Here is a 121,896-nt window from a genome sequence, read left to right on the forward strand (position 1 = left end):
CTTTTCCATTCGATTCTTAGAAAAGAACATCAGCTTTTCTCCTTCCCTTAATTATACAGTTTTTTTCCATTTTTGCCATACATGCAAAGATGAATTCCTTACCAAATTATGCAGCTCTGTTTGATACTCGGTGGTATTAGAAGGTAGTTTAGTGATTGATCTGGTATGCTAGACATGCCATGTGCCTCTCTGTCGGGCTCCGGTACCTGAACCCCATGTACAGACTGAACCCAAGAATTAGTCAAGAAGAGTGATGGTGTGTTCAAGGTGAAAACCAACTCTTTAATGTATGCCCATCTATCTTGCCTCTCTTATTCACAGGATCAGGTGCTCTGTGAAAAACATGGTCTGCACTAACAATGCCTGCCAAAAAGCAGTCCTGTTGTTTAAAACTAATGAACCCCCAGCTGGCTCAACTGTCCTCGAGCTCTATAAAGTACTCAGTGAAACTTTCTGATAAGCTCCTCTGTGCTGCACAAGGGCAAATGTTCAGGCTAATAAATAGTACAACCCTCTTGTTCAGTGACAAAGGTAATCAGGTAGAAAGAGCAGTGTTGGTGTTGTTAAAAATGTAGAAATTGCCTTCTTTGTTAGCTTTTTTAGACAGTTCTTCTAAAGTGAGCACCTTGTGAATTGATTTGCCGGTGTGTAGGACAAGGCTATAACCAAGGAGAATTAAACATATATGAATGATGAGTGTATCAGTTAAAACAAAAATCTACAGGCTGTAATAAAAGAGACTGAATGAGATGAAGAGCGGGCGGTATCTGTGTATCAGCGATGAAAGCAGAATGGTTATCATTACACACTCCTCTCATTTGCCACTGGCCGTGGATTTCTTCTCTGTGGCTTTAGTTGCACACACACACACACAGAAGCACACGTAAACAAGAAAAATTGATTACCACCTCTTCCTGATTGCAGCCGCTCTGTCTTCTAAATCTAAATTGCAACTCCAGACACAAAAGCAGCCCATGTAGCTGAAGCACACTAAATCAATCTCTCCCACTCTGCGGTTCCCCCACTGCCAAATAAAAAGTACAACCTTTCACTGAGAAATAAAAAGCCATAGAATGTAAAATATGCCATGTAGGATGCTGTCTGCATTCTATGACCTTGTTCTTGAATAGAGGCTTTAAGTTGTTAATGAAAGAAACCATGTTTACCATCCTCCAGGTGGTGATAAACATTACTACAGGCTTGCTGTTTATTATTATTGTATCAATAGGAAACAGTGGAATTTCTTTAAATTATAAGGTTAGGTTCTCTGTTAATGTGTCTGTCTGTCTGTCTACTTTCTTTTCCTGAGGATCACTACATGCAGTTGGTATGTGAATAGATGAGGACCTTAAAAGTGCAGTGAGGAGGTAGTGGTTACATGAATGAGCACTCGTCAGATTTTTACTAGAAGTTCATTTGTTGCATAGCAGCGCACCCAATCTTATAATAATGCTAATAATGCTAATAATAGCTAATAGCTAATCTCATTTCCTTCTAAACAATGACTTTTGCCTGCTGTGTGTGGCCAATGCAGCAAGAGCAGTGGGTGACTCATCCTTATGCAGTAAAACCTGGTTCTTCTTTGATGGAGATCAATGTGCTGCCATTTTTATTGGCTAGTGTCTTCAGTAAAGTAGTCCACCAGACTTGGTAGTTTTTGCAGCAGAAAGAAGAGGATACAGGGGGGAGGACACATTTGTTGTAGGCCAACCCATTAGCATCGTGTGGGTTGGCACAGTACAAACATATTATACATTTATTCCAATAATGCATTGCATGTAGTACAGTCCCTGTACAACACTTAAGTCTGAAGCTTTATACATACAGAACTCTGTAAAATCATCAGCAATTTGATGGACAATGTTTCATGTTCAAACATTTATATACTTTATTCAAATAGTCATTTTAAAATGTAAAATAGAATCTAACTATAAATCTTTATTAGTCATAATATGCTCCACAAGTTATCATCTTATCTGTCCATATTTTCATCTTTTGGTTGCTGTCACCGGCATTTTGTACCCATCAGGTTACAAATATCAAATATAATATACAAACTCAGCTTTATTATACATATTCAGCAAGACATCCATACAGGCACACTTAGAACAATCATTGTACTAGCACAGAATAACTGCAGTATTTCGTTCACAGCCTACATACAATTAGTCCCTATTCCATTAGGAATCTGTCTAATTCCCCACTGTCCATTGATTTGAATGCTAAGCCATTCAAATTATACAATGCACTGCATTTAAACAAAGGCAACACTACTTAAAATTCAATGAATATCAGCAGTTTTAAGAGTACATATCTACCATGGAATATTTTAGATTCACACAGCAGGCCTGTACAGACCCCCACCCCATTACCACTCCACCTATTATTACCTCTACCTTGAGGCCTGCCCCACCACTGCCTTCACGGTCTAATCAATATTGTTACATCTCAAACCTCTCATTTTGGTTTAGGATTTAAGTCTAAGCACTCATTGAAGCAGCAGTGGACAAGATGCCAGGTTTTGCCTATTTTTATGTTAGTATGAAACAGGATAAAGATATATCTTTGACAGAGGGTTAACCCTTAGCCTGTTCCTTTTTGGAAGAGGACTCATCATTGTCAGCTAGGACCATGTTTCTGGAAATTTCACAATATACTCCTTAAAACATCATTAAATTAGCCTGAGCATCTAAGTAATAACAGACCTGCAAGTTCACAATGGTATGAAAGCATTCCCAAGAAACACCTTCCAATACTGTACACAAGCTGATGAGTAAAGGGCTGTGTGTATTGAATTCATGGATAATGAATCTAAATACTGCAACCATTAAATATGCAGCATCGGGTAGAGACACATCAGCTATGCAGCAGATAATTATTAACTTAAGCATATTAAATTCACACAAAAAATCCATAGCTCCGAGCAGATAATCTCTTTCTATGAAATATTATGTAGCACTGATAAGCAGCTGATGAATATCAGTTCATGGATAGAAGCTTAAGGTTTGCTGAGAGGTACTGCAGTATAAACTATGGAACAGGAGCTCAGCTCAGATGTAATTATGATAGGAAGAATAATAGAGAAGCTGTTACATTACTTTGAATTGAAATATTTCTTCAAAACTTGGCTAAATATGAACTGTACAGAGAAAAGGTGACAACAGTGACAAGAGGCATGTTGAGATAATGCCTGTGTTAAAGGGGAACAATTATGTAAATGTGAACAGATTCAGCCTTAGTTAGTCACAGAAATCACCTTGTATTACATTTTATTTTTATATATGAATGATTATGAAAGAACAATAATGCACAGCCACACAGCGACAGGCAAGATAATTATAAACTCCACGAATACTCAATTAATACCTCAGGTGGGAGGCAGCAGAACTCAGATGAAGCATGGCTAAAGGCAGAGCTACAACAGGACAAACAGGATTCCGATGCTTAGGAACACCGTTTAATACCAGGGCTGTCCTTACAGCACATCTGTGCAAAGGACGGCCTGCAGGCCATAACCAGAACAACCACTCAAACAATCAACAAAAGAAGGCACGGCTCAGCTGTTGACCACAGCATTGCCAATGCCCCCACCCCCTCCCAGAACTCCCTGTGTCTGACCCACTGCAGTCGACACATTTCAGACTTCAGGATTTGGATCTTTCTTTTACTAGTTGTAACACTAACAGTTGTGTAGGGAGACAAGAGGACCGAGAAGCACAAGATACTCTCACAAGATGAAAATGGAACTAGAGTCCATTTATCAAAATAGATATGTTACCAGAATTAGTAGTATTCAATTTAATGGATTATTTATTTCAAAAAATAAATTATTGGTTTCTGTTTAAGTTATTGGCAAAAGGAAAGAACAGCAGACAGCCCAACCAGAAGAGGACCAGTCACACCGGAAAAACATTGTCATCCCATATATATCAGGGGTTTCTGAGAAACTCAGAAGGATTTTCAATGCACATCAGATCCCAGTACACCTTAAACCCAGCTCTACACTGAGACAAACACTGGTCCACCCCAAGGACAGAACTCCCAGAGACAGACAGAGCAAAGTAATCTATGAGGTTCAGTGCAGTGAGGAATGCTCTGATCTCTATATTAAAGAAACCAAACAACCACTCCACAAAAGAATGGCTCAGCACAGGAGAGCCATATCCTCAGGACAAGACTCAGCTGTTCACCTTCACCTCAAAGACAGTGGTCATTCCTTTGAGGATAATAATGTCCAACTCCTAGACAGAGAGGACAGATGGTCTAAAAGAGGAGTCAATGAAGCATCTATGTGAAATTGGAAAAATCCTCTCTAAACAGAGGGGGAGGGCTGAGGCACCAGCTCCCGCCTAACGATGGGCCATCAACTAGTCAACTAGTGAGGCATCAGCTCTCACCTGTTCACAACTCTGTCCCTTCATCCCTTCCTAGCAGACTTCACTCCCACTCAAACCCTAAGATGGACTGTCAACTAGTCCTGCACATGGCCCGGACACAGTTTCTGGTCGTTAACTGACCATTAACCAACTATAGGGATCTTAGTCATGTGAGTTCCTGCAAGATCCACCCACAGAGGTCCTGAATGCATAAAACTCAGTTTCATAACCAGGTCTCGGTTCCCTTGTTTATCTGTGTGTGTTTGATGTCCTCCTGTGTTTTTCCTCCTAGTTAATTGCTTGTTAATGTGTCTCACCTGTGTCCCCTTGTGTATTTAGTCTGTTTCCCTGCTCTGCCTGTCAAATCGTGTTGTCATCATGTGAGTCTTATGAGTTACACAGTGATTTGTTGTGGGTTTTCTTGTGAGTTTTTCTTTGGTCCTTAAACTTTGGAAGTTTGGATTTCTGTTTTTGACCCCTTTGATATATCTGGCTGTGAACATTATCTTCTGCCTGCGCATGTGTCCTCTTCTCAAACCCTCAACATCAATATGTGAAAATGAAGCGTGGATAGAATTCACTTCAAGTGCTTTTCAGGTCAGCAAACCATTTTGTAGAATGTGCAGGTAACTATGGTAACCACGACACAAATGCATTTTTTTTCTGAACATAACTAAATAAAGTGACAGTGATGTAAAACAGTGAGGAACAGAGAATAAACAGCAAATGAAGAAGAAATGTAAGACGGTCCTTTGCTGACAATGCATCCAAAGGGTTACAAAGCAGGTGTAAGAATGCGTTACCAAGTCAGACAAGCAAGGGACTTTTTGTTGTATCGGGGACCATCTGGTAAATCTTTTACCAACCTGGTAAAAAGAATAATCCTTTAGTAATCATTCACAGCATCCAAAGCCTGACCGACATGGGGGGCATCAGTTTGGAGTTTTTCTTAAGCAGCAGCCAAGCAGATTTGTATTTTAATGCCTCACTATGACTTCACAACACCCAAATAAACAAACCAAATATTTTTGCTCCCAAAAAGCATTTTTTTTTTGTGTGTGTGCTTTGTTTGTTTCCACTCCATGAACCCACTAGATCAATACAATGCTGTTGCAATTATTACCATCAGCAACCATTTGGAATGATTGGATTTGCTCCAAAGGCTGAAAAATAGACTCAGGCTGTATCATATGGTCGACTTTGCAGTGCTGTAAATCTGTAATTGGATAAATTGCAGGCTAAGAAAGCCATTTTTCTGCAGGGATAAAAGAAAATGATGTCAGTTCAGATTTTTTTCCCCTCGCAAAAATCATTACAACATAAAATAGTCTTTAAAACTGGACTAACACATGGAGCGAGTGCTTGATCCTGACATCAAACCTGCTGTGTCACATAGAGAAGAACTAAAACCAATGCAGATTTAAATCGACTAGAGGGGCAGATCTAAAGGAAAGTATGCTAAATTCTGTTCACTCATTTACATTAGATGTCCAAAAAAAAGGGAAAAGAAGACTGATGTTAGCTTTTTTACGGATACACCACTGTACCTCTAGGATGCTAGAAAGATTCTATTACTAGGTCACCTGCATACAGCCTCTGAGGATTTTCAAGCAGCAATATGGGTAATCTTCCATTTCCTACTGTAGCATGCTCCTAGAGCTCTCCACTCATTCACCTGGGAAAGCCCACTGGCTATAGTTTGTGGTGGTGTAAAACTACAAACTGTCCTTGGAGATATTTTATGCTTGAAACAGACATTATACACTCAACAAAAATATAAACGCAACACTTTTGTTTTTGCTCCCATGTTTCATGAGATGGACTTGAAGATCTAAACTTCATTCCAGATACACAATATTACCATTCCTCTCAAACATTGTTCACAAATCTGTCTAAATGTGTGATAGTGAGCACTTCTGCTTTGCTGAGATAATCCATCCCACCTCACAGGTGTGCCACATCAAGATGCTGATCTGACATCATGATTAGTGCACAGGTGTACCTCAAACTGCCCACAATAAAAGGCCACCCTGAAATGTGCAGTTTTGTCTCACAGCAAAATGCCACAGATGTCACAAGCATTGAGGGAGCGTGCAATTGGCATGCTGACAGCAGGAATGTCAACCAGATCTGTTGCTCGTGCATTGAATGTTCATTTCTCCACCATAAGCCGTCTCCAAAGGCGTTTCAGAGAATATGGCAGTACATCCAACCGGCCTCACAACCGCAGACCACGACTAAACAACACCAGCCCAGGACCTCCACATCCAGCAGGTTCACCTCCGAGATCGTCTGAGACCAGCCACTCAGACAGCTGCTGAAACAATTGGTTTGCATAACCAAACAATTTCTGCACAAACTGTCAGAAACCGTCTCAGGGAAGCTCAACTGCATGCTCGTCGTCCTCATCGGGGTCTTAACCTGACTCCAGATCGTCGCCGTAACAGACTTGAGTGGGCAAATGCTCACATTCGATGGCGTCTAGCACGTTGGAGAGGTGTTCTCTTCACGGATGAATCTCGGTTTACATTGTTCAGGGCAGATGGCAGACAGCGTGTGTGGCGTCGTGTGGGTGAGCGCTTTGCTGATGTCAATGTTGTGGATCGAGTGGCCCATGGTATGGGCAGGCATCTGTTATGGACGAAGAACACAGGTGCATTTTATTGATGGCATTTTGAATGCACAGAGATACCGTGATGAGATCCTGAGGCCCATTGTTGTGCCATACATCCATGAACATCACCTCATGTTTCAGCAAGATAATGCACGGCCCCATGTTGCAAGGATCTGTACACAATTCTTGGAAGCTGAAAATGTCCCAGTTCTTGCATGGCCAGCATACTCACCGGACATGTCACCCATTGAACATGTTTGGGATGTGCTTGACCGGCGTATATGACAGCGTGCACCAGTTCCCACTAATATCCAGCAACTTCGCACAGCCATTGAAGAGGAGTGGACCAACATTCCACAGGCCACAATAGACAATCTGATAAACTCTATGCGAAGAAGATGTGTTGCACTGAATGAGGCAAATGGTGGTCACACCAGATACTGACTGGTTCTGAGTCCCCAGACCGCCAATAAAGCAGAAACAAAATGCACATTTCAGGGTGGCCTTTTATTGTGGGCAGTTTGAGGTACACCTGTGCACTAATCATGATGTCAGATCAGCATCTTGATGTGGCACACCTGTGAGGTGGGATGGATTATCTCAGCAAAGCAGAAGTGCTCACTATCACACATTTAGACAGATTTGTGAACAATGTTTGAGAGGAATGGTAATATTGTGTATCTGGAATGAAGTTTAGATCTTTAAGTCCATCTCATGAAACATGGGAGCAAAAACAAAAGTGTTGCGTTTATATTTTTGTTGAGTGTACTTTTGTTCAGGTGTGAGGGTATGAAGACTCTCAGAGTACTTGCTGAAGTTCAAACCGAGCATCAGGATAGGGAAGAAAGGGGATTTATGTGACTTTGAATACGGCATTGTTGTTGGTGCCAGGCAGGCTGGCCAGTATTTCAAAAACTGCTGGTCTACTGGGATTTAAGAACAGTAAACAATTCACACAGACTTACCAACACTGGACAATAGAAGATTGTGAGTTTTGATTTCAGCTGTGACATTTAATTGTAGGGTCAGATTTGGTGTAAACAACATGAATGGAGCCGTCCTGCCTTGTATCAGCAGTTCAGCCTGCTGCTGCTGGTGTAAAGGTGTGGGGGAGATTTTCATGACACACTTTGGGTCCCTCAGTACCAGCTGAGTCTGGTTTACAGACCACAGCCTACCTGAGTGTTGCTGCTCACCATGTCCACCCCTTTATGAGCACAGCGTACCATCTTCTGATGGATACTTCCAGCAGGATAACACACCATGTCACAAAGCTCATCATCTCTAACATGACAGTGAGTTCACTGCACTCACATGGTCTCCACAGCCAGCAGCTCTCAGTCCAACAGAGAACCTTTAGGGTGTGCAGCTGACAAATCTGCATCAACTGTGTGATGCTGTCATGTCACCATGGAGAAAAAGCTCTGAGGAATGTTTCCAACACCTTGTTGGATATATGCCACAAAGAATTAAGACCCCCCTCAGTTTTCCACCTTTCCTCGCTTTGCTTGTTCACAAACTTAAAACTTGATTCCACCTTGGTACACACTTTCAAAAGAGTGTACTAAATGCCGATGTACTAAATGTGCCTTTTTTGTCAATTGTTTCCTATAGAGCGTTCCTCTGGGATGGCTCTCAGAATCATGCAGTAGGTAAATTTGTTGCAGTCTCCAGCACTTGGCCAGAGCAGCGGCAAAAATAAAATACACTGCCATTCTACCTCTGTGCCTTACTATATTAATATATATTACACTGGTATTGACTGATTTATATATCCCCAAAGCAATTACTTTGGAGTGAAAATAATGATAAAACACACTTCATTGGGGTAGGCCACATTGACTTGTTACTTACAGGCAGAGCTGTTGCTAGACACTTATGGGCCCTACCGGCTACTAAATTCTTTGGAAACCATCCCAAACACATAGACATGTACAGTGATCAGCAACAATATTATTTAAATAATGTGCGAACACACATATGAAAATATTACCTTAAAGAAATATAAAAACTTTGTACAACACAATCAAAGATATGGCAAACAGTCCTGGCCACAGTGCAGGATCCTCACTGAGAACTGGACAACTTGGAGGACCTTCCTTGTTGCCAAATCAGGTGCTGGCGAGGAGGTGGAAAAAGTGCTCTCGGGTGTTTGCCTGCTGGCTGGGATGTCCTCTGGAGTTTCCTCACAGTACTCCCCATGACCTGTGTTGTATAAGACACATTTAAGCACAGCACTGTAGAATAACAAACAATATGGCAATAGTTGACCATTAGCTGAGGAGGACTAAGTAGTTTATTTACAAAGAAATACCTAAACATTAATAAACACGATATAAAATAAATATATATAGCAAAACAGGTTTTCCTGCTGTGGTTTAGAGGTCATTAACTCTAACTGTAAGTTGTAAAAAATCATTAGCGTAGCAGCTATACACTGTTGCTGCATGACAAGCTACAATGATTATATTTACGTTTCCTCATTTGGCAGACGCTTTTCTGCAGAGTGACTTTATTAGATGAACATTCGTGGTGCAGAACGAATAGAGAAACACGTCTCTAACAGTGATACTGTAAGTGATATCATGTGAAATGACGTAGAAGTGTGGTGGAATAAGGTGAGGGTGAAGTATGTTACAGACTCTTACCACTCATTTAAATTTGTTCTCTGCTTCTTTCTTTTGCTGTCTGTTCTTGAAGCCTGGAGAGTGTGTGCTTCATCGGTTTGAACATGCCGCTACACTTGCGCTGCCCCGTGTGTCATTGCACACGGCCACAATAGTTGTAGTTGAATGGTGGGCTGACTTACCGTCCGTCTTGGGACCCCTCCCACACTCTGAGCCCTAGGCAATTGCCTAGTTTGCCTACCGTGTCGTGTCAGCTCTGCTTACAGGCTTACAGACCACATATTGCTCATGTGTGGGCTTTGTGTGCTTCAGACTCTGCTGCCAGGTGTGGAAACTTGTGGCAACACTCCCTCATATAAAGCCACCTCTACTTACTGTCCAAAATCTGTCTAATGCATTTTCTGCTTACTCCCACTCACATGGTCTGCAGCTGAAATCCTCTGACCCTGTTTTCAACAATCTCCTTGTCTTTTAAACCCTGAGTTGTGTCTGTTGGGTGTCTTCCCTAACTCACTGTCTTTTGATTTCTCTCCTACTCTTGCCTTACTCTTCTGTGCCTGATATTGAAGCCCAAACATCAGCATGTGTGCTGCTACCGGCAGCTCCTCTTATATGTTTGGACAATATCCAAGTATAGTGTGCCCATACACAGCAGCAGTCATACAGGCAACAATCTGAACCTCCACTTCACAGAGCTTCCCCTATACAGAGGTTCAAGCTATGCCTATCCAGAGTACAGATACAGATGCAGATAATGCAGTTGATTGAACAGATACAGACAGTGATAATGGCTTACTCACTCATCCCTACACTGCCAGCTGTGAGGACAGTGAGGCAGAAATGCCTCATACTCATAGCTCGTACCTGGGGCAGATACAGCTATCGACCACACTATTTTTGATAACGCTGAACCATCACAGGGAGGCTTTAGTCCGCACATGGACAGAGGGAGGCCGGATACAAACTCCATGACCCCCAAAAGAAACAGAAAACAACAATCAAAGCCAGCAGGCTGAAGAAGCCCTGGCATGAAGAAGGCTGCTAGCAACAATGCTTTGTGGGAAAACTGTTACTGTGTGAAAACAGACACATTTTTGCCTGTTTTTGCCAGTATTTATTTTTTTACCTCATTTTAATGGTTCTGCCTCGGTGTTTTTAGTAGGAACAAGCTAAGGAAACAGGTGTTGATGGAGATCGAAGGGAATGCAGGTTCATATGTGGTTAGGAACTCATTGGGTGGATTTATGTGTGTGTGTGCATGCATTTCACTTCTTATATGATGAACAGTGCAAAATAATCAAGGTTCCACTGCCATTCTGTCGCTGACAGTGAAGCTTACACAGTTCACATGCTAGCATGAGCAGCTATCTCACCGGCACGTCGTTAAAGTTGTAATCTCCTGATGTTTCAGTCTCTAAATCAGCTTTCTCAATAATTTATCATTAGTGTAAAATAATTAACAAAACTATTTGCCTTTGCTCTGTGATATACAACTTTCACCTGTAGGACCTGTCTTGCTTAACCAATGGAAAGATTTCCTAGTGTAGCCAATGACAGCCACATGTTGGTGAATTGGTATGATTGAATTATTATAGGACAAACATAAAAAAGTTACGTGAAGTTATTGGTTAGTCTGATCACAAAACATTATTTTGTTAAAAAAAAAACTCAGATTCTCTGTCAGGTTGCAAGGGTGTTCACATATAACTTCACCTAAATAGACAAGTATCCCTGATCCTAACATGTGGCTATAGTATCAGAGGGACGCTGTGTATTTCAAAGAGGCAATAACCCAAGGATTGCTGCATTGATATTACACTTTAATGTAATCTCAGAAGCCACTGAGCAGCCCAGTTTGATTGGTTAATACCAGCACATTGAGCTCTCAGGCATAAATCTTCATTCATATGTATAACTCACTCAAAATAGAGCAAGGGGATTTGAGTCACAAATCCAAAAAAGCAATAACCATGAAGGAGGGAAAAGTCCAATACAACACATCTCCATATTTCACCGAAACAGCAACTGTTATGGTTTGGAATGATCCCAGCAGTACAGGCAGAAGGAGATAGGACACGGGACTCTTCAAAACACTTTTAAATGGACCAATCATCCCCATGATTGTTAAGGAGAGAGTCAATCAGAAGGTAAATCCACACTTGAGCACACGATGGAGAAGAAGCAACCACTATATAACTACAAAAACCTATATTCATTTCTTAGTCTGCACATCAGGTTTGAAGGTTTGAGGGGAAAAGCAGGCAAGGCCAGCTGCTGTACCTGAAGTCAGAGGTGTGACATTATTCTCCAGGCAGTTTCGGTGCAGCTTCAGGTAAAAATGTGTCTGGCACCAAAGTCAAGGTTGGAGTATCACCTGCAGGAGTATTTGGCCCATGATTTTAAATTCAGCACATGTCTTTCCTTTTTTTCACAATCCACTGCCACCTCTGTACGACTTTACAACGGAGTTTTTGGAATACTACTGACCTTCAGACACGTCATTCACTGTATGACTTCATTCCTTACATCCACTGCGTGGGTACTTGACTTCAAAGTGGTCTTTGATATGTATTTCCTGTAACATCAGTGCCCGCATTGCTAAACCCAGAGATTGCTTCTGATGAGGGCTGGGAAAAAAAGCAACGTAAATTATTAGTCTATTATTAGAACTTTATGGGCAGCATTATGCACAAAGGAGCTCTGTGCAAAGATGAGGTTTTCATCTTCACACATATACAGCCAGAGGACAGTGCAGAAGCAGGAGGTTCTCAGCCCTGCAGAAAGGTGCTGGGCTGCCACCTAATGGTTCAGCTTCATTGGCTGTTTGACGCCTTGTGAAACAATTTCCATCTGCCTCATTACTTTCACTATACATTCAACTGTAGCTTACCCATCCCACCGTCCAGTAGCACAATGGTACACCCTAATGTGATATAAATATATATTGAAAGCAGACAGAGGCAGTGACATGCAGTCTGATTGATTCAGACATGGACAGAGATGCTTTTTTTATTCATGTCCTTCTTTTTTCTACATTGATCCCTTTTGGTCCAAACACTGAGTTATGGGTAATGACAATCACTGGAGATTTTTCCTGGAATCACATTCAACTCTTTGTAAATGCAGAGCACAGTCAAATAAAAAAAACGAAAAACTATTTATATTCATACAGTGCATTTCAAGTATCACCAACCCAGACACGGAGCATATCACTCTCCATGCACTCTGACCGTGGAAGTGCATCAAAGCATCCACATAATTAAGGCAGTAGCCTGATACTAAGACGGTAAGCTCACAGATAAAACAACTGTTCCTGAGGGCAAGATGCATTCAACATATTTCTATTCCCTTTTATCTGCCAATGGGAATTTCTAAAGGCTGATTTTCTTACTATTTACATTTAATTGGTTTCATTTAAAACAATGTTGACATCATTATTCAATGTATAATCATTATACATCAAAATATTTTGACCAGTATTTTTAGATGGTGTTCTAAATGTATTTTAAAAATACATGTTTCTCATCACTAGTTTGTTGCAGTTTACCTTTTTGAGTGTATAGTGTGTGTGTGTGTGTTTCAGATTTTTTTCATCCTTTGTTGTTCACCTTTGTGCTACATCTGCCTCCTACCTCCACATCTTAACAGCAATGCAAATACAGAAGTTTCACTTTCAATAGTGCCTGTTTCACCTCATAACAACAAGCTGCCTGAAATCACATGACAAAATCATCTCAGACTGTTCAGATTCTGTTGAATGCTTTTGAGTTTTTGAAGTTGTTAAAGTCTGCATCCTTGTTGTTGGATTGTTAACATCCTGGTCACATGAGATCTTCTTGTTTGCAGTGCAGTCCAAGTTGCATTTTTTTTCTTACACCTCTTATAGTTTATCTCCTTTGGCCACACAAACATTACAATGCCTGAAATATTGCCTAAAATATCATTTCAATCATGAGAGACTTAAGGACTTAAGGACAAAGAATTTATTAATACAATCATTGTGAATGTGCATTGGCGTCCTAGACCCCGTCGTGAGGACCACGTCCGAAAGAGGGGAAAGCTCGAGCAGAGAGGCCGCTGATCAGAAGACCCCCCCGGGTCTAGACCTGGTGGTGGTGTAGAAGCCTCGGAGGGAGGCCTTGAACTGCATGGATCAGAAGGTGCTTGGGGTGGAGGAGGGTTGCCGGATTCGATCAGGAGACAGCTGGATTAGAGACAGAGGCTTTTAAATTTCTTCCTACGCTATGATTGGGCAGGAGAGGGATGGATCGACAGCTGATTGGTGAGGGAGGTGCCATCTATTAAACACCTGACTATGTGGGAGGTCGTTGGGAGGGAGTGCAGTGCAGTGACAGAGAGAGAGTGTGAGGATGGTGGAGAGGGAAGTTGTAGAATATTTACCAAGCCAAGCTGTGTCCCTTTGCATAGAAGAGATATGTTTATTCATGTTCCTGGTTGGGAGCTCAGAATATTTTTTTTCCACCAGTCTCCATCATAATTTTGTTTTGCACAGTGAATCTGATACAGGTGTAAAGCAGCTTCCACTTTCAAACTGCAGTCTGTCTGTGGACGCTGCAGCTCATTACCATACTTATTACTGCTCACCTCAGTGCGCCTCGTTGTCCACAAGAGGTCAGACATTAACAGCACAAGTCAGAAATACTGCACTGAACAACCCTGCATGTCAACTAGCAGAAAGGAGTCGAGGCCAGATGAAGAGCAGCAGCTTCTTCTTCTGTTGTGATGCAGTGGTGTTCAGGAGGGGGGGCTTACTGAATAACGAGTGGGAGGGAGCACCTTTATCTCTGAATGATCACTGCACCTTCTAACCCCACATTTTAGTTGATAAAACTCTACATACACCTTTTTTAGAATATTGCGTGTTATTACGCATCAAGCCGCGGGCCTTACCCACTCTAAGTGAAAGTGGTTGTCACGCCTTCTATGTTGGAGGAGGCAGGCTGATATGGCGTCACTTGATCCCTTGCCTCGCGTGCAGACGCTTGGCCCTCACTGTACATTTTTAATAGCTGCGAACCTCAGCTGTTTACACACAGCTATGGACACCTCGGGGCTGGGTAGTGATGTTCAGGCTTGTACTGAAGCTATAATGGCAAAAGAACCCGCGAGACTGTAGTTCTGAAGACGCGGTTGTTTTCCCCGTTTTATTTCTTTTTACTAAAGATTTTGTGCTTTCCCCCAAGCCTTGGGATATTTGCCAAAGCCTTCAGTTGTGTGCTGGACTGACTTTTCAAGCAGTGATGGCCACTGCAAGGCTTGATTACGTCGCTCCGTGGTGGACTTACTGGCTGCACAATTTCCCTCACATCAATTTCTTCTTCCAGTCGGCCGACAACACTTTTAAACCGGGGGAGGCGAGTTACCAGCAGGTTGGTAACTGTACTTGTGCGTAAAAGCGCACGTATGTTTTCTTTTTTCGCTCACCAGAAAATCAGCGCTCTGGTGAGTCACCGATTTCAAACACAGCTGTACACATATTTAAATGTGCAGTTAAACACTAAAGTAGTTTCAGGCAAACCGCCGCGCCGAGTGATGAAGGCTATTTTTCATTTGACTCTCTCTCTCTCTGAGACGCATCAGGAAGTAAGACGCATACTCTCCTGCCGGTCTCACATGATAACACATGACCTGTATTAACCGGTTGAGTCCTTGGAGAACCACGGCCCCAGCTTCACTGTAGATGTTATATTTTCTGTCATTTATAGGCCAAGGAAATATCACATGTATGGTTGTCCACCTAAAAACATTCTCTGTTGGAAATGATTGTGTTTTGTCCTCTCCACAATGTTCCGCTACTGTAAGTGAACATTGCTTGCAAAAGAAATGACTGAGTGTTTTCACTGTGTATTATAATTTCCCCTGAGTGCATTTGCACAGCCATTTGGGGCCAGGTTTAGTGATGAGGACTGACAGTGGGCAGCAGGACTAGGGTCATTATGGATAAAATAGACAGGAAGATGGAAGCAAATTTGAACTGCTCATGCAACGATAGATGCCACAATTTACCATCTTTGCTCCATAATGTCATGGGTTTATTTAAAATGTGTCCACAAATGTTGAACATAACTGCAGATTGCAATATAAAAAAAGTTTTCAGCAAAAAACACCACTGTATTCAACAACTGTGGAAAAGATAAAAGCATTTTTTATTCATTTAAATTTGTCATGTTATCACATAAAATACATATTTTCATATAAATGCACTAGAGGCCAGTCAAAGGAGCCCTGGCCCCAGAAAACACAGCAGACATATTTCCTTCAGGAATTCTTTGTTTACTGTTTAATTAAATTAGTCAGGCACACTTCTGCGATGTATTCAAACGATGTATACAAACATCCATTTGGCAAGATCAAAAAAATCAATAAGCCTCAGATCACACAGTTTTTGAGTCTTTTATTATTTCCCCTCTCTCATGCATCTGTTGCGTTTTTATGGCATCGCATCCAGTGGAAATCGAAGTGCCTGCTTGTCTAATTACAACACAATGGAGTGGAAAATTAGAGGAGCAAGCGGGACTATTAAAGGAGCATGTGGTACTATTCTGCTCATGAAGAGCCTGAAGTGAGTCATAGTGACAGGAAAGACAGATTCATATGAAACCTTGCTGTCAATAGAAAGCCATGGAAATGGCCTGGGTTCCATGGGTACAATACCCATTGTACTCATTTGCATTTTTTTTGGACATCATCTATTTGCAACAATAAGGTTGATTGTCTTAATAATGATATAATTTCCAATCTACTGTTAAAACATAGGAATGAGTTACCTGCAACTAAGAGCAAAACAGTGGTCGGACACCAAAATATAGCTTGAACAGAAGTTGCAAAACAATATGATTTAAATTCAGTCTCAGTGTCAGTGCCATCCCAACGGAACAATTAGTCACAAACATTGTAGGCACGGAGCCGCTCTGCTTAGTCAGCCAGCCAGAGAATCCCTGAACTTGTAGGCATTCAAAAGTTGCAGTGAATTTATTATTTGCAAGTAAAATGAATGTCACGCCTTCCCCTGGATTGTTTTTTAAAACTAAAATGTTACGACTGTGAACCCACAAAATGTTCCTAGCTGTGATAAACACACTTTTACTTCAGTGCTGATACAAGGTTGAGTGGATCAGGCAGCCCCACATGTTTGTGTAGCACAAAGACTTAATGAATGTTTGGGGATTTGTGCAGAAGGACAGATCAGCCCGAGTCTGTTTCATATACAGTGTGTGAATACAGGAAGTATACCTTCTGTTCTCTTACTATTACTGTTCTTCTGTATTTTCCTGTCCTTCAGGCTACAAATGTTGTGTACACTCAGAAATCACAAGACTGAAAAGCGATTGTGTCACATGATCCCCCCACTGCCTGGGATCCTTTCTGTTCCCCTCTAAGCCACACTCTAAGTTTTGTTATGGCACTCAGCAAGAAAAAATGTCTGCAACCACCAGCGGTTGTGCTTCTTTGCTCACAGCTGCACACAGACCTGATGATGGTGATAACATGTGGCGACACTAAGCTCTGACATATCTCCAGTATGAGTGTTGCTTGATACTGGAGGACTGTTTTCACTCAGGGGTCAGGAGAAAACTTCTGTCACTGATAACATCACATCTTAATCTGACGTTTCTCTCCCAGTCTCTGATATTTCTAGCATGTGTTGGCGCGGTGGGTCTGGGCCTGAGCCTGCTGGTTTGGACAGTATACCTGGTGTGGTTGTGCTGCTGCCGCAAAGACATTGATGAAGAAACCAAAAGGCCCAATACCTGCTGTGTTACCTGGGCTGCTGTCATCACAGGTCTTGTTATATGGTGAGTCTAAATTCTTAAATGCACATTTTTGGGCAAGCAAAAATAAATATATCCATGAAGGATGAAGTATAAGGTGTTTCATAGTGCATGATTTCTTTACATGAGTGTGAAGTGACAGTGTTGTGCCTGCATCAGCTAGCGTATAGCTTGAATCATGCAGTTAGTTCTTTATTTCTTGATTGTTTTTATTTCTTCTGTCCTTTCCTCATTTTAATGCCTGTCAAAACATTGACCACTGCTTGCTCGGGTTGTATGCTCTCTCCTTATATTTAGTAGTGCCTATTGTGAGGCCTGTTGTCAGACATAATTATATTTTTGCGTATGATTTAATTTAAAAAGAAATTACCCAAGCAGAAATGAATAAGGGACATCCTGTATGAGTACACGAATTCAATTTGTGTACTTGTGACGGTGTTGGATTAACTTTGTTAGCCCTCTGCATCATACAAGCTACCAGCACAGTGCACGAGGCCTGTTATAATGCTAAGTGACTATGCATGACGCTGTTTAGCAAACAGCTCTGCATCCTTTCTGTTTAGGAGCTTGTTCCAGTGGAATATATACAGATCCATAAATAGAGCTCTGCATATGCAGTTAACAAACATCCTCATGAATAAATGCCACAGCCACTCATGGCACATGGTTATGTTTGATGGCTGCGATGTAACATGGCCTGATAATATCTAAACACAGGACCAAGCTGCAATCAGAAGCACCATCAACATCTCTTCCATTTCTGTGTGACTCATGGTTGGACTAATAGTTACTGAAAACTACTGGTTATGATTTAGAATTAAAAACCTTGATGAAAGTCTCAATAACAATCATGGATTAAAGCAACACTATTGAGTTTTTCAGCCTCCAAACTGTATTTCTCATATAACTCTGATGGTACATCAACTCACAATAGATGGAACAACACCTCCGTCTTTGCTTGAGTCTGAATCACCTGCACTGGCACTAGGAAACCTTGGGGTTCAGGTAGGAACCTGTACCAAAAAACAACTACAACGTTTTCCTACTTTACAGCTTAAATGACATCATTAGTCGCTCTTTCAGATCTGCAGACAGAGTTGGCAGCAAAGTTCAGTCATGACTGAGGCAGCGAATAAGTCCTTGAAATCCACTCGCTTATTTATTTGGAACTTCTGACAACAACCATCCTGAAGAGACATACACAACAAAACAACAGTTACTCAGCATGAGCACATATGGTATGGTGCCTGTTGGAGACCACACAGAGCGCGAACACAAACATTCACTGGAATGATCTACAGAAAGTAAACGTGATGACTGAGTAGACAAAGAAAAGAAAAGGGGGCGATAAGGATTAATAATAGATTAATAATAGAAGACGAGGAGGAATGCCCGAAAACAGCTGTAGCAGACAATAGCATCTATCAGACTGTAGGGGGACCCTACGAGCAGTTCCATCAAAAACTCCATAGTGTTGCTTTAAAACACAAACATTTCAGCCATTGCCCAATTACTGTAGCTGTAGATGTTGAGAGTTACGTTGAAGCTAACTACTACACGTTCTGTTTGTAGTATGGAGTATACATGAGAAATGACATTGTTGTCAGTGGCCATATAAAAGACATGTCTGCAGAGCGGATGTTTTAAAGTGTTAGCTAGCATAATTGCTGTCTGCTCATGATAGCTCAGCACTGCCATCCCTTCAAAACTAAATTGTTCAATATCATTTTGGTAGAAGAATGATCTTATCTGCAATGAAGTGCTAAGTTTGTGAACATGTCAGCATTGGCATTGGTTTTAAATGATATCTGCATATCAAATAGTGTTTAATGTCTAAACCTTACTAAGCAGTTTTGCTGTCTGTTAATGTCTTAAATCTATCTGTTCTTTTTCCATGTGATGAGATCAGAATGTGTTTACATGTTTCAGATTGGTTTAAGACCGGAAAAACACCAGAGAAAACAATCCTCAGTCCTTGTATGAGGACTGTACATGTTTTTGGCATCTGTTCGGTGTCATGGGATGTTTATCATACTTCTAGGTCATTTATGAAAGATCTGTTTGTTTGGTAACAGTTTTGCTTTAGCAATATAGCCAACATAGACAAAAGAACGAGGCTTTAAGGTTATTGACCCAAAAGGAAAGGGATACATGACTGTTTCCAGATCTAATTTTATGATAATCCTTCTGTCCCTGTGTTAACCTCGGTTAATACACTGGTTTTGTAAGATGGCATTTTTATTACTTGGTCATCCGCTGTTGTTGTTGTTGAGATCTTTGAATGCTAAGGTCTGTACAGTTCTCAAAGGAACAAAGACACTCCTGAATGCTCTTTATTGTGTGGTGGCTGCAGCAGAGAACCTCTTCACTAATGCTTCCCTGGAGGCTCAGCTGCCCCATGATGTCCTGCTCCATTACGGTTTCATTACTTTGTCATTAGTCACTCTTTATTGTCACTTGGTCAACCGCAGGGTTAATGAGAGCTTTTTGTCACCTGAGACAAACGCCTTATAAAAGACTGTCCGGATTCTTTCAAGTCATTTTCTAACAACATCCACACAGAGTAGCTGACTGTAATAAATCTTTTCTGCTCAGACTGAACAGAATATGCCCCCAGATCTCCACATGGTGTCCAATGAGACAAGGCGGAAGGAACTACACACGCACACTGAACAAACATGTATTAAGAGCAGAATGAAAACTTAATGTAAGTTAATAAGTTAATCGATGTTGAGTAAGCCACTTAAGTAAGTTCAGGGATACATGGAAATAAAGACTAATGCCTTCCACAGCCTGTGTTTGTATTTAGAATTTAAAATCCAGTGCTTTGTAATGTTTCACTGTATGAAATGAAGCATGCTCTGTAGGATGTAAATCTACTGACTGGCCTGCCTGGTCCTGTGTTTAATCAGAACTTTCTACAGTGCTGTTCTTGATGTATTAGTCCCCTGTGCTGCTCTCTCTCTTCTTGGAGATGAGCTGTCAGGGCACTGGTTTTTATATGGGTGTATCACAACAGAAGAGTGAATAAAGGCTGCTTCATGCCAGACATCTGGGCAACAGCTTCGTACATACATGTAAGCAGTGTGGGGAAACTGGCATGGGACGTATCACTGTGATTGATCAAACTGCACATTAAAAACACAACTTTTGCTGGTTTTGTGTGTGATTTTTGTAGTTTTACAGCACAGATGGTTCCTCTGAGTCATTACGAGGATTTAGTTTATCTTGGTGTATGTGTGTGTATCCCAATCCAGCTCTGATCTGTCTCCTGTTAGCTGCAAGAGTGATTGATGAGCTCCCTACTCTAGGAACTGTTAGCAGCTAGGGGGTAAACCGAAGACACTAATCCTCTGCCTTACAGAAGCTCTTAGGGTGCAGTAAGGTGAAAAACAGGGAATTCTGATGTGAATCTTACCAGGAAAGGGAATACTATAGAGATATATTTATGATGATGGTCTTTATTTTTGGCTTGTAAGAATCCCACACAGCGTATTTCTGAAACACAGCAAATGAATTGTGTTTATTAATGAATGTATTTCATCTTTTCACAGTTCTGCTGTAGGAGTGGGTTTCTATGGGAACAGTGAAACCAATGATGGGGTGTACCAGCTGACCTACTCCCTCTACAAAGCCAATCACACATTGGGTGGCATCAACAATCTGGTGAGAGATGCATGCCAGCTTCTGAATAATCTGCATCTGAAACATCATTTAACTCACTTTGGCTGTAAATACCTGCTCCTCCCATGTTTCCTGCTTTAACAACTATTATGTGCATTTTAGTAAGAATAGCATGATCCTGTCACGGCTTACTGTCTCACCCTCCATGGAAGCATTGTTTTACATCTGGTAGACTCTTCGGCTCCCTCTCTGTTAATGGGGTGTACATCTGTCTGAAAGCAGCTCCTCACTGCAGGGGGCCTCTATCCACGTTTTGTTACAGTAAAGGAATTGTGACTACTGCTGTCTTAGGATTTGTAAATAAGGATTATTTCTATACTACTCCTGACCTGCATTCAGGGAAGTTATTTAGGAGGCTTAGTGAGGAGGAGGAGGAGGAGGAGGAGGAGGAGGAGGAGGAAGAGGAAGGAGAGTATAGAAGTCAGAACAAGGCATTGCAAGAGAAATAATCACAATGAAGGAGAAGAGGATTAACTCCCATCTGCAGTGCATTAATGGATGCTAAGCCTCTCCTCTTTCCATCTCACTTAGTCTCACTATCTGCACTGTATGTGTGTGCATGGTCAGGTCAGCATCATCCACTTAGAAAGCTCATATGCACACATATTGTATTGATGCATGGACACAAACAGATTAGTGTTCATGCTGAATGCCACTTGTACATGAGGACAGAATGGATTTACATTCAATTCCTCACACATTGATTTACAGCATACCAAAACTGAAGACTTCAACCCTTGTTTTTACAACACATTCTAATGTTCAGCTACAACTGAACATTATAACATTGGCCCAGTATCTTTTAACAGATAAAAGGGTGTAATATTGTGCTGCAGGAAGTAAGTAAGATTCTGCATCCTGGCTGCTGCTGAGCTCATGGTATTGATTAGGTCTTATAGCATAATGTGTACTATGGCTGAAACATAGATGTTCCCCTGGGATGCAGAGGCTGACTCTGCCTTCATGTAATGTACTCCTTTCTCTGAGCTGTTCTGAAAAGCTGAGGCTGTGTTAGGCTTCTGATTGATGTATTCTTTTTCTTGTGTCAACACACCCGCAAGAGATGATAAAACACTGATGAAAGTCCCTGCATTCACAGTGTAATGCACAGTGCATTCACAGTACAAACTGGGGGAGTGTGAAAAAGTCAAATATAGGAAGCCAGTGATAGCATGGTGTCAGTTCTTAGCTGAACTTCAATGGAAATGCTTTAGCTGCTGTAGCTGCTAACCCTAACCCCTTTAATCCTAGGGATGAGAAAGAGCCTGGTCCCCAGCAGGACTCTCTCTCTCATCACTTTCAATGGAAGTACTTGAGATGCTGAAGCCATGACACAGTATTAGTCCCCTTTTTTTCAAGCAGCAACAAAGAGGTTTTGGACCTAAACATAACCATATGCAGAAAGAGGATTAAAGAAAAAAGTGTAACAAAGTGAAAGTACGGCCATTTTAATGTCACCTGACCATTAAAAAATGTGAAACTCTAAATGGTGGTCAGTAATGAGGGATGAAGATAGATAAAGATAGATAGACTTGTGCCATGAGTCAAACTGAAATGATCCACTCACCATTTCTGGTGCCATTGGCTGTGCCATTGATTAAGTCCTTGCTGTTGCACAGTTAAAACATGCTGCACTGCACCAGCCAAATAAATATTGAGCGTTAGTACATCATACTAATGTGGTGACCATCAGTTACATACTACTTCTCTTAGAATACATATATATACTTTAAGTCCACAGTATGGCGCTTAATTATTCTGAGTATGCGTTTGGATAGCACTGCAAAATGATTAACACTCTATGCAGTTGATTATATGGGAAGAAAGCTGTGATTTGGCCAAAGACTAAATACATGTAGGAGTGATAAAAATCATTTTGCAAGACAAGAATGTTGAAGAACTGAGCACTGCATGTTTATAATATGTCACCAACATCGCCATGGTGAACAGAATTTTAAGAAGATCTGAGTTCTTAAAAGATGTGAAAATCATGGCTGTTCATATGGAGAGCTGCACTGCTGTAAACATCGTTGATCTGTAAGTGCTAGCATGCAGCTGTTTATAATGCTTATAATTCGAGGCTTGAAAAGTAAACCAAAGGGAACAAAAAGGAGGTTTTACAGGTTGCGTTTCTGTGAGCATTGTTGTACTTCACTCAGACCTCAAAGGTGATTTCCACCAGCAGGTGCTTGACTGCTGATGGCTTCTTCCGACTCCCTTCTCACACTCTTAAGGGTGATCATATTATATAGAAGGGAGGATTTGATGAAGAGGGCCATTCTACCTTTGCTGTTCAGTGAGGTGGGGGTGTGGGGAGGTATTCTATCTTCCAGCCAGTGATCAGGTTGCAATATTAGAGCTTCTTCAGTACTGCTAGGAAATACAGGGATGAGGCAACAAACATGGCAGCCTCACTACATCAAAACAAATGTTTCCATTTTTCAGCAGGGACTCTTCCTGTTTGAAGGTGAAGGCTACATTCTGCACTAATTCATAATGTATAAACTTGTTGATTTCAAAGTGCTCGGATCATATTTGTATTCTTGTGGCTCCAGAGTAAATCTCATATGAAACTCCTGAAGGCATTAAGCAGAACATTCAGTTGTAAATTGTCATTTGTAGCTGGGCTGCTGTCATCCTCAAATCGGTCTCATTTAACAGGCATGTCCAATGCAGAGAATCCTCCTTATGACCTGCTTTCAGGAAAAGCGAGCTTTAATCCATTTTAAAGGAAGATGGGAGCGTCCAGATCAGGGAAATGCGGATCAACCAGAGCTTGCTGATGGATCTCATTTCTTACAGTCAGGGAGACTGGCTCGCTGATAAGATTTGAGGCATTGTGGCTGGAACTGTGCGTGATGATGAACATGAAGGTGGGGAGAGAGCAGTTTACTGGCAGTCTCATATGCAGCTATACCCAAGGGAAGGCTGGAGTGAAGGATGGGCCTCTGCAACACATGGATACTGCTTCTTACAAACCATCAAGACTCTTCAGAATTAAATCAAGGAGTATCCAGAAGACACTTTGGTTTCTGTATGTAGGAATGGCCAGTCTTGCTCAAAACTCTCGAAGTGAGGGATGAAATGGAGAAAAGACTACAGATAAAGAAATGTGGGGCTTCAGATTAGAACAGAGAAAGCAACATCTGTTCAGGATTAGCTGAACCTCCTACTTGTTGCAATGTTGAGTGGTCTTGTGAAGTTGCTGTAGGTGTACAGTGTATGTGCACAGTTTAGATTTCCTTTTGCTATTAAGAGCATTTTCTCCTGATCGGGGTGTGTTAAACTTCAGTGTTGGTGTGTGGCTGATGACAAACAGGTAAACATTTAGTTTGGTGATGTCTGCTTAATGAGCGTGGCTATGTGGCAGACATGTGACACTGATCTTAACCAATGAAAAAAGGTTATCTTAACAGAGAAATTGGTTTTGTTTAATAAACCTGTGCTGCTTATAATCTTTGCACAAAGGTCAGTGCTGATTCATTAGAAATGAATTGTTGCTCTTGCTGCTGTTGAGGTGCAGACATCTCATTGTGTTTAAGCAGAGCAGTAAAATGTATTTTCTCTATTCCAGTGTGCTTCCTCCCACTCTGCTCTCACTATCAAAGACCCTGGTGATAATAGGTCTCTGTGGTATTGTTATCAGTATTCCACTCTGACATTGTTTATCTGAATAAAACACATGGTTGAGGAGAGAAGTTAATCTTTCTCTCGAGGGAGTGTGCATTTGCTTCCTTCACCTTTCTCTATATTTTCCATCTCTTTATGAATTGGCTTATTTTTCTATTTCATTGTGACTCTTTCTTTTATTACCCTTTTTATTTACTGCGTTCTTCTCTTCTGTGTCCTGTTTGTTTTTAGGTTACAGGCTCTCTGGGTAATGTAGAAGCTGGAGTCAAACAGCACCTGGAACGGCTGGAGGAAATCTTTTCTTTGAGGCCTGACTACCTCCAGGCTCTGCGCTTCATGCAGCTGATGGTCAACAATGTAATCCGTGAGCTGGTGGCTCTGCCAGAAATCAACAAAACCAATATTGACCTGGGAGCCATTGCAGACCAGACAGCCTTCGTCGAGTACTACAGGTAGGTGGAGCATCAGCAGCTCCCATGTGGCGGTGGTGGTGATGGACACCGAGTGTGGATGGAGTAAACATGCTGCCCAAAGTGAGAATGTGAGATCAGACACATAGAGGACGAAATTTATCTCACTCTCCAACTGCAATTTGTTGTTTTCCTAATTGCGACATAAATGGAACCTGAATTTGTGCTTTTTTACCCACAATGCAGTTTGAACTTTATTGCTCTCACAGAATATTATGCACAGCAGAGTACCTATTAGATCACAAATGCCCTTCTTACCTGCAGAATATTGCTCACAGTTACTGAGTTATTACTTCTCCTCTGAAGAACTGTAAAAATATATTAAAAAGAAAGAAATGTGATAAAATAGCCTGAATGATTTCAAATACTCACCATTGAGAATCAAGCATTGTACCTTCCTTTCTGAGACACACTAAACATCAAATTCCTCATTTTTAAAAACTACACGATGAACCACTCAGATGAATGTTATGGAGATATTTATTGCATCACATGCCAGAATTATCACACAGTATGTGCTTTAAAAAGTAACATTGGAAAACGTGACCAAATCTAACTTCACATTGGGATATTTTATAAGTTAAGATTTATTTTTACTACATGTACCTCAATTAAAAATCTCAAGCCATGATTAATTGGCAGTCGTGACAGAAATTCAGCAATTATTTGGCTGACCTGCGAGCTTTCTGCAGTTCATGTGCAGAGTAGTGTGAAAAACCAGTTTGTGGAAGTTGTGAAAGTAAAAACAGTTAAATATCTGTAGCCTGTGGATTGGTAACATCTATCTATCTATCTATCTATCTATCTATCTATCTATCTATCTATCTATCTATCTATCTATCTATCTATCTATCTATCTATCTATCTATCTGACCCTATGAACTTATGAAAGTTAAAGGTGTTTAATCCTCGACATGACATCATACCCAGGTCTTATTGTTTCAGCTACATAGTAGAAAAGCCCACTGTGAGAGAACATTGTTATTTTCGTACATATTACCACAAGGCTCCTTGGTTCCTTCCAGCCTGACACTGGATACTCTTTTGTACTGTACAGTCGCCTGACACCAATCTCCTGGGCCTTGATTGGATTTCATGCTGGCAGTGGGCAATGAACAGCCTGCAGCGAGGTTTTATTGATGAACAGCAAATGTTACGGCCAATCCCTCGTTATTGAACAGGGGGGTGATACTGTTCTGTTTTTCAATATCACGTCTCTTCTCTGTTCCGGATTCATTCCTGTCCCTGAGCTCGGAGAAACAAACACCAGCAGCCCTGTTCAGGCAGATACTTCTGTCTGTGAACAAAAATACAACAATATTACAGTTCTCTTGGACTTCCCAATCATCATATTCTCCACCGACATTGATGCACAGCTTTATTACCATGCCTACCACAGCAGGTGCACAGCATCCTGGGCTCTGCCTTGTTAGTGTGACATCCTGCACATCGATGCTTTCTATAAGCTTGCTATACTACTCGATATCATTTTGGGAGCAGAGGTCAGAATGAGTCACAGGAAGTCCCACATGTTTGGCTGGTCAGAACACACATGCACACACACATTCCTGTGAAGGACATTTTCAAAGGAAAATGAAAAATTAATGTCTCTGAATTGCTGGTGTTGAATAATTAAACCAACAAGCTGGAAATGTCTTGAAACAGATGGGCTCTAACAAGAAGACAAGAATGCTGATATATGACACACACATTTCACACATTCAGTCCTGGGACAGCACTGACACCTGTGAATGTGTGTGAGTGAGTGATGAGGACTGTTAAACTGACTCTTCTGTCTTGTAGATGGCTGACTTACCTGCTGCTGCTCATCCTGGACCTGGTCATCTGTTTGGCCATGTGCTTGGGGATGGCCAAACAGTCGCAGTGTGTGCTTATCACGTAGGTACAAGTGTACAAGTGGAGGTGATGTTTTTATATTCTATATTGCTGCTGTCAGTCCCGTATGCATTAGATTATAGGATGTGAGTGTTGTCCAGCTAGTCATTTATTCTATGGTATACTGTAGACACACACAGCAGCGCTCAGCCTCTCTGGTACCACTTAGGTCACTCCATTAGCAGCTCGAATGATGCCATTACATCCTCATAGCACTAACGAGGACTTCTCAGTGACTTTTATTTCCACAAACATGCTTAAATATCTAAAAGGAAGAAGCTCTGAAAGAAGCAGCACATTTGACCTGGTAAACTGCAGCCAGTAATTTAAACCAACACTTATGTCTGACAAGCAAATCCACAAGTCCAGACTCCCCAACCCATTTGCCCAATTTAGCACAAGATACGTGTTAGTGTTAGCAGATGATGCTCTTCACGTCCCTCTCTGATGGGCCTCACTAATGCTTATTGATTGCCTTGAGTCTGCTCCCTTAACTAATTATTAAGTGCTTTCAGGCTTCTTTATTGAAGCTTTCAGGAAAGTCAGAGGAAGCGAAGCCCTCTTCAGCCTTTTTATGTCTATCTGGGGGCTGTTCTTTTTTCTGTTAGCTTTATTTGCCCTACGCTCATAGTCCTTTGCCCAGCCTTTGCTAGTGGTCTGTTAAAATCTCTACAGTTAAAAGATAGAGCAAGAAGCTGATAGTTGAACGCTGATGGCAGCTTTTGATTGGCTGTGAAGCGATGGGAGGGCAAATGCATTATTATTATTATTATTATTATTATTTGCTTTATGCACCATTGTTATTATAATGCAACAACACAAAACAATAACAAATGCTGCACTGAATGCTTTATAAACATGTGAACTAACTAACTAATTAACCAAGTTTCAATCAAAATCATGTCTCTCAACATCATCGACGATTAGAAAAACAAACAACAAACAAAAAGTTTACATTGTAGTTTTTTTATCTGAGAACTGAGGTAAAAAATAAGTCTCATGTCCTCACCTTTTTTCCATGAATAGATGCTAATTAGTTAAGATTACGTGATTGCTCTGCAGCTGCCTTAAATCGAGATGGCAGTTGCTGCTTCATAGTGTGTAATGACATTATATCATATTCCTGCAGTTTTAAAAAGCTGTAAAAAATCTAACACTTTGACTCCAGAGAATTAGAATGACTGACCAGCCCAGCACAAAGCAATAATGTCACTCAGTGCAGATAGAAATACCATGGCTGAACTCACTGTAGAGCTTCAACTGGAAGAAATGTCTTCACCGTTACAATATGGACTATTGGTAAGTAAAACAGTATACAGGAAATCAAACAGGATTTCTTTTCCTGATTGATCATTTTCTAATTTGAATTTTTCCGTTTTTTTGAACCAGTGCCAGATGTCCTCAGGCAGAGAACTGTCGCCAACCACTCACACAATGACTCAATAAAAAGAGGCTAGAATCACTAGAAAGAGGACTCATCAGGTTCTCCCTGTGTGTCCTTCCCTGTGTCTGTTGTCCTCCAGGATTATGGTATTTGTTGTGCTTTCTTTGATCCTGAGCTGGGCCTCACTCGGAGCTGGAACTGCTACTGCTGTGGTGAGAACATGTTTTAATCAAAAATACATTTCTTTAGTCACATGAAGTTATTCATTTAAGGAAATATAACTGTATCAAATAGTTGCTTTCTTTGCTGTCTATGCAGTCCCCCACGTGGGGGTGTTACTGTCTAAGAGCGTGTGGATGTCTCAGCTTAAAAAGGGTCTGCAATGGGATCTTTTCTAAGATCTGCCATGCAGCTAAGCTGATTACAGATCCCCAGACCTTCAGGTCATCCCTGCTGTAAACAAAGCACCTTTTTGGATTGTTTTAATTGATTCTTTCTTCAAAATCTCTGTCGTGCTCAGTCGGGCCTCCTTATTTCTGACAGATTGTCCTCTCTTCATAACACCATGTGTTCAGCACATCTGTGCTTAATGGTGCTCCTATTAGGAACGCTCTCTGGGATACACAGAAACACAACCCTTTACTTACAGCATCCCTCAGGCCCACTGCTTCCTCTACTTGATGTTCCTGCCTCCTCAGATGTGTTGATGACCCCACAGGATTTGATGGCTGTTTAAAATACAGGATTTCTGAAATTAACATGTGTTGGAACATCTGTGCTGTTCATGGGGAGATTCTGTCTCTAGCCAAGTTACCTGTATATCTTGAACAGCGTCTGTGGCTTAGCTCAGCTCAGGGTGGTCAAACATGACCTTACATTAAAACCTCTGACCTCACAGGGCAGCTTATCCAGAGTACAGCGTGTCTGACAGACTGCTACATCAGAGATGAGCTGAGGTGAACTCGCTCAATAAATACCCCCGACTAGGTATTAACAGGTACAGACAGAGAGGTCTGTGGAGGAATGTGGTCGTGGCCAGTCGTAACTGAATGTGGGACAGTAAACCAGTGGGATGTGTTTATTAAGACGAGCAAAAATAGGATGAATTTTGAAGTGAAGGTGGTGGTGTCCTAGAAAATACTCCGAAGTTTATACATATTTTATGAGACAAACAAAATGTCCCTGCCAGTATAATAAGACAGAGATGAAGGGTGGTAGTGTCTGACATGTTATGGTTGAAAACAAATGTCATGTGGTTGCAGTTTAGTCAAGGGTGTGTTGATAAGGTAGCTTAACAGAGGAGGTGGAACTGATGGTTATCTTGGCCTCATTTCTGTCTTGCTTTGTAGATTTGTGTCTGATTTGTGATCATTTGTATTTGTAAATCCAAGTATTGTAGGTGTGTGAGCTGTTTGATTGGGTCAGAATATACAGAATAACTGCATCTGTTTGAAGAGCGGCTCGTTCTGTGAATTACCATGTAGTGCGTGACCCTGACCTCCAACTGTTGATGCATGCACTTCAGCAGCAGTGGTGAATGTGGATTTCTCCTGTGGGTGACTAATAAAGGATTATCTTATCTTATTAAAGAGCATGGAAATAGTAGAGTTCATACAGGGTCAGCAAATCATGTCATCAATGGCGCTCTGTATCTACATACCACATCTTGTATTGGACATGAATGTACTGTATATAAGTTCTCATAGAATGATGCTGTTCACCTACAGGGAACTAGTGACTTCTGTGTGTCTCCAGACAAGTTTATCGTCAACCAAACCAAGGACTTCCTGAGTGCAGGTAATTCCTCTGTACTGACAGAGCTGCACAGACTCTGGCTCTCTCTCTCATCATCCTGTCTTCTGTCTCATTTTCCAGATGTTGCTCACTATTATTTATTCTGCAGCCCGAATCTGCCGAACCCCTTCCAACAGGTATTGACTAACTGCTCTTTATTTACACTGATTATCAAGAATCACAGACTGGAAAATGTGTTTCTATTTTAAAACCAGTTTTCCTGTTAGATAACAGACAGCTAAATCATAATGGAGCCTTAATCAGCTGCTTTGAAAACCCTCAGCACTGATCAGATTGATTGAAGTGATAAACCTTGATCAAGATGGAATTCTTTTATTTGGTAAATCTACAAAAAACAAAACATCTCTGCTTCTGGGTTTTGTCACTATGTCGTAGAATGAGAGTTTTTACTAAACATTTACCATAATAACACCACTTCATACATCACAAGATTTTCAAAGTAGCCAGGAAAGCATTGCTAAATTATGTTAACAAAGGCAGTCATTGCTGAACAAAGGGAGCCCGACACACACACAGGCTCATTAAACAGACACACACATAGAGACTGGGAAAAAGTGAATGCATCATTTATGTACAGTCTGTTTTTACTACTCTTCTAATGTGAGCTAACACAAAGCTTGTCTGCTAAACATAAATGTGTTCCTGGGTAGGTTTTTTCAGAGTGTAATGACAGATGAGGAGGTTTTCCCTCCTGAGCAGTGCCCCACTTTTGTATCACACACTGTGACTTTACAGAGAATAAATCTGGTGATTATAGTCACTTGCTCAGTTATCGTCTCAGAGCCCATTTATGGATTAAAATGGTGCCTAAGTAAGTAAATGTGATCTCCACTCTGATGGCCTAGTTGATGTAAACCTTTCTCTTTTGTTTGTGTTGGTAAAGGGAGGAGGGACGGTGGTGGGCCGAGGATAATCTGTCTGGAAATAAATGTGTCCTGTGTTAAGCGCATTATAAAGCCTTATTTAACAGCAAATTACTAACTGACATGCTGCTCCCAGACAATACCCTGCTTAATAGGATCCTCTCATTGTGTGTGCTGGATGTGTGATGTGTCGGGTGATTGTGTTTTCACAGTCTCTGACAATCTGCCAGCGCTCTCTGACCACCATGCAGATCCAGATTCAGGGCTTGCTGCAGTTTTCTGTGCCCATCTTCCCTTCTGCTGAGGTAAAGGCCGGGCTGACAGACAGTTACACCAGTGTGCAAAGGTGTGTTTCATTTTCTCTGCTTCTTCTCCATTGTTATACAGAAAGACCTTTTGGGCATCCAGCGACTGTTGAACTCCACTGAGTTCAGTCTACACCAGCTAACAGCCTGGCTGGACTGCCGCGGGCTGCACAAGGTAAGGTCAGGCTCTGACCAGGATGCATTGTAGCATCAAAGCCACTTAGAGGGGCCAGCTTGGCTGGTTTTCATCTATGTACCTTCAATGCACTATTTATAAACAGCATCCCAGAGTTTTATCCATTCTAAATTTCTCGACACTAAAACTTTCTGCTGCTGTGCAACATCAAAGTTGGACTTCTGGCTCTGCATAGCCTTCCACATGCATTAGTGATGTGTGTGCGGGTACATCATGCTTTAACCACTGTGTTTGGCCGGCCCTACATATTGTGTACAAACTGTTAATCTATGTCAGACTCATGCATCCTTCCATCCATATTCTAAACCACTTAGTCCACTGGGGTCATGGTAGCAGAGACATCCAGGATTTCCCATCTCCAGCATCTTCCTTCATCATCTTCCCTCCTTTTTTTCCCACCCACTCCCAAGCCAGCTGGAAGATGGAATCCCTCTAGCGGGTCTTCGGTTGGACTGATGGTCCACAGCCAACAAATGGCCGTGCCTGGTCCTTCTCCAAAGGGAGGCACCAAGGGACATCCTAACTAGATTCCCCAGCTCTCTTGTCACATCTGTCTTGTTGTAACCAGCCGGTAGTTGATCTCCATGTTCCTTTGCTATCAGTCCTCCTTAACAAGACCTTAACAGAACTTTGTCTCTTTGAGCTTTTATGATTATGCTGCTCACACTCCACAAACTGTTCGAGTGCTGTAGGCCCTCCCATATTGGCACCAGAAGGACAACATCATCTGCAAATACTTGACCACCCAGTCACCATGCTGAAGGCTCCCCCAGCGCGCCTACACCTCAATATCATATAACAGCAGCTCAGTAACACACATATTAGGTATCTTATCCCACCACCAGGTCCAGACTGCTTCCCAGAGTATGTTAGTCAGACATAACTAGTAGAGCAAAGTAAGAATGCGTCTGTAATATGCATATCATCAAAGTAACGCGAGGATCGGAGCACTGCCTTTGGTCAGCAAAGACTGAAGCATCTTTTATCGACACAGAGAACAGCAGGCTGTTTGTTTGCAACTGTTCATGTGTTTTAGCAAACCGCTTTTACACCTTTTCTTACATAGCATACAGAAGTACATTTTCTTCATAATTCTCTTTCCTAAGTAGTCAGGCTTCAATATCAGATTCTGAAAAGTCTAAAGCTAAAGTCAGAACTTAATCCGAGAACTCTGAGACAAGTATCACAAATGTGACCTTAATGTCGAATTCCAAATCCTGAAAAAAAAAACAAATAAAGTCAGAAGTGGTCCAAATCCTCTCCTGGATGTAGAAAATCTTAGAATTTAATTTTAGGGGTTAAAATGAAAGGACAATAAATCTACAGTGAGATAGTAAAACACTACAAATTAGACTGTAATAATAATAATGCATTGGTCTTATATTGTGCTTTTCTGCTCTGTTGGGCAGGCACTCAAAGCGCTTACATTGAGATGCATTATTCTTTCACACCACATTCACACAGTGGCAGTGGTAAGCTACCAGTGGTAGCCACAGCTCCCCAGGGGGAGACTGACGGAGACGTGGCTGCCAAGGTGCGCCTACGGCCTCTCCGACCACCGCCGATTCATTCATACGCATTCATACACCAGTGAGTGCACTGGAGGCAATGCGGGTAAAGTGCCTTGCCCAAGGACACACAACAATGACTAGGGAGGAGCTGGGGTCGAACCGCCGACCTTCCGGTTATTGGACAACCCTGCTCTACCACTGAGCCACTGTTGCCCAACTGTGCATAAATAATGTTTGTGGTCGAAGTGAACCTATCTCCAATACGATCAGCCACAGTTATATTCATCATTTTTTATTCTTTAGTTTCTTTTCGTTTTTGTTTTTTTATGTTTTTTTCGGGACATGTTTGATTAGGAAGTTTAAAACAGATTTGCACACAGACATCCCATTCTTAATAATTGCCCACCTATACCTCCATGTACACATATACATGTATATCCCATATTAAGTGTGACCAATGTCATTTTAATTTAGGTTATAGGCTTCTAAAAAATCTGAAGTGATCTCAGTAAGATGGCATTTGTTGATGAACCTGTTGTGCTGACCACGCCTCTTCACTGTTCAGTTTCTGTTTCCTTTCTCGCTCAGAGTTGTTCTGAGAATGTTCCTAAATTACTGATGAGATACGACTGATAAGAGCTAAGTTACGAGCTCTCTGTGAGTGTTTTACACATAGGTACTGCCTTAACCTCCAGTTAAAAATGGTGGTTTGTGGTATCTTTTTTGGAGATTTGTCATGTTTATTATGTTGAATATTTGTGTTTGTGATGACTGTGCCTGTGTGTCCATTCTTCCAGGATTATGTAGACGCCCTCATTGGCGTGTGCTATGATGGAGTGGAAGGGCTCCTTTACCTCTCTTTGTTTTCCCTTCTGGCTGCCTGCGCTCTCTCTGCTATGCTGTGTGCAATTTTCCGAGTGTGGACACTAATGGGCAGCAGGTCAGCACGGAGTGACCCCCTTACTCTATTATGTACTGCCCGCACTACACCGCTGCAAAGTGTTAACGCAAGCACTCTCTCTTCCTTCTGTCTCTGGTGCGGAACTTTCATCTAGAGAGAAAGAGTACGACGACATAGATGAAGAAGACCCATTCAACCCGCAGGCACGGCGGATGTCCTACAACCCCAGAAGGTCCAACACACACAGTTTCTGTAGCTATACCAGCAGCCTCAGCAGCCAGGCCAACCTCCACCCACCTCAACAATCTGCTTCTAATGCTGTACCGCCTCCTGAATACATGTAAGAAGAAGATCCGATGATGAGCTTTTCATCTTTGTGTGCTTTGTCTTACTGTTTTTCTTTCCCTCTTTGTCACAGGAATCAGTCCATGCTGTTTGGAGGGAGTCCTCGGTATGAGAACGTGCCACTGATAGGGAGGGGATCCCCACCTCCTTCGGTGCGTTGGCCTTATGAGGCTCTAGTGTCCCTAGTGTGATGACCAACAGCTAACCATGAACACAATATCCATAAAAAGCCTGACAGCCTCCCACTGGCTTCATTCAGAGAAACAGAGGGAGATGTTCCTTTGTGATGAAAGACTGACCTCTGGTGGCCAATAACAGATCTGCACTCGCTTTTTATGCTGACATTGTATTTCTATTTAAGATTAAGATTAAAGATTAAGATTAAAGCCATAGTTTAGTCCATAAGGGAACCATACATATATCATGTATGTGGAAAATTGCTCACCATCCTAACATCTTTCATACCACTCCTAGTGTCTGTGTGTGTGTGCAGGCTATATAAGCTGAATAATAGAAAAAAACACGGGTAAATCCACAGTTAAGATGCTGTTTGTTTCTTGTTTTTCTGCTTGTGTGCATGGCTGACTCAGTGCTTAAACTGCACCCACAGACTTGAAACCCCTTTTGAGGAAAGGAACATTTTTTGTTTTCAGTGTGAAGCCACAAAGATGTTGTGTTTTTTATTTCATGCTTCTTCGGTAAGCAGTTTCTCAGAAAGGGAAACTGCTTACTGTTGACCAGATTTATGTAACTAACCCCCTTTTTACTTTTATTCTTTGACTCAGACTTATAGAAGCCGTAAGTTTTCTGTTTCTTAACTTTTTCCAGTTATGATCATAGTTTCATTTCACTCTTTCCTACTCTCTGTGGACTCACCTGTGTAACTACCTGCATAATGTTTTGACTTAAGTTGCATACAGTACCTCAGCTTTGACCTGGCACTGTTTTTCCCACGTGAGTTTAATTTTTTGTGACCCTTTATCTTCGCCCTCTGTCTTACATTCACCTGCTCTTTATTTTCTCACATTAACCTCCTGATTTCAGGAAAGGAGTGTTTCCAAAAATTAGATCATGCCCTGAAGAATCTGGTGTTTGAATGCAAATGTGCTTAATAATGCTTTGTTCTTTCCCCCCTGTATTTTCCCTGCAGTATTCACCCAGTATGAGGACCACCTATCTGTCTATGACTGACGCCCAGATCAGACACTTTGGGACTGACTTTCAGGTGTAGCCTGCTTCCCTTTCCAGAGCTTCTGCCTGAGACACAGGATCCATACCAAGAAAGCTGTCTTTGTGTCTTGTTTAAGGGAGTGGCAACCTGTCAAATCAACATGAAAGCAGGCCACATGAGGCTATTACCTCCGGAGCATCTAGACGCAGTGCTTGGAAAGTGCTCCACAAACAGAGAGGATCTAACAGGCTCGATGGTTGTTGTCGTGATTCATGGAAATACTCAAACTTAAGCATTTTTATGAGCCAATTGAAAGGATCAGAAATGTTTTGCTTTGTTCTGCTGGTGTGCACGGATGCAAGCACTGGTCAGTATTTTGTTGTAACATGAGCATTTGAATATAAACAGGCCTGTACCTTTATAGTGTTTTGTTTTTACTGTATCCTTTGTGATTGACACCTTCAAAGTTTGGCCTTTTTGGTGCAATATGTAACACTGTATGTTTTGTAAATAATAACAATTGTGTTGATGAAGAATCAGACCAAATATTGTAGATTTGAAGAGCCAAGATGCCTTCAAGAAAATGATGACTGGCTGAATGGTTTGTGATATATTTGGACAGATGCATGTGGAATATGAATCATGAATCCACAGCCACGACAATGAGCTGAACAAGTTTAAACTCTATTAACTCATGGTATCACTCAAACATGTAGAATCAGCTCTACGGGGATAGTATCAGACAGTATCCTCCTAAAATCAATGACTACAACACATGGCTTCAAAGCTACATCCTTCCTCAAACTGCTTCACTTTTTACACAATAGAACTGTCCTTAGACGACCACAGTGTTAGAGCTTTGTCGTCCCCTGACTCTTTCCATCCCCCATACACATCCAAAGAGTGACCGCGTCACAGTGTCCTGAAATACACCTGAGCCACATCAGTGCAGTGAGAAGTTCAACTGAGAAACAAATCTGTCTTAACCCGACTTGACAGTTGTGGGTCAGAACAACACTGTGCAGATCAAAGGGATTACATTAGGTCATCTTTTTAACCCCTACCAGGTAGGCCAACTTCAATCCTTTGCTTCTGTCCTTCCAGTTGCTTTAAAGGCAGGATGTATTCTTCACCTGAAGATGGACATATTCTACAGGAAGGTTGTCTTCTAACAGCTCTTCACACTTTATCCTGTTCATTTCAACTCCGACTGTTGTGCTGTTCGTTTTATAGTAAATAGTAAAGAATCATCAAATTAAAGTGTAATGTTTGACAATGGAAGACATCTGTGCTCCACTGATTTATCTCTTCTGAAACATTAAACACATTGTTGACAAATCCACGTGAGGTGATGTCATCAATGTTAGTGGGGAAAACAGGAAGTAGCTCTTTACAGCCCCCTCAAGGGTCAAAGACAGAGTTTAGACAAACTGTTAATGCAGATCTAAAACAAACCTTTTGACTATTTGTGAATCAAATGTTATTCTTATTATTTTAATGCAGCGCCTATTCAAATCCTGACCAGCTTACCATACCAGTTGTTTATAGCCTTTACAACTCACATGCACAGTAACAAAAGGTATCTAAGAGCAGGAAGACATGAGTAGGCCGGTTTAATCTCTACTTCTGATTTCATAGGACCACCTTCACACTCACACTCGCATGACTGCATTGATGAGCATCACATGAGCATGGTCAACAGGTCATGGGGAACAGTGTGTCGTGGTGAACAGGTTGTCTGGGGAACAGTGTGTCGTGGTGAACAGGTTGTCATGGGGAACAGTGTGTCGTGGTAAACAGGTTGTCAGGGGGGAACGGTGTGTCAGGGTGAACAGGTAATGGTGAACAGGTCTTGGTGCACAGGTTGTCATGGTGAACGGTGTGTCGTGGTGAACAGTGTGTCATGGTGAACAGGTCTTGGTGAACAGGTTGTCATGGGGAACAGTGTGTCGTGGTGAACAGTGTGTCGTGGTGAACAGGTCATGGTGAACAGGTTGTCACGGTGAACAGGTCATGGTGAACAGGTTGTCATGGTGAACAGGTTGTCACGGTGAACAGGTCATGGTGAACAGGTTGTCATGGTGAACAGTTTGTCACGGTGAACAGGTCATGGTGAACAGGTTGTCATGGTGAACAGGTTGTCACGGTGAACAGGTCTTGGTGAACAGGTTGTCATGGTGAACAGGTTGTCATGGTGAACAGGTTGTCACGGTGAACAGGTCTTGGTGAACAGGTTGTCATGGTGAACAGGTCTTGGTGAACAGGTTGTCACGGTGAACAGGTTGTCATGGTGAACAGGTCTTGGTGAACAGGTTGTCATGGTGAACAGGTCTTGGTGAACAGGTTGTCAGGGTGAACAGGTTGTCGTGGTGAACAGGTCTTGGTGAACAGGTTGTCACGGTGAACAGGTTGTCATGGTGAACAGGTCTTGGTGAACAGTGTGTCGTGGTGAACAGGTCTTGGTGAACAGTGTGTCGTGGTGAACAGGTCACGGTGAACAGGTTGTCATGGTGAACAGGTCACGGTGAACAGGTCACGGTGAACAGGTTATGTCACTCAGAGCATGACTGATCTATGTTCTGTGGTGTCCAATGGTTCTGGAGGATGGATCGCTGTCCAAGGTTCTGATTCTGGAAGCACGAGTCGACCGCGTTGTTAACAATCTTAACACTTGTCGTTTACATATATTAGAAATGATTTTCTATCTTAATGTATGTGTCCCTCTATTGTAAAACGGAATACCTAATCGGACTTTAATTAGGACGCTGGGACCAAGAGCTCCAGCCAGCGCAAACTGGTGCAACGCGTCCTCCTTCGCTTGCCGTAGAATGAACCACAGTGGACATGGCGCAGCGTGTTAGCCGCTAGCCACATCAGGCGGTCTGATATTACGTCAGAATGTCCAGTAAAAAGTAACACTTCGTATGTTGCCGTGGGAAGATGTGGCGGGGATGTGGCTGAATAATGGGAAACTTGTTTGGGAGAAAGAGTCCACCTTCTCGTGTAACGGAGCAAGACAAGGCCATTTTGGTGAGCTGGTAGCGGCTGCAGCAGCTCCCGTTACCCGGAGACAGGCTAGCGAGAGCACGACTGGTGCTAGCTGGGAGCTAGCTGTGCAGCTGTAATTCCTTCTTAGATACGCTGTCAGACACGTTAAAATAGCCGTAGTAGGTTAGTTTTAGTCCACATCGTAGGCTGTGTTCTCTATTTACACAGTACTAACTAGTGCTATAAAAACATGGTGTGAATTCTTTATTTTCCATTCAATTTAAACGGTGCACATACTGTTACCTGTAATAACTATCACACTGCGTGCCTTTCCCAGCAACTAAAGCAGCAGAGAGACAAGCTGAAGCAGTATCAGAAGAGAATCACCTTACAGCTGGAGAAAGAGCGGCTTCTGGCTAAACAGCTGCTGAAGGATGGGAAGAAAGAGTAAGCAGATGTGCATCAGATAGAAAACCATGTTTTATTTCTCTTTCTCTTCTGCTGTGTTTACATTTAATTTGTAATTGCAGGAAAGCACTGCTGCTTCTTAAGAAAAAGCGATATCAGGACCAGCTCCTAGACAAGACGGAGCATCAGATTTCAAACCTGGAATGCATGGTATGTTTGACCTAACACCATAAGGCTGCCCACACCCAGCTGAGTAATCTGATTCCATATTATTCCCTGTTCTGAGAGAAAATCTGAAAAAATCTGGTGATCCATGATTTATGACTCATTTATGACTGATTCATGTTCATGTATATGCTGATATGTGTCTTTAGGTTCAAGATATTGAGTTCATGCAAATTGAGATGAAGGTCATCGAGGGGCTCAAGGTTGGCAACGACTGTCTGAAGAGTATGCACCAGGTAGGTATTTATTCCCTGTCCTTTGTCTTCAGAAGTATTCACAGTCTTTGTGTATGTAAGAGTAGAATTCAGCAGTGTCAGAGCTGCTTCCCTTGGTGTCTGGGTGAGGACAGAAAGGTTGTGCTTTGTGTTAGCGTAGCTGCTGCACATTGTTTGAAGATTAAAGGATTAGGAAGGAAAGCCTTGTGTGACTGCTGCACATCCTTGGAGACAGTGTGTAGATCTTTCCAAGGAAATTCTGGAATGAAAGCATGGACAGCCAGATGTTGATGAAGATTCTCAGTCATCCAGGTCATCATACGTACAGAAGATTGAAGCGAGGCGTCTGGACTTGTAGAGTTTCCTTGAAGACGTTTCGCTGCTGATCCAAGCAGCTTCATCAGTTCTGGACAGCCAAATGCATTTCTCTTCTGTAATGTCTAATGTGTGTTTGTGGCAGATCATGTCAATAGAAAACGTGGAGAGAATCCTAGATGAGACCCAGGAGTCCATTGAATATCAAAGGGTAAATACTTCTACAGTAGTAGTTACATGTACCTGCATGGAGTCACATTACTCTTCCAGCAGTGAATACTTATTTTTTGTTGTCGTTTCTGCAGCAAATAGATGAAATGCTGGCTGGAGCTCTGACACAAGAGGATGAGGATGCTGTTCTAGCGGAGCTTGAAGCTATCACTCAGGTGACCTGTTTAACCTGTGTTTATAGAGATGCTTCACGGATGCTGTTCAGTGCTTCCATCAGGGCAGCACTGTGCTTAAGCTGTGAATCACGTCAGGACATCATACCCCAACTGCACACTGTCACGTTGTTTTACCTCAAATTTGTAAATCTCTAACCACAGTTGAAGGAATTCTGAAGAAACCCACAGTTTAATTGTGACCCAATAACAGTCTGTAATTAAAACCGCACTTGATTTTGTATGATTGATAGTGTTCAAACCTCAGTGTATTCTTCTTTGAGATCTAAATGACACACTCCCAAGTCTATCAAATTACATGAATTACTGTGAGTCCCACAATTCACCTTCACCTGGCCACCTGTTAAATGTATAAATGTGTTTCTTCTTTCATCTTTACTGAAACAGGGAGAAGACGTAGTACTTCCAGAGGTTCCAACTGAGCCACTACCAGAGGTACCAGAGGCAGCTAAAGCCGAACCAGGTACAGCTCAGCTTTTATTCTACACTTTTATGCCTTATTGACTGATTGTGGTTGGTTTTGTGTGTTCTAGAGAGGAAAGAAGCAAAGAAAGCAGAGAGAGAGATGCTGGCTGTCTGAAAGACTGACGTTTCTCACTTGATATCCAGTGTATGAGGTGCACATTTTTACCGGACTAGCACTGTCTGTACTGCTCTGTACTGAAATTACTACACGAAGTGAAATGTTGTATGTCTCTGTGTGATTTGGATTAGCAAAGCAGTGTGTAGTGGTTATTGTAGAACAACAGGATACCTTTTTAGATGTTTTACACATTGATTTCAGCTGTTTACATATTAAACTGAGCAGTGGGAATGATGCCGTCTTGCATTTTATTTCATTTCATGACTTTTTGTGTTTTGTTTGCACCCAAAGTGCATAACTTGTGTTCACCAGAAGGGGGCATCCCTTGCTATTTTTTTGGACCACAGAACAGAAAACAGGTGTCTTCATTCACATTGCATCAGTGACGTGTGTGTGCTTATTGACAAAAAATAGAAAGCGGATGTTACTGATATGTGGGAGATGTTTACAATCCTACAAAAAGTGGACACTAATGAGCGTGTGCAATGAAGCTAACACAGGTGATCCTGTGAGGAAAACATCTGAAACCAGGCAGAGTATGACTCATTTACAGCCCAAAATGATGTATTGATATTGTAATGAGAAAGAAGATCAGCACATCATTCTACATGTGTTTGTAGACTGCAGCAGCATTTTGTTACACAGGCAACACAGCGGTTCTATAAAGCTTACAGGTAGAAGTGGTACACTGGAGGGCAGGGTGTTGTAAGTCTATAGCATTTTGGTGCATTGCCCTGTATTTATTGCAGCTGTTCTGTCTGTATATCATACTTAATTTCAAATTTAAAACAGGTGAGGGGCTCTAAATATAAAAAAGCTTTGACCCCAAGGTAAATTAAAAAGGTAAATAGCCCTTTTCTGATATACATTATATATATAACAAACGTCTGATACCACATGTATACATGTCAAAATGTAGCTCTGTATAGTAAAGCAATGGAAGTGCTCAGTGGGTGCAAATACAGTGGGCGGGCACAAATCTGCACTTTGACAAGATGCTGCTACATTCAGGTGTTGTAGGAAATTTGAGAACATAAGTGGTCAGTGCACGTTATATCAGTAAGAGGCCAACCCTGGTTAATAAAGACGCCTTTATATGTGCTTTTATATCCGGAATAGCATCAATAATCACACTTGTTTACATTCTGTGCAATAGTTCCCCATTTAAATAACATTCCAGTCATCGGTTGTATGCGTCTCTATATGACCATTTAAATGGCGTTTTAAAGGAAACAACCTTTTATATAATGCTATGACACCGTTTTTGAAATTGTGTCTCCAAATACCGCTGTGTGCGTGAGAAGGTGCGAACCCCGAGCTGAGGAGCAGTCCGTGAAGCGGCCGCGGGCTGTCAGCTGTGTGGACGGGGAAGGTGTGTTTAGTGGCTTCGGGAGCGCAGCGCCACTCTCACGGGCGCCGTCCTCGCCTATTGTTAGGTCAAACTCGTGGTTTTTTTTAGTTTTTTTATCTCTCTAATTTTTACGTGGATACACGTTTCAAGGAAAATAACGTTTATGGTCCTGGCTGAAGATTTCACCATGTCTCGCACCGACGAGGTCCACCGCTTTACGGAAAATGTCTATAAGGTAAGGTCTGGTAATTAGTAAAGTTTGAGATGTGTCTGATGATAAGGTTTCGGTGATCAGGAACATTAGGGGATTCCACAAAAAGTCCGATTTGTTAGCTCTTCTTAGTCATGATGCATTCAAAGAACTGTGTTTTTCTCCCATAATCTCTTCAGGGAGAGGCGCAGTTCTTTTTTCTGATCAGTTAACCACAATCTTCCATCGCCACATACATTCGCGCAACACCACATTGGATGGAGTCATTATAGGAAAACACCTTTTAGACCCCCATTCATTGCCGCAAAATCCAAATCACACACTCAGTCATACCTTCACGTAGACCTGTCCTCCTAAAAGAAGCTAGTTTGCTGGAATAGGAGCATACTGCATTCCAGAAGTCAGTGTTTGACTGGCAGAGACGGACTTCTGTTGCAACAAGTAAACATTGGCCCTAAAACCTGTTCTGCAAAAAAAGCGACCGTTAAGCCTGGAATGAAAAGGCTCAGGTGAAATGAAAACCTCTGCATCATTTTCTTATGAAATGGTTTTAACAAATGATCAGATTTCAAATAAAGTCTACTCATTCCTTTTCCAACAATGCAAAATATATAAAGCATAGCACCTGAGGATCAGAGCTGTGCCTTTTATCAGCCATCCCTGTGTGACGTGACTGACATATTCATCTGATTTCAGTAATCAAGTGACATGGATCAGCTAATCAATCCATCTGCATCTACATGGATTCTCATAGAATCCACCTTTCTGTGCTGGCTTTGGACACATTCTGCATTTACTGCTGAATTGATTCTTGTTGTCACAAATCCAACAAGGTGTTGGAAACATTCCTCAGAGCTTTTTCTCCATGGTGACATGACAGCATCACACAGTTGATGCAGATTTGTCAGCTGCACACCCTAAAGGTTCTCTGTTGGACTGAGAGCTGCTGGCTGTGGAGACCATGTGAGTGCAGTGAACTCACTGTCATGTTAGAGATGATGAGCTTTGTGACATGGTGTGTTATCCTGCTGGAAGTATCCATCAGAAGATGGTACACTGTGCTCATAAAGGGGTGGACATGGTCAGCAGCAACACTCAGGTAGGCTGTGGTCTGTAAACCAGACTCAGCTGGTACTGAGGGACCCAAAGTGTGTCATGAAAATCTCCCCCACACCTTTACACCAGCAGCAGCAGGCTGAACTGCTGATACAAGGCAGGATGGATCCATTCATGTTGTTTACACCAGATTCTGAGCCACCATCTGAAAGTAGCAGCAGAAATGGAGACTCATCAGAGCAGCAGAGTTTTTACCATCTTCTATTGTCCCGTGTTGGTGAGTCTGTGTGAATTGTAGCCTCACTAGTTGACAGGAGCAGCACCTGGTGTGTTCTTCTGCTGCTTCAAGGTTGTTGTGTGTTCAGAGATCCTCTGCACACCTCGGTTGTGCTTTCTTGAGTTCCTGTTGTCTTTTTATCATCTCCAACCAGTCTGACCATTCTCCTCTGACCTCTGACATCAACAGAGAACTGCTGCTCACTGGATATTTCCTCTTTTTTTTGACCATTCTCTGTAAACTCTAGAGACTCCTGGTACATCAGCAGCTTCTGAAATGCTCAGACCAACAAGCATGTCACATGCACACTCACTGAGAGCACCTTACTTTCCCATTTTGATGCTTGCTCAATGCGCTGAGTTGCTGCCATGTGATTGGCTGAAAAGAACTATGAGGAACTGAAGAGGTGTAAATACTAACGTAGCTGTGAATGTACATTTAGTTTAGGGTGACCAGAATATTGGAATAATGCCTCCATACATTGTGTTGGAATGTCTGCTTGTCATACTGAACACTCACTCACAGAGGGGAGCTGCTGACACATGTACATGTATATAATGGTGCCAACAGGTACCAAACTGGTCATATCCCATAGTGAGTTCCACACCTTGCTCTACTGAGATTTGCCCACGTGTTTACGACAGGGAATGTAGGTTAATCAACATATTAGGTATTTGAGTCCTGAGCCCCAGATGGTGTTGGTTATTTAGGTGTAAGCAGTGAGTCTCTCTCCCTGACAGCCAGGGAGGCTGACGGGTTTGCACCGTGGAGAGATGGAGTTCTGGAGTTCTGGAGTCCCTCTTCAACTCTGGGGATGTGGCCTGTGGTGGCAGATGCTGCAGGAGGTCAGAGAAAGTGTCACAGCTTTGCTTGTTCGGCACTACACTTTTTGTTTTTAAATAAGGTTTCTTACTGTGCTCTGATTTTTAGAATGAGAGTCTGGGAGGAAAATCATAATTCCACACACAACTGTTGTGGAAATTTTGCAAACCAATGTGAAGGAAATAATCTATAGCTGAACATATAAATAAATAAAATAAATAAAGAAATGTATATATGATTTCAGCCTTTCAGAGATATTGAGCCACAAGTTGTTGCACTGATGAAATGCTGGGAGCTCTTCGTGCTTGGTAACTTAGGGAAAGCATCACTTTACCTTCCTGTCTGTCTGTGTTAACCCTGCCCACCGCTCTGCTCCATACACTCATTTGAATGCCTCCACAGACGCTAATTGTGTTTGTCTGCTCTGTCTCCTGAGGAAAAGGAGATGTAAAAACATACGGTGGCTGTAAAGTCGTCGCAGCCAGCAGCTGCAGATACAGCGTGATCGCCCAGGAGGAGAGGAGGGGATAGCTGCTCGCTCTGACTCATGTTTGGTGTGTGTGTGTTTAACAGGGCAGGAACTGTAGGCACAGTGAGGGTGAGACAGGAGATTCTGAATCTCACTGCCAGCATTGTTCTTTTGCTAAATGCCAGAGGCACTCCTTCATTTTCTCAGATGACTTTATCTTAATCAACAAGGGATTCAGCTTTGTAAACCCGAAGCTATCCCCGCGTTATCCTCTGTGACTCACTTCACTTCTCCTCCCTCACATAGACAGGCAGTTCAAGACGTGGCGATTGGCATGTAGTCACTGCCGGGATGATGGGCTGAGGCGGATTCTTAAGACTGACACTAGGTTGTTGCATGTCTGTGTCTGCACCGCTGTCATCTCCACCAGCTGGCCATGTCAGTGGGTGTCTGGGAAAGGTGGTGGCCGCGGGTCAAGCCTCTTAGCAAGCCTAAGGATGAAGTCTGAGCACTGCTCGGCTTGTGCGGCGGGCAAGTGGAGGTGATTAAAGAGCCAAAGAATAATGGGGAGGCTGTTTGAATCGAAACCTTTTATCCTCAATGATATGAAAGGTTAAATGGGAGCAAAGTTACTAAACACGCTATCTGGAACAATGAAACTCTGGCTGTTATTCTTGGTCAGGAAGTGTTCTGTGCCTGAAACTTTTTGAACACGCCCTGCCAGGTATGCGAATAAAGGGTGTGGTTCCTCTTTCTAGCCCTCAGGACAGCACTCATTTTCCCAGGCAGCACCACTCCCTGTTTGTCAACACAACCTGGAACACATTGGAAGCCATTTTCTCCAGGAGAAGAACTGTTGTTTCATGGACCGGACTTTCGTTACAACAGCCTCCGTCTTTTGATAAAAATCCTTGTTATATAATGGCTTTCGCTCTCAGTTGCAATATTGTCGTGACATTCACACAAATGAATGATATTCCGATGATAAGAGAAGTACAGTTCCTCATATGGGAGTTCTGAACAGGTGGTCTCTTAGCAACAACGTGCCATTATTCTTATGTATTTCTGTCATATCATTGTGCTAAAAGACTCAGTCGGTGTAGGGCTAGAAAAGGCGAGTTAGAGAGAGAGAGAGAGAGAGAGAGAGAGAGAGGTGTTTGTAGTGGACGTTGAAACTGTAGAAATGCTCAACAAATCCTGTGGTGAAAGTCATTCGGTGTGGAAGGTGCCATTCAGTTATCAGAAGCCACTTGTCATGTAGTATGCAATTTAAAGGAGCTTCTGATCATCTGCCTCCAGATTATACTGTTCCAACAAGTTTATGCCTGCTGGTGCCTAAGGGCCATGAAAAGATTGCATTATGCACTGCAGGAGAAATCATAACATTCATTGCCTGTGGAACAGCAGATTTGTGCCTTTGACTGCGATACAGAGAGAGGACTATTGCTCCACACACCCACCTTCTCTGCACGTCTGGGGGCGGATGGTTTAGAGACATTCTCTCTTTTCTTTTACTCATCATCAAGGACATAGGCTGGAGATGCTGAGTGCTAAATCCAGGGCTACACTGTGCTGACTGCAAAGAAAACGGAGGTGGATTTGAAGTCACCTTGTAGCACGGCTGATGTCCACAGTGTCACAAAAACAGTTCTTTTGTGTGTGTGTGGGGTGGGGGTGGGGGGATGCAGACATGCCACATCCTTGTTGAAATAGTCCCTAATTACTGTGGAGGGTGAAGCTGTAATTACACAGAGACAGAACATTTGGGTTAGTGCTGTGGCAGCGGACAATGGCCTTACATTGACTACCAGTTAACATGCCTGTGGCTACTGTTACTGTATGTGTCTGCGGCTGCTGCTTCCAGTAGCCGCACTGCACCCTGGAGAACAGCTAAGCAAAGCAGTCATGCTATTCTAAAGTCGCAAGTATGTAATTCTGCATGCATGCCCATGTGATTAGAATGTTCCCTTTGCAGAAAAGCCTTGCCAGTAGGGTGTTCTCTTAAGAGTCTAATGCAGCACTCACTGCTCTGTAATCATAATACAGTTATATCTTGTGTTTAGGAGATTTTCTATTACGTAAAATCCTCTTAAAATGGATTATTATTGCCTTTAGGTTTGTTAAGCATCTGTTTTAGTTAAATCTATCAGCAGTGGGACCAGCACACAGTACATAAGTTATATTTTTTCAGGAGCTTTCTGCCATGCAAAATGCTGATGTCCATCCAGAGAGGAGGCATAAGCCAAACTTGAATATCATGTTTCCTTCTAGTGTGATAGTCGGAGGAATGCATTTCCTTTTCCTGGTCAAAAAACTAAAGCTATAGCAGAAAGGACTGGGTTGTGGTTGCTGTGGTAACCATTGTCAGTATTGGGTTAGATGAGTAGCTGATGCAAGGTGAAAAGAGGGGGTATGGGGGGGTCAGGCTGGCTGCAGATGACAGCAAAGCAAACAGTAAATCGCAGGTCTCTGAGCAAATTATTTGTTGTGCAGTAGCTGCAGGAGACTCAAGTGTCATAAAGTTGTGATTGATAAAGTACATTTTTTAAACATTTCTTGCCGTTACGTGGCAAAACACGTGTCTGCAGGTGACTAATATTTATAGTAGGAGGCACCTTCAACGTGATTCTGCATGACATGGAATTAGGCCTGCACCATATGAGCAAAATGTGCGATGTGTGATGACACTCTTCAAAGTTGCGATGATGATATGACTTGCGATACATAAGAAAATATTTAAGTTGCATACAGTTCCTGTCTCTTTGAGATTTTTCAGGATTATTATAATACAGATTCCCTGCTTTTAGGTACTATGAAATAGCTGATGACAATTACATCAATTAATGTACACACATGTACATGTACTCCCACCTATGGGTGTCATCTGATTGGCTAAATGTCAGCATGAGTGTGAAAGCATGTGACATATGACGTGTGCGTTCACATCACGATGACGATGAGAATACGATTAATCCTGCAGGCCTACATAGCATGTATTGCTATAATGAACTGGAAACCTTGTAGAAGGCTAGTCAGTTGCCAGTGTTGATACTGATGGATATTGAAACCTACAGTTTTTTTCTCTCTCACTTTGAAGTAATTCTGACAATATATCTCAAAACAAGTGATGGCAGAGGCAGGATTACCTCTCTGCTGCATCACCTCTTAAAACACTGGAGTGTTTGAATTGATGTAGGTTTCTGCTTAAAGGGGAAGACAGTGGCCTGTATTTTTTATTTCTTAAAACATCAGTTTGTGACAGATCTGGACTGCAAGCAGGCCAGTTTAGCACCATACCTGTTCCTTTAGTATAGAAGCTTTACTGTGGTAATGCATATGGAAAATGAGAATGTTAATGTGCAGCCCTACATACAGCACAGCAGGGATGATGCAGTGTGAGACGATGACCCTGAAGTTTGCATCTCATGGTTCCTTGACTCAAAGCCAAAAAGATGATTGAATATGATCACTGGAAGTATAAAGCTAATGTTAGGCTGTAATCTGGGTGGATAATATAGCTTAAAAATAACATTTCAGATTTTTTTCTCAGCTGTGTGCCTCTGTTTGAGGTATTGAAATAATCAAAGAAAAGGTCTTGACAATGTGTAGTTAAATTAATTTTCAGCATAATCATAACCATTTATGAGCAACTAGTCAAGTCTGTGTCATGGGCCAGGCTGTGGGTATCAAGTGAAGAGAGAGGCTGGTAAATGGATGATAATAAAATGCAATAAAAAATAGGAAATCCTCATTTTTACTTCATATTTCAACTGTCAAAACCAGCTGCCGGCCTACTTTGGTTTAATGTTCAGCCTGTCATTGATGGATGGACTTATGTTAGCAGACAGTAGCTAACAAGTAAGCTAACTAACAAGCACACAGTACACATCATCCACATCCAGCCTGAACTCTCAGTCCCACATTAGGCTACAGCCTCTCGGCCTGCAGCATCCAGCTGTCTGTCTGGTTTGTTGACATGGCCCAAAAACTTGAGTGTTGTTCAAAGATCATATATTAACGGTAAGAGCTCTCACTCCTTCGATTATTCATGCTAAATACACACACACAGTGATGCGGGCGATCAGGAGAGAGTGGATCATTTGTGTTATAAAAGATCTTTGGAGCACCATGAGGATGATGGAAAGATTTTTAAAAGACACGCTTGCTTCTGGGTCTGATGCCGCAAAACTGATCCAATCTAATCACTGGTTTTGTGTTGTACAATAAGCATGAAGACACATCAAATTTTAGTAAAGTCAGACCACAGTCCAGTGTTCTATTTTTTCCTCACTGAATCGTAAATGAGCTTGGGCCCCAGCTTAGCTTTTTGTTTTCCTAAAGTAAATGTAGTGACCAGCTGTTTGAGGTCAGGTGAGTTTTTTTTGATCACCACTAATCAATATTGCTTTTTGGTCTTGTCTCTTTTCTCCAGAGGTTTCTCTGAAGTGAGAAACATCAATCTACATTTGTTGAATCGAGTGCTTCAATCTTGCACAGTTTACCATGAGAGCTCTAGTAATAATACCATATAGTATTATTGCTACAATAACCAGCACCTTTTCCTCCTTACAGGACATATTGATTACCAGAGGCCATGTTTTCAACCCCTGCATCCACCTATAATAACTCTAATTAACTTATATTGCAGTCAAGGAGACAAACTGTTCTCTTGGTCTCAGCAGAAACTGGCATATTGCCTTTAGGCGCTGTTCAGATACAATATGTGATTTTTAAAAATGTGGAGTACTGACATGGCATAGATTGGATTGGTAATACAACATGCTTCAGCTGTTTGCCTGAACAAAATAGTACTTAAATCATATGCAAAATGCTGCCTCCTGTCTCAATGAACAACCTAAAAGCTGTAGATATGGATGAGTTCCTGTATGTGGGGCATGTTTAAACACTGCAGTCAAAACGTATCTTTCCTACTGAATCGCCTACTTTGCACTGTCAACACATTCTCTGAGGAAGCGCTACTGCTGGACTACGTCTTACATGCCAACATGGCACTTTAGGTTTCTCTAGTCTATTAGTGCAGCACTGTCTACTTCACAGAACTAAACATCATGTGACATGAACCATGAATGGCATAACAAATACTGATCGAGTTGACGGATAAGTCTACGATAATCTAATCTGCACCTTCTCTTAACAAGGAAGGAAAGAGTCTTCTGACAGCTCACACTGACTTAAAGCTTTCTTCCTCCAACAGAACGTGGATAAGGCACAAATATTCACATGGGTATTCTCAGATTTGTTTGCCTTGACTTCCACTGAAAGCACATGCTGTGCCTGCCTCAGTATGAGTAAGGCTTTAGGTATGCTAGAAGGACAAATTGCCTCATGCATCCACTCAGTGTCAATCAGTGGACTTTGCTCTGAAATAAGCACAATGTTTGTTTGTTTTTCTGTATGGATATGTGTACTTAGGAAAGCTATCTCATCAGTCGGTTGGCTGCACTGCACCTCTCTTGAACAGTAGCTCTGCAGTGGTCCTGTGCAGCACCTTCCCTTCTGTTGTGTGTTCTTAAAAAAGTAATGCCACTATGATAGAAATCTGAGATGATCTGATTTAACAAGAACATTTGAACGACCTATTCTGAAGAGATAACCAAAACTTGTGACCATTTCTGAGCATGATCTCAAAATTGAATTGTCTAATCTGTTGTCAGACTAGGGATGCCTGTGCTCACAAATGGGTGTTGACATTTCATCATGGAAAGTCTGGCATTTGACAGCGAGCAGAAGGATTTTGGGATCAGCTGTGTCTGGCCTCAGTATTAAAGTGACGCAGCAGATCAACAAGAGGAACAGTTTTTATACGTTTTGACTTCATGGGGTGAGAGGTGAAGTTTCTCAAGTGGCCACTTGAGGCTGACTTATAAAATAATTCAATCCCTATATGCCCCCTTTTAAAAACCCTTGTTCAGTACAACTGTATGGAGGGTCAATGTGTATATATTTAACCTGACTGAACTGCAAATCAAGTTTTAGTGACAGGAGGGTTCTGCTCCGACAGTTAGCTTCCTGCTCATGCTGCTGCCCACTTACCTCAGCTCATGCTCCACATGTTTGTCCAAATTTGGATTGACCAGGGAGTCAGGTGGTGCTGGCCTAAAACCCTGTTTGCAGAAATCTGTTAGGTTCATCAATAGAGCTTTAACACATCCTCACACCCATCTCATCACATCTTGAATGCAGAGTTCTGTGTGATGCTTCAGGACATCAACACTGTAAGTGTTTGGAAGAGTGAGAAAGGTCCTGTAAGGGCCTGTGTCAAAGAAATAGGAAGCAGGATGTGTGGTGGAGGACACTCGCGTCAGACACAACCAAGAAACATGTGGTTCAATTCCTGACAGGAATTCACAAGTCACAAGGCGCAGGTTTCAGATTGCTTTTAGGCTTGAGTGTAAAACACATGGTTAGGTGTGCTATTGTGTGTGTTTTGCCTGAAAAGAAGCAATTGTTACAGTGTGAATACTTCATTATGGAATCATTATGAATCATTATGGAAGGTCTGACTATAAGCTGACAACAAAGTGACCTGCACTTCACAAATATGAGCCTGATGCAGTATATGCCTACAGGGTGTGGTTGAACGGTTGTGTGTGCTGGTAAGTGTCTGGATTTTAAGAAACTGCCATGCACTGTTTGTATTTGTATATCTCTATGTACTAGATTTGTAGTTCTGATACAACATGCTCACATATTGGTCGTTTCATTGTGTGACCTTCACCACGCGCACTTGTGAGTCACATTTGTGAGCTCTTGCATTGTTTCCTGGAATGTACATTGTTTCCTGCAGTAGTTTAAGATGTAGCACTGTTCTGTTTTTCTTGTGGGAATGCTGGCATTGCCTACAAGCATCAGGGCATGAGAGTGCATATCATTAGCTGGTGTTGATTTCATCATGCTGGGTAGAAGCTGTTTGATAACATAGGGTTCTCTCGTGGAACATTGTAGCAGAGACTCTGATTGTGACATGTCTGGTCTTGAACAGTGTTCTTCATCATTCAGTGGGCTAATACCTTGCAGTTTAACTATTTGCCCCTAGCACCATCATTAGTGAATGCCTCCATGTCCCCTTGTTAAATACAACCTGACTGAAACCAAAACTGCTCCTTCATAAGAAATAATAGACCATTGCCATAAGTCAATCCACACATTATCTACTTTCTTTACATTCCTCTCTGATTGCATCATTAGGCTTGGCTGCCCGTTTCAGGACATGTCTTTACAGTGCTCACAAATACAGTAATCATCCGATCTTGTCTCCAGGATCACATGATGGCATCCTGGTTTCTGACTGCAGGATTTTCCCCTGGTTCTAATCAGCTTGTGTTACTTTTGCATGTCATTACTATGTTTGTTTGTGCAGGTGCATGTGTGTGAATCTACTTATACACTGCTCTTGTTTCCATTGTTACTTCCACACAGAAGTTCTTTTGGTTAGGAAACAAATGAAAAATCTCACCCGGGTTAATAATGTTTTCCCTTATCTTCGTCTTTGTGCTCCTTCCTGTCTTGCATCACAGCACAAATGGGAGTCACAGATATGATTCACTTTCCAGGAGACAGTCCTCTGCCCTCATTTAATTGTCTGCTTTAATTTTTTGCCCCAAGCTCTGATAGTGAATTCATTCAGTCCTCATGGCAGTGAAAAAATGAACTCTAGACTGCTTTTAGAAGAAGATTGCTCTCTTGCTGTGACATATTTCTCATTTTATTAATTCTGTAATTGAAAGATGATATGCAAGAGCTTGAATGGGAAGCAATATACAGAACACGATCACATACCTTTGTCCATAATTCCTATTCTTCATCCACTGCTCTCCCTCCCTCCCCCTTCCATCGTCACAGAAGTGTCTCCTGGCCCCATTTCCCAATTAGCTGCCACAATTAGGGTAACAATGTAGTACAAGAGAACTGGGATGACAAATTTAGCACCAATGGGAGGAGATGAAGGAACTACCATTTTTTCCTCTTCATTTCCCATGCCATCTAAAATGCACCATAATTCTGCCTCTTATGTAATAGTTATATGGGTGGATAATTCCTTATGCAGAAAAGTTCTATTGCTGCATGTTGTTTGTGTGTGTGGACTCAGTGTCAGGATGGGTCTGTGCAGTATAAGAAAGGCAGCTAGGCTTGTGTCGGCCACCTTTGGCCTCCTCAGTGGGAGTGTGCTGTAATGATGCCTGGCTTTTTTATGTAATCCTCCCACCAGTTTGAAACACCACCACTCTTTATTAGAAACTCTTGTATTAATGTAGGTGTGTGTGCGTGTGGCTCACACGTATGTGACCTTTTCATCATCAATGAGATGCACTTCATCAGAAATGGGTAGAGCTCAGAGGCATTTGGGAATAAATGTTTGCTTAGCTGGGCCCTGGGGGGGTCTTTTATCCTGTCAGAGGCAGAGGCGGTGGGGATACCTCTTTCATATTAATGCTGTTATGGGATTCTCCCCCAATTATATGCCTGTTCTTCTGGTATTTTAGACACACCAGGTGGTGAATAAAGGCCCTCAGAAGGCTCCTTATGCTAAAACTTCATCGCAGTCTTGAAATATATTCGTAAAACAATAAGCTAACTACTTGATATAATCATGGTGTAATAAAGGCTTTGATCATTGTAATTTTTGGAGCTACAATGGTGTCACATTGTGAAGCTGTACAAGATAGTAAACTGACAATTTGGGGTTTGAAATCAGTTACACAGTATTTGGTGTAGTGTAACATGTCTGCTGGATTGACAGTGATAGCATCCTAACATTAATAATATTGGCTGTCTCTCAGAACACAGGTAATTCAGACCATCTGTAATTGATTGTGATTTATTGCATCTTTTCATGTTTCTGTTTCAATAGATGCAGCAGCAGATGTTTCTGGTCTGCTTGTGTATATGCTGTATATTAATCAGAATGTAAAGATGGATGAACCTTCTGTGACCTCAACCATAGGTAACAGAAGAGCAGTTTTAAAGCTTATAGTACTAGGATCTAATGTTTATCTATGTTTGCATGTCTCCCATTCATATTGCTTCGCAATTAAAGAAACAGGCAGTCAGGTTTTTTTTAGCATAAAGTTCTGACCCTTGCAACCTTGAAAGAAATCTGACCTTATGGATCCAACACAGCAGACAACATAGTGAGTGTGTTTGTCCAATCAGACACAGCCAGGAAGAGTTGGGATGTTGGGAAGCAAGCCCTACTGTTCTGTACCCCAGTGGACACTGTGAGGCTCCAGCTGTCACCATCTAAGTGCCAAAGTCTGCCTTCTTCATTCCATCCATTCACTTGCCTTACACACAGAAACAGACAATCATTCATGCTCACACCTAAGTCCAGTTTAGTGTCAACACAATTAACCTTACAGGCACAGGCACAGGGACATTACGTTTTTATAAATATGATGTATGAATTTAGTGACAATATTAACCTAAGAGATGCTCTCTACTATTGAAGTCAGTATGGGATAGGAATAGGCTCACCTGTGAAGGCATCAAGAGGCTGCAGGGAAAATGACACATTTTATTAAAAGTCAAACTCCAAAATGATGTAACACAAAAAAAATGTGAAATATTTTTATTAAATTCTTTCCAAATCTTCATTCTGGTTATATTTAGAATTTGATTGCTTAGCAAAGGGCATAGAAACCTGAGGTTTTAACTATTGGAATCCAGTGCAGTTGTTACTGCCCCAGCTTTAGATGTAAGAGGCACAGTATGATCGTTACTGTAGATAATAAAGTATCTGCTTTATGCCTGACTCATTGGTATTTCTACTGTAGGTGGGTTATGCTGCACTCAAGCCACTTGAACTGCAGCTCCTGACACCATGCACACACACACGGAGGCACAATACACTCACACAAATATGGCTCTGTACAACCCTGGCTCTCATTAAAAACAGAAGACAGACAGTAAGATGAAGGCAAACCTGCTCAGGTCTGACTGGATGAGAAGTATATGATTTCCAGGACGCGCTGGTACGGTGGTTTCAGGTTGACACTCTTGCCATATTATTTTGCCACAGTGTGGATCCAGGCTAGAAGTAGATTATTAAGTGTTCTGCTGCAGTATTGATGGCCGGTGTGGGGACTGCTGCTGCAGCACTGTGCTGGTTGTCTCTCTGTCCCCTGGCTATTCCTGACAATCTGACTGGGGACCAGCTAATTGGAGGAAACCCAGAAGGAGCACAGGAGGAGGAAGGAGAGGGGAGGTGAGGAGAAGTAGAGGAAGTGATGGTGGTGAGAAATGTCAGGCACCATGCGTTCTCAGCATTTCCACTGACTCAGCTTAGAATGCAGTGTGATACTCTGTCTGCTGTAAAATAGAATGCCGTCATTTAATAAAACTTTCACCCCTGTGCCTTTTTAGACAAGACCAAGACGTTAGCAGCTCGTCTTTTATGTCCTGCAGTGTTTGTGTGTCCAAGGACATGTACGCCACTGACAAAGAGAGTGAACAGAGCAAGGTGTGAGTCTTTTCTGATCTTGACCCTAGCTCCACCTCCAATCCGTCTTTTTCTTCTCTTTCAGACCATCATGGAGCAGTTCAATCCCTGCTTACGGAACTTTGTTGCCATGGGGAAGAATTATGAGAAAGCCCTCGCCAGTAAGTATTTTTTCATCTCATTTTTTTCTCGTCTCGCTGCAGGTTTAGGCGCTTTGCCAGATGAGCACTCTCTGTGTGTATATCTATATACCTATCTTCCTTTTTTGTCTTGCAAAGAGAAACGATCCATATGCCAAGCAGATAGGCCTTATCATGTGGTGCACACAGCCTCCTATCTGGTGCAGAAGTGAGGATAGCTTGCAGTCATATTCACATATATACACCAACAACAACACACCATGCCAAAACTTTTCCCACAACACACCTCTAAACCTCAACACAAGCTCAGACCCCCATCAGTCCAACTAATCTGGCCGTTAGTGGGGTTCCTCCTCCCTTCTCGAGCATGCGCTTCTGTCCCTTGACACGCAGCAACTAATCCTGACCTTGGTGTAGGTAGGAGACAGACTGGTAGGGGCTCATTGAGCCATTAAAGACCCACTTTACAGGATTGTCTCAACCCAAGGGACTAAGCAGCTCTGATTTGTGGGGGCCGGGGATGGGAGGACACACTTCCACCCATATGGTGCAATCACTGAAATGATTCAGTGATTCACCAGAAATGCCAAAAGGGCTTAATGAGTAGATGTGGATATACATGTATTGTAGGTTTTAAACACTAAACACGGCCCGGATGCTGTTATGCATCTCCCCTGATATGATACATGAGACACATACAGATGCATAGGTCTTGTTCTTCTTGAGAGTTGAAGATGAGTGATGGATCTGTAGCTGTGAAACAACCCCCTCCCCTACCAATTGTCTGCTTTGCAATCAGAGTTCCGGTAATCCTCTCCGTCTGTCTCTGTGATCCCATCACCACACATTTCATTAGACAGAAGTATCCAGCTTATCTACTCAGCCCTCCTTCTATTACTGTCTCACATGCTACAGCAGCAGCATCAGCAAAAAGGAGGTGTCTGTTGCTTAGAAATCTCCCACCATCCTGCTCGCACACCCTCCTGACACACATGTGCAAACTTCCACACACTTTCTACTTCAAGAAGGGCAGGTGGTGTGTTTGGCATGATAAAGAGAAATTAGCCATGATGCTTTGAAGGCTCAGCTCTTTGGTGTAACCCTAGCATGAACGTTTGAAGGAAACGCATGCTGTCTTCTGCCGTTGACTCAGCTGTAATTGGGATTAGCATTAGCATATGTCCCTCAGCCTTGAAGCAGAGCTCCGAGGCTTCCAGCCTGGGAGACTTCTTCTATCGTAAGCATCTGTCTGCAGGAATTAGCATGCCCCTGCCAGGCTATTGTTATAAATGAGTCTCACCTGACAGCTGTCTGCAGGCACGGGGCCCATCTGTCACCTGGACTGTTGGTGAATTCACCTCCGAAAGCAGCATTAGGGGACTGGCAGAAATCACTGGAATCACTCTGTCCTGTGTGACTTATGCTGGCATGAAGAGCAGTATGAGGATATTGATCCGTGTATCCACGATGACTCTCTTAGTCAGAGAACAAAAAGAAGAGATATACTGTAGCTGCTGATCAGGATTAACCTCACTGATTGGTTTTGTGTTTGCTCCAGATCTAGAGCAGAGGTTAATCTTTTTGTGAATACACAATTGGCTCTGTTTCAGTATGCACCTTGTCATAGTGCATAGTGACCCTTTAGCACACTGCAATGACTACAGCTGACAGCCACTATCAGACCTCTGTTCATTCCAGATCCATGTGCACCCTTTGACCTCACCATTTGCTTGCTATTATAACGGTTTCTCTTCTCGTGCACTGGTTTGCCAAGTTCAAAAGCTAATCAGCACACCCAATGTGCACAGTTGTTAGAAAAGCTGGCATCATTGTCCAAATGGTGTGTGATGCAAAAACATGGGCTATAAATGCTCACCGAATAAAAGGCTGAGGAGGAGGGTAGGGCCATTTATTGGATTCAGTATTTGCATTTTTCAGATATTCTTATTATTCTATTTACAGCTAGTTCCTACAGGCTGTATATCTCAGTCTTCAGTCACCATTCCGACCAATTCCCATTCATCCAGCACCTGACTGAAGATTGAAGATTATTATATTACGCACGTAAAAATTCTCAACCCTTGCTCGCTTTAGTATTTGCCCTAAAATACCCATATTGGTCGACCCCCTGTTCCTCTACACATCACCTTTCTGTAGTGCAGTGCAAGCCAAACAAGAATTTACCTGTAGACATTTACTGTTATTGGGGGCTAGGCCAGCAGTCTTTGTATGTGTGGGAGGATGAGCCATAATCCCACTGTCACTCAGCAGTCTACCAAGTCACGTTGTCACCAGGTGGTGGTTAGCATGCTATATCCTTAGTGGGATCAGTGTGTTCTCAGCAATAATATTGAATTTAAGTGGCTTATTGTCTCAGATCAAAATGTCTGTGCTTATTGTGACTAGCCTCTTCACTGGCAGTCTCTTTATAGACTCTTTAGTCATTCTTCCAAACTCCTGCCACATCTTTAGTCACTGTTTTTGACAGAAGTTCATTTTTTTACTATTGATTTTACAAAATATAAATCAAGTAGAATTGGTATATACGGTATACATTTTCATGTAATCATATATTATGCACATCTTGGAGAATTGTGCATATGTTTTAGCATCACTGACCTGTCGACAGTGCTTCACAAAGTACGTTATCTGTTTATTTTTTCATTCATTTGCAGAGACGATGGGATATTGGAACCCCTTTCTGTAATAACTACCCTGCTTTCTCTTGGTTTCTTTGCCTCCAGATGTGACATTCGCTGCCAAAGGCTACTTTGATGCTCTGGTCAGAATGGGTGAATTAGCCAGTGAAAGTCAAGGGTCCAAAGATTTGGGTAAGTGGCTGCCCTCGTTGATACTATTTATTTCTGTTTCGCTCTTGGTGGCGCTTACATTGGCCTCCTACAGATGTGTAATACATGTCATCCAGTCTTAGATTTGTGTGTAAGATGGGGAAAAAGCTAAGTATCATATCATCAGGTGTTTTATTACCTATTTATATTTTTTTAATGTTTTGCTGAATTTGAAGTGTCAGATTTTGTGCTTACACTATCTCACAGATGTGTCGCACCCTCATGTAATGTGTGTATGTCATGTCAGCTAGGTGTGTTTGAATGTTTGCGCTCTGGTTGCAAACGGTTGAAAAAAAGCAACACCTGGTCCTCTCACAGTGAGCGGTTTCCTAGGTGATGAGTGTCTGTGTGTATCTGTATTTGCCGTACTCAGCCCATGGGAAATCAGCTGCTGTTTGAAGAGATTCCCTTCGCACTGATTGTGCTTTTCCGCTGCTTGATCTGCGTAGAAGTAGCTGTTGATTTGATACGGCCTTTGTTGCAGTTGAGATGAGATCCAGTTTGGGTTTCCTCAAGCCCAGCCAACAAGGGACTGACATGAAAGCGCCTTTAGGATGTTTTATTCAGCAAGCAGCCCTCCTTCTCTCCTTCTCTCTGTCTTGTAGCGTCTGTGAGCTGTTTTATGGAAGTTTACAGCGGACCTCTATGTTGAACAGAGCCTTGCTTACAGTCGCACAATCTTTACTCCTCAGCTGAACTTGTCACGAGAGAGAATAATATATATACAGGATCTGACAGCTGACCTACTCTGCACTGTTTCTGTGGCTGCTGCTAGCTGTGTAACATAAGAAGCAAATGCAAGCATGCTGCTGTGTTGTTTGCTGAAATTTGATTTGACTAAATCTATTATGGTATGAGGGAACAATAGACTGTACAAAGATCGCATCAGTGTAGGTTTGTAAAGGATGGTTTTGAAGCTCAGTGTGGGAGGCTCCAGCTGCCCGACTCACAGCTAATCAAATAGTTAGAGTTTAGGTGGGTTGACTGTTGTGCAGCATGTTTCTTGTGTTGGTGCTATACCGAGACTGTAGCAGCCAGCCACCTTCCTTGTTTGTATTCTATACAAAGAGTTATAGTCTCTGTGGATTCAGGTGGAGAGTGGTTGGATGCAGAATAAACTGTCTCTGGACACATTTTCATAGACATACAACGAATTGGCGAAATGAATCATGTGACACAGGCAGAGTGACAACCAGACTATTATCAACAAAGGCCTTCTGGAATGATGTGCGGCGGTACCCTGGTGAATGGCTTATTAGCAATTCTGCAAATGTTTTTGACCGAGGCAAATGACAAGATGTTGAGCGCTCCTGTCATCATATAAAGCCCCAGCCCTTTAGATACATGGTTTGGAATGGTTCGATGGGCTTTGAGTGGAAATGGCTGTGAGGGGGGGGCCCATTTCATGGAGAGAACGTTCACTGAGAGAAAGGTTATGGCTTGGTAGGCTAAAACTAGCAGACTTGCAGTGGGTTCACAAACGGTCTATCTAATTTTGTAATGCTAAATATAATAAAAATGAATAATAAGGACATTTTATAATGTTCATTTTATCATGGAGGTCACTGGGGATTGACTTATTTTTGGAGCCAGCCTCAAGTGGACACTCGATGAACAGCAGTTTCTGACACTCCAAGGTGGCTTTTTTTTTTTTAAACCGCCCTGAAAGTGACCTTGGAAACAGTCAGAACCTTGCTTAGAGGATGTTAAGCAATGAGACAGGATGTTTCTAAGCATAACCAGATAATACTCCAGGCTATAAGTCTCATAAACTGTACATCTGTTTCTATCAAGACTCTCCTACTTAAAAAATAAGGAACGGTTATTATTTATCCACAAATAACATTTTCTGGCACATTGTCCTGCTCTACCAGACACTCCCCTGAATGCTGCTGGGTCCCAGGGGAAGGATTTGTGTTTTCTTTTCCAGTCACCTGTTTGTCCACACCCTGAGGTCAGCTCCAATACCGTGACCTCCAGTCAAACTGTGCAGGGCTGTGAGTTTCCTGTTCGACATAGTAGTAGTGACAGAAATATAACAGGAAGGAGAAGGAGAGTCTGGAAGCTAACTGAATACACTGTAAGCAGTGTGTGCAACGTAATGTTGTGTCTGAAAGCTCATTCTACCGTCTTAATGAGAATATTTGTCCATCAAAACATTCTGCTCTTGGTAACTGATGATGAAATGTGGACTTCCCACACGTCAGTCAGATTAGTCAGTGGACATGCTGCTACTGAGTTGACAGGCTGATTCTCCTTAAAGATAAGCAGCAGCTTTTTTGTCTATGCCTTAATATGTGCATGTTCACACATGATTGTGTGCGCCTCCCTAAATCCTTGGGATGAAAATGGCCCTACCTACACACACCTAGGAGTCAGCCGCTGGTCTTCCTCACACACACATTATGTTTAAAGCAGGGAATGAAATTACCTTGTAAAATAATCTGGCTGCAGTTGTAAATCCATTCCCACAGAATACAGCATGTTCAGGACACCCTGTGTGCATCCAAGCACATGTTTGATGTGCACAAACCTTCTTGTGGTTTCTGTGGTAATACAGTCTGAGTGCTCTTTTATCCACTTGTGTATAGTATCTCCGCCTAAAGACACAGTCTCTCTCTCTCTCTGCCAGCCCCACTACTCCCACACGCTGCCTCCCACATATCCTCCTCTGGTTGGGCTAATCATCGCCTGTCACTTCACCACCCACACACACATGCATGCACGCGTACACACTCAAACACACGCGCACACACACACACACCCTCCCTCGTTTCCCTCTCTTTTCCTTCTCTTCCTCTCCTTCTACCAGCCTCCTCTTCTTCATGTAGAAGCATTTATTTCCTCTGTGGCCTTCATGGCTTCCCAACCCTTATAGGGGAATACACAGCGTGTGCCAGCTGCTTTGTGTTTATATTCACTTGAAGAGGCTTGTTATTTACAGCGGGGCCTCTAGCCAAGGCAATTTACAGGTTTGAACTCATCCTGAAATTCCAAGTGTTCTGATTCTTACCAAGAGTTCCTTTATATTGTAGGACTAACCCAATCCAAACAGGCAGGCTTGTGATTCAGGCTTCAGTCATCGAAAATGTCTTACAGGTCCACAGCATAAAACTTTAGTTTCACAATAAAGTCTCTGTTTTTAGCCAAGCAGAAGGTAGAAAGAGTGACAAGACTTACACAAAGGAGATGATTAGGAACGATACCGTGGTATATTCAGACAGGAAGCACATATTATTTATTAATAGAATAGAATATACTGTATATAGAATATTTTTTTAAATCAAAATTTTGACTTTTCCTGAGCATTAATTCAGGAAAGACAATAATTTAGAGGAAAACGTTTGTCAAATTTGATTTAAAAAAACGTTAATGTAATTATGCCCTTACGTTCTGTCTCTTATTCACCAGCTGGCTGTGCATGCATGGTTGTGATGGTGGTGATTCTTCCGTCTAGAATTTGCCAGATTTGGTGATTTAGCATTGCTTTTGTCTGCAGAACACCTTTCATAGATGACTGATGACTCTGTTATAAATGCAATTCCACGTATGCGGGAGTCGCTAACCCAACATACAGCTCACACGCATTTGTCTGTCTTTGCATCCATTAAGCCAGTGTCTTTAGCTGTCACCTCTGCATGTGTAACGGCTTGGTTGGCCTGGTGACAAAGCTAGCTGGCTGCCCTGTGGACTGAAGGAGCAGAGAGAGTACCCCACAGAGCTCACCCCACTGATCGTTAGTGTGAAAACCTTTTGTGTTTGGACCAGCGTAGTACTCTGCAATGCATGCGTAGTAAAGAGGTCACATGAACCACATAAGACAGGTGTCTGCCATCAGAGTGGTCAGCCTTAGGTGAAGTGCAGAGAGCCGCTGTGTGCTCTGCAGGGTGCGTGTCCTTCACTGTTGGAAAGTCAGGCTACAAACTGCCTCTCTGCAATTTGATTTCTTTATTGTTTCCACTAAACTGGACGAGCATGTGAGGTGTTTACAGTTTTGCCTCCCCAGCCAGAGAAAATCAAATATCTTTCAACTCTCTCAGCAACTTGTTTACCACATTTTAATAACACATCATATGTGATTCAGCACAAAGACATGTCTTTTGGGAAATTACATGCATTGGAAAAAAAGACGAGTTATTAAACTATTAAGACACTGATTAAGTTGTTGTTAGGGAGAGAAGCCCCCCTCTTACACACTTCCACAAACAGTCTCATATTCCTCCAGTAGTTATGTGAGGGGAAAATGCAGCTGCACACTAATGTGGCATAATTGTCTTTTTTAGGTTAATGGACCTGGGATATGAGCATAACATTTCTGCTGCTAAATGGATGCCATCTTGGAAGCTAAATGATGTCTTTTATGAAGTGCAAAGGTTTGTGCAGGCACATAGAGTGTGAACTATTTGAATGAGCACCCCCGAGTGTACATAGTATATATTTGCAGCTCTGTGTCTTTACTCTGGCCTACCTCGCTCCTCCTCCAGCACCTGTCCCTGTTTAAATGAGAGCAGAGGAGCTCTTTTCTTAGCTCTGTGCCTCCATCCCAGGGGTCCCTGCCATCTCCTGCTCTATTTCTGAGGCACACGCTGCATGATGGGAAGCCAGTGGCCCTTACAGTCTCCATCAACACACATTCACATTGCCCTTCATTTGTACCTAGCATCAGAAGTACATTTGACTCAGTCTATGTAGAAGTATATAACGTGTTCTTCCTGCCAGTTGTACAGGATTAAGAGTTGACTGTCACTGCTGGTAGGAGTGTTTAAACAATATAAACTCTACAGCTGCTACAGCCCACGAGGATGCATGTCGGTGCACACACAAAGCTTTATGTTGCTAGGCAACTCAGTGGTTCTTAATATTCTCTTTAAGGCAGTGAGTTACAACAATCGCTGTTTGTAGTTTGTAGCTCTCTGTTAACCGCCTAAGCTGTGCTAGTGCTAATTTAGTGTGCTGATTTTTAAAGCAGCTTTATATCATTAGAAAATAGTTAGCATGTTTACAATTGTTAGCATTTTCACCCCGATCAATAAAATGTTTGTTATTCTGATTCTGATGTCCAATTGATCCATGTGGCTCCTCCCTCTATCAGCCTGCTCAAAAAGCAGCAAAAGTCAAATGGATGACATCATCAAAACACATCATCTGGTGGACTCAAACTAATGCTATATTTGTATTTTTGCATGCTCAGCATACATCAAAGCTGTAGTAGTAGAAAGAGGCAGGCAGTGGTGCAGAGCTAGCTGGTACCAGGCAAGGACAGCTGGTGGAGCAGCTGTCTGCAGCGGGCAGTTTTTTTAAAATAGTTTTACAGGGAAAGCTTTGGGTCACGACTCAAGATTGATTACAAATCCATCTCTACAGCAAAGCATCTTCAGCTCTCCTCAACATGTTACTGTATTTAAACTACAGATCTCAGGTAAAATGGAGCTCTACCCTCCTCGTTCTTCTGTGCCTCTTTGTGCTCTTTCACATACTTACCAGAGTAATGGAAGCATTCAGGGCCTGCATCGTTAGGCTGGCATGCAACAATAAAATACACCCTTGTCTGTCTGTGCCAAGCTGATGTGACAAAGTGATCAAACCAGTATGTCCACATTTGGGGCTATGTGTTTACGTGCAGTGAAGTAAGACATCTGTAATTTGTAGGTGTGAAACTTCTAGTTGATGTTGACATAGGATAGGATGAAGAAGTATTCTACAGTGAAAGAGGTAGCAGGTCGACCACAGCTTCATCTCAGCAGGACATGTCCACATGCTGTGTTTTTAAAGCTGCTGGTTTGCTTATGGCTAACTTTCCGTTGTCATTTTGAGTCACACCTCAAAGTGACTGTGCTGCTTTTCTTTCTACCTGCTATAATCTGGGTGAAACAGACCTATACTCAGTCTTAACGTGTAGAAAGGGTTCACAGCTCTCTCCTCGTAGTTATCAGTGGTTGTTGCTGTTCTTCTTCTGGGATTTTGCCTGCCTACCTAAAGAAGTCGCCTCAGAATCAGCCTTGTTTCTCTTTCATGCTGAGCGTTTTTCACTTTGTCGCAATCTAAGGAAAAAGCCCAGATTCCACATCCACCCACATACAAATACATCAGTACACATCCTGTACTGTAATCATGCCACACAGTCACTGTTAATACACCTGATATCTTTTTCATTTCCTTGGACATCAACTCACTCGGGCTAAGAGGTATAGCAGGAGTGTTTTTTCTCTTAGGTGACATTTTTAATGATAGTTTTAGCAGCTTGTTGGTTTTTCAGCCTTACACACACATAAACCTTATATAAAGATGGACAGCATGACCCAAAATTAAAGCCAAAAATCTTGATTGCCCCCTGGTGGTTGGCTGTAGTATCGGTCACAAGTACTCCTTAAAACAATTTAACGATGGAAATTTGAACATTTTCTGTATAATTTCTGTATATTTTAGGCACTAAGACATATTCCTGTTATTTTATAACAGAGCAGGAAATTATAGAGGGAGATCCTTTATACAAAGCTTGCTTTGTTGTTATGTATTGGAGTCCCGGGTAAGGTGATACCAGGTTCAGCATTCAGAAACAGCTATGGCCAGGCAGAATATTGTTGGCATATAATGTTATCAGTGTCATAAAGTGTTTGTGTGATATGATCATGTCACTCATTATGTCAGTGGTAAATCTAAACACAAGTGTTGGTCTGTTGTACCTCTATACCTCCGTACACTGAGCTAATGCATTTTCACTCCATGTAAATTGGGTTTTAGTGGCAAGCCCTCCAACATGAACTAAGGGGTGCAAAAATAATCCACTGTAATCTTGTGTATTCAGTGAAAAACAGGCATTTAACTGGAGCTTCAGTTGCATGCGTTGGTGTGGACCGTTTCCCTCCTGGTGGGTGTGGTTTTAGGAGTATGATGTGTCTGCCTCTGTCTCTGCCTTTATGACTGGTTGGGTAAAGGTGGAGAAGAGGGGGGTAGACAGACAGAATAGAGGGAAGGAAGAGGACATTCATAGATGGATTAAAAGCAGCCTCACTCTTGGTTAGTTCAAAGGTTCAGGTCCATGTGGGAGGCTCTGATGGTCAGGTTGGGCTATATGCCCAATAATAAAAGTAAGTGAGTAATATAAATACAGTCATAAAAAGGGACTTTTTGTTTATTTCTGCTGTAAAGTTGACCATTTTAGCATGTTATTCTTTAGCATGTGCTTCTTTGTTTAGCCGCTCTTGCTCAGCATCTATACATAATTAATGCATATGATAACTGTGAAGAACAGCTGAGAACTGGCCCTTTAAAATAAAGAACTCACAGTTCAGTGAGTATTCCATGTCGGGGAGGATAACTCTAACAAGAGGCAAAGGTGTGGGTCCACTGCTGTCTGTTGGTTGCAAATCTTAGAGATAATGTCAAGCTTACTTAAAACGTCGGTACGATGGCCCACTTCTCTTCAGCAATCATCCGTTTCTGCTGGTAATACTTCATTATGGCCTAAATGCATGACACCATTGCTGGACAAACTTATATTAGGCTAGTAGGTTGAACAGCTGTGATGGCTGAGCTTCCACTTTTAGCTGTGTGTCATAAAACCCAGTGGTTTTTCCTGTGAGAGGCCATGGAAGTGGGAAAGGAGCTCAAACTGAGTTTATTATACTTTATAAAAGAGCCTTTGTGTGTTTAGGAGTGCAAGAGTTGATGAACAGTAAGTATACGCTGCCCGTACTTCCCATGTAAGTGTGTGTTAGTGGGCGTATACACAAACATACACAGCCACATGGCCACCCAGAGTCTCAGCTATTATCTGCGTCTCGCACATTATCCGCTGCCCCATTATACTTGCCCACTTGTTTGTTTCCCCTGTGACTTATAGGCAGGTATTAACATCACTGTTTATTCAGGCTGACAGCACACACATGCATGTACTTCACACAGACTCCCTCGGTGGGCAGCACACCGCTCCCATCCCCGGGGAAGTGTATATGCTGATGTAATGATAGCTGATAGTAAGGGTGGAGATCGTTCCACTGTTTTGTAACACACATTTTACAGGCACTGCTTCTCATCTTGCAGCTTCTCCCATGGCAACGACCCTAGCATTATCCTGCTTCCATGACAACCCTTAGTGAATCCGGTTTGACCTTCACCAGTGATTCAGTGTCTCTCCATCCACCTCCATTCTCTCTCACCCCCCAGCTTTGTCTCTCTGTTCAACACTGCAAACTTCCAGCTTTTTTTCCTCTTCCATAGCCCACATTCTGTTATTCTGTATTTTTTCCCACCTGTGTGGGTGTACCATGGCTGCTGTTACACAAGCAGTCGATACCTCTATACAAGCTGATGTCATACTTGGAGAGTCTGTTCATATGCGACCATGCTTCCTCCTCTGACTCAGTGCTTTACGCTAGCAGACGTGTGGCTGCTTGTTGCAGAGCTGCAGGTGCAGACCAACCTGAGCTCACCTACCAACAAAGCAACTATTGTTTTCTCTCAGCCAGGGATGGAGGAAAGTTCAAGTGAAGGAAATCTTGATACAATAATGACACGTCTGTGGTTTATTTACTGATGTGTGTGTTCCTGTGGGCTTTGTCACCACGCTGATCAAGCTGTCACGTTATCTGCTATGTGGATGTCCTTGCTGGCAGTTCACATGCCTGCCGTTTATTTCATGTTCCTTATTCCATTTAGTCATTCTTGATTGAATTCTCTGATGTTAACTGACCTGGAAGGTTGCCGACCAATTTTCTGTTACTGTTATTTTGTGTGATATGATATTGAAGTTGCCATAGTAACCATTTGCATCTCTGAAGTGTGATATTTTTTGTAGTGCTTTGGCACCGTACGTTGTGCAGTAATGAAACTGCAGATGACAAGATGAGATCTGATGCAGATTCATTCATGCTCTACCTTTCTGCAAACAGCCCTACCTACTGCCATTTTACAGGACGTGTGTGAGTGTGTGCTTGTGCCTGATGCGCGGTGATGGATGCTCATTAGTTAATTGATCCTGCTAGTTGGAGCTGCCAGCAGTATGGCTAGATTTCTAAGCTGGAAGGGCTGTGATCAGGGATGAGTATCTGTAAGCTGCTTAGCAGGCCTGCCGGGAACTGACAGGGTGCTTTGGTCTGCTTCTCTGCTCCTTTGAGGCTCAAGATCATCGGGCAGGTTGTAACATGGGCAAACGGCCCGGCTGCCTTAGGCAAACAGAGATGAGGCTCAGGAGTTGTGAGGACAGAGCAGGCAGTGAATTAAGTTTTGCAAACCTTTCTTGTGATGAAATAGTATTTCAGATGCATATATGTTAGTTTTGTTGTAACTGACGCACAGCACTGACTGCTTTCACTGAGTTTGTATCTTCTATAGTATGTTCAGTTAAAAGTGATTTATTACATAACTCTGTTGTATACTTGATTGTAATTGGTTAGGTGGTCTGTTATCTGTTGCTATGCATAACAGACTGTTGCTTATATGGCCCACATCCTGTCCACTCAGGAAGTCCAGATATTTTGTTAGTGTAAAGCTATATTTTGTGTAGTAGTTGTGTAAATAATGACAAAATGCAGAGCAAGCCAGCAACTTTATCTACCATGTCTCGCTTGCTGCAGGTTATACCGCGCTTATTACGCAGCTCTGTTGAATACTTGCAGACGTTCTGATTGGTCAGCCCAAACGGTCTGTCATTTCTGAAGGACATGCTGTTGCTATGGAAGTGTTCAGATTAGAGGACGTTTTTAGTGATTGTCTGTGTAATAATGTGTGTGCTGGTCATAGCCCTGTTATGGTTTACTCTGATGACCGGCTCGCAGCACATTATCCCGTGTATATTGAGTGCACAAGTGTTTTGAATGCTTGATGCTGATTGGTCAGTCTCTCCATTTAGCAGTCTGTTGAATGAAGAAGAGACTGTTGCTATGGATGCAGTTCTAATCACTTGGGAGGATTACATCCAATCTGCTCAAGAAACCCACTTTAATTTCATGTTTAAATGCAACACTTTACATAATACTTTAAAGTTCTTCATATCTACTTAGCCTCTTGAATTGCATGCAAAATGAGGTCCTATAATATTATATATTATCCTATTATATCGTATGTAATGTTACAATGAATAGGTGATAGATTCTTTAGTGGTACCTTCTTGTGTAGCCTATGCTTTTATACCAGCAGTTGCCTTAAACATGATTATTATACTTTTCTAAGCGCGCCAACCTCATGTTTCAGCCAGCTCTGTCACAGTCACTACAGTCTGCATTGTGCTTGCTGTCTTTTGGGACCACTCCAAAGCCCTTTGGTGAAAAATGAAAGTTTGTCCTGAAACCACTTTAGCACAAGTTGTTATGAAGTATTATGAGATGAGTTGGCTGTACTGTGCACAGGGCAGCAGGGGAGTGTGAAATGAGCCAGAAGAAAATCTTCAATATGCAGTTCCTGCTCAGCTGTCCCCTGCTTATGTTTCCAAATGGTTGCAGTATTAATGGGGTGATTAAATATTGACCACAGTTTTCCCCTGAAACTGAAAAAAAAGGAACTCACTTTGCTGCTAAACATGAAAACCTCACACCTTTACTGCCCTTGGACAGTGCTAACGGGGCTTTGGAGCTTCTGGTCAGGGAAACGTGTGTCTCATTTTTGTCTTTCCACCAGGTCTCTCTTTGTGTGTGTCCTTTGCTCAATGTAGCTGTTTGTGTTCCTTACACTGCATTTTCAGAAGAGGCAGCCTGTAGGTATATAACACTAAAACACTCACTAGCTGCATGGCCCTCCCTCTATATTACTGTCATTTACTATGTGGACACTTTTTCTAGATGAATCCAAAACAGAATGTTAATATATTGTTGATCACTAGATCAGTACATGCTTGAAGAATCATACTTTCCTTTATGCCTAATGCCACTCAGCATAGTGAGTTTGTCCACTTCATTTGTTGATGCGTTTCTCTGTTGTCTTGTTCCAAAGTCATGCTTTCATCATGTTCTTTGTCGTCCAACTAACTGTTTGTGTGTCTTGTGTTAGTGCATGGGCATGCACGCTGGGGTGTCTTAATTCATTTTGTTTTTTTCCAAATGTATTACTGTTCCTCACGTCTCCTTGCCTCTCTCTGTGCAGGGGATGTGCTGTTCCAGATGGCTGAGGTCCACAGACAGATCCAAGTGCAGCTAGAGGAAATGGTTGGTATTAATGCTTTGTTGTTGAAAGGCTTTAACAGACATTGCAACAAGTTATTGCAACACATTTAAGTTTGTGTCTGCTCTGTGAAACAGTTCATTCATGACACAGCTGTGTCCCGGTGCTCATGGCGATAAGGGGTAAATGAGAATTAGATGAACATGCAGTCGTACTGAATGAACAGACACGCTGAGCCTGTATAAACCCAAACCGCTAACACAGGAGGCAGCTAGTGAAGTCAAGTGAGATAATTGAACAGTATGGCCTTCTGGGTAATTGTCCTCTTTGCTGGATTATCCACAGTTGATATTCATTTCACTGATGCACATTTATAATACAGACAATGGCTTACACATAGGTGACAGGTTCATGCGGCAGCACTAAGGATCAACAGCCACGACCCGCCTGTCATTACAGGATAGGTTCATATTTTATACAAGACCTGCTCGATTCCTTTTCTTTTTCATTAATATTTGAACAGTCAGTCAGTGTTCAGTATCTACTATAGAATAAAAAGTAATAGTACCATAAGAGATCTGATGCATATTGAGCATTATCTGCTGCTGTAGTCAAGTCATAGCTCAGCTGTTTATAGGTGAACTGGGATATGTAATTTAATCTGCTCTAAGTAGGCTTTTTACACACCAACATTTGACATATTGGAGAATCTTTAAGTTCTGACTGACCCATTCAGAATCTCCATGCTCCATGTATACAAAAACCAGGTTAGAAATATAAATAAGGTAAAGCAGTAAGAGTAGAAATAAAATAAAACCTAATAAATTCTAAACATTAATAAACATCAAGTAAAATCCAGGCAAGTGAAGACTGAAGTCATGTATAACACAGCTCTTCTCCACATACCCAACAGAAAGCATTGTCCCTTAATTTAATTTTAGCAAATTATCAAGTCCAGTAACTTCCACTGATTCTTTTATAAAATATTATCAGGGATTGCGTTTCTCATTAGCGCTTATGCCAAGAGACTATGAGATTTTTCCAGGCATCATCTTGGAAGTCCTTTTCCCATCTAATCTGTAATCCTGCCAACGTCTGACATGGTCATTGAAAATGTAAGGAGCAATCCCTGTGAATAGATTCCCATTATATAACCAAGTTTCATCTGTGGTCAAAGTGTGTCTGAGGTAGAAAGGCTGTGCTTCAACTTTCAAAGGAGAGAAGGACCCTTCCCACACCCCGAGGCTGTTATCAAGTTCTTATTAAACCATGCATTTTTTTCTTTTCTTTTTCATCAATGATCCATTTACAATACTTGTTGTTTAGTTTTTAAATACAATAGAAAGCAGTTGTATGTCATTCAGTCTGAAAGGGTTGAATATCTTAGGGGTATTTATTTTAGAATGTATGATGTGGGGATAGATAGTGGCCCAGCATGTAAAGGCAATATGATATTACAAACAGTAAGCATTTCCAAAATCAGGAATTAAATCAGCAACACTTGCATCAGAATCGGAACTTTGTACCTGAGTGAAGGTGGATAACATGTTGTGGTCTCCCCCCATAGCTGAAATCCTTCCACAATGAGCTGCTGTCTGAGCTGGAGAAGAAGGTGGAACTGGATGCTCGTTATTTGACCGTGAGTATCTGCATCAAGTCATGAGCAGTCTGCATTTACACTTATTGTACATTCCACGGGGCATACACGTTAGGTGTAAGCCTTAATTTGACCGTGGTGATAATGGAGATGGAGGTGTGTGAGTGTGTGGTTCCAAATGTGCCTCTGTGAAAAGAGCAGCTTTGAAATAACATTTCATGTCTCTTCACACATCACTAGAGGGTAGACTGGTTGTGTGTGTGAACACCGTGGAGCTGGTCTACATGTGATATCTTTAGAATGAGTGGGTTGGAGCCTGAGTGTAGAGCAGTGCTGCGTTGTTTTGGGGGATGGGCTAGTGTTGCCATTATAGTATTGGATTGTTGGTAGGTAGACACACACACACATTTGATGTAGTATGCTTTCAGTATATATGTATATGTGATATACCGGACTGTAATCAGATGAGTGTTGTGTTGCGAGTTCAGACTGGGGCTTTGATGTGTTTGCTGTCTAACATGAAGGAAAGCAGCTCTGAATGATCAGTGTGTGTAAATGGACTGTGTCTCCCTCCCTGTGTGGAGGGCTATAAATTGTTTTCATATATTGTCACACTCATCGTGGACTTCCTGGCTTGATGCCGCACTTTCACTGAAGACAGTGTGAAGGAATAAGACACAAGTAGGAGGAAGAGGAGTCACTGTACCACCAACAAGAGTGGGGCAGGCTGCCTGGTACCAGGCAGGGACAGCTGGTGGAGGTGCTGTCTGCAGAAGCCAGGTTCTTTTGGAAGATGAACTTTGGTAACCTTACAGAAAAGCTTTACATTTTATGAGCCTTCAAAGAACCACAAGAAGCACCAAAGAGTGCTGACCTGGAGCAGATGTAGCATAGAAACCAGCACTGACTGTATATCCTTAGCTAATGCACTGCCACCTCAACCTAATGCTTCTGATGGTCTGAAGTATCAGTGACCTAAGAAAGGTCCTGGGATTATAAAGCCCTGTTACAGAACTTTTTACAGGGCTCTGTCTCAGCCCACAGAGTCCTGCACTAACAGGTTACTCTACGATCTACTTAAGCTGGGTGTGAGAAGACTCTGCCAGCAGACCAGACATCTATTACCTCAGACGACTTCACAGCACTCAGTCAAAGCGTGCTCTCTTTTGTTGCATGTAGGCTAAATAAATAAATACTCTTATGCTGTTATTTTAATTCATATTTATTAAATACAAAGCAACAACTGAAAAATGCTTCATTTAGATTATTATCTTATCATCTGTGTGGGACAGTCCTTGTTGGAGTGGAGAGGGCCTGATCTTTAGTTCACTCTTATATAAACATCACCCAAAGCTGACTCCAGTTGACAAATGCAGTGGATTCTCGATAAGGGCTGGAGTGCTCCTGTAGCACCAGGTTAACATATGGCGTTTTGTAGATGGATCTTTTCTAACTGGGAACATCCCTAATGCTTTATTTTGATCATTTCTTTCAGATCTGCTGCAGTGGTAATAATAGCTTCACTCTGTAAATTAATCATCTGAAAGCCGTCTCAGTTCTAAAAGACTCAAAGGAAAGTGTTGTGCTGTTTATCCAAACTGCAGTTTTCCCAGCGGTCCTTCTCTCTCTCTGTTTTTCTGTCTCTCTTTAGATCACTTAATGGTTTACAAGGCATTTTACAGCACAGCTCATCATTACACTGAGGTCAGAATGCGGGCATCAACATGAAGCACAGCAAACTAGAGTAGCATTCCTGTCAGATCAGCTGTAGGGACACTGGTTGCTCTCTCTCTGTCCCCTCTGTAATCAGATTTAAACACACTGGTTATCTGTTCACAGTCATACCCAGTGATTGAGACAAATATGCAGGCTTTAGCCTAATGAAGTGAGCATGTTTGGAATGTTATCTTATTCACCCAACATTAGGGGTCAACTTTTTCACAATATAATATGTGTGTCTGGAGATTTCCACAAGTCGAGTCTTCATTTCTGGACATTGATCTCTAAATGTGAACAGCAGCCTGTATTTGTTGAGCACAAACTATGACAGAATGAAAGGAGTCACCCGCTCATTCATGCATGACAAGTTTTAGAAAAATCTGCATGGAAATGCATCAATCAGCCGTCTCTGTGTCTGCCAGTGACAGCGGCGGGCGTCTTTTCCTCTTCAGAACACCTAGCGGATACCTGCCTTACATCTTCAGTGCCGCACAGTATGCAAATGTGGGTGTCGAACCCTCATGCATGATCTCTTCTTCTTCAGCTCTGCCACGCGTCGCACAGAAACCACATGAGCTTTGTCACACCAGACACCGTTACTATAGCAACAGAGCTGGTACAGCCCGGAAACAAAGTTGTTTTTCCTCGATAAATAAATAAATAATTAATCATGCAAATTCAATAAATGAAATAGTCTGGCCTTAGTTTAGATTTTTCTACAAATGGTGCTTTTGTGTCAGACTTATCATTTGTCTAAAAGCAACTTGTTGAGGATGGGGCAGAATCAGATGTCACATAAAACCTAGAAGGAACACTGAGCTCAGCTGTTCCTAAAGAGGCTTTAACTGACTACATCACTGCTACATGTTATTCATTTTAGGCTGTTTAACTTGCTTCACACAGGTCTTAATGTTGTCTTTGTGTGCTGCTTCATAGGCTGCCCTGAAGAAATACCAGATGGAACACAAGAGCAAAGGGGAGAGTCTGGAGAAGTGCCAGGCTGAACTGAAGAAGCTGCGCAGGAAGAGCCAGGGCAGCAAGAACCCCTCCAAGTATGGAGAGAAGGAGATGCAGGTGAGCCCCTGCTGGGTTTCTGAACACAGGATAACACTCTACTGTTAGGTCTTACTTTGGACCATTACATTTTTCAGCAATCACAGCAACAAAACTGCTTCAGCAGAGTTTGCATGGATGTGGGTTGAGAGTTGGATATTGTGCAAATAATGACTTTATTCTTCATAAAGTGAACACTCAAAGCAGCCAGGCTGGCCGTGGAGGCAGTGACAACAAAGAGTCCTGAGTGGGAAGGCAAATAAGATGAGGTTTGATTAAGAGTCGCATATGCCCTTAACAATCCGCATTACATCGCCACACATTCAGCAAGGCACGTGTGTGAGAAAGAAAGAAATAAACAGGCCCTAATTGATGCACTGAAGGTGTGTTTACCAGTGTGCCCACAGTCGCCATGTTCTGGCTCATGGCTTTGATCAGGAGGAGTAAAAAGCAAAGTCTGCACTCACCACCAATCGCTGCCTCAATTAGCTAGTGGGATAAAGAAGATGCACAAGTCTGAGGATGTTTCAGAAGTCATGAACTCAAAGCTTCATTTTCAGGGTTTCTACACAATATGGAAATTCAGCATTTTGTTTTTGTTTGTTTATATATATATAAATGAGAATGGCTGGGTTGCTCACACACGCAGTGATCGTGATCGATCCCTATATCTGTTTTCTCCCATCTGAAGTTCTTTTATTGTGTAGCCCATACCAGAGGCAGTAACAGTACAGCTCCATTGTGTTGCTTTAGTATTTGGCTTAATGCCGCTCTCATGCGCGTGCTGCACATACAAGTGTAATTCTATCGGTCATTGGAGCACATGATCATGGTTGCATGTGTGCATATTGAAAGTGGAATTTATTTGCATAAACATATCTGTAGATAGTGGGTCTGGAATTTGAATGAATGAGCCCTATGTTTTATTATATAATTGTATAGTAATAATATATATATGTTTGTGAAGCTAGAGCACTTGTGTCTGTACATGCACACATGAATGAATTAGGTAGTGACTTCACTTGTCAAAATGTTGTCTTGAATCCATTAAGACTTTACATTCATGTGATCCTTCCCACAGCCCTTCAGGTGGACTGTGCTGATGAACTGAGATGACCCCCACTGTTCCACATAATTAGTTATCTTTCACACTCATGGCAGGAAGAGTGTACTCTCTTCTCTGTATTAACCTCTTGTTGCGGGGTGCCGTGTTGGGTGTTGTTTATTTGTTTAGTCCTGCAGCCAGTGTTACTGTCAAACTGAGAAAAATGACACAGCAGAAAATGTCAACAGTGTGACTGCTGTTCCCTCACAAGGATTTCACTGGCAAGTGGAAGTCTGCCTGTCTGAAGGGACGGCACAACTAACAGGTCAGGGCTGCAGGGTGATTACACAGATGCTGTTGGTGTTGCTGTGACGTTCCGATTTGATCTTCAATCAGATCAGTGTGTGAAAGAATGGCTGCTCAGGTTCTAGAACAGAAGGAGCCCATCATCTGTCCCCTCAGTTTAGAAGCCGTCACACACACACCTTTCCATCTTGGATGGTATGACAGTGCAGGATTGATCTGACTTCTGTGTCACAATAAGTTTGTTCCAGTGTCTCACTGATGTCATGAAGAGATGCTACTTAAAGCTATCAAAGCTGACAGTGTGGGGGGAGCAGTTTGGATGGGAGGGGTGGAAGTCACAGCACAGTGGCACACTGCTCCCTGTATGCTTAAGGAAAGGATGCTATGATGATGCATTCAGTAGCACTATTATGCTGCTTAGCACATAATGAACATCAGACAATGCAATAAAACAGGTCATATCCTGTAATACTTTACCTACGGCAGTTATTCATTCACCTGGTGGCCAGCAGATGTAACTGCAGCTAATTCAAGATAGCTCAAGCGCAGCCACAAAGTAACAGCAATAATCTTACCAAACAGTACTAAAATATAATAATAATAATAATATATAATCAAATAAAAACAAGATGATACGATGTATATATTTAGAATTTCTTTTACTATCTATCTGCTACTTTGGACATCATGCATTGCTGCCTATGTTTAAGTCTGCTAGCAGCAGTGACAGTGGAGCTGAGGATGCTGAGGGAGGTGGTGATACTGTGAAGGATCTGCTGCCTGCCTGAAAAACCTATATTATGTGCTGTAATTTGAGCCTGAAATGACCTTGTCTAGAATGAAAATGCCTTAGGGAGCTGATCACATCAGTGTGATGTCACCGCTGACCTTTGAACCTGACCATGTGAGTATTGGGAGCTTTGACTTGATTTTGTGTGTGTTTCACTCATGCTGTCAGTTGGTGTTATTACCCACAGTGTATCCCGCTTTAAGATAGAGCATCAAAAATCAGTGAATAGTTTTGGGATTTTTCTAGAACTAGCGTTGGATATGACCAGAGAACCCTGTGTAGGGTCACAGAATGCACTAAAAACATAATGTTCTGATACCATATCCCACTGCCAGTGATGAATGTAGTACAATGTCTTTCTGTCTGCCAAATTATTTGTGAGAACAGATGGACTGACTGACACTAGCAGAGCAAAGAAGAAGCGGACTTTGTGCATATTGGATGTAGACAGTAGTAGCATTACCCCACACTCTCACTGATCCATTGGGCCCATCTGTGCAGAGGAAAGAGCTCATCAGGGCTCCGGACTCGTAATGTACAGGCAGTAAAAAAAGAGAGAAAATCAATCTCCCCTTCTCATTTTCAGCCCGCTCACTGTCACTGATCATATCACAGCTGTGGGCGTGTGAGAGAGAAGTCAACTGGTTTATGCCTGAGCCCCACTGGGAGGATGACACACAGACAAGGAACGAGCCCTTCACGATGACAGCCATCCACCTAAATGGTCTTTGATGGTGGGCAGATAAAGGAGGATGTTCCCATTCTCGGTGCTATTGTAGAAGAAGTTTTTGTCTTGTTATTAAAAAGTAAGGTATGACAGTGGACGCAGGGAGCAGACACATTCCATTGATGGACGCTGTCTCTCTCTTCCATATCTCTGTCTGGACTTCTCCCTGTTCTCTCTAGACTTCAGATACGTCCACTGTGCCTCTTCATCAATGCTGCTAAAATGCTAATCAGTTCATTATGTAGTTCATTGGAGAGTTCCATGGGACCATGGAGAAGGATATCATCTAGATAATAGAACAGACTGTTAATAAGAGCCCAGACACACAAAGACGGACAGAGTTCAGGAATGAGGATGAATGTCACCGAAAGCTCGGAGCTTCTTTAAATTGCTGGAAACTTCAAACTTGGAATTATGGGTGTCCAAAAAATAATGATGTGATGTAGGCACAAGGTTTTTATCACACATGCAGCAGGTGGAGTGGGAGGGTTAGGTGCAGTGCTGTGGAGTGTTACCATATCGTTCTGGCTTTGAAGTCCCTACAGAAATAAGACCGAGTGAACAGTTTGTTGTTTCATGTATTCATGCTAGAGACTGCACAGTGCAACAGTGTCTGTTCTGAATGTGCTGCTGTAAGAGACGTAAGTCTGACGTGTAGCAAGTTTCATTTATATTCATAACCCCTGTAAAACAAGTCATTCCTGCTGCGATGTAACCTGAGGTCGCTCGACATAATGGCAGCTGATGTCTGCTCGGGCTTTTCCCAGCGCACTCTTTGTCTTGGGTTACTTTGGTGACATTTTGAATGCTTGAGGAACTGGGCCGTGTGGATGTGACGAGTTGTGAGGCCACACAGGTCAAGCTGCTTCCATCAGCTGCTGAAAGGTGTCAGACTGGAAACGACAAACCTTCACCAAAGGCAGCAGAGGATCCTTTAAATGACACATTTTAAATTCATTCTGTGGCTTTTTAAATGTATTCACAGAGCCATTCACAAACGTTCATGCCACCTCTCTCTTCCTCTCTTTTATTATCTCTGCAGTATAGTGTATGACTCATATCAAAACAACCACTATCTTTAACTTTTTCACAGGAAACAATCATATATCTAGAACATCTTATTTGAGGGGAGGCTAAACACTGCAGCTCTGAGGAAAATACAATCTTTCTGAAGCAGTTTCAAAGTGATTGGTAGAGGAACTTGTTTCATCCTGTCCTTGCCTGATTTGCCATCCTGTGATGGTACAGGTGGATGTTTTCCTGAGGCCCTTCTACAAAATGTTTGTGTTCAGTGTCATTTAGCCACTTAAAATCCTCTCCACAGCTAGAATTCCAATGAAGGAACCTCTTAGCTGCTGGCAGGAGGAAGCCATGTGCTCTAGTGGTTGCTAAATGAAATACATCTGCACGGTGCAGTGGCAGCACCACAGGAGCATCCATTTGGCTGCAGGGAGGATCTTGACAAACTTCATCGGTTTCAGTGGAATAGAGTGTAAAACTTTCTGAATTGTGTTTATATGCTGTGACAGCACTGAATAATGATGCTGCAGCTTCAGCAGCACCGTGGTTATGTCTGTTTTCTTTTCTCAGCTGCTGTGATGCTAATGACAGAAGAATCACAATCATCCACAAACACGACTGATCCATGGCTCAGTGATTACCCACACTTACCCACGAGAAGCTGTGTACTAATGCATGAGCCCATTCATTGAACATACCGCAGTGTAGAAAGGCTGTGGCATCCATACCACACAGAAGACGAGTGGCTCACATGCACCCGTCACTCGGCCCTGCTTACAGTAGTATTCATACTTTTCATCAAGTTTTCGCCTGCACATTCACACCTTCGATCACCCACATCTGCACAGTGATGACCTAGTTGCTTGTGTGCATACAAAGACTTGGGCTGCATTCCAGACTTCTGCCCTCAGAAGGTTCATACTGCAGTGGGACACACTGCAGCTATTAAACATAAAATAACTGGTGTTCACTGAGATTCATTCTCTCTTGTTACTCATTATTGACTATATGTATGTCAGTCATATAGTTTTATAATGGTAGCAGTAGTAGAGAGTGTACTTATGACACGCTGCATCTGATCTACTGTTTCTGGAGTGGTACAAATTATTTTTCTGGCAGATCATGTATATAAGGTTGTATTTGTTAGTCGGGCTGTATATGGACCAATTACAGCTGGTTAGCCCATAGTAAACACATGAGAACACACAGTGGTTGTTAGGGTCATTCTGAAAATCAATATTGATAGTGACATTGTTCATTCTTCAGCGGTGTAATGTGTAGTGATGTGTATCATTTTTATCAGACATTATGTGAGTATTGTAAACAGTGGAGATGCAATGGCATCATATCTAATTAACCCCAGTGATCTCACATATGCTGTATAATAATATCTAGCTATATATGTATAATATATACAGCTAGATATGAAAAGCCTGGAAAAATGTAATGTCTCTTTGGGCCTCTCGGTTTTTATTCCGTAAAATTTGAAAGAAACCTTAATGTCAAACCTGGCATACCCCAAAGAAGAGCTCAGTCTACATCAAGCCAACTAAATATAACCCTGTCTTCTGGGTCAGGATCAGCAGATGTTACAGTGTTAAAGCCATGGAACTGGACTCAGCTGACCTAGTTTACTGACTACAAAAGTCTACCAACATGCAAACTGTGTGTTGTACCTTTTCAAAATAAGACTCCCTATAGCCTGTGTGTGTGTTAAGTGAACTTGGTGGACTTGTTCCCCTTTTAGAGCGCTCACACTAAGACAAACGGACCTTGCTGGATGTCCCCTCCTGCTGTGTGTCCATTAGTCACTCTCATACAGACATTAACACACCTCTTATTTGTTATTGTCCGACATGTAAAACGGATTAGTGGGTCTCCGTGAGCGGTTCCTCCTCCACGCGACGGGATCTTTAGTCATAATTGCTTTGCCTCCATAGCGCTCGGCAGGGAGAATCCGGCCAGAGAAAGTCACTGTGTAAGGCTCTCTCTTTACACAACCATTACTGCCGGGGTGCGCTTAACTTCTAATTGCTCCAGTGGAGCAGTGCAGTGATTGACAGGATGAGAATGTGCTGTACTGAGCAGGTGTGAGTGTGTGTAACTGAATGAATGTGAAACAGGGTGGTGTTTTTGTGTGTGTTAGCCAGCTGCTTGGACCTGTTCTTTGTCAGCTCTTCTGTTCAGCGGCCTTACATGCTGAATATGAAAGCTGGCCGTGAAGCACCTGCAGTGCACCAGTGACTCAATTATAACTCTGACCCTCTGTCTCCGCTGTAACACCTGTAGTGTAACAAGAAGTGCCGACACCATATATTTAGACTTAAGTCTGTTTGTCCCTGTGTGTTCTCCTTCAGTTTGTGGAGACTATCAGCAGTAAGCAGACTGAGCTGGACACCTTCATTGCTGAGGGGTACAAGACAGCTTTGTCCGAGGAGCGCCGCCGGTACTGCTTCCTGGTTGATCGCCAGTGTGCTGTGGCCAAGAACAGCAGCGCCTACCACGGCAAGGTAAGTCCAGATGTCCCATACGTACTTTATTTTATTTTATTTTATTACCAGTTAAGGCCCTCTTTGGTAATAAAGGGATTTTTTTAGGAGTTGCAGAATGTGCTTATGTTTTGTAGGAGCTTGGCCTCATCTCGGTAGTTTTGATATTTCACCTCATCAAAAATGTTCCTGTTTTGTTTGTAAAGATTTTATTGCCAAATTGTCAAGCTATTACAACACTAAGATAAAGAACAGAGGAAAACACAATAAAAAATCCATATTTGCCCCTGCTCCCTGCATTTATTTTGTAATGTGTCCAACATGATTTAAATAAAGTGCCATTTGATCATGTTAGCTTAACTGATATAATTATATTTTTATATTTCATTTTTCAGGAGCTGCATTTACATAAAATGAATGTAAGGTTAAATATTTTAGGTGCAGAATATTATTTAGAGTGATTAAATACCAATACATTGACCACAGCACAATTCTATCCCACACCTACTGTCTTGGAGTGGGAAACCAGATTCCTGTCCCTGTAATGCATTTGCTACAGAAGGCAATGTAATATAAAGTGATTGGATTTTCATTGACATTGGGTTAGAAAGTGTAAACACACCTTTCCTTTCTGAGACCTGTGTCCAGCCTTTAATTTTTCATAGCTTCTGCTGTCTGTGTGCTGCAGGCTGGTCACTGCATTGCACTGTCCCATCAGCACAGCCAGCTTTAACACTGCAGCTCGCCAGCACTGTGTTTCACTTGGTGGTCTGGGTCAAAGGGATTATTGGACAAAGACAATGACTGACAGAAAACCAAGTGCTTCAGCGTGAGAGTTTTTAGTCCAGTAGCTGGCTGTTCCTTGTGCTGTCTGAAGGTTCTGAAACTCTCTTTTAATAAAGCCAGCCCACTCTGGAGAACGTCTCACACACACACAAGAATCTGTGACGGCCAAGAACTGGTGTCAGTAAGTAATACTGTGACTGTGACTTGTGTTCAGAAAGGAATATGTTCAGAGCTTGCTACATGAATTCACAAGGCTTTACCTATCTACCTTTATGTATTGATTCTAACAGCAGCCCATCTGTCACTTCAGTTTTATTTGAAGCTCCCCTTCTGTACACTATTGTTCAGCAAAAAGAGATCTATAATTCAGATTAGCTCGGAGCAGGGGCCTCTCCATCTTAAAAATTCATTAAGACTGTAGACAATGCCCGGCTGACGGGTATCTGAAGCTGTAATCCATCATGGCACACTGGAGCATCTGGCCATCTTTTTGTGAGGAGACCTGTGTCCTCGCTTCACCATGAGAGCCTGATGATGTTTTTTTGTTTTTTTTTACTTTGTGCTGACATTTAAAGCAAATAACCTTTAAATCTACGTTTATTCCCTCATTTATCACACAATCAATGGGGAGAAATATTAATAAAGGTTTAGTGAACACCCCATGTGTGTTAGCATCAAATGTCCATTTCTCAAAAATATCACATTCTTGGGTAATGGAGTACATTTGTCTCCTGGGATTACTGGTGGGTGTGAACTGCCTGCCTGAGGATGTGGCAGGAGGAAGGCAGTGTGTGTGTGTGTGTGTTTTTAACCCAGTCTAGTCATTAATCAGATTGGGGGTGTGCGTGGGAAGAGTTCACCTTCAGCAAACTAAAGAATCCTCTCCCGGAGGGTCGTAGCGTGTGTTTGCCTGCGTCCGATATCTGTGTGTGTGTGAGAGAGAAGGAGTGAGGAAAAAAACTAGAGAATAGGAGCTGTGCAAATTAGTGCACAAACAGTTTGCACATGTGTGTACACTGAATCATACAAACGTGCGTTTCTGTTCAATTCATTAGGTGTAGAGAGAACAGCCGTGTCCACAGGCTGTGTGTCCTGTGTGTTAGTCTGCTTCACCCACACAGTTATCATAGCTGCACAAAGGGCAGTGGTCAAGGATGCTTAGGGAGGAAATATCTCTATGATGAAACAGCTGCTCTCTGCTCACACTGCAGCTCCATCAGCCTCTCTCTGCCTTTAATGCTGCCATTTCTTCCTCCTTTCAGGGTAAAGACCTTCTGACCCAGAAGATTCCAGTGTGGCAACAGGCCTGCTCGGACCCAAACAAGCTGCCAGAGAGGGCCATGCTTCTGGCTCAGCAGATGGGGTCTGCTGCCCTTGGAGGCACAAGTCCCCTGCATACCTCCAAATCTAACCTGGTCATCTCTGACCCCATCCCTGGGGCTCAGCCTCTTCCTGTGCCCCCGGAGTTGGCTGTCTTTATGGGTAGTGGCCTTGGACACCCAGCGGTGAGTTTGGGAAGTAAACTTCAGTCAATAGAAATAAGTATTCTAACATCTTTCTTTAGACCAAAGCTTATTATGATGTGTATTGTTTAAATATTAAATTGCATAATTGCGCTAATGAGCAGTTATGGGCTGATTTGCTCTCATATTTCACTATTTAAGATCTTCCTCCTCATGGCCCAGTTCCATTTCTTGTTTTAGCCCTGCCTTTTGGATTCAGGAAGGAAGGAATATCTTTCACACAAACCTTCATGAAAATGAATATGTCATCACCTGTACTCACTGATGAGTGACACATCCAATCGGCTGTACTGTCCTCTGCATGCTCTGCCTCTCTAATGACTCCTATGTAGCACTTCAGGCTTTAAAGTGTGAAGATAACCCCTTTGGGGTACCCAGACAGCTCCCTAACAGAACAGGGGCCCCATACACACCATCGTTCTGATCTGAAGTGGCCCACCCACCCCACGTATTTCTGTCAGTTATGTATTAAGGGCTAAAATGTCTTATATATTATATATATAGTGCTCAGCAGTTTCCTGAAAAAACAGCACTGGACACAATATTCAACTGCTAGTACGCCGATATCAAGTGATATTTGCACTACCAACAGCTTATACTGTTATCATATTCACTGTACATCTGTGTCACTGCTTTGTCACAACCCTGTTTGCTTACCACGAGAACACATACACATACACAGGAGTCTGTTTACTCCAAGATACTCATGTACACACAAAAGGGATGCTAGTGTGCTCAGGTGTTGTGAGGACCCCTGAGCTGTTAGCATGATGTTTAACCATAATTACCTTGATAAAAATCATACAAATGTGAACACAAAAATACAAAAAATAATGATACGGGGGTGTCTCATGGCTATTGGTGCCTGAGCATATTCCTATGTGCCCCAAACTTATACCCTAAATGTGGACGTGCAGAGCAGAGGGCTAGAACTGAGTGTGAGGGGTGAGATGGGAATGTGTGTATGTGTGACATTCCGGCGTAATGAGTCCTCAGGGGAAGATTCAAACTGAGCGATTCCTCTCAGCCCTTCATTTTCTACTGTTTTAATTGAGTGGCCGATTTTAGCTATCCAATTAGCCACAGCTTTAGCTACCCTCTCCAGTCCAGATTTTGGTATTTGACTGTATGTACCACAACCCTTTTGCAGCAAATTGGTGAATCCTCCTAGAGATGTTTCACTCCTTCAGGGGCATCACAGTTCCACCATGAAGGCTGCCTATCCACTTTAGGGAAGCACAGATATCTCTCTATCACTTCTAACTTAATGAGCCCTTTCAACGTCAACATTTCATGCTGGGGAGAAACTGACAGATGACTTGAATAAACTGGGAAGCACTTATAACTTATGTTTTATGTCTTTTATGTACTCAGCAGAGGGTAATCCTAACAAATCAACAGGACTACAAGACAAGCGCATGCCACCTGTACAGGTTTACTGAATCTCTGTCCTCATGTTTATGTAGAGACTGATGGGCCCTGATGGTATGTCCATGGTCAACGGGACAACAGGGGTCCATGGGGAGGAATATTGGACGGATGGCGGGACGATGTCCGTGTCCCAAGTCAGGCCTTCATCCCCTCAGACCCAGGCACAGGGCCAAACCCAGGCCCAGCCCCAGAGACAGGTCAGCGATGTCTACTCCAACACCCTTCCTGTTCGCAGGCCTGCCCCCGCCAAGAATAAAAACCCAGTGGGTAAGATGTCCAAACACTACAGCTAAATGAACCCGTGACTGTGTCGGAATCCAGTCCTACTGGGGAGAGAGGGACTGAGGGACTGGGGATCCGTTTAGGGTGTTTGATTGACAGCTGGGATTAGCTCCTGCACCTTTGTGTCCAGTAGTACAGGACACAGCGTGTTGAGAAAATGGAGGACTGGGAGATGACTATTATGTCAGCCTATCATAACTGGCTCTCTGTGACCGATTCCCATCAACCACCAATAGTAAAGCCTCTTCTGTTGAACCTTGTTTGTGGTATCCAGGCATTGAGTACCTTACATAAAGGTCCTCAAGGTGGTCCACATAGGGTTTTTCACTCAAGGACATGTCACCATTGTTTTCTGAATGGTCAGTGTTAAACAGGCACTGATAATGTGATCTTCTCCTGGTGCCGTTTCAACCTTGTTTTGGGTGTTAATCTAGTGAAGGCTGTTATCATTGCAAGTGAGAGAGTGGGTGAGTTGTCTAGAATTATCTGAAGCTGTGGGAAAATCAACAAATATGATTGTTTGATGAAACCGTTCAACACAGACACATTTATTCAGGTCATTTATTCATCCTTCATAATCCAACATGTTTCTTCTGTTGTGAGTTCTAGGGCCTTTACTTTGTAGCCCTCACTCCTTCATCTCTGCTGTACTTCATTTGGTAATGAGGGGGGTTGAGATGGCAGTAGTATGTAGCTGATTCCACACAAAAACATGGAAGTAGTTGCTAAATTTAGACACTCTGTGTTGCTGACTGTTTCGTTTACCTAGGACTGCAGACTCCAGTTACTGAGAACAGTCTGTGACTTTCTGACTGCTCCTCCACAGGAGAGACACGGACCCTGCCCAGGTCCAGTTCCATGGCAGCAGGTTTAGAAAAGAATGGGCGTTCCCGTGTGCAAGCCATCTTCTCCCACGCTGCTGGCGACAACAGCACCCTGCTCAGTTTCTCCGAGGGAGATGTCATCACCCTGCTAGTGCCTGAAGCACGCGATGGCTGGCACTATGGGGAGAATGAGAAAAACAAGATGTAAGCACAGTAATGTATTCTTCTTTGCCTGAATCCAGTCAGGAAGCGGAGAACACATTTAAAAGGTCCTGTTTCCTCAGGCGTGGCTGGTTCCCGTTCTCTTACACACGTGTGCTGCCTGAGAGCGACAACGACAAGCTCAGAGTGAAGTATGAGGCATTTCTCAAACCCTTTGTCAAAACTAAGGAGACAAAATGAGTTCACGTCTGAGGGCCACTCTTCTCCCTTTGTCTCCAGCCTGCACCATGGGAAAAGTAGCAGCACAGGAAACTTATTGGAGAGTGATGCATCACTGCCTACACCCGACTATGGCCTGACCGCCCGGCTGCTGGCACAGAGCCTCGCACAGACCCGCCCACGGCCCTACAGCATGGCCGGCTTTGGCACACAGGTAGTACACTTTGTTAATGTGCAGCCCCATCTGATTCATTTTATGTTGCATAATTGGATAACAATAATCCTGCAGTAACTGAAAAGGAATGTCAGCCCTCATGTCATGCTGCCACCTAGTGTTTGTCTTTGAATATAACATGACATGTTTTTTTCAGCCCGCTATTGAGGATTATGATGGCCGCTTTGCCGCAAGGTAAGTACAGTTTTTGCAGTTTTTTACTAAGTAATGACTGATTGTGCTGTATGGATTGTTTAACTGATTTTGGGAGCCAGTGACTACATGCATGCCATTTAAGATGCAGCGAGGCTTAACACCTGATTCAATGACACTTTCGTACTCCTGATTCACAGTGTCTATATGATTCCTGGTTTCTAATTTTGAAGTGAGCTGTTGATGGGTCATACGCCTCTGTGTATCAGCATGTAACACAAGGCAACAAATCAAATACCGTATTTAGCTTTTTGTTCTGTGGATTAAACAAACAACATGATGGCTTAGAACAGTATGTACTGACCACATAAATATAAGAAACCAAACCTTTTTTATCTATTTCTATATTTTCTAAATGTAGTGAAGTGTGCTCGCTGGGAAACTGGTGTGCACACAGAGCTTTGCACAGGTTGAGTAGTCACCCAGTACCTTGCAAGCAACAGTTATTACTTTTGATCACTGTTATTATTTTGTGTTTTTTCCACTGCTCTTTAGGTGTATATAATTCTAAATGTTGACAAATGCCAGCCACAGGTTTGCCTACCAACAGTCCAAAATATATATTTACATAACAGTGACGGCACTTATCGTCGTGTCAGAGAAGCTCAGACACACCAGCAGACAAATGAAATATAGGCACACAGCTGAGGAGGGGTGTAAGTTCTGCTCAGTGTCACATGTATGCAGACTGTTTTCGTTGATATTTTTCTCTTCTTTATTCTTCCCTCTTTGCACTTCCTGACTTATCTACATTGTTTCACTGAGTGTGTTACCGTAGGGCCAGTGTCTCAGTGCTCTACTTTAACTGTAATCCTACCAAGTCCACGCTGACTCACGCGGGTTGCATGAGGTTAATTTCAGGATTTTTTATGTCCCTGTTTCAGTGTGATCAGGGAGCACATGTGTGTACATGTCTGAGAGAGAGAGAGAGAGAAGTGTTTTTGTGTGTTTTCGTGGAGTACATGTTGTGACAGTAGACATCATGCTGGCCTCATCTCAGTCATCACGCTGCTTGTCAGCCTGGGGCTTTGGGCACCACTGTCAAGCTGTTTTTACATACTCCTGTCTGCTCTAAATGTGTGTATCAGTATTTGAAGACAACAACTGTCCTGTAGGGTGCATTCACCCAGCAGGCTGATCTAATACCACATACAGCTAAGGAGATGACTTCATGATTTTCTCATCAACAGTAACTTTTCAAGGCTTGGAAGACACAAACTATGAAAACAAAGATGACATCCATAGTTTCAGATCATATCAGCATGTGTGTTGATGAGAGAATTAGAAGTCCGATCTTCCTGATTATAGCAGGTGTGTTGGGAGTTGTAGCAGCAGGTGGGGCGCAGCAGATTTCCTGACCCCGCCTGTGCTTCTCCTGAACCCTGCCTCCTTGTGCCTGTCTTGTCTTTCCCCATTTCTCTCTGAGTGTGTCCGACCTGGCAAGCTTCCTTCTCTCTTTGTTCCACAGTGACAGTCCTGATGGCAAATTGATTTCGACTGTGTGAGAACAGACATACAGACAGAAACAGACAGCTCCGGATAGCACAGGGGCCTCTTCCTCCCCCATCTTTCCCTCCTCTTAGCCTCCCTCCTGTCCAGTTATCTCCACCTCTTCTCCTCTGCCTCCACACACCCCTTCTCCGAATTGGAAGAGGCCAGTTTCATCCCTGCTTTCTGTCCTCTCTTCCTCCCCGGGTCCCTCCTTTCCTCCTCTCGTCCATCCTGGGTGCTGCTGCTGCTGGTGGTGTTGGTGTGGACAGTAGCGGTTGGTGGGTGGAGGATTGCATTGAGCGAGAGAGCCAGAGCGGGGCCTACCTGCTCGGCATGCAGCGATACGGACTCTGAATAATCTCTGAATAGTAGTCCACCATCATGGACTGACCTCTCAAGAGACTGACTTTGCTAATGCTTGTCTTTCATGCATGTACATAGTTGTGTCATTCTGTCAAACTGAAGGACATGTTCATATACTGTACAAGTGCCAAAAGACTTCAATGTAAAGCCACTAACTGAATGGCCTTTTAAGCACACGTGGGCCCAGTATTATTGCATTCCCACCTAACACATGCACACACACACACACACATGCTCCGAAAGCTTTGTTCAAAGTATGACTGTGTGCAGCACATGTTTCTGTTCAGAAGTCCATAGGTCCTGCTGTTCTTCCTTGTGTCAGTGCTAGACTTGATTTCTGCGTCCAGAGTGTGTGTTATATTTGCCTTACTTTGCTTCTTTTTTTCCCGTATTCAACACAATGAAGCTATTCTTCAAACCGGGCTTCGAGCATATACAGTGTAATATCCAGTGTATACTGTTTGTCAGTCTACAAAAACATATTCTCATCAAAAACTCAATTCTCTCCCTCAGCCCAAAATCAACCCTCTTTTTTGTTGCCATTTTTGGCTGAACTGACTGCCAGAGTTGTGGGTTAATAAAACTCCTCACTCCTTGTCTTTGGTTGCTTTTTCTTTTTGTTTGTTTTCCTTGAGTGAGGATTTTCTTCTTGAGTATACTCAGTAACAGCTGTGAATTAGTTTGAGGTTCAATGATAACCACGGCTTTTGCAGCTTTTAGTGTTATTTATGATTGTATTCCCTGAGTGGCTATGTAGTTTTGGTCTTTTGCTTTCCCAAAATATATTGTCCTTGTAAAAAAAAAGCAACATATTTGCGGAATCAATGAAAAACTACTGGTTAGTTGTTTATCTTATGCATGCTGTGGAGGGAAAACCAGAAAATGTGATACTGAAAAATTGACCTTGAATGTATGGTGACTTTTTACAAAGGTATACTAAATAAAACATATCTATATATTAATAAACAGTCCGGTCTGACGGAAGTCTGTTCAATTTTTGTTGAACTCAGAGCTCCTTCTGATTGAACAGCCCCTCATGTGTGAACCATGTAACGCTGCAGCTGTGTCCTGTGCATGCAGTATCACCCATAGCATCCGTGCTGCTGCTGCTGTAGAGACTGTGTGTGACGTGGTGTTGTGTACGGAATGTGTACAGTGTGTGTGTGTGTGTGTTTGATCTCTGCCTGGCTCTTTGGTTGTATTTATGCTTTTGTATATGGAGAAATGAAACAACAATACACACATTGCAGTTTACTCCTCGTGCAGTACAGTGTGTGGGCTTATGATTTGAAATGACCATACAGTAGTGTGTACTTTTTTGGCATGTTGAGCATGAAGTGTGTTTTGCATCCTTCATTCTTCTTCTTATTATTATTGTTAGACAGTTTATTCATCTTGCATCAGACTAACCTTAGAAAATGACCCCTTGCATGATCTGAGAGATTCAAACCCAAAGGTTCTCTTTACCTTCCAGTTTGGGTCCAGAATTGTCCCGGTTCTGAGGGAACAGGACCTCCGTAAGTCACCAGTCTCCATCGTCTTTCTACCAGCCAATCATTGTTCTTCTTCTATTGCTGCCTGGTTCTCGGTGCTGTCATTATTGGCTGTCTGGCTGCGGTTTGATGCTCGGAATCTTTTCTACGCAGTGTGGCAGCAAAGATTCTGTCAGTCCAGTTGGCCTTGGATTGTCCTTGGGATTTTTGGGAGACACTAACCCTTGCATGCCTGCATATTACAAATTCTTTTTACCCTTATTTACTATGTTTCTCATCACATGCTGGCTTAAACTCACAACGTTTTGCTCAACTCGCTGTAAGACCCTTTAGGAAGGCAGACTTCTTTGGGTGTGGTTACATTATTGACCATGTGTCTGTGTAAAGTCTGTGCTGTGTGCAAGCTAACTATAAGTGTTCCTTGTCTCGCCCCTCCTTTCCCTACAGTGACCGTTCTCTGGAGGTCTACCTCCGGCCCACCTTCTCTGACGACCGATCTGCACCCATCTTCTACTAGCAGCCTGCTGCCCCCACCCAACCCCTCTTTTTCTACACACGGGCCTCTTTTCTTCCATAAGGGGAGAAAAACAATGGCCACTGGTATATGATAGTATCATATTTTATAAGAGGGCAGCGAGCGGGAAAACATCACCAATAAGAATTTAGTTTCCCTGCTGTGGGAAGTCAAAAGAATTTCCTGTTGATGTTTTGCTTTCAGTGAATGTGTGATCATTCAAACACAAGTGTGACAGTAGATTTTATTCATTACTTAGATCACACCATATGGATAAGGTATTATTTATCTGCACTTATAGAATGGGATTACTTTTTTCTTCAACATTATACACTGTAATTTACATTTATGAGCAGTAGAGGCACTCTGCATTAGTTCTGATGTGAGATGGTCTGTGCATCACTGTACATTGAAGGTTGAAGTAGACTGAGTACTGCCACAGACAGCTGGTGAGTAATCTGCTTCTGTTAAGTATTATAGACATACATGTATACTTACTAGTTGTGATACAGTACACCCAGATTTACAATGTGGGAACTGTGCCTTCTACATTTTCTAAATACGTATGACATTGTTCTGTAAAATGGTTTGAGGGAATATGCTTGTATTTTTGTATTCCTCATTATATATCTATGGGAGCATCTCACCCTTTTGGCTTGAGCTAGCTTCAGTACAGTGGGATCTACATAAATATGACAGTAATATCTGGAGTTGCTAGTCTGTCCTTATATTTGCTGCAGCAGATGGAAAGCACTGCATTTATAATGGTCTCTTTTTTAAATATTTAGCTTTGAGGGAGTGGTAGCTTATCAGATAAGGTACAGTATTATTATAGCTTCGGATCGCTCATTCTCAGTATTATACAGTGCATTCATTTGAGATGTGAGCTCACAGCAGAGGCATTTATCTGTGTGTGATATGTGGGAGTTAGCTGAGAGCATACATGTGTATGGATGTGTGAGTGAGCTGAATGCCTCTTAGGCTGCATTAAACAGAAACTTTTTTAGTCCTTTCACACTGGGTGATATGATCGGGCTTCACTTGGGTGTCACGCTTCAAAATGCTTTTCTTTCTTTTTTTTTACTTTTCTATAGCGCTCATCCTGTCCATGCCTTTATCTCTGTTTTCTGTATTATCTCCACTGTACAGAAGAGTGCATATAAATTATCTTGTCCAAAATAAATGTACATGGGCACAAACATCACACTTTTATGTGTTGTCTTGTCTGTTTGTGTTGTGGAGGTAAAAAAAAATCATAATACACCAGAAGGGAAAAAAGTATTTGGATTTATTTGTTTTGGGATAGTACACAGCCATGAGTGAGGGACGAATGGAAACAGCAACGACGTTACTACAGGTGCATAGACCAACCCCGCCTCACCATCTCCAAAGGTGTCTGCCACTTTAGCCAATGGGCTTTGAAATATCTCTTTGGCAAATTTGAAATCATCCTGGATTGCATCTTTTTTCAAATTTTCATACAAAAATACTTTTTTTGTCTAAACTTAAAAGGTGAAGAGAGACAGGATTGGCACTTGGAGCTACAGGAGGATAGAGATGGTGAGGGAGGGGGAGGGGGGCTGTCCATACAGCTTTAGTAATGTAAAGCTACCTGCTACATTTTGATATAAGATTCATAACAATATGTAGTATTTTTTCATACAGCTCAGACCTGGGCATTCAGCACAGATGTAGTAGATACATTATGTTTGACAGTGTGTAAAAATGATACATAAATATGACATTCAGCACTGGATTGTGTCCGATCTCCATCTCTGTCCCTTGGTGTTCTACTGCTGATGAAATGCCACTGAAACAAGTCTACTGTGGACACAAACGGGGGGTCTGGTGGGGCGATGACAAGGAGGCTACACAAAGTGCTTCAGATACATACAACTACAGGCATGATCTGATATTTACCAGAGTGAGTGGTGGTAATAACTGTGTAGTGGCAACACCCTGATTTCCAGCATTACCTTCCATTACCCAAGCACTGAATCCTATAATCAATGTGATTCAGATAGGACTCAGATAAGAGACAAATCAAGCACCTCCAGCCATGACGGTTAAATAGAGTCCTCGGTTTGGTAATCCACAGCTTCCCAAGTAACAATCATCGAGCACGGTTTGTTTTCTGGTTCCAGCAGGGACACTTTAACAGTCTTAGGTTACAGATCAATGCTAAGCAGATGGACACAGGCAGCTAATGAGAGAAGCAGAGATGATGTCTTATCACTTTTTTGTCACTATTTTTTTTCTAATAATAAAAGAATCTGATGCTCAAATGAGCAAATAAGTTGTTATGTGTATACTGCATGGTAAAATGAATAAAATGTCTATGATTTCACTTTGTATCCACCTTCAGCACACTCCGGATGCTATTCCTGCAGCTATTGCTCGTTCTCTGTGGATTCAAAAAAAATGTGCAAATCATTCCGGGTTTTCCACTACAATATGAGGCACTGTCTCATAAAGGGTCACCAGGGGCAGATGCCCCAAACACTGATAAAAATAAAACTCTGTAAAACATCTGGATAATATAATAATGCTGCTTTCTGTGTGGATAAGGACCAGGAGTCAGCCTCAGCTGCTCACAGAGGCATGGCACTCAGTCTTTTGGATTATCTTCACCGTTACCTGTTGGACACAAAACGTAAGTAAATATAGATTCAAAATTCATTTCATGTTTTCAAATAGCAGATGACAGGTAAAATCAATGACTAACTACTTCTAGCCAGGGTTGGTTTCTGAAGAAATGATCACGATATGTAAGCAGCATCAGAACTCGTAAGTAAGAAAAGACCACAATGCCTTTAGAGACTGCTGCACGGCAAGAGTAGAGTACGCAGAGGGACGGAAGGAGCAGGGAGTAACCCTGGATTTACACCAGCGGCGTGATGCAAGCAGGGTTTCTGTTGCGTCAGACACGTTTCTGAAATATACTCTATGCGTATGTTTACTTGGTTTTCCTTTCTAAAGTTGTCCATATAAAAGCTATATCATATGAAATGCTCTTTTTCTACTTCCGAAATGAACCTCTCCTCGTGCATGGCTGTGTTTCTCCATCGGTTGTGATGTTAAATGAGAGAGAGTTATCTCACTGTGTTTTATTTTGAAAATCGACCGGATGCTCTCTGGTGTTCTGGTGCCTGACTTCCTGTCTGCTGGATTGGCTTGGTGGGCGACACAGCTCCAACATAGAACCGGCACGTATCTCCCACAGAGCAGCACATAGCTACGCTTCTGAGACGCTTCTGAAACATGCTGCTACATATCTGGTGTGAATGGAAGTGTTTCACAGCAGCTGTCGCTATGATTACGTAATGCCTCTGTTATATCTGTGTAAATCCAGGGTAAGGCATGTGATTGGGTGCCAAAGCTGATGAATAAGTGTTAAAGGTCTGCTCAGGTTTAAAGCAGCTACAGGTAAAGCATGTTTAACTGACTTTATGCTTGTATGTGTCTGTCAGGGTGAAAAAACATTTCAAGGAATGAAACAAATAGTGGCTGTTGGATACAATGACCAACCCTTGTTTGCTTCACTTCTACTGACCTGTTGCCGAGCCTGTGTCAGGGTCAGAAACATGTGTGATAGAGAATCGTGAGACCATGAAACGGTTAAGTGTGATGGCAGCAGGTTTAGCAGGCTCTGGACTGTTGGAGACAGTTGTGGGTGAGGGTGCAGGTTCAGGAGTGGTATCAGGTGAGGAAGGACAGGGCTCATCTTCTTCCCATTCATATCTCCCACCTAAACGCACAGATAGTCACAATAACATCTGTGCTAATTAGGAAAATCAGTTGGCAGTAGTCCGTATCCTCACCTTCATCTGCGTTGTGTCTGTCTGCTTCTTTAGAAACACAGTATGTTTCACAGGATTGAGCTTCGGGTTGAGGGTCAGGTTGGGGCTGGTGGTCAGATGGTTGTTCCTCTGAAGACTCCTCCCCACTCTGTTCTACTCCTGCAGAAAAGGCATAGTCAGCCAGCTCTCCGGTGGGGCTTTCCTGAAAGACATGAAGAGAAAGATTGAAAGGAAATCGTCTAATTACAATGTGCAGCTTAGTCTTTTAGGATGTCCTACCTGATCAAAAAGGAATACTGTGACATCATCAAAAAAGGACACTGCTTTTTTCTTCCTTTCCAGTTCATCACAGAAGGACTGGGTGAGCAGCGTGGGCATCTTCAGCAGGCTGCGGAGGTGACTGGCCCTGCTGGAGTCACTTACTACCACTGGCACTGTGGTGAAGTCCTCCTCACTTTCCTCACTGTCTTCATCTTGGATGTTGTAGGTCCTTAACTCTTCATCAGATTCACTGTCGTCTGAGTCATCCTCATCTTCAGCCTCTTCCAGCGGAGCTCTTACATCTTCACCGCACAGCTCCAACAAGGAGGAGGAAGTGGAAAGGTCGAGAGGGCCATTAGATTCTTCACACATACTGTCCTGTGAGTCACAGTCCTCTGCATCTATGTCTTCAAAGTCCTCCTCATTTATTTTCAAATCCTCTTTTCTGCCTTCCGTCTCCTCCTTCACATGGCTGAATTCAGGCAACTCCTCCTCTGCGGAGCCATCACTATTTTCTTTTTCTTCTGGGGGCTCATCTCTACAGTCAGTGTCAGTGGAGCCAGAATGCAGTGACTGCACTGGGGTGCACTCCTCTGGTATTCTGCTACCATCTAAATGGTTTGCTGAAGACTCTTGGACAGTGGAAGAAGGTTCAGACCCAATGGAGGAGCTGAGCTCAGAGGAAGGCTCATCTCCTGAGTGCTCTGTCTCCAAACCGAGGTCATCGTTTGCAGGGGCAGACTCTTTGGTCAGGCACCCACCCATCTGTGGGGGAAAGGGTGACAGCATGGACACAGCGGGGCTGGGAAAAGACTGGGTGTCAGCTTCTGAGAAATTCACCAAAACACAGCTTTTGATGTGTCTCAGATTTGTTAAGAGTTCCTCATCGTTTCCTATACTGTTCTTTTTGTCAGTGGGGACGCAATATTTGGCTGGACCGGGAAAGAACTTACTGCCCTGCTCCTGGGGACTCCTTTCATTTTCAGCATCGTAGTCAGAGAAATAGGCTGAGTCCCTGTACGGGTTCTTATCAGTCAGGCCCTTTAACTGTAGCTCTGAGGTGGAAGTACAGACCCCTTGCCCTAAACCTACTTGAACTACAAGTTCAGGTTCTCCACCTAGCCCAGGTGCCTCACCTCCCATAGGATCCCCAAGCTCTTTGAAAAGGAACTCTGGAGACTCATTGTTCTCTGTGTCATAGCCACTATCCAGGGATTTGGGAAGGACAGAAGTACAGAAAGGATCAGGACTGAAGGCCTGGTCACAGGGGCTTGCAATTGACATATTTATAGTGTCTGCTGATCCAGGAGTTCCCTCATGATTCTTCTGTGGGCTGAGCTCTTCCTCCTCTACCTCAGCATAGTCAAGGTTGAAGTCAGCAAAGATCCCTGATGTAATATCAGTGATGTCATCATCCTCATCCTCACTGTAGTCACCAAGCTCAACCAGACAGGTGCTGGAGTCTTTGACCCCTACTCCACTAGGTGACATCTCTGCATAGCTTAGCCTTTGGTCACTCAGACCTATAGATATTCCTGATGAAACCCTGTCCCAGATGTTACTCCTCTGCTTGTCTAATGCTCCTGCCTGACCAGTCTGATTATCTTTGAAAGAGGACAGGGCTGTTTTACAAGTGGCCTCAGGTGTCATCTCAGCATACAATCTCTTCATATTAAGCAATGATTGCATTTCATATTTTCCTGCATCCTCTGTTCCACTGTATGAGTCAGTGCCTTGCACGGTGTCTGTGTTCATTGTCCTTCTTGCTTGTGTGGTAGCTTCCTCTCTGTCTCTGTGGCAAAGGTGAATGTATGAGCCCAAGTCAGAGGGCCTGCTAGCAGCATTACAACCAGTGTCCCTTCCCTCCAGGGTGCCACCAGTCCTGGAGCTGTGGAAGGTTCTGGTGGTGGCTTTGGTTAGCGACCATAGTTCTGTTGTGTTGGAGTGAGCAGTGCATTGAAGATCCAGATAACTGTCACTTCCACCACTTGACTGCCTGCTGTCGAAGAGGCTGTTGTTATTTGCTGACTGGTTTGAGACCCAGTTTGTGGCATCTCCCTCAGAGAAAAGATCATCCTCAGTTTCCCTGCTTCTCCGCTGGCCCACCAACAGCCCATCATCTGTTCCTACATCAACACTGATGTGGTTAACAATAGGAATTGTCTTTCTGAGGGGCCCTACCATGTTGTGGCAACTTTCATTAACTGTGCTGCGACCTGTGTTTGCTTCAAGGTAGGGATCGCAAAACCCTAAGCTGGGGCTGCTGACAGCTTGTGACAGGCGTGGGTTTTCTAACTGTGCCTCTGAATGTATGAGGTTTGACTCTGGTGATGCTTCCTGAAGGGTCTGGCCACGTGTCTTGTGAGCTGCAGACTGTTCACAGTAGACTGTGTCACTGCGACTGGATGAAAGGCATGTATTGGAGTGTCCTAACTGGACAGTGGGACTTGAATCAGAGTCATAGGCAGAGGCACTGGATCTGATGTCTGCAGTTGACCAGTATGCACTGGGCTGTGCCATGGGCGAACTCAAGGACAATCTGCTGTTGGTGGCTTCCAGTCCTGGGCTGTAATCCACAATGCTGTCATCCAAGTTAATGTTACACTCTACGGGCTCCTCTATGCGTATGTAGTACTCACTGCTGACTGAAGGACTGTGGGCACTCAACACTGGGACCACACCTGGGTGTTCAGGTTCATAATAGGCTGGGGACATGCTTGAGGTGAGGCTGCCAGCCTTGCACCCCCCTGAGCTGCTTCCTTTGCTTGTGTAGTAGATATCCTGGTAATGTGGGTTCCCCTGGCCCAGTGGCCCACTGGTGGAAGAAGAGCAGTATGGCTGCTCAGCTCGGGCCTGCTCCCACTTATACTCAAAGTTAAGACCATGGCTGGTCTCTGTGACAGTCAGTAGGTCATCTCCTGTGTCAGAGTGGAAGCTGTCAGAGAAGTGTTCCAGGAGAGGGAAGGATGACGAGGTAGAGGAGGCCAGCTCCGCTGCCTGAGTGTGATCTGCACTGGGGGCTTCAGCTGAGGCAGGTGTAGGCGTCAGGTCGAGGGCTGTGGATGTAGATGTGTGGGAGGTGCTGCCAAGCAAGTTGGGTCTCAAGGAGTTCCAGCGCTGTTCAAAGTCTTCCTCCGCATCACTGGAGCCTTTGGCACACAGATATGTAACCAGGAGATGGACTTCCTCGCTGCTGGGCCGTAGCTCAGGCTGTAGCCAGCAGAACTGCATTACCTCATACCTGGATGGAGGAAGAAAAAAGGTTTTCTTTCTCTGTGGTCTCCTCAAATGTGCAGTATAATAATAAACAATTTTCATTATTAGGGAAGGAAAAACAAGGCAATACATAAATGTAGTAACTCGTATTCATGACACTAGCCACAACATATTGAGGTGCAGTGCAGATACCATCACTGGCATGTTCCTTTTTGTATCTTTGTGGAGCACATGCCAGCAAGGAACAACCTTGAGTAAGAATAGGTAAATAAAAACAGTATTTGGCCGGCTTCCCAGATCGAGATGAATGAAGTGACACAGCACTGCTCAGTGACACAGAGATCACAAGCAATAGGAAGAGTATTGATCATCGGCTTTTGTTAGCAAAGACAAATGTTGCTACAGTGGACACACTGTTAGAAATGCATTAGTCAGTGAGACAGTGTCAGAACGTCTGAGTGCATTTATAAGAGTATTTCTCTGCATGTGGAGGTGTGCCTCACCAGCGGTCAGCCAGGGGGAACTGGAGCTGGGGTTTGGGTAGTTTAAGCTGCTGTTCCTTGACGGCATATGTCAACACCTGCCTGTCAGAGTAGTGTCTGTACGGCTGGTTTCCCAGCTCAAAGAGCTCCCACACAGTCACCCCCAAAGACCTGCGGAAGCCAAGGAAGAGTGTTATATATATGTCATATTATTATAGTCATGCCATGTTTCACAATAATGGCAGAATCTGCAGGCAATCTCACCAAATGTTGCTGCTTTTGGTTTGATCAACAACCAGCAGGTTTCCGTGCACCTCATCTATGAGCTCAGGTGCGATCCAGCGTAGAGGCACCCAAATTTGGTCTTGTGTTATATAATAGTCATCCTATATAAATACACAAAACATACATGAATACTAGTAATACTAAGGTAATACTAAGGTAAAGAGCTTGGTATGAAAATGTGTGACATCAGAAGACTGACCTTGTATCGGCTGTGAGAAAGCCCATAGTCTCCTATCTTTACTGTCATTTCTGAGGTTAGCAGGCAGCTGCGCAGGGCCAGGTCACTGTGGGGAAAAAGATCATCCTCAGAGGTTTCTTTTATTTACAGCTATTGGGTTTTGCTGTTAGCTAACACAGAGTGTGTGCATGTGTCATTAAGTGACTGGGTTTCACAGTGTGAATGAATTGGATACACTCTTCTATTCTCACCTTCCAGTCACTGATTGGTTGCCACAGCCAAATGATAGAGGCTCGCCCCCGGCAACAAAATCACTGATGCTGGAGTTCATAACAACTACTCAGGCAGCACCAGGATGTTGTTGCAGGGAGAGACCAGCAGGGGGCACACAGACTTTTCAGTTGCGTTAACGTGCAGAGCTGTGAACGGCAGATTGAAGGGAGCAGCACTGACATAATTTACCTGTGGATGAAGTTGCATTTGTGGAGGTGCAGAAGCCCTGAGGCAATGTCACACACCATACTCTGGAGGATCAAAGGGTCAGGCATCTCGGAATCAGCTACCTGACAGCTGTGGAGATAACTCTTCAGATCACCCTGAGAGGAAAAGGAAATGAGGTGTGAGCTGTCGGGAAATATTGAGGTGAAATTAATAAGTAACATCGTTAAACCAGGTCTCACCAAAGGGCAAAACTCCATGACCAGCAGATAAGGAGTGACCTCAGTGCACTGAGCCAGGCACTGCAGGAGGGCTGGGTGCTGAAGGGTTCTGACGGAGAAAACAGCAGAATATTTGTCATCATCATTTATTTATGTTGTTCAATGGAAAACTATTCATGCACAGTAGAGCAGGCTTCTGTAGGATTTAGTGTACTGACCGGTATGGCTGGACCTCCTCTAGGAACTGCATCTGATCCTGAACACTAGCGCTAGCCTTCAGCTCCTTCACCACTACCTGGGTGGTGCTAAGGCCTGCGTTGACCTCACCCAGCAGAACCTGAGAGGATTACACAGAGCCAGACTTTAAGAATAAAAATGGACGAAGTTGTAGTAAAGTGAGTAAAGAGTGGATATGGGAGTACTGTGTGAACAAATCCAGCAAATGTAAGGAATTTAGTGTTACTGTGAATTTCTACTCTTCTCCCATGGAATTAACACCCTGACAGAAGTGCCAAAGATTAGCCTCGCTACATGGGGATAGTCATCTCATTACTCACACATTCCAAAAAGAACAGACAGCATGTTAGAGTGCGGTCTGTAGAGTATGGACAGCTAAAAGTGTCAAAGAAGCCAAATACTGTATGTATGTTTTAAGAGCACAAAAACTTCACCTTGCCAAACCAGCCATGTCCAATCTCCTTTAGATACAGCAGACTATGGCGGCCAAGGTCTGACGATTTCAGCAGTTGGACTGGAAGGGAAGAAAGAAGTGATTAGGAGAGAAGAAGCACACATTTTAACAGAAAAAAAGCTGAATGGACATGTTAGGGATTGGCTACAGATACAGGAAAGAAAAGAGCTAAAATGCATACTTTCCAAAATAAAACATTCATTACATTTACTTAAGGAAAGGTCGCCTGAAGTCATATTAGCTTAAATGTTCTATTTTCCAGTTAGATTAAATATTTGGAATCAGACGAATTCACTACCGCAGCACCGCAATTCTACAAATCCTGCTTAGACACACAAATACCTCCTTGGATCTTCATATTTCAGAAATGCGGATGATGATGGAGCAGTGGAGCGGCCAGCCACTCTGAGCACCGGGATAGGGACTGAGTCCAGATCCCTGGCAGCAGTCAAGTACTGGTTCAGAGTGTGAGAACCGAGAGCCCGTGGCCTCGGCCCCAGGCGTCTTAGCCTCATTGTGTATATGTGAGAGAAAGCCCACGGTCACAGTGTGTGTGTGTGTGTGTGTGTGAGAGAGCCTCTGCAGGATTTAACCCTCGGAGCCCTCAGCACAGCTGAACAAGCTCACCACACTGCCTCTCCCCGTCTCTCTCATCGTCCAACTGGGACACACACAAACACACATACTGTCCTCGTCTGGAGCCCTCCAGCTGTCAGGAAAATTCCAAAATCCTCTGTTCCTATACGCTGTAAAAATTAAAATTTACAGCAGAAGGATGGAGTCACAACTACAAGTCCGAACTGCAGACGGGTCGACTTCTGGGGTGGTTTTCTCATCATGTTTCACGCCTGATGCGACTGCAACTCATGTTGGTAGTGTGCCGTCTGACGCGCCAGCTCTATGTGCAGCTTCAAGACACCCAGTAGTGACATAAGGTCCACATAATGCTCCCCTGTCACCCAAGACAGCAGCATTCTTCAGCCAAACATGACACAAACACTGCTCTGTCCAGCGCAGAAAAGACTTCTGTCATACACGCTCACCACCCCTATCTCAAGCCTCCCCTCCCAGCTCTTAGGTCCTGGTGCATGCCACCACCCTTCCCCTGTCTCCGCTCATTCTGTCACAGAACCCTCACTGTATTCTGCTCATAATGCCAGTCCTCCGCTAGTGCGTTCCATGGACGTTCCAGCCTGGCCTTATGCACCCCGCTGCCCAGTCCACTTAAAACGGGGCCATTGTTTGCCTCGCTCACTCACACGCTCACGCTGCGTCTCCTGGTACCCTGTGCACCAAACACACACACACTCAGGCATGCAAAGAAGACACACACATAGGCCTTTCTCCACTGGAACACTGGGCAGAGGTTGTCACGGTGATTAGTAGCAGAACCCACGCTCCTCCCTCCTCCACGGAGAAAAAGAAATTAAGAAGTGGTATTATTCCAAATGTGGAATGTGTGAGCGTGAGTGTGCATTCCTGTCCCACTAACGGCATTAGTTTTCAGTGGGGGTGTAGGACCAGTGGAATGAAACACACCACTCACTTTGATGCATCAAGCCTTTACATGATCTCTTGAATAAAAGATTACAGCAACAAGTAGAAAAGCAGGACAGGCGGACCAATGGTGACCGTCCTGTGTGTTAATAGTGACATCTGAGTGATGCTTGACACATATAGAGAGCACAATGTGTTGTACGGACAGAGCACAATTGTATTTTTGTTTTTTCCTTTAGTTGCATTTAAAGGGCAAACTTATCCATGTTTGATGATGTGCATAATGTTAATATGTATATGTTTGGCTTTTAGCCATATGCTTGTTAATCATCATTCATATACCCAAAAGAATAAAGAGTAAATAAAAGATCATAAGAAATATCAGAAAGCATGAATACTTTACTTTCTCCTAAACATCCAAAAATGTAATTTTTGTAACTGTATGTTTTATTATCTTTACAAAGAAAGGATTCATACACTGTCCTTCTATGACTCAGTAGAAGGAGACATTTTCCCTCGCCATTAATCCATTTGTCGCCCTGCAACACCTGGACCAATCGTATAGCAGTAGCTATGGGGGACTGAAGCGAGGGTAGCGATAGGCTAGAAGCCCGAGGCTGCCTCGTCCAATGGTTGCTGGCGTTCACATCCTGGTGATGCAGAGCAGCAGCTCACCTCCCCTCTGGCTAAGCACAGTGCAGCACAGACAGCTGGTGAGTCATGCAGGGTGAGGCTCTCTGAGCAGCACCCGAGATCTCCACACACACACACATGCATCACACACAGGTTTTTACATGCTGGGTTTCAGGTAGAAAGATGTATGCACAGGATTCATCAAAATATTGAAATGTCACATTCAGAATATGATTTACACCCCCCCCAAAAAAAATGTGTAGTAGGGTTAGGTCAGATTCCTTCCTCTAAGGTGGCTCCAGCATTTGTATACAATATGCTATGCAGCACTGCAGTAGGACGATTTCTAAACATACTACAGAATAGACAGATGTATGTGCCGTAGTTTCTTACTGGATCTGCCGGGCTGTTTGGAGACAGGCAAGGAAACCTCTGTGAGGGGAAGGATGTAAACTTCAGGCCCATTCTGGGAGGATGGTGAGGCCAGGGCGGACAGATCTGCCTGGTACTCCTCTCCCTCAGTGTTTTCAAACTCCTGGTGCAGAGACACATGCTGGATTAGTCATCTACTCACAGTTGTCCTTCCACCCGAGATAGTGGTACACAATGGTTTAACTGTGAAGACATTCCGTGCGCTGACGCACATTCACCTACGGTACCCATATACATTGTGGAAGGTCACACTGTAGGGGGAAGACGCAAATGCATACTGCTATTCAAACTGCATACAAAAAGCCTCCTGTCTGTTCCCCATACAGTGTATGCACACATGACGTCACATTGTACACATTTTACCAGCATGTAGCTGCTAAATCCTGGGTGCTGTTCTTCTTCATCTTCATCTTCTGTAGTTAAGTAAATAATGACCAAAGATACATTCAACATGCAGAGAAAGCCCCAAAAATGCAATATCAGATGCAGAAAACAGCTGAATGGTTTACTTCCCCTCCTCTCCATCACTGCTTCTCCCCACTACTCTTCATTCTGCGTCCATCCATTTCTACTCTCCAGCCCACTGCAGTGTCCTTGCTCTTCCTTCTACACCAGTACAGGGTTCTCCTATAACGTATCTGTCTCTTTAAAACACAACATGTATACCAAAACACAAAAAGGCATGTTGCACCTACTACATGGTCTACATGACTTTATACATGCTCCAGTCATTGTGAGCGTGTTTACATTTCATGAGTTCATATGTCACCATTTGCAAGGACTTGTCATTAAAATCCTTCTTTTTCCTAAAGACATTGCAACAGGACCACTGCATTATTAGGATATGAATAAAAATACATCAGCACACTTAATATGCTCATATGCTATGCCTCCTGCCATTACATTAAAGATGGGTTTAGAATATTCCTCTCTGTACAGTACATGGTTCTATATTCAACATGATGGATTTCACTCTGCTCTGACTCTTGGTCAGAACACACACATCTATGTCCCTCATCAATAACCCTGAGGCAGAACATAAACATGCTGAGAAAAATGCAGAAACAGAAGTAACCAACATTACAGTGAACCGTCACTGTACCTTGAAAAACAACGTGCTTCTAAAACGAGCCTTTCACAACATAAAACACATTCATTGTCCGATCATTTTTAGCTACCATAGTGACAAGTCCTGTCCCAAACACACTTGACAGCCACTGAACACACAGTGATGCAGTGGTTAGCACTGCTGCCTCATAACAAAGAGGTTCCTGTTTTATATCTGGCTCTGGCTGTTTCTGTCTCCATGCTAGCATGGGCTTTGTTCCATGTACCATTTTCTATGCTTCCTCCACATACCATAGACGTGCATGTTAGGGTAACTGGGGCCTTGGCTGTAGTTGTGAGTGTGAGCATGAGTGGTTGTCTGTCTTTATGTCAGCCCCTGTGATAGGCTGGCCTTCCACCCAGCATGGGTAGGCTCCAGCCCCCTGTGACCCTGTAGTAACAGGACAAAGCAGGTAAAAAGTGCATGCATGATTGCAGGTGGGTCTGAAAATATTCTTCTCTTTTTACTGGCTCCTGGTGAGGACATTGCTGTTTTGGTCACAGCATAGTGAAAAATTAGAATAATGTCCTCCCCTCTCTCTATTAAACACATCAAAGCCCCTCTTGGTGCTGACGTCTGACCGCAGGAAATACCACTCAATCATTCACCATGTTGGCAGGTTTACAGAATGGGACTATCACAAGAAGACATAATCCACCCCATCCATCTATCCTTCAGCTAATGAACTGACCACACCACAAAGGACAGGAGGAAAGGAACAAGAAAGTGGGCTGCACTTTGGATGAAATATCTGTATTTGTGTAGTTATTGTTAGTTAATATGTGCTGTAAAACACCAGTGTGTGTGTATGGGATTGTGTGGATATGTTTTTTTTCATTCAGGAGAACCATCTGCCACTCTCCTTGGAGTGAAGTGTGAAAGCGTGCACCTGGCTGTGAGTCAGCATTGCATAGCTCCCCAGGGAGCCTTGAGTTTAGAAAGCACTTAATACCCAGCCTCAGACTGCACGCTCCAGTAAGAAACACTACGACTGAGAGAAATAATGAGGCTTTTTGGTCAGTGCAGCGGAGCGGTGTTGCAGTCCCTAACCAATGCACACCTTACATGGAAGCTGCTGAGTGCTGAACTATTGCCAAAGAGTTGGGACAGTTTAAGCCCTATGGGATGCTGACTGGTAAACTAAGACAGCCAGGTGAAAACGTGAGCCAGTGCAAGTGTCCTTGAGCAAAATATTGAATCATTTCCACCTCAGACATGAACCACATCACTGCAGAAATCATTAGTGCCATCCTGGCACGTTAACCCACCCCTGACATGGGGCTGTGGCTGATCAAAACAAAGTCACTGATGATGTTTAAGCAGCGTAATCAAGGTGTCTGCCAGTGTTTGTTACACACTGTAGAGACAAAGTGCTGTAAAGCTGACACACTGGTTCCTGCAGGTTATTAAGTTGGGCGATCTCATCTTAGATAGACGTGGGTGGACAGACACACACACAAAGCAGGAGTACAAGAATTGTTAAAGGCACCCCTCTGTGTGTGTGCTCATTAGTGGTGCTGATAGCATCTCCTGTGCTACCGTGGGATGCACCGCATAGTTCCACCCACCCATTCACACAGCCAAAGGATCACACTTACATGCCTGTAATGCATTCATTTTCCAGCTAAAATGAGTTAGCAGCTACAAACTAAAAGACTGTTTTAAAATACTGTATATAGTCCAGGGGTTATTCCATCAGCAGCATTGAGAGGAAATTATACTGACAAGGAGCAGCCAGTAACCGTTCCAGCTCTCCACAGGCCCCCTAGCTGTGTCAGTCAGTGTTTAGCCCTCATCAGAAGCTCAGCACTGATGATTGACACACTCTGACTGAGTCACGCTGAGGAACGTAGAGACAATGTGTGCCAGTCTGAGCTGGGTAACAGGGGATTCGGCTAGAACAGTTGCATACAATGAATCAACAGTCACACTAATAATAATTAAAAGCGACAATTAGCAGTCTATTTAGCATTATTAGCGTGTTCTTTAGATGACTCATTTCAAAATGATAATCCTACAGGTGTAATGTGTCACCAATCACAGTCCCCTGCTTGTCTGCTTATATCTCAGTTGTGATTTTATCCCAACTTTGCAGTTCACCTTAGCTGCAGGCTTTTCAGCTAATGAAAACCCTGCAGATTTTTGTCACTGTGCCATTTCACCTTCATCTAAACACCAAGCATGAGTTCTTTATTTCTATACATTTCTAGGAGCTACTGTTGATACTTCAATCTTTTAATGTTCATTTGCAGTCCCTCTATGCATTTATTGTAGTATTAAGTCATTCCCCCAAATGTATAGAGCCCATTTTCTGTGCAAAATTAAATCTGTCAATTTTATACAATTACCAGGAATATAAGCAATACATCACTAAAACTACTGACAGCATGCCTGTTTTCACTTTTTCATGTTAAAGTTCTGAACTACAAGCAATTCATTTCCTCCCTTTGACATCCTCCATAACCAGAGTTTGTGCTCCTCTCACCACTTCCAGATGGGGGCAGCATGGAGCTCACCTTGAAGCCGATGTCTCCCTTCTTGCAGCAGAGGCAAGCCAGCATGAGGAAGACAAAGGTGAAGAGGCCAGAGAAGGAGACAGCTACTACTGCTAGAGACGAAGGCCAAGACAGCTCACTCAGCGGAGCGCCATCTGCAACATCAGGAGACAGAGGTGGTGTTAAAAGGGTGGAAGCACACATAGATCAGGTGTCAGACAGCAGGGTCACACAGAAGATTACAAACAAAACAGAGAGGTGATTTGTTGACACGCATATGATCTGTGACTGTACCTGCAGCCTGCTGACAGAAGCACAGCTCATCATTCAGCATTCCCCAGTGGTCCCTATTGAAGCAGGCCTGAAGCTTAATTACAGTAGTCACTGTGCACTCATAGAAGCTCAAAGTTTAAAACCACCCACGAACACAATTACTGCCTAATCATTTAATGAAACATAGCAGGTGTACTGCAGGCTCAGCCTGTTTCCATGTAAACAACTTTGGTTCGCTTACTATGAATTTATCATCTGCTTTCCATTGCAGCAGCTGCAGAATCCCTCTCAAAGCCATACGACCCAACATATGTTTAAAGAACTGCTCTGAGACACTGGTAAATCCTTGCACTTATTGTGGCATTAGGTATATTAGGATGTCCTGCTTTGAACCACAGAGAGGGGCCTGCTGTTCAAACCTTCATATGTGCAGCAGCTGCTCTGGTTCAGAGGTCTAATAAAAGAGTTAAAGAGAGAACAGTGGGCTGAGAAGAGCCGTCATTAAACATATCACTGGTATCCACACATGTACCCCTTTAAACAACACTCAGTCAGCTGCATATATTGGATTCTGAGTGGAGGTCACTTCATTACCATCTACCCACTGCCTGCATCAGCAGTCTGCTGGGAGCGATAAGGAGCCTCTGCTGTAGCTCCACTTCACAGCACTCCAGCAGAGAACCTGGACATATGTATATGGCAGTATGTCATATTTGATGCTTAAACTGAGTTGTTGACACACTCTTTGTATAATTTAGACAGGAGGGGGGTCATCTCTCTGAGGCCTGCCTAGAGAATGTTTAAATTAGGATGGTGTTCCAGGAAATGACACACAGGGACATCCTGAATTCTACGGTCCCTAATATGACCAAAAACAAGAACATTAATAACAGTTTGGAAACAGTTCACAGATTTTTGGGTTGTTTTGTATTATTTTAATCAGACATGCAGTACGCTGTGTCTCAAAGTACTTTGATAATAATACAATACAATAATACATGCTTTGCATAATTTCTCCCAAGCATGGTGATGGTGTATTCATAACAACATCTGTCATTCTCTGTGGTTGCATCTAGCCCAACCTAAACATGAAATCATGAAGAGTCATTCTGCAGCTGTGCAAGTGTCAGTCTTTTACACAGCACATCTACAGTGTTGTCAGAAGCCATCATTATTACTGTGCTAATCAGGGTCTAATACCTGCGATTATTTTAAAGTAATCTATACCTACAACTCCAAAATAACAACAACAACTCCAGATCTTCCCATCCTGCCCCTTCAGTCAGTGTTTTGCAGGCTGACTGCACAGATTGCAGCCTTGTCAACACTGGCGTGTATGTTTGTGTTTTTAAGAATGCTGCTGTATCCTAACTCATGAAAAATAAACATGTGTTGTTGAAAGGTCTTTTAATACAGAGGACTGGCATAATATCTGCTCCTTTTCCAGGATGCTAACACACACATGCAGGCAGGGGACCCCTGAGCTGACTGAGGCTACTATCTTTGATGCTTGTGTGCGTGTGTTTTCTTTCTAGCTCACTGCCTAAGACCCAGCAGGCCTGACCCACTTGGCTGCAGGGAACACGCTGTTCCAGACCTGACAGCTCCCGCAGCCTAAACAGTACTGCTCCATCCAAAGCTTGACCCTGAGGTCATGGCTACGGAGCCTGTTTTACCCAACACACCGTACAGTACAAACACCCGGGAACAGCTCCCTGCTTGTAAGGAGAACCCAGCGTGTGTGTGTGTGTACATGCGGACACTGATGTGCCAACACATCACCATGGTAACAGCTTGATGGCCAACACATATTACTATGGGGTAGTAAAGTGTATTAAATTAACTGAAACATTTTTTTGACTTTGGAATAATCAAATTAAAAGTAAGTGAAAATATAAATATATACTAATTTAATTAATGAACTGTGTGGGAAGAGTACATTTTATTTGGTAATAGTATTTTACTGTTTTATATTCATTGCACATACACCTGAAAATGTTAAGTAATCTTTAATCCAGAAGTATAGGTAACAAAACTGAAGAAGAAAGCAGCTCGTGGCCCTTTGACGCACCAGGCTGTGTGAAAGACATGGAGCTCTAATCTTCATACATCTTCAAATGTCTTGTTCATTTGCTGCACATTTTAATTGATGTTTAACACTGGTCAGGTCTCTCAAACAAGTCTAAATCCTCAGTATTGTTGAGTGAATGAAGAAACACTCAGGTAAGTGGAACATTTATAATAAGAACATTTTACAAACTCTACACAGAATGTGTGATGTTATGCAGAGTTTGGTTTGGTCCATCGGTCTTAGACTTAACGTCAGGTGGTCTGTGCTTCTCATCCTATTCCTCTAAGTGTTGTGTAGCTGATGTATAAGAATAGTCTCACCTTTCCCTTGTTTGGCGTCTTGTCTGTATTCGAGACCTTTGTTTAACACTGCACATGTGTTCCTGTCCTGATGAAGAAGTCACTTAAAACAAGTCAAGCTCTACTTTCTGTTTTACTGTTTGTACTTTGTATTTATCCTGCCAGTGTTTGCAGACAGACACATCCTCAGGTTCTTAGAGAAGATTGAAGCAAGGCGTCTGGACTTGTAGAGTTTTCTAGAAGACGTTTCGCTGCTCATCCAAGCAGCTTCATCAGTTCTAACTGTTTGGTGGGGAAACATGGTTTATATGTGGTTACAGACCTCAGTGGGTGGGTCTGGGTAAAACTTTAAAAAACTTACAAACAATAGCACTAAATGTTTCCATACTTACCTGTGATGTTCTGGCTGACTGGGCCAGGTGTGTCTAACGACTGGCTAACGACTATGAAACTGCCGGAGGGGGACTGGTTGACAGCCCTTTGTTCTTACTGTGAGTATGTGCAAACTTCCTGGGAATGGATGGAAGCTGCATTGTATGTGGTAGAAAGATGATGTCTGAGGCCACCACCTCTGTTAAGGGAAGGTTTTTCCAGCTTAACATAGATGGCTTCCTAGACTCCTCTTTCAAACCACATTTCCTCCCTGTCTAAAATGTGAACGTTGTTGTCCTCAAAGGAGTGTCCTTTGTCTTTGAGGTGGAGGTGAACAGCTGAGTCTTGTCCTGAGGAGGTGGCTCTCCTGTGCTGAGCCATTCTTCTGTGGAGTGGTTGTTTAGTTTCTCCAATGTACAGATCAGAGCATTCCTCACTGCACTGGACTGCATATATCACATTGCTGTGTTTCTACCTGGGAATCTTATCCTTCGGGTGAACCAGTCTCTGTCTCAGTGTTGTCATAGGGTACTGGTCCGTGTGTGTGGGTTTCCTGTACACTTCCACATTGAGGCTCCTGTCCTCCTCAGTATGTACTGTGCAGTCCAAGAAGGCCAGATTGTTGTCCTTGGTGTCCTCGCAAGTGAACTTGATGTTATTATCCACTGCGTTGATGTGTTCTGTGAACCGTTCCACTTCGTTAGTCTTGATTTTGACCCAGGTGTCATCCACATATCTAAACCAGTGGGTGGGGGTGGTTCCAGGATAGGAACTCAGGGCTCTTCTCTCCACTTCTTCCATGTAGAGGTTGGCCACAATAGGAGACACAGGTGATCCCATCGCACAGCCGTGCTTCTGTCTGTAAAAGTTCCCATTGTACTGGAAATAAGTGGTGGTCAGGCAGAGGTCCAGCAGGTCACAGATGTGGTCTGGCGTTAGGTTGGTTCTCTCCTTGAGTGTGCTGTCTTGTGTGAGGCAAGTCCTTACCATCTCTGTGGCTTCTGATGTAGGGATGCAGGTGAACAAGGAGGTGACATCAAATGAGACCATGGTGTCATCTGGGTCCATTTGGATCTTCTCCACCTTGTTCACAAAGTCCTGCGAGTTGTGAATGTGATGTGGTGTGTCACCTACCAGTGGTGTCAGGAGTTCAGCCAAGTGCTTAGCCACGTTGTACGTTAGCCAGTCGTTAGACACACCTGGCCCAGTCAGCCAGAACATCACAGGTAAGTATGGAAACATTTAGTGCTATTGTTTGTAAGTTTTTTTTAAAGTTTTACCCAGACCCACCCACTGAGGTCTGTAACCACATATAAACCATGTTTCCCCACCAAACAGTTAGAACTGATGAAGCTGCTTGGATGAGCAGCGAAACGTCTTCTAGAAAACTCTACAAGTCCAGACACCTTGCTTCAATCTTCTCTACGTATGATGACCTGGATGACTGAGAATCTTCATCAACATCCTCAGGTTCTCCTCCGTGGTGCAGGGGAGGATCCTTTTGTTGTGTCAGTCAGAAGGCAGCATAGTTTTGCCAGGATGCAGTATGTGCTGCTGAAGTTTGCATGCTGCTTCTCAAACTGATTTATGTGTCTAACCTTGCGTACCCCAGCAGTCTCTGTTGTCGCCTAACGATGGTTTATTGTAGGTACCCTTGTATAAGGTGCTAAAAGGAGTTGAATTGAATTTTTGTCATTTGTGATAACAGTTATCAATTATATTGAGTAAAATAACTTGAAAATACAATCTACTCACTTCTTCATAACAAAATAGTTGTAGTAATGGTAAAATAAATTAAGTAACCTTTACTCAGTATCTTCACAAATTCTTTTGGTTTACTGTTAAGTTTGTTCTACTTAATGCTATAATGTGAGCTGTAAAATCCGGTTTCTGTCACTCCTTTCGAAAGACATCGCTGATGTCTCATCTGCTGCTCCTCTCTTAGCTATGCTTCTGTTTATGCAGTGTGAACGTGTGTGTGTGTCTGTGTGCGTGTGTTTAAGTGAAAAAAAGTGATAGCAAAAGTAAAGCAGTGCCCTCTCCGGATGCACATTGGCTGAGTGGTTGGTGAGACACTTTGTGAGGGTGATTGGGATAATGGGGCTCTTTTTTTCAGATCCTGGTCAAATGTTCTTTGCAGCCTTTCCCTCTGCCATTGTACAGAAAACTTTACAGCAACTTGTAAGAGGAACGTTTCCTAATTCATTTTCATTTACAGCATGCTCATAATCATTCCTGTAGCAGGAGCTGTATCCTGACACCCAGGACGTCATGGCTGGATGGATAAATGTGAGGCATACTTAGCTGACTAAGCTGACTGATATTCACTCTGTCATTCTACCTTTCCTGCCTGTGTTTCACACAAGCTCCTCCTTGATTTCTTGGCTGCCTGACATCTGCTTAGAGAATAACAAACTCCATAGCTCCATCATATCATACCATCTAGAGAAGATTGAAGCGAGGCGTCTGGACTTGTAGAGTCCAAGAAAACTCTACAAGTCCAGACGCCTCGCTTCAATCTTCTCTACGTATTCTGACCTGGACGACTGAGAATCTTCATCAACATATATCATTGTTACGTTGTCTGTGATTACGTAACTGTATTCCATTCCAGTTACAACCTAAAGAGAAGGTAATTAGAATACAGATACATTGTTGAAATCCGTGGATTACACAATGGTACTTCCATGTGTTTATTTACTCTGGGGGATGAAACAAGTCATCTTCATTCAACAAAGATCTTGTCTACAGCAGAGGTCTGAGTTTGCTGCTGGAGACAAAGAGGACAGTGCAGTGATGGGGTTCAGAGTCTGAGGATGAGGATGAAGAGTGGAGCACTGTGCGCTTATCATGATGCCGCTACACTGTTAGCGTGACTTGAATGAGCTGCAGACTCCAAACCTGAGGCTGATTACCATGTGGCTTGCAGTCAGGTAGTTTTATACATGCTACATGTTTTATGTTCTTATTCAAACGTTGTTAGGGTGATTGCTGCATTCAGTCACCTAAAATAGAATTCAATGTTTGTAATCCAAGTATTCAGAATACTCAGGTGGACACAGATAAAAGATTTTTACATGGTGGGGATCAGCTTTTGTGAAGTTTTCATTCTGCACCAGAAGCTTGATGCAGCTACCAAGAGGAAAATCAGAGGCCCTGTTATCATAAGTGTGACATTTGAAGAATCCCTCTCCCTCACTCTCTCCCTCTCTCTCTCTGAGGATGTGTGAACTGAGCGACGACCCAAGGTCTTCCATAAATATTTGAGAAGCACACATTACTTCAGCAGCTGCACAGTGAAATGAAAATAAAGCACTTAAATCCAGGCTCATACCCGCTTTATTAAAAAGCTGTCTGCAAGGCTCGAGAGACATGAACAATGTCCTGAGAGACGGGTTGACAGAGCAATGGAGTCACCGCACCACCTCTACAATTCAAGCTGACAAACAGGAAGCCATGTCTCAAAAGTTGGACTTAATCACAAGTCTTTCTTCATTGGGTGTGACTGCAGCTCCAGGTTGCATTTATATAGTCTCGCATGTTCTGTCAGACGAGGGAGGGGCATGGGCGATCTACGTCATCACTGGCTAAAAGGGAGACCTACAAAGTACAGTGTACACTCTCAGCAAGTGCACACATCTTTGGGATGCATAAGAAATATATATAGAAATATGTAGAATGATGAAGGCCACAGCAGCAGGGAAGCTAGGGAGTGCTCAGCTGATGTGAGCATGTGTGTGTGCACGAGAGCTTTTCATTGTAGATCATAAATAAAGGATGTGCCAGTGCTGCTGTGCAGCTGTAATGGTTCACTGAAGCCACTGGTGTAATACTCTGGTTGGTACACCTGATCATTGTGTATTCAACCAATCTGTTCCAAATAAATGACAAGTAGATTCAAAAGACGAGGAAGACTAGGCCCGAGCATGGTCACACACAGCGAGGTGATGCACTGGCCAGCATGCTAGGGCTGGCTTGGCACTGTAACGGCTCAAGAGGTTCTGCAGGAATGTACTATGAATGTTTGGAACTTTGTTCACAGGGAGAAAGAAAGAGAGCAGCACATAGTTATGAATTTATCAGCATCTGCTCTCTTCTTCCTGTTCTACAGTTTTAGAATGCTGCAGCTATGTTATGTACATGATTTATGGGGTGAAACATATTTTACTTTGTTTGTAGCCAAACACAAATTGGAAACGAGATAAGAACAAGGAATATCCTGATACGTCGAATATTTGGGTCCTGCTGCATAGGATTTCTGCCTCTGACCCCATCCCCCTTTGCCTGTGTCTCTCTTGCTGTTGTTTTTTGTGCATGCACAAACAGCAAACAGACACACACTAGTTCTTATTCTTGACTATGGGACCTGCAGGGAGGGCACTGTGCCAAGTTACACACCACTGCAATCAAACTGTCTTTGAGAAAGAGTGAGGCGGAAAAGAAGAGGGAGGGTGAGATACAGTGTCAACTGCAATTAGTAGTCAATGGCATGGATACACATACATTATGCAACTGGTGTGTTTAATAAAAGTCTGTAAAGAGATGTGCAGTCACTGGGCAAAGCTGTGTGCTACAGCTAAGTTGGCCAGCACCTATTATGGCTTTAAATGTTCAACAAGACTTTTGGACTATACTACAGGAAGAGTGGTTTGTAATAATGTCAGTAAATATGCAGGAAGTAACTGGTGGTCCTTCACTGACCTGCCGCCTTCCCTCGGTCCTCCTACACTTAGAAACCTGTGCCAGAGTTTCAGGAGTATGGAGTGACTCAGAGCAACAGAGAGCAGCAAGCAACCATAATCTCTCTAACATGAGTTTACATTTAGGACAGTGCTGCAGGGGGCAAACAAGCTCCTCCATCTGCCCTGCCTGAGCTCCACCCAGTGCCAAAAACACACAATTGCATATCTGAACTCCAACGATGGCTGTGACGTGGCTGTGGAAGTAAAAAAGAAATATGCAGTATATACAGTGGTGCCCGTCTCTGTATGTTAGTCACATTCAAATGTTTCAGATCAAAAAAAATTAAATATTAGACAAGAATAACACAAAATGCTTTTAATAAAGGTTTAGCTTTATTATTAAAGGGGAAAAAATCCAAACCTACATGGCCCTGTGTGACTGCCCCCTAAACCTAATCACTGGTTGGGCCACCCTCAGCAGCAACGACTGCAATCAAGCATTTAGAGGAAGTTTGGCCAACTCGAGCATTAGCCGCCTTTTTAAGGTCATGCCACAGCATCTCAATCGGATTCAGGTCAGGACTTTGACTAGGTCACTCCAAAGTCTTCATTTTGTTTTTATTAAGCCATTCGGTGGACCTGCTAGTGTGTTTTGGATCATTGACCTGCTGCGGAACCCAAGTGTGCTTCAGCTTAAGATCACCAACAGATGGCCGGACATTCTCCTTCAGGATGTTTTGGTAGACAGCAGAGCTCATGGTTCCATTTACCACAGCAAGTCTTCCAGGTCCTGAGGCAGCAAAACAGCCCCAGACCATCACGCTACCACCACCATCTTTTACTGTTGGTATGAGGCTCCTTTCACTCCAGATGTAATGGGACACACTTGGGACTTTATGTTCCTTTTGCTCAGCAGTGGGTTTCATCTTGGAGCTCTGCCATGCAGGCCGTTTTTACCCGGCCTCTTTCTTATGGTGGAGTCATGAACCCTGACCTTAACCGAGGCAGATGAGGCCTGCAGGTCTTTGGTTATTGTTCTGGGGTCTTTCGTGACCTCTTGGATGAGTCGTCGCTGCACTCTTAGGTCGTTTTGGTCGGGAAGGTTCACCACTGGTCCATGTTTTCACCGCTCTCGCTGTGGTTTGCTGGAGTCTCGAAGCTTTAGAAATGGCTTTCTAACCTTTTCCAGACTGACAGATCTCCATGACTTTGTTTCTCATTTTGTTCCTGGATTTCCTTCTATCCTGTGACGTCTGGTTTTGAGGATCTTTTGGTCTGCTCCCCTTTGTCAGGCAGCTTCTGTTTAAATGATTTCTTGATTGAGAGCAGGTGAGGAAGCACTCAGGCCCAGGTGTGGCTACAGACATTGAACTCAACTCTCCAAAGATGTGAGACTTTTCCACACAGGGCCATGTAGGTTTGGATATTTAAACACCTTCATTTAAAAACTGCTTTTTGTGTTTCCTTAATACCTAATATTTAAATGTGTTTGATGGTCTGAAACATTTAAGTGTGACAAAAAAGGGCAAACACTTTTTCACCCACTCTACATCTGGCTTGATTTTCAACTGCTTTAGTGTACGTCTTAAATCAAATGCAAAAGGCCACTCATCAATGGTGAGCACATGTTTATTGTCACTGTAATCTGAACATCTATGTGACAGGCTGTGTGAAGAAAAGAGGGACCGAAGACTGGGGAGGGAGGGAGGGAGGGAGGGAGGGAGGGAGGATGCATTGGGAATGAGGAAAGAAAAATGGATTTAGTATGTTGACATGAGAGCTTAATTTGCTGAAAACACACACATGGAAATGACAGAAACAGAAATGTTTCCAGGGACAGACCTGCTGGGGTTTACCTGCTTTGTGACTTCTGAGGTTTTGGAAATGGTCACATTGTTTCTTATTTAGACTTGTTTGTATGCAGCACAATGAGAAGTAGTCTGCAAAACACACACACGTGTGCACAGATGTCAGACGTTGCGAGCAGAGGGAACAGCATGGCATGATTAATGGCAGGATACAGTATCCTCCACCGACTTCCATCCTCTCTACAGCTCTCCATCATGTTCTCTCTGAATAACTACAGGTGGCAGAGGGATGTGCTGCCCTGCAGCGAGCTTTGATAACTGTCATTAAATGGGAGTGAGAGGACAGGGTCACCACCGTGGATAAGCATTACATGGCTACCATGTCCATCCCTAGGAGCACAGACAAAAGCACACTCGTAGAAAGAAAGGGTCTGAATTTGAACCTGTTTGAGTTCATTAAACAGCTACACAGTGTTCCTGCAGAATAAAACATGAGTAATTCAGTTATTATCATTCACACACACTGGCCTTTGTTGTGCGATTTGTAAAGAATTGTTATACAAAAAGAAGTACTGCCACAGTTCGGCACACAACTCTTCACAGTTTATCAACCTGGCAAACAGAGAGTTGACTGAATGAATGCTGTTATCCTCCAGTCAAGTGGTTTGCAAAAGCAGAATCCTGTGAGACATGCTACCAAAACAAAACAAAAACATGATTTTACAATGACGAATTAATCATTGCAAGTAATTCATCAATAACTGTCATTTATTTGGCAAAGGACCGTAGGCCTGCAGGAGTTTGGACATGCACCATTACAATACTAGCCCTTCACCCCTACTGTTGCTGCTGCTGCTGTTAAACGAAGGCTTAGGTTTGCTAAGAGTTGCAACTTTGAACAGTTGCATCTCTTAGCAAACAGTGAAGACTTTGTGTAGTTGCTGTTCTGGGTTTGTCTGTTCCAACAAGAGGGTTAACTTAAACCCAAAGTGACACAGGCATGGTTTCTTCATCAAAGTCTGGGTCCTCCTCTACACGGAGTCGAGCTTAGGTGTATTCATAAAAGTTGTTTTTAATTATTATTATATTAATTTATTTTTTTTATTATTATTTTTATTTTTTTTATTATTATATTTGTTTCATTCACACATATCCGTTTGGAAAACTCGAATAGGCTAATTTTGTCATGATCCCTAGTTCAGATGGTTTTGTTTGTATTGAAATCCTTGGGTTTCTTTTCTGAAGTGATGACACAACAGTCCCACCTCTCTCTTAACCCGCATGCACTCACTCTGACAACAGCAGCAACATGGCAGCACAAGCTTTGTGTGCATGTCTCATGTGTTCTCTGTTATTGTTGTGTCTGTGGTAATGTTACGGCACCAACTGGCCTGGCAAATATACTACAGCGTCTTGTGTTTTTTTCAAAGGGTTGAAGCTGGACTTGAAGAGTTTCGCTGCTCCTCCAGGTGCCTTGCTTCAAACCTTTGACTGACAATCTACATCAACACTGCAGCATTTTCAGTGGTTCTGTGTGGATAATTGTGGACTGACAAACTTTTAAACTAAAACAATTTTGTGTGGATGTAGCCTGAGTTATTTGTTATGAAGTCACATAAGATGTGTAAGTTTACATAGTGTCCAGGGGATCTAACCATCAACCTGTATTTAACATGAGACAGCAATGTCAGGACATCATGTACACACTAATAAAATATACATTGTCCTTCTAGTCTCTGACTATGGGGAACTGTGTAGTGAGGACGACTCTAAAAGTAGACTAATTGGACTCATTGTTTATTCTCATAGTCTCTCTAATGATTCATTAATTACTAACTGACAATATCCAGAGGGATCTCTGGGGTTTACCTGTGAGATCATTTCAGAACCTGAGAAGCACAGTGGAAAGGAACAAAAAGAGTGTCAGCAACATGTGACCTCAGAGAACGCTGCTGGTCTGGTGAGGTGCTGCTGCTGCTGGATGCTAGAACAGACTATTTTTATTATAACTATTTACCATGTTACTAGCAAGTGCACAAAGACTGGAGAACTCCAGGCTTATAAACAGCTAACAACAGCCAAAGTACGCTTACAGACATACTCACTGTAAAGCCAATGAAAGAATTCAGCGTTGTGTCATTGTTTACCCTGAACCTTGATTTATGCTTTGCTCTTATCCTACACCAAAGCATGCACTGCGCCTCCTAGAAATAGGACCAAAGACTGCAGCTTGTAAAAGATGACAAACTGTCAAATCTGCATTTCAACATCTGTATTTGAAATGCATTTCTTTAGCCATGTCCCTCAGCACATAATATTCAGCCTTCTTCAGACAGTTTAATGTTCATACACACCATCTCCTGCTCCTCTATGTTTAGCATTAACTCCACACAACCCTAACCCGTTGGTTTTCGTGCCCAACCATGAATGAAAACAAACTTATCCAATGTTTGCAATGACCGTGACATAATGAACTAAAATGAAACAAAGGTGCCAGAGCACAGGGTGAAAGCCACCACCCACCATTTATCCTCTTAAGGGAGATTTCTGTGGGGTGTATCAGTCTAATGCTTCAGGTTTATGGCTTGCCATCCAGCCTAACCATGTGTCATTCTTTTGTGAGGATGTGCTGGAAAATCCATGCATCAGTATAGGTGAATATAAATGTTAATGCTTGTGGCGAATGTATGCTCTGTGTAGGCATATAATCAAAAGTCCAAAGAAAAAAGCCTAAGGAGCTATGTCATTGAGTTAACGTAAAGAAACCATTCAGGCTAATTCTATGTTCTATCATTTGTGTGCAAGTCCTAACAGCAGTATACTGTAGTATCATCACTGCACTCACCTTCCAGGATCCTCCTGTGTTTAGGCCTAAAATTAGATGCGTGTGCAGCCCAAATGCTGACATAGAAATATGCACTTTAGATGGCATTTAAGTCTTGCGATGCAGATGTGTGTGTGTTTGTGTGTGTGTGTGCATCTGTGTAATGTCAGTGTCAGGAACACTGACTCTCATGGATTTTTTATTTTTTCTTCCGATCAGCAGCTGTTCCTTGTTCATAATTAATCACCAAAATGTCTTTTCTAAAATATATTGCTCTGAGGGTCCTCTAGCATTTAGCTTGATGACCAATCAAATACTGTAACACACACTTGCAACAGCTGTGGCACCACAAAAACCACATCCACCACATCATCACGCAGAGAGCACACAGCGCAGACAGAGATCGGCCCCCCTCACTGCTTAAATCCACTTCATTCTTATTCTAGTTCCCCCCAGAGGCAGACTTATGTAACTAAAGTGCTTGGTGTTACACATGGAGAGATGAATAATCAAACAGTCAGCGGTGGCTTGTGATGGGAGGAGCTCATACCAACTTTAACATCTTCCCTTTCTGGCATCACTACCACGGCCTCTACCAGTGTGCCCATGTGTGTATGAGGACACGTGTAAGCCCGCACATGATGCCAATGAGATGCAACTGCCTGCCGCCTGCGCTCGTCAGAGGACAGTAGTGAAAGACAATCTCCATCCGTGCTGCACTGTCAGCATGCTGCCCTGCCATTCCTTCCAGGTCACTGTATCTGTGTGCCCTGACACTATACTGATGCATATTACTGTGCAGAGGGCGCGGCCAAGTTTGTTAAATAATACCCTTCACACACACACACAGACTCACACACACACACTCACACACACACACAGACTCACACACACACACACAGACACACACACAGACTCACACACACACACAGACACACACTCTCACACACACACACAGACACACACTCACACACACAGACACACACTCTCACACACACACACAGACACACACTCTCACACACACACACACAGACACACACTCTCACACACACACACAGACACTCACACACACACACACACACACACACACTCACACACACTCACACACACACACTCACACACAGACCTCCACACACACACACACACAGACTCACACACACTTCTGCTTCCTCTCCTGGTGGGAGCGCTCTCCATGGTGCTGAAGCTGGAACAAGCAGGTGCTCTCTGCCTAATGCTACTCACACCCTGCTCGGTCATGTGAAAGCAGATGAAGTCGGTGGATCTATGAAGCTAGTGTCTCAGTCCCTGCTGATCGAAGGGCTTATATAATACCATTTAATGCACCGACAGATCCGAGCTGTGGAGGCTGACTTGAGGGTGCAATAGAGTTCAAATGCCCTCTGATTGGGAGCTTTGACGTCAAGACCAGCTGGTGGAAGGCCGGTAGTTAACAAACCACATACCTGGACTGCTCTGTTTGAAATAGTCTCACAGCTTTGACGTGTGTTTTTCAAAAGCATTTAATCACATCTATGTTTGTTTTACTACTCTTCTCGTGGTGTATGCAGCTAAGAGCTAACAGAATGTTGTGTGTGTCCCTCCTTTTCTGTCCTCAGTGCTGGCCCTGAGACTGATTGGTTCCTTCTCACACGCCCCCTCTGTCGCTTAGGCAACATTGATTCTCAGTCAAATTACTGTGAAGAAATAGGATAGGTAGTGAGGTGCTGTCCTAGTGAGAGATGTGGATCACCATGACATGACTGACGACGCAGACCATCCCACTCCTGCCACGCCCTCTCTATCTAAATAAAACCAATTCTGATACAAGTGCAGTGAGGCTGTAATCTGCCACTGTCATCTGAGGAAAGAACACACATTTGCCTGCATAATCCTGATGGAATATTTTCAAAACCTTTGATTAGTTAGTTTAGTATTTTTATCCTTGCTTTGTTGACATGGGGGATATATTTAATCCCAGCTGGCAATGGGCAAGACTTGGAACACACCAGTCCACTAGAGGGCTAACACACAGAGAGAAACATGTACGATCACATGTGCACCCACTGCTGATTCACAATGACTATTCCTCCTCTCCTAACCTGCAGGCATGTTTCTGGACTGCAGAAAGCTGGAGCACCTGGGGGAACAACATGCAAATCCAGAGAGATTACAGACACTCCAGCACCTTTTCTACCAGCCCCCCGCCCCCCCAAAAAAACATGTAATGGGAATGTTATGAAACAATCCATAATCTTTGATAGGCGAGATTGCCATAATATCTTGATGCACTGTTGTACCATGTTTTTGCACCTTTAGCCACACAAACATGTGAAACCCAAAGCTGTATGTGGAAACTGTCTTAGTGTTGCATTCGGACTAACAGAGAGAGCCACAGGAAGGAGAAGAGGGTGGAATTAATGGCATAAGGAAGAGTCAGAGCTCAGTGACAGTCTGCAACCTGGAGAGGACAGATTAGAGCATGAAACTTGAGCGCCATGGGGGCTCGCTGTCATTTGTATGCTCAGCACGCTGCACCCTAAATGCAAGGAATGACAGGCTCGTATTCCTGTTTACATTTACACCAGTATTTATTCTGCTCCAATTGAAACCCAGTGTGAGCACCGAGGCACTGCAGCAGCACCTGGGCCAAGGATCCAGTCACACCGATGATGATAAAATGCTGCATCCATAGCACCAAGAATCACAACCTCGAGAGAATCATGCACCTCTGTCTTCAAAGCACACAGCCTCATTATTACACACACACACACACACACACACAGTAGCCTACACACATGACGCCAGCTGCAGGATGTGTGTGTATGCAGATTCACTGCCACTTTAACCATCCTGCCACTGAGCTTAAGGACACTCATCCCCGTGACAATCCTTTGTGATCTGTTCTTAATGTGTTAATATGTCACTGATGGTGATGATGCTACTGTTGCTGGATTAAAACATGCACAGCCTCCCATGACATGCATCAACCAGCACATTCTGATATAACTGATTATGCAGCAAATCGATTAAACGCCCTTTATTCTAACGATTCCTCAATTTGACCCTTACCTGTATCAAAGTGAGAGCTGAAGGCAAAGCTGGGATTGAAAAACGCCGAAGACATGACAATGACATGTAGAGCAAAACTCATCCTCCTCGTGGCGTGTGCAGAAGACAGCAGAAAGCCTAAAGGAAGAAGAAGTCAGAATAAATCCCTGACTCAGGTGCGATTAGAATTCAAGCAGCAGCAGCAGTGTGCAGCATGTTACTCCATCACACCTCACAGACCCAGTCCTGCTTCACCTTCAGCTCCAGCACACTGGGACACGGATGAAGAAGCTCGGTTCCATTTTACCACATCGGTTCGTTTGACAACAATATTCCGCTTTCTCTTCCACACAGAGCGGCTGCACCTACTCTGTCACCCGGGGAAACGGTTCTCTTGTTTCTGCACCGATTGCTCATTGAAATGTGCTCCAGGCATTAAGGTGGGCAAATGTCTCACTGCTGCTTCCTTCCAAATGGACTGGGCCGCTCATGTACCGAGCGTTTATTCACAGAGCAGCTGCAGACATGCGGCGGCACCGATGCGCATGTATGAGTTCCAGCTCAGTACAGGGAGACTGTGCGACATCTTGCACCAGGGTTCACCGACGTAGATAGTCTATATAAGGACTTCCGGTTCCAGCTTTCCAAATAAATAATCAATGACATATGCAAAGTAGTTTTCTTTTATTTTGAAGGCCAACGCTGATTGGATTCCTTGGTGCTACTTCATCCTGGAACAGACTCGACGCAGTCATTTCAGTGTGGCGTGGAGGAAATGTCCTTTTAAAGAAGGACACGGAGGAGGACCGGGCTGCGTACAGGGATGCCCACACACACACACACACACACACACACACACACACACCCCGCAGACCGCCTGCAAAGGAAACAGCATGATCTGGCTTCAGTGGAGTTCACTGAGCATCTGCACAACAAGGATAATATTAGGAAGCAGTGCTGGGTAAGGCTGGTGGGCAGTTTTCTAACGTCAGGTGGCTAAATAAGGCGGGAAAAGTGGAGACATCTAGTGGTCAGGTAAAGCATGGTACATCATTGTGCATAAAACAAAAGGAG

The 121,896-nt window shown here is 43.0% G+C and overlaps 4 protein-coding genes across 8 annotated transcripts; 3 read left to right on the forward strand and 1 right to left on the reverse strand.

Annotated features, from left to right (window-relative positions):
- Positions 1 to 14,620: 14,620 nt before the first annotated feature.
- LOC114440468 (protein tweety homolog 2-like) lies at positions 14,621 to 36,304 on the forward strand. Of its 3 annotated transcripts, none has more exons than XM_028412924.1 (14): positions 14,621 to 15,007; positions 17,262 to 17,434; positions 20,965 to 21,076; positions 24,956 to 25,176; positions 26,998 to 27,093; positions 28,614 to 28,686; positions 30,202 to 30,271; positions 30,350 to 30,405; positions 31,365 to 31,457; positions 31,540 to 31,632; positions 33,962 to 34,104; positions 34,220 to 34,405; positions 34,484 to 34,562; positions 35,561 to 36,304. In XM_028412924.1, the coding sequence occupies exons 1-14, from the start codon at positions 14,879 to 14,881 to the stop codon at positions 35,639 to 35,641; spliced, it is 1,605 nt and encodes a 534-aa protein (XP_028268725.1). In that variant the 5' UTR covers positions 14,621 to 14,878; the 3' UTR covers positions 35,642 to 36,304. The 3 variants fall into 3 exon arrangements, with proteins under 3 accessions (XP_028268725.1, XP_028268726.1, XP_028268727.1); XM_028412925.1 differs by having other exon boundaries at positions 15,003 to 15,080; XM_028412926.1 differs by lacking the exons at positions 14,621 to 15,007; positions 17,262 to 17,434; positions 20,965 to 21,076; positions 24,956 to 25,176; positions 26,998 to 27,093 and adding an exon at positions 27,110 to 28,389 and having other exon boundaries at positions 28,480 to 28,686.
- Positions 36,305 to 38,409: 2,105 nt separating this feature from the next.
- LOC114439988 (charged multivesicular body protein 6-like) lies at positions 38,410 to 40,953 on the forward strand. The gene is made up of 8 exons (XM_028412206.1): positions 38,410 to 38,611; positions 38,907 to 39,016; positions 39,100 to 39,187; positions 39,352 to 39,438; positions 39,878 to 39,943; positions 40,038 to 40,118; positions 40,524 to 40,599; positions 40,670 to 40,953. Exons 1-8 carry the CDS (start codon positions 38,546 to 38,548, stop codon positions 40,714 to 40,716), a joined length of 621 nt encoding a protein of 206 aa, XP_028268007.1. The 5' UTR covers positions 38,410 to 38,545; the 3' UTR covers positions 40,717 to 40,953.
- A 1,138-nt stretch (positions 40,954 to 42,091) lies between these two features.
- On the forward strand, positions 42,092 to 90,914 carry LOC114439443 (brain-specific angiogenesis inhibitor 1-associated protein 2-like). Of its 2 annotated transcripts, XM_028411384.1 has the most exons (15): positions 42,092 to 42,305; positions 55,450 to 55,525; positions 58,249 to 58,335; positions 69,430 to 69,491; positions 71,015 to 71,086; positions 73,700 to 73,837; positions 80,062 to 80,214; positions 82,242 to 82,484; positions 83,969 to 84,200; positions 85,042 to 85,243; positions 85,324 to 85,392; positions 85,481 to 85,634; positions 85,792 to 85,829; positions 89,176 to 89,218; positions 89,642 to 90,914. In XM_028411384.1, exons 1-14 carry the CDS (start codon positions 42,234 to 42,236, stop codon positions 89,201 to 89,203), a joined length of 1,626 nt encoding a protein of 541 aa, XP_028267185.1. In that variant the 5' UTR covers positions 42,092 to 42,233; the 3' UTR covers positions 89,204 to 89,218; positions 89,642 to 90,914. The 2 variants fall into 2 exon arrangements, with proteins under 2 accessions (XP_028267185.1, XP_028267184.1); XM_028411383.1 differs by lacking the exon at positions 89,176 to 89,218.
- A 64-nt stretch (positions 90,915 to 90,978) lies between these two features.
- aatka (apoptosis-associated tyrosine kinase a) lies at positions 90,979 to 120,955 on the reverse strand. Of its 2 annotated transcripts, XM_028411381.1 has the most exons (14): positions 120,844 to 120,955; positions 105,467 to 105,600; positions 101,804 to 101,945; positions 99,261 to 99,340; positions 98,808 to 98,926; positions 98,611 to 98,698; positions 98,393 to 98,526; positions 97,952 to 98,036; positions 97,732 to 97,853; positions 97,489 to 97,638; positions 93,788 to 97,010; positions 93,530 to 93,710; positions 93,262 to 93,456; positions 90,979 to 92,345 (listed from the first exon to the last, which is right to left on the reverse strand). In XM_028411381.1, exons 1-14 carry the CDS (start codon positions 120,923 to 120,925, stop codon positions 92,317 to 92,319), a joined length of 4,764 nt encoding a protein of 1,587 aa, XP_028267182.1. In that variant the 5' UTR covers positions 120,926 to 120,955; the 3' UTR covers positions 90,979 to 92,316. The 2 variants fall into 2 exon arrangements, with proteins under 2 accessions (XP_028267182.1, XP_028267183.1); XM_028411382.1 differs by lacking the exons at positions 101,804 to 101,945; positions 105,467 to 105,600; positions 120,844 to 120,955 and adding an exon at positions 99,623 to 100,261.
- Between the last annotated feature and the right edge of the window lie 941 nt (positions 120,956 to 121,896).

This window comes from Parambassis ranga, chromosome 8 (genome assembly GCF_900634625.1).
Source record: "Parambassis ranga chromosome 8, fParRan2.1, whole genome shotgun sequence".
NCBI classification, from domain to species: domain Eukaryota; kingdom Metazoa; phylum Chordata; class Actinopteri; family Ambassidae; genus Parambassis; species Parambassis ranga.

Coding starts and splice junctions, on each gene's coding strand:
- LOC114439443 (XM_028411383.1), top strand. CDS start 42,234: ATGGTCCTGGCTGAAGATTTCACCATGTCTCGCACCGACGAGGTCCAC. Junction 55,526..58,248: donor TTATGAGAAAGCCCTCGCCA/GTAAGTATTTTT, acceptor CTTTGCCTCCAG/ATGTGACATTCGCTGCCAAA. Junction 85,830..89,641: donor GATGGCCGCTTTGCCGCAAG/GTAAGTACAGTT, acceptor CTTTCCCTACAG/TGACCGTTCTCTGGAGGTCT.
- aatka (XM_028411381.1), bottom strand. CDS start 120,925: ATGAGTTTTGCTCTACATGTCATTGTCATGTCTTCGGCGTTTTTCAAT. Junction 98,927..99,260: donor GACATGGCTGGTTTGGCAAG/GTGAAGTTTTTG, acceptor TAATCCTCTCAG/GTTCTGCTGGGTGAGGTCAA. Junction 98,037..98,392: donor AAATGCAACTTCATCCACAG/GTAAATTATGTC, acceptor TTTTCCCCACAG/TGACCTGGCCCTGCGCAGCT.
- LOC114440468 (XM_028412924.1), top strand. CDS start 14,879: ATGGCCACTGCAAGGCTTGATTACGTCGCTCCGTGGTGGACTTACTGG. Junction 34,105..34,219: donor TGGACACTAATGGGCAGCAG/GTCAGCACGGAG, acceptor ACTTTCATCTAG/AGAGAAAGAGTACGACGACA. Junction 34,406..34,483: donor GTACCGCCTCCTGAATACAT/GTAAGAAGAAGA, acceptor TCTTTGTCACAG/GAATCAGTCCATGCTGTTTG.
- LOC114439988 (XM_028412206.1), top strand. CDS start 38,546: ATGGGAAACTTGTTTGGGAGAAAGAGTCCACCTTCTCGTGTAACGGAG. Junction 39,188..39,351: donor TTTCAAACCTGGAATGCATG/GTATGTTTGACC, acceptor ATGTGTCTTTAG/GTTCAAGATATTGAGTTCAT. Junction 40,600..40,669: donor GGCAGCTAAAGCCGAACCAG/GTACAGCTCAGC, acceptor TGTGTGTTCTAG/AGAGGAAAGAAGCAAAGAAA.